Source organism: Aulonocara sp. 'chitande type north' Nkhata Bay, linkage group LG1, assembly GCF_057382095.1.
Source record: "Aulonocara sp. 'chitande type north' Nkhata Bay isolate Kocher_YH1m ecotype deep benthic linkage group LG1, A_spYH_male_GT1.1, whole genome shotgun sequence".
NCBI classification, from domain to species: domain Eukaryota; kingdom Metazoa; phylum Chordata; class Actinopteri; order Cichliformes; family Cichlidae; genus Aulonocara; species Aulonocara sp. 'chitande type north' Nkhata Bay.
Window position 1 is genome coordinate 19,353,228 of NC_141344.1, and position 142,874 is coordinate 19,496,101.

Sequence of the window (142,874 nt, forward strand, 5' to 3'; positions counted from 1 at the left end):
TCAGACTCCTGAAGACGCCAAGTTGTGGAGAATGATGAAAGAGTGAGACTGTGGGTGCACGCGGTAGAGATGAGCGTCTTCTAAAGAGTGCTGGGGCTCAGCCTTTAGAGACAGGGTGAGGAGTTTGGTTTTTTAGAAAGGGCACAGAGTAGAGCTGCTACTCATCGACGCTGAAAGGACGAAGTTCAGGTTGTTCGGACATGTGGTCAAGATGTCTCCTGCATTCTTGGTAAGGTCCAGGTGTGTCCTACTCGGAAAACCCTTACTGTCCTTCCAGAAGAGCTGGCCATGGAGAGCCAAGTCTGGATGTCTCTGTTTCGCCTGCTGCCCTCACATCCCACTTAAATGTCAGTGTAGGCCTGAAATGAACCTTTTTACAGCCGGTGTGGACAGGAGGAAAGATTTCAACTAATAACTGTCAAACTTGATATGGACAGGTTAGTCAAACTAGCAAACATGTGAACCCAGACTTTTTTTTTTTTTTATATCTGATCATCTGATTGGAGTTTTTCATCCTGTAAGCAATATACACAATACCTGAAAACATTTCACATAGTCTTCTCTATGCAGTAACCTCAGTATTGTACCCTTCATTGTCTTAACTCTGAAGCAGCGGGGCAGGTCGGCGGATGCAGTCGTTCCACGCTGATTTTTGCTTTAAATTACTCTTCTAATAGGAATCTAAGCAGTGTTTTGCTTTACCACTTTGTATTTTATGCTCAGTGATTCTCATCGATGTTTATTGTCCTGCGACGCCACACACTTTGCCAAATAGCAATGCATTCGTCCTGCATTACCATGGCGCGATTGCTGCTTCTGCATTATGTGTAAGGTCAGGATTCAATTGACGACATTTAAATGGTGCGAGCAGTGCCACCTGTGACTTTTTTCTTTTCCCCCTCTGCTTTTGGGAAGTATCCACTCAAATAAAGATGTCTAATGATCCACATCACTGATCGTCTGTTGCTGTAAGTAATTGCACTAAATGTCCTCCTTTACAGTGTTTGAAATCTGTTGGTAGTTTGAAGAGTTTCAAAATGTAAAGCACACAAAAAAATCACGGAGAAATCACAGGTTGTGCGTTTCTGTAGATAGCTGTATTTTTTGTATAGATAGCTTCGATGATGCTTGTCGTTAATGCCTTAAATTCTGCTTTGTACAATATGTGAAATTGAAACGATGCTCCAGGTAGGCTCAGCGTCCCAGTTTCAGGTTGAATAAGAGTGAATCAGAAATGACAAACATTCATATTTAGATGTCTCAAAGGTTGACTGTGGGCTTTCTTTGGGACATGAACTCTGCAACGTTTTGGTTTGGTTTCATTTTTCTTTTTAAACACATTTCTTATTCCGTTTTTAATAGATTCTTTAGGCTCATATTTAACATTCAGATCCTTTATTTTTTTTTCCAGTATGTGGGAATGGAAAGGAGGCTTTTCTCTGCACTTTTTTTGTACACAAGACAGCAAAAGGAGGGCAATCTATTAATTCCTCACATGCATAGACAGATGCACAGTTGTTTTTATTGTTGTTGCACAGAATTTGTAGGGTTTTTTTTTTCTTTCCTCCTTAGAAATTAATGGGTGGTGTTTGGTGTTTTGTGCTCTGACAGTCTGAACAGCAGAGGCGGGTTTGGATAAGTGAGAAAGGCTGCATAAAGCCAAAACTTTTCTATCGGTGGTAATGTGACTATTTTTTTTTCTCTTCAATGTTTTGTGCCGTTGCTCGATGGGATTTCTATGTGAACTACTTCCTGTTGATCCAGTATTGCAAAGGTGAATTTAGGACGGTTTTGGTGCCGCTGATGTCGAATTAAATCAGGAGAAATGAGAACGGTTAAAAGTTTTAAAAAGTCTGTGTATTTTCAGATATGACTTTGTACTATTTTTTTTTTCCTTCTGCACACGGTGACACTGCTTTTTATGTGACGCATAACTAAAAACAAAACAAAAAACAGCATCTTTTTAAATGCCTAAATCTGCAAAAATATATGCAATTATGTAAATGTAACATTCAATCCTCAAGTATAATCCAGGTTGTATGAACTTTGTATAGTGAGTTTTAATATCGTATGGCCGTACCAATATGTATTGATCTTAATCAGAAGCCTTAGAGTTGTCGACCCAAAGTGCTCCCTTAGAATATCCTACACCTACCTGACTTTAACAAAGCATTACTATCTCTATTTTGTTGCGTTTTTATTTGTATCCTTTTTGAATAAAATAGATTTGTACTGTATATTTGTACCTCTCTGTGAACTACTTAGAGCGGTTTTTTTGTTTGTTTGTTTTGATTTGTTTTGCTGTTTTAATTCTATGTACTTTAAGGACACAAAGATATTGTATTTTTATTGTTACAGCTAACTTGGAGACATTGCATTTATCATGTTTGTTAAGTAAACACAATATAATATATATATATAAATATATATACAAATATAAATATAAACAATTATCCAACTTGTGTGCTGTGATTCTTAGTCCTGTTGTGCATTTATTATTTTAGAGAAACTGGTGGCTTCAGTTTCTTTATTGTAGGTTCTATACACCTACAATAGTATATAAAAGATCTTCTCAGGATTATACGGTATATAATATATATATATAGTCCTTTTGGTGAAAAAATGCTTTTAATTATAGTTGTGGTCAGAGGTTTACACGCACTCATCCCATCATGGCCATGAATGTTATGGTAACTCGTGGCTTTTTTTTTTTTTAAACTGTTCTTTTTTCAGAGCATACAGCTTTCATGACCAGCTTTAAGAAGTGGGTGCACACTGGTTCTACACAAGCTACACCCACTTTAGAGGGAGGTTATTTTATCTACTTTATATTTTGCTGCTTGTGAATAACCCATTTTACAAGTTGATTGTCACATCTTGACCTGTAATGTATAGCTGGTAAATATAGTAGTATACAATAAGAGCTGCTGAACAAAAGTGCTCATGTCACATTGTTACACAGTGTTAGTGTAACCCGTTCATGCGTTACGCCTGTTGTTCTGCGTTGTGTTCTGGCGTGAAAGTAAGAGGCAGGAGACAGTACTGAGTCTTTGGCTCTTTACTGCACATCTGCAACACAGAAATATGCGTTCGATCTGTGTGTGTCATGCGACTGCCAGTACACCTCTCCTCCGGCCATGCTGAAAGGAGCTGAGCCTGCAGCTTCATTAATGTACATTAATGTAATGAATCAAATACAACAAATTGTTTTAAAACATTAACTTAAGCTCTCAAAAACAAAAAGCACAAAATAAATAATATGTCACTGAAAAAACATCAAAACAACTTATAAGAACAATAAATGAAAGACTGCATCTCCAAAACATAAGAACATCTCCATACCTGCAACACAGAAATATGCGTTCGATCTGTGTGTGTCATGCGACTGCCAGTACACCTCTCCTCCGGCCATGCTGAAAGGAGCTGTGACCGGGGCACACATGCACGCGCCTACGTCACCACGCAGCGCACACATGCACATGAACGCACACAGACTCGGATCACACAGGTAGGAGAGTGAGATGCAAAAATGACATATTTAATCCAAAAAAAGAAAGTGTTTTGGGTGAAATTCACAAGTATTTAACACATATGTTACATTAGCTTAGTTTTATATGTGTTATAAGCCAAATTGTATAAAATGTATCAATTTACTTTCAGTAAATGGAAACATTCAGAAGATACACGTCTGTACACAGCTGTCCAAAGTAAAATGCACACAGGTAACCCTATTATGTAATCTAGTTATTTGGGATTTGAGCGCATTTGGTACTTGCACTGGTTACCTCACATAGTATATCACAATAGGTCCTGAAATTTGTTTCTCCTTTTATTATGTCTGTTATTTTGCAGGACATTTCTTGTTTGTGTTTCATCATTTCCTGATGGTCTTGGGGAGTATATCATAGCTGGCTATTTTGATGTCGGTGTCAACTACTACCCTGTCCACCATAATGTTTATGAATTTCAGTCTAAGCGTGCATGGTGCCCACTAAAGTCCTGAGTTGTTATGAGGATACGTGCGTAGACCTACATTTTTTAAGTTTGGCACTCAGTGATGATCTCACTCTGTGCTTAAAGTTTAAGCTATTAACCTTTACAACTATTAGCACTTACAGACAATTTAGAATTGCCAATTAACCCAGTGTATCTAAAAATAGGGGTCAGGTTCTCCTGGGAGGACAAAGCCACTTCAGCTAAAACAATGAATGACCAGGGTGGTAATGCAGCGAGTTTAAGTTGAACTAATGATTCATGTATAAACACAATTTGCAGGTGAGATTGTGCTTTTACTTTAGTTTGATTCTTGAAACCTAAATGCTTCCCCTTGTTAATGATTAATGAAGACAATGGGCTGCAGGGGCTCAAGGTTTGGAAACAACAGAACTGATCTTATGCAGTGCTTTGTAGGAAAAAAAAAAACAATGCAAAAAATGTAAACAATGCTGCAAACCAACATTATAATAAATTCAATGTTTATTTCCACATTCTTATCCAGGTTTCGTCACGGTCTGTACATCTGTTATTTCAGTAACAGAGGATGGCGTCCCCCAAAGTGCCATCCAGTCAGAATGCATTGATATCACAACTAGCATGTTGTCATTAGCAGTTTAGCTCATTCATTTGGCCTTGATCAGAAAGACTTCTTTTGTAAACATGGACATTGAGAGAAAATCCTGATAGAATATAGAAAGGCCAACATCTTGAAACATTTTTCGATTAAACTGTAAAAAACAGGCAGGCATAAACAAACAGAACACAAGCTCATGTTGAACCATTCTAGGACGAGTGCAGTTTCAGGACATGCAGTGTTTTTACCTAATCCACACTGAGAGAGCGCTGCTGCCAAAGAACAGCGCCACGTCAGAGTCCACAGAACTTCCTTTCAACTAGTAAGTGAAGTTGTAGGACAAACAGGGTCACAGCAATTTCAAAGAGCAACCTCTGAGAATACCCAGTATTCATATTCTGAGAGAAAGAGACGACACCTGAAGCCTTTGTTGAGAACACTGATCTGCCCTTGGTAGAGTGTATAATGAGAAGGATGGCAGTGAAACCCTGTTGCTTTTTGTGCTGAACTAGGAAGAGGAAACATCTCTCAAAAAAAGACAAAAATGTCTCTACTAAAAGTCCCAAAACTGCCTAAAACTGTTCTGTTTGCATGACAGGTCTACAAATGATTCTTATGGGCTGGGGTGCCGTATCCAGGCCCTGAGCCCTCTGAGTTAAACTGCCTGAGTAGCTGAACTGTTTGCTTTGAAGTCTGTTTAAAATTGAGGTCGCATTCTGCATAGTTTCAGTGAAAAGTGAATTAATTTCCTTTAATAAATAACATCTGTTGCATAGAGGTTTGATGCACTCCTAGAAAAAAGCCTCTGAGGATAAAACCAAAACTCCCTTTAATTTTTTGGTCTTTTGTTTTTTCTTCATTAAACCTGCTGGAACTAACAGCCAGGTGGGTTGCGGCTCGTCTAGGAGTGACTCAAACAGAACCGCTGCTCGTTCTTCTTTAAAGAGTACTTCTGAAACTGCTCATTTGACACTGTTAAATGTTTCCATCTGGATAAGCAAAGACAAGAAGTGGAGGTAACAGGCAGGAAATTAAACAAGGGTTATCCAACCATGGCCTCTAATTTTAACATTTTGTAAATCAACAAAACACCTCAAAACACTTTTACAAGAAAAAAAAAACAGATATATATATATATATATTCACATCATATTGCATAAATATGTGCTGGAATGAGGTTAATGAATCTCCTGGTATGGGCTGTATGTGCCGTGAAGTTAGCCCCAGTGCTCAGTAACAGATGAAGGAAACAAACAAAAAAAGTGTTTAGAACAATTTCCACTTGTCATGTGACTCCATAAAAGTGACTTGCAGATATAAAACATAATTTAAGTGGTACTGTTTACACATCTTGAAGGTACTGCAGCCTTACAATACATGTGGATGCTACACAAATTGCACAAAGCAGAGGTTGCATTATCTGTGTACGATTTCCCGTATGACGGTAAAAACCCACCATGTCGGAACCCGCTCATGAGGAAAACAAATGCATCTTTTAGGGCAGAATTCAAGTAATGCGACAAATTCTGAGGTCAACGGGTAACATGTTGTGTACTGTTTCTTTGCAACCACTTACAGGAATAGAATATTCCTCAATGCAATGAGCCCAAACATATAAGAGGTAACTAATGTATTTTACAGTACAATAACAGCAGCACAGACTTTATGACTTTACTTTTTTGTTGTTTTTTAAGAGCCAGAGAAAACCTCTGTAAAAGAAAGTCAAAATATAAATGACATTGGCAAAAATGTTCGGAGCGTAAAGACGCGAGAGTCGTATCTTGGCAAAGAGAATATACAAAGGTGGACTGCATTGAGATGTAAAACTCAGAAATAAGAGGAATGTAGCTCAACACTGAACACGTTCAATAGGACATTCATTCAAACTTTATGTCAGAATCTATAACGCCTCTTGTTTTTAAAATCACTTGTGAATGTGTGTGTCCTATTAAAGTGCCTGAATGATCAATACAAACATAACAATGTAAAGAAAACAAACAAAAATGACCTGCATCCTCGGTAGTAGTGTACAGTACATATAGAGCTTTGGAAGCTTGGAGTTGGAACGCAGTAAGCCACAGGACAGAGGGCGCGTCCACGGCGCCAGCTGAGGTAGTAGTTTGACTGAACACGAACTTCCCAGGGACCCATGGTAGCAGCTTGAAGAGAGGTGTAGCTACCTGGAAATCAGAGTCACTGGGCTGGCGGAGTGGACCAGAAAGGAGAGGGGACTGTGGCTACAAAGTCCCCTCTCCTGTCACTGAAGGTCCATGTGCAAATGATTTTTTTTTGTCCCCTCAAAGGAAGTGTAACTGCTCCTATGAGTATGAACTGTGTTAAATCTGCTAGTCCACTGACGCAACAGATAAAATCTCTTTACAACATGCTCTTATGTCATCATCCATACAATAAGAAACATTCTCATCCCTGTTCCCAAGGTTTTCTAGGCTGTTTAAAAAAAGACATTGAAGAAGTTTTTGTTGTATTTAACAAAGCAGCTTGTGTGCGAAGCTGTTCGACGCAGATCGAGCTGAGAGGAAACCAGCTAGGAATGGTTCTCTGTGAACAGGCAGCCTGATGGCGCAGTGCAGAGGTTAATGATGCTGCGAGAAGCCAACTGGATTCTGCCCTCACCCGATTGGCCTGGACCCACTAGGGCAGCTTCATGAATAGACCATTATCAATGGAGGGGACAGGCATAGGGCAGGGAAACTGGAAGAGACTCATGTCTGCTGTGAGGGCAGCCATGGCTGCAGGATCGTGCTCTATCTGTGTCCTCAGAGCAGGGTCAATCTTGTCCAGCCGTCGCTTGATCCTCTTTGCCTCCCTCTCGCGGATCAGCCTGGCCTGCCTCTTCTCTGGTGTCTCGTTGGCCCTCTTTAATCGCATGGCCTCCCTGTCCCTCTGCAGCCTGCGTGCCCGCTGCTCCTCCGTTTCCTGCATCCTCTGCATGCGCTTGGCCTCGCGGTCCCGCAGCCGCCTCAGCTCCCTCTCTTCTTCTGTCTCACACGCCCGCTTGTTCTTCTTTGCCGTGCGCTCACGCTCCAGACGCTGCAGTCGGGCCTCCAAGGGCTCGTTCTTCCGACGCAGAGCCCATTTTCGCATCGGTGACTGGGCCGCCACTAGCTGCTGATAAGCCACGCAGCTGTTGCACACCAGCAGCACTCCGGCAGGATACACTGGCATAGGGCTCAGGATATCAGGGATAGGAGGAAGGCCTGAAGAGGAGGAGTTGAGTGCATCAGGGATTGAGGCGAGGGATGGCCCTTCAGAGAGGAGACTATCGGGCAGTGAGGGAAATGCGGGTCCCTGGTCTGTGCACGGTCCTGATCCTGGCCCAGGGCCATGACATGGTCTGGGGCCTTGACACTGGCTTGAGATATGACCCTGCCCTTGGCAGGAACGTTGGGCTTGACATAGGTTGGGATTGGGGTTAGTTGCTTGACACGGGCAAGGACCCTGACACGAACTGGGACTAGGGCCCAGTCCATGGCAAGAGTCAGTGCAGGGGCCCGGGCTGCTCATGGGGCTGCTCGAGAGGGACTGGGACATGGAACTGGTGTCCCTTCCCCCAGTAAAATCCATCCTAGTTGTGTCGAGGACTTCTTTAAGCTTCTCCCTACGACAGGAAACATGAATCAGGTAAACATCCTTTTTTTTTTTTTTTTTTTTTTTTAAGTGGTCTGGACTCTTCCAGGGAAGCATTAGATCCCTGATAGAAAGCTTGCTCCTGTCTAAATCTTTAATGTGGGGATCATAGAGCCTTTCACTTGAGGTCTCCTAGACGAGATTTGTTTCCTGTTAAAAATAAACGTATTCATTTTATACTGCGTCTAAGTAAAATGCTTTTAGCTCTCTCACCGTCACTATAAACTAACTTTCATCTGAGTTTTGAACAGCTGGTGGGGTTTCTGTGCACACAGCCACAGCGTGCCTGAGATCACGATATCTGTGATATACTCTCTCGCTTACGTTACACAGAGACAAGAGCAGGAGGAAAAAAAAAACACTAAACTATCTGAAACTAAGTGTTCAGAGCAGTCTGAAATCCGAGATTTCACCCCGCAGGGATTTTTTTCCACCAGCCTGCAACAAAGGCTTCATACATCAGACTGACAGGCATTGTTTTTGCCTTGAATTTTTGTTAGCCTGGCTCGTATGGTCACATATTTTAGGCAACAGTAAAATTTAGCTTCTGTCAAGCTGCGATGAGTTACATGACTTGAAACCACTTTGCTGCAATGGGAAGAGATGACTGATTCCATGTTAGTCGTTTCCCAAACTTTTTTGCTTCAGAGAGGAATAAGGGCCATGCGTCAAATGAACTCTGGCTAGCTCTCTGGAGAGAAGTTTAACAGGCTGTTAACAGCCTCAGAGGAGGTGACTGTTCAGAAAACACTGGTTGCCAGATGCTGGTTATGTTACTTTATTGTAGCTGGCTGGAACAACATGAAACAGCTTTTCCACGTACATCTAAGATACACCTTTTTTTGTCTCTCTTTAGAATAACAAGTATTTATGTTTTATTTTTCCAAACTTAGCAGCAAATGCTTCTGCCAACTGTAATGCTTCATGACTTTTCTCTTCTCTCCTTTTCATCACTTCACACTGCTTCTCCTTCTACAATGCGTCCTGACCTTGTCAGTGCTGTTTAAATTAGAAATGTAATGGTAGTTGCTAAGCAACACGCAAGTTTATTTCCATTAAATCTGTCATTGCAGTACTAATTTTATTCATCCCTCATGCTCTGCATTCTGTCTAATCCCACACTTGGAAAACCATTGCTCTTTCTCATTCTATTATAATGTATTAAAGAGAAAATGTGACTTCTTTTTACTCAATTTATATTTTCAAAGGTTCGACAAAAGAAAAGGTTTGTCTTTAAAAAAAAGAAAGAAAAAAAGTAGCATGCAGTTTTTTATGTTTCTACATTACACTCCTGCCAGAATCAATTTTTAGATACTAGAAAAATTAAAAGGCCTCATTTTAAATAGCTCATCCTTCTGAATCAGTGGTGTCTTTTCACCTTGTCATAAAGGGACCACATATGAGATATTGTTTTAAAAATTTTTAAGATAAATGACATAATTAAATAATAAGCACTAAATAAACACAGAAACTTCAGGACCCGGTTAGTATAATTTTATCACAACATCTATATTCAATCTGCATTTAAGACCTGAGATGAGAGCTACAGCAGAGATGAGCTCAACCTGTTAAAGTTGTTGGTGTCTGTGAAGCGTGCACCACAGACAGCGCAGTTGGAGAGGCGGTCCTCGGAGTGGATGAGAAGATGGCGTCCAAGTGAGCCGGGCGAACTCAGGGCTCGCCCACACACTGGGCACACATAGCTCTTGGTGTTGCTCATCATAGTCGTGTGCTGTTACAAGACAGCAAACAGAGATGAGAAAAGCAGCAAACTTAAAAGATATAATAACTTTGTATTGCAGGCGATTATCAGTTTGCAATATGTTTGCAAAAGAAAAAAATAACAAAGGAAATATACATTTAAAATATTATGAACTTGAAAAGTAAAATTATAATATTTAAATTCATGTCTGCAACAGTTATAATTGATGCTGTGGTTGTTATGCATGGTAGTATAAATGCAAACAGCATACAGAGTTTAAAAAACAAAACTATGCAGCTATATGACAAAGTAGACAGATTGCAGAGCAGATAGGCTGCTGCCACACGGCTTTGAAAATTGCATTTCTTTTTTTGGTTCTGTACTAGATCGGGGCAGGTGAGACGATGTTATTCTCACCTGGTAGACATGGGAGATGAGCTTATCTGGGCTGCTGAAATCCAGCGGGCAGAGAGGACAAACAAAGTTGTTGCTGTGCTCTCCCCCTTCCTCGCTCTCCTGAGGAAAGTCAAGAACCATTTAAACTCGTTTCAGAAGCACATTAACACTACATTCAAATGATTTTACACCTACATCTTACAGTTGTAAATCACAAATCTGAATTCTGAGTTATTTATTAAATTAAGATTTCCAATTTGTATGATGGCAGTTAAAACGTAAAAGAGGCCTTGTTTTGGTCTGAAGCATTTTCACAAGTGGATGAAGATGTGTTGAGTGTATGACTGAGCAAAATTCCCACAAGTCCCGGTGACTCACTGACAGTGACATCACACTGTGTGCTGAGACAGATGTGACTCACAGAACATTTTCAAACAGAAGGTGCAGGCAGAAAACATATTGGTTGGACCTGGGGGTGTTTAATAACTCAAAGGGCACTTTTGAATAAAAATATTGGGCCAGACCTCTTCATCTTTGAATCCAGGTGTTCTCGAACCATTGCACAGGTCTAAAAAAATCAAACAGCCATATGGTCTGCCTTTACAAACATTTGTGAAAAAATGGTTTGCTCTCTGAATTCATGTGTGTTGCTGTAAAATGACGCCAGCGTTGCGAGGACAAGTCCGTTCATGAAATTTCTTCCCTCACAAACAGTCACGATCAGCTGTAAGCTGTATTATTGCAAAGTGGAAGCTTTTAGGAACCACAGCAACTCATCTGTGAATGTGACAGATCATGTAAAGTTACAGAGCAGTGCATAAAATTCACCAACGCTCTGCTGATTCAGTAACTGCATGTGGTTTCATGGCATGGGTTTCCATGGCTCCTGTAGATGTACTAAGTAGGTAGCCCACTACTCCCCCCACACTTTTACTATATTAGTGATGTCTTTTAACTGATTATTTATCATTTTCACTTTTATCTTTTCAAAGTAATAAAACAAAAATGTCAAAAGTTTATTATGTTAATTGTTATTTTGCATACAAATAGAAAGATTTTGGTGAAATATCACTACTTCCTTTCCGGTTATCTCAGGAGAAATATCTGCAATATTCTCTAGCACAGCACATTAGCTTTAAATTCACAGATGCATGAACCTAATTAAACATCATAAAACTGGAGCAGATGACAGGGTGGGCATCTAGATGCAAATTACGGTTCACATTGACTTGTTTTTCATGCACGACTGATGGATGAGAGTTGATAAATTCTTCTCACGCCTACCAACTCGTTTATAAACCACATATTTCATAATCAAACAGATGCAGGGCAGATACTTGTCTTCATTTTTTTTTTTTAATCTCTGTCGTGTTTTGTTTGTGTGTTTATTCCACACCACAACGTTACCAGTATGGTCTCTTCTAGTGTAATGCATAAGTTGTGTTCAAACCAATTGATGATGTGCCAAGAAGTTGTTTTCAAAGACGTACACAGTGAGAAATAGATAAAATTATTTTTCCAGTTATGAGAACCTTACCACAACCTTTGTGCGTGTTCCTTTTTTGTATTTGTTAGAATGAAATAAACATTATTGCCATTCAAAGCACCATCATAACAAACACTGGAGTGAAGGTGTCTAAATTAGCAGCCCTCTCACCTCTTTGACTCCTGCTCCTTGTAGGAGACACTGCGTTCTCTTGGTGGTCATGTGGTCGTCAGCAGAGGTGTTGGAGGACGAGTCTTCGCCGTGGTTTTCTGGGTCACTATCGCTGTCTTCTATGGAGGCAAACACAGCCCTATCAATACGGACAGACAACAAAACACAGGGCAGGGCTTATTCTCACTAACACCCCTCATTCCAAGGACATTCCTACAGAGTCCAACAGTCCTTCCCTGACCCTTCCCTCCATCCTGTACCTGAGAAGCTATCCTGCCCTTGGACTTCCTGGGAGTTGTTGCTGCAGCATTCACTGTCCTCTGTGAATTCGTCTCTGCCATCCATGTTAATAGTGTGCTGGAGTCCTGTGATGGTTGAAGTGTGGAATGGCCCTGGAGATAAAAAGACAGTAGAAGGACCGTCGGTAAGATTCTTGAAAAGTTGACTTTCTCACTTGTGGTACATGTAGAAAAAGCCAACAAGCTCTTTCAAACTAGGCTTCAAGACAAGACTGGAGTTGACCTTCTCATAGTCTTGAGACACAACCATAAGACCCGTCATGCCAGTATTAACAACATGTTGGAAATGGACACCAACAGAAACTGTACTACAGGCTAAATCAGCACTCCATCCTTCTAAGATTGGGAGCTACATTCAGCAAAGGAGAGTAGGAGTGGGCCTGTTTCCAGATAGACCCTTGTGGAACAAAGGAAAATGGCGAAAGCTGGTAGTTTTAGAACTCCAGTGTAGGGCTGGGCCATATTATACCGTTCACGGTAATACCGGTATAATGTTAGGCAACGATAGGAAAATGAAATATCGCGATAGAATGGGAGTAAAACGCGCATGCGCAGTGCCTTTGTTTTCATACGCACATGGCCGATTGTTGAGTGAAACAGATGAACCAGAATTGGTTTGTAAAAATGGTGCAACTTCCGTGATGTGGAACTGGTTTGGTGTTTGTCCGTCAGATACACAACAAAGCACATTTTTTGCAGAACATGCAAGCGGCCGTTGTTATTGTCATATTTGTCGGACTAAGATGCTCTTAAATCTGGGAGTAATCTGGGTCCTAAACTCCGTATGCTTCAGGTCAAACAACACTGCAGCATCACTTAGAGTTAAAAACTGTCTAAATTCTTTCATCTTTAATAAAACGATCAGCATTGCTGCTTTACCAGGTGTAACTATAAAGTTTAACTTCCAGGCATCCATGAAAACAAAAGTTATTACATTTAACGGAGTTAGAAGTTAGCAGGAAGCTAGCGGAAGTTAGCTCGCTAGTTTCGCTAGTTACCTAAGCATGATATTGCATGTTCTGACTGAGAGATTTCTGAAAAAAATCAAACGTACAGCTCTGCTATCACTTCCAACATAAATGAAGACAGGAAACTAAACAGCAGTGACGTTTGTAGGGTTACTGAAGTTGGGCTAGCTGGTATATAATGATGTGCTACGTGATCGCTAGCGACACAGCTATGTTAGCATAACATAAACAGTGAAGCTGGAGGACGAACACTAACACTTTTCCACTTATAAAAGTTAACGTGAAGGTTCTTCATGGTTAGAGACAAATGCAATCGCATGGCAGGATGCTGTAAACGGACCGAACTTCAGTCAGGAGAACAACTGAGATAATCCATCCACAATACGAGGTTAGTCATTAATATACTGCAACAACATGGGAATAGAGCAGCTGCCAGAGAATTCAACATTAATGAAACAATGGTACAGAAGTGGAGGAAGCAAGAAGAATGAGTTTAATAAAGTTTGATTTATCTGACTGCTTTGTTTTGCTTAATGTGCCTTATAATCCCGTGCACCTTATGGTCCGAAAAATACGTACTGCACACTGCAGTTTAATGTTGCAAAGCACCTCTTTTTAACTTCAGTGGATATTATACATGGTTATGCTCAGGATATGTCAGCCCATTTCTACTGGAAATGCCTTTTGGTTAAACTTTCAGCAAGGAATTTGCATTTGCACTGTTACATTTTTATAAAGCTTTAATGTACATAAAAACCAGCTTCTTAAGTGAAAATAAATGGAAGGTTGTCTTTTTGCGCTAGTAATGTTGTGGAGTTGTATTTTGTCTCGCATCAATTATATCGTCGGTTATATCGTTATTGCAAATTTTCAAATATATATCGTGATAAATATTTTTGGCCATATCGCCCTGCTCTACTCCAGTGGCAGGAGGCGGCTGCAAGATTTGCTAATCTTAGAAGCCCAACAGCAAAAGTGGATGAAGTGGGAAATATTGAATAAAGGGACAATCAACTGGAAACGCACTCAGGCACATCATGACTTTAATTAAAGTGAGCCTTTGTCAAGGCAGGTATACTTAGAGACACAACCAGGTGCTGAAGTCTCTGTCTATCAATGCCAAAAGAGCAGCACCACTGCCACTTTAAGAACAATGACAAAAATACCCTCCATCACTGACCAGGAAGACTTTTGAAGGAGGTTGTTACTAGAAAATGTTCTTTGATACAGGTCAACAGCTTATAATCCCATCAGAAATAGTTGCTTCTGCCCAAAGACCAGATCTGGTACTTTGGTCCACCACTCTCTGTATTGTCTACTTTATAGAACTAAAAGTACCATGGGAAAAAGCTGTGACACACTCAGCTGAAATCAGATGCAGAGCATTGAGGCTGGATAGCAACAGTTTAGCATTCCACAGTTAAACTTATTAAACACTTGGAGATGCACAGCCAAACCCTATGCCACCACCTTCAAGGTGATTCCAGGGATTGCTTAGCGCTGCAGTCAATGACTGTGGATGAGGAGGAAAGACCCCAGCTGTGCGCCAAGATGTTAGGGACAAACACCCAGATCTGATTCGCCTGTGGTGGACCTGCCCCGGTACAGGGTGTACAGGGAGTGCAGAATTATTAGGCAAATGAGTATTTTGTCCACATCATCCTCTTCATGCAAGTTGTCTTACTCCAAGCTGTATAGGCTCGAAAGCCTACTGCCAATTAAGCATATTAGGTGATGTGCATCTCTGTAATGAGAAGGGGTGTGGTCTAATGACATCAACACCCTATATCAGGTGTGCATAATTATTAGGCAACGTCCTTTCCTTTGGCAAAATGGGTCAAAAGAAGGACTTGACAGGCTCAGAAAAGTCAAAAATGGTGAGATATCTTGCAGAGGGATGCAGCAGTCTCAAAATTGCAAAGCTTCTGAAGCGTGATCATCGAACAATCAAGCGTTTCATTCAAAATAGTCAACAGGGTCGCAAGAAGCGTGTGGAAAAACCAAGGCGCAAAATAACTGCCCATGAACAGAGAAAAGTCAAGCATGCAGCTGCCAAGATGCCACTTGCCACCAGTTTGGCCATATTTCAGAGCTGCAACATCACTGGAGTGCCCAAAAGCACAAGGTGTGCAATACTCAGAGACATGGCCAAGGTAAGAAAGGCTGAAAGACGACCACCACTGAACAAGACACACAAGCTGAAACGTCAAGACTGGGCCAAGAAATATCTTAAGACTGGTTTTTCTAAGGTTTTATGGACTGATGAAATGAGAGTGAGTCTTGATGGGCCAGATGGATGGGCCCGTGGCTGGATTGGTAAAGGGCAGAGAGCTCCAGTCCGACTCAGATGCCAGCAAGGTGGAGGTGGAGTACTGGTTTGGGCTGGTATCATCAAAGATGAGCTTGTGGGGCCTTTTCGGGTTGAGGATGGAGTCAAGCTCAACTCCCAGTCCCACTGCCAGTTTCTGGAAGACACCTTCTTCAAGTAGTGGTACAGGAAGAAGTCTGCATCCTTCAAGAAAAACATGATTTTCATGCAGGACAATGCTCCATCACACGCGTCCAAGTACTCCACAGCGTGGCTGGCAAGAAAGGGTATAAAAGAAGAAAAACTAATGACATGGCCTCCTTGTTCACCTGATCTGAACCCCATTGAGAACCTGTGGTCCATCATCAAATGTGAGATTTACAAGGAGGGAAAACAGTACACCTCTCTGAACAGTGTCTGGGAGGCTGTGGTTGCTGCTGCACGCAATGTTGATGGTGAACAGATCAAAACACTGACAGAATCCATGGATGGCAGGCTTTTGAGTGTCCTTGCAAAGAAAGGTGGCTATATTGGTCGCTGATTTGTTTTTGTTTTGTTTTTGAATGTCAGAAATGTATATTTGTGAATGTGGAGATGTTATATTGGTTTCACTGGTAAAAAATAAATAATTGAAATGGGTATACATTTGTTTTTTGTTAAGTTGCCTAATAATTATGCACAGTAATAGTCACCTGCACAGATATCCCCCTAAAATAGCTAAAACTAAAAACAAACTAAAAACTACTTCCAAAAACATTCAGCTTTGATATTAATGAGTTTTTTGGGTTCATTGAGAACATGGTTGTTGTTCAATAATAAAATTATTCGTCAAAAATACAACTTGCCTAATAATTCTGCACTCCCTGTATTGTAAGCAAAAAGTCACAACACCTAAAGATGCTGAGAAATACAAATGAGGATGTGTCCCTAACATATCCTGGACATTGATAGAACAATAATCTTATACAGAGGACAACTACTACCATCTGGCTCTATGCGTCAAAATCTTGGGCCATAATAGTGTGCCTTAATAGTACTGCAGGTATACTTTTTGTGCAGTTAAATATTAAAAAGCCATGACTGACAGTCACTGGCCTTCAGCCTGACTGCAGCTGTTGTTGGAAGGAGTTAAAAATGCCAACATGTTGCCAAGGAAGCTAAAGAGGCACCTGGAATCCTGACATAACTTCAGAGAGAAATCTCCACTTCAGCAGATGCTGGATCAGAACCAGGGACAACAAGACTGCCTGTTGGATTGTGTATGACAGAATCTGATGAGTTTAGTGCAGCCTATAGTGAAGCACAAAAAGAACTGAAGGCTTTTTGCTCAAAAATATCTTCATCTGACTGCACAATCAGAAGAACTGATGATATTCCAAATGAGGCTTCTTTTATAGGTATACCTTGAAATTTTGTCCTGCCTTGGGCACAAAAAGAAAACGATTCTGAGCAACTGTCTCTACCCATACATTGTACCCGGCATATGAAAGCTTTATCTCCATAGCAACTTCATTACAGCATCCGCTACTGTAGTGTATCACAAGAAGGTATAAATCTTTAAATCTTTTAATAGAAGTGGTTTCACCTATTGCTGAAGTTCCATGGTTTGATCACACTTAATGTGGATCACGCCATCCAATTACAATTAAAAAATCTTGAGATTATTGCAGAAATATAACACGCTAATGAAAACAAAACCTATAATCAGAGCAAAACTGATAGAAAGCTGTCCCAGAGAGTAAATTATTGAAACCATTCTACCTTTTTCTTAGCACTCTGGGGGCGCGATCAGCTTGAGAAGAACTTCTTAGCAGATTCATCTGGTTTTATATGACCTATACAACAAGCAGCAGGATTCATACAAAAGCAGCGAGACAAGCCCAGTTGCATATATGCATGCACATTTACTTCATTTGCATCCCAACCCCCACTATTTTTACACACATATACAATCACAGATACATGCTAGCTGTTCCGACAGCCATGCTGCAGTCCCACGGGGGTAGCAGCCTGCACTGTTATCCTCCAGCTAACTGCCTAGCTGCTCCGTTTCTCTCTCTCTCCTTCAGTACCACCCACACACTGAACAGCCTGGCTCGCCCTCTGTCCTCCCAGCTTATATATGGAGCTCTGTCTACTTCTATATCTTTACCATCAGCTCCGAGGGGGAGGATAAAGCTTTGCACCATGACAGCCCATATGTAGCTCATTTCACTTGCCGCGATGCCACACTTTATTGTACACAGCGGCTCTTTTTGGCTGCAGGATGCGATGCAATCCCTTCACTTTTCTTCTTATTACACTGGACTCCGCAAACGCTCATTCAACTGCCAGCACTGCTCCTTTGGATGCAGTCTTGGTGAAAACTCCTCTGGCATTCACACATAGGAACATCACCACTTGAGATAGCGAAAATTAATGATAGCTTAAAATCCAATTTTCTTCCCTTGTGTGCTCCCTCTCCATTTACACAGATCAGAAGATGGGAGAGAGAGATCCTGACTTCAGTTACCTGAGACTGGCAGAAGTAATTACAGCATTCATCACAATCCTGAGGTACTGTGCACGGTGCACAGACACACACTTTCTCTTTTATTGTGTGTGTGAGCAAGACAGAAGTATAATCTTAAAGCTAGTCATTTGGCTACTTGTGAGAAGTTGGTATGTGAACACAGTTTGGGCACTTTTCCCACAGAAATCCAAGCATTCGTTAGAGTGGGTCCGAGTATTGAACTGTGAACTACTACAACAGGCTGGCTTCTCGGCACATAGCCAATGATTGATGTGTGAGAGATACCCATCCCCCCACCGCTACGGTTCTGTCTGTACATCTGTCTCTCCTTGCTCCCCCCCGCCGCCACCATCACCACTACCCACCCTCCTCGCTCCCTCAGTCTCTAGCACTGCGATGTTATCTCTGAGTCTGTGTGTCTGTAGGCAGGAGGTGACGCAGTGTCTGACTGAATCCAGACAAAGAGACAAACTCATCAGCCAAGAGACACACACAAGAGGGAGAGGGCTGGTTGGGGGGGGGGGGCAGGCCGGGGGTGGTAGGGTGACGGAGGGGTAGCGCGCAAAACAAAACAGACAAAAGACAGAATGCCAAAACTCTACTCAAACACAGAGCAATGGGGGTCCTGTTGAATTCAAAGGCCCCTCCTTCTCCTTTTCAGCAGCCATCCCCTCCAAAAACGCACACATGCAGACACACAACACTGTCTGAATCTGCAGAAGTACTGGGGCCCCCCCCTCTTACGTCCACAGACTTTCTGGAGAACAAGGACGGTGGGCCAGACATCGGATCAGTTCTCACCACGAATAACCTACATGTTTAGATTAGGATTTTGCTTCAACTACAAGACTGACAAACACCTTGTAGCCACACGAGGCTCAAAGTTGGATTCATAACAGCCCCCCCACCTGAGAACTCAATTTCATAGTTGGATCAACAATACATATATAATGTGAAATATTCTGAAATAACACCTTATTTGTTATAATTAATACTAATAAAGGTTTTCAGAACTTCTACATTTAGGTACAGAAAAATTATGAAACCAAAGCCTCACATATACTGTTACACAAATATACTGTACTTCCCTGACAGGCATCCACTTGACACCACGAGGGTATGCACCACCACCTCCAAACAAAATACTTTTATGTAATGCATAAAAATCTTGAGTATTGTTGTACATCAAACTTAACAGCTAGACAGACACCGCTGTTGTATCATTGTCTGGAATTCCCTGTGTGTGTGTTTGTGTGTGTGTGTGTGCGTACTACTGAGTGTGTGCATTTGTGTGTGTGTGTGAGCATGTGCATGTGTGTCAGCCCGCCTGCCTGTCAGACTGTCTCCCTGCCTGTCTGGTCTGTCAGTCTGTCTGGTCTGACCCACTCAAAGGGGACAGCTCTTTGAATGCAATTCATACCTCACAAGAAAAGACAGGTAAAACAAATCATGGTGAGGAAGAATGAAAGTTGGTGTGCAAAAGGTGTCCTTCTGCACTCACAAGAATTTAAAAAACAAACAACATATTATACAACAGTCTTGGGGCCTCCTGAGGCCTTTCGCTCACTCTCAAAGGTGTTTCAGAGCAACAAATGAGCTCATTAGCTCACAGGGATGACTGCGGTCTGCAGCAAGTGTGAGATGCATTTCTCCAGAAGTTTAAACAAACTCTTTAGAAAGGAGGGTCGCAGCATACTTCAGTAGATTACACTGGGCAATCCCCTTCAGTGGACAAAAACTAGCTTAAGATAAGAGGTCAGCAGGGTAAGCACTGACAAGAGCATCCTGGTAGAAGATGAGTCACCAACAAAATATCTACATTAGAGGGTCTCCCAAGAGCTCCTGAGATCTGCTTCAATAAATTTATCTGTGCTTTATAAAAATATGACACTATTTTAAAATAGAATTTGGTCAACAAATGTCAGTAATCCAGTCAGTATGCATTACACTGTAAGCGACCAGTAAGCCCAAGGTCCCTTCTTTAAATGGAAGAAATTACAATTTAGCTAAAAAATTATTTAACAGATGAGCAGCAAACCATCACATATAAACAAACGAAACCAGATGTTTGTTTATTCAGATGACTGCTTACCATTAAAATAAAATCTTAATTAAAATCTGGGATGGAAAACTAAGATGTTGAACAGAATTAGAAAGTAAGCATGAAAAGTGTTTGTGTAGTAGAAAAATATTAGACGTATCATTCAATAAGGGAAGAAAGGGGAAATAACAGAAACACTCTTGCATACAACACAAGGGAAGTCTTTCTGCTTGTGTGCTCAGTAATGCTCTCCTGCAACCTTGTCCTAAATCTGAGCTGTCAGAGAAAACTGAATCAAGTGCACGCATAGCTACTGTTTGTACAAGCTGAAACCTCTGTCCCTTCTGTTCATGGTTTAGTCATAGGTGGGGGGTTTTTTGTTTTGTTTTTTTAAATGCCTCATACTTTTTTTTTTTTTAAAAGAGCAGATAACTGACAAAAATAACATCTCAAAACTGAAACCAGAAACATGGTTAGCCACAAGCCTTGATACCTAAATTAACTGAAAGATTCTTTCACACAACATTTCTAGTCAATATAAGCTTTTCGGCCTTAAAGGAGAGATATTTATAAAAAATATTTTAAGCCTGTAATCAGCACCAACAAGTAATAAGCTCCACTATTAAAATACAAGTGATAGTGGCTACTTAAATTATTTTTAAAAATGTACCAGGAGTGTGCTCTTTCACATATTATGTAAAAAAATTCAGTTATTTGTCATTACATGCTGCAATAGTGTAGCTTGCATTGTTATAAGCTTGTGTACCTGTATGTGTGTGAGTACTTTGGCAGGTGTTTGTCTATCTGTGGGTAGCTTGTTGTTGTGATTTGGCACTGTATAAATAAAATTGAACTGAAGTGAAAGACAGTGCCAACAACAGTACTAATCACACACACACAAAACTTTACAGATGAGATCTAAATGAGGCCGAGTTTGAGATTGTGTGTGGTGCGGCGAGTATTTGCATTAAAGTGTAGTAATGCCTTCTGATCACCAGACAAGGTTTTTCCTGGCTCAAAATTGGCCTTTTGGGGATGACGCCACATACAGGTAAGGTGAGAGTATTGGGTATCTTACATATCTTAGTTATTTTTAAACAACTGATAAATGAAAAAGCGAGTCGGGTTAAAGACTAAATTTAACCCTACATAAAAACTGACTGATAGTTTTATCACTGTGCGAGTGGTTTTTCTGTGGTGTGGTAAACACTAAAATTATGCTGGAAAAACCTTGCAAGATGGTCACTATTGATTTTCTAGTCTGTTGAGTGCATCTGACCTGAGCTTGCTCTCACTGCATTTATTGCCCATTTCATGCCCGTTTCTTTTGTTTTCATATACCTGTAAATAATAACTGTGGTCAAGTGGGACCGCACTAAGATTGGATCAAAGTGGCTGCATCACCCGTCAACACGCTGGCATTAAGTATGCATGGTTATTACTGCATTATTACCAAGCATGATAGAGTAGCTATTATTGGTTTCTACTTGTGATTCTGTGTGTGTCATCATGGTAAAATGTACCATAGAGATACCTCAAACTGAATTTCGAAAATGCTGACAGTTGTTTGTATATGTGTCTGTGGGCAAATTTTTCCAGTGCAGTAATGTCACAAAAGCTGTAAGGCGCTGACACAAAACATTACATATCTGTATTCTTCAGCGAAATAACGGTTAAGTCAGAAGATGGGTGTGGTCCAACTCATGAGTGCTGAATACTTAGTACTAATGAGTCTAAATGTCAGTATTCTGGCATGTGTCACAACTTGTGTGATCCCACTGCAAGATGGTCTCTAGTTATAGGGCTCATGGGCTGGATCACACAAGTTTACCAGCTTGGCATCAACTACAAACCTGCCACATTTCATGGCTTTATCTGTTATTTTGGCAAAACCTGTTCCCAAATATACACATTTTGGCACATTCCAAAAAGGTTTTTACCTTCAATACAAAGAAAAGTCACCAGGACTGTAATATTTAAAAAAACCCAAAAAAACCCAGTAGTCTTGGTAAATGGGGGTTGATTTACTCAAACTTAAAATACATGTTTGTTTATCAAATAATCAAAGAATTCTGATAAGGAAGTTACCACTCTTTGCATTGGCTCTATGTGGACCAATCACACTTACAGCCACCTCACAAAATCCAACTTCCACCCATGAAAAAACAAACAAACCCAAAACTCAATGCATGCACAAAAGCACCTGCCAAAATACTCAAAACTAATTCTGTGGTAGTTCCTGCAACAGTAGGTGTCCTGGGACTGCATTTTTAAACTATGATACACATGCATATCTTTTTGGACAATCTTCATAGAGTTAAAATACTCCCTAACCCCTTACCCTCACATTAACCATCACAATTAAAGTGCTAACCCTAACCTACCTCTACCTCAAAAAATAAATAAATAAAAACAAAAAACAACTTTTGAACCCCAAACTGCCTTTTGCCTAATTCCTGGTTCTTTAAAAGCTGTCTGGCAACACAAATATCATTAGTTACGATGTTTATATCCTACAAATATAGATAAAAAAAACAAACAAACACACACACACGGAGAGAGAGAAAACTCACAATGCTTGCCTCGCAGCGTGATCATGTCAACCGACCCAAGTATACACGGATAGCGCAAGTGTCATCAATAAAACTCGTGAAATAGTAAGAGAGACAATACCTGAAATACCTACAGTTAACTTTGAAGGGGTTGGTCTGTTTTCGCCTGGACATATTACTGCCCAAACCGGTTGGAAAAATTGAAAAAAAGAAAAGAAAAAAAGAATATCCTAACCCCGGACGGTCCAAGTATGTTCAGAGGGAGCAGATGATGAAGAAAATAATAATATAAAAAAATCAAATCGTTTAGATCAGAAACTGGGTCGTTTTCGGAGATTAAAAAATAAAAAAAACGGGCACATTTAAGAGTCACATTCTTGCGGTCTTTTTTAAAAGCCCCTTCTTCAGCCGATTATCGGGTTAAGACGATGTCCAAGCCCGGACAGAGAGACTCCGAGCAGCTCCGAGCTGCTCCGATCCCGATCCGCTGGCACCCGCGCACAACTGCAGCGCAGCACGAGCTCAGCTGATATTTAAACGTAAAAGGAATGAAGCTAACGTCGAACAGCATTGTGGGATGTGTAGGGACGCAGGGGAGTTCAAGTGAAAGATACTATGCTGCATTCAGGTCGTGTGGGAGAAAAAAACCCGACCATGTTCAAATATCAATTTAAAGTAAGTAAATTTCTGTGGGCGGTTTTGACGAAGCAATGATTCTTATTTAACTTCATAAGCTCTGTAACTATAACCTGACAATGACACCTCAACTAATAACTAATAAATATCCATCCAAGGACTACTCAGCACATCACATCCCCAATAAACACTATCATAAGAACTCACCCACGCATCTGAAATCTACCGAAAATAAATGAATAAATAGATAGATAAATAAAACATAAAAACAAACCCATAATCTGAAAGGACCTTGAAGGATTAATGTGTCAAATCATATTCTTAGGTTAAATTATTGTTCTAATCATATTCTTGTATTATGAATATTGTTATTAAATAGAAAGGGGAAATTAATGTTCAAGCAATTATTTTGCACTTACACATTTGATAAGTCAGTTACACTTTTGAGTTCATGTTGCCATTAGACAAAGAGTACAAACACAACATACAACGGGATGCTGCATCCTGTCACAGTGACAAAGTAAACTTTTTTTCCTGCTGTATGGCCAAATGAAGAAACTGACAACATACAGAAGCCTTCTAGAGTGATTCTGGACAACCAAATTTAAAAAAGAAAAGTACAGTATGCAACAAATAAATAGCACATCTTTAGATTTACAACAAACAAAAAACTAAACTGAAAACTGCAACGACTCAGTTCTGTTTAGTACAGATATACACTCAGTATTTCTGTAACTTACATTATACAATATAAGTCTTTTGTTTTACACAATGAAATTATGTGAGAGTGGCAGTCCAGGGAGTGTGCTAGGGCCTCATAGGAGAATTTTTACAATAAATACACACATAAAAAAATACATTCAATTTGGCATTTTTCGATTAACAGGGATATATTTTTAAGATTACCACTAAAGTGTATAGATAAACCTATAGGATAGAGGTACTTTTATAGGCTAAATAAAATGATCATCCAGTCCTTCACTTTCCTTGAGTGAAGTGTGTGTGTGTGTGTGTGTGTGTGTGGGGGGGGGGGGGGCAGTTGTAGCCTATCCCAGTCAGTGTCAGGGTATACCATGGACAAGCTGCCAATCTATTGCAGGGCTAACCCATAGAGACAACTATTCAAACTCATATTCACACTTGAAGCTAATTTAGGATCACCAGTTAATCTAACCCCATGCATGTCTTTGACCTGTGGGAGGAAGTTAAGAGTTTTCGGAGAGTGAACCCACCATACAGATGTGGAAAGAACATCCAGAAAGGCCTCAGACTGAATTTAAACCAAGAAGCTTCTTGCTGTGAGGCGACAGTGCTATTTCAAATAATTAAAAAAAATACATGAACATTTACTTTTTATTATGCATATATTTTTTATTCTAAAATGCACAGAGATGCCTCCACTGATTGGACACTGACAAAGCTGAGAGTATTTTTCTGTTACAAAAGCCTTACTATTTCTGAGCCTCTCGCACAGTTTGTGATACCTTTGTGCTCCCTTTAGCCATAATAGGAAGAAAAAGTAGTGCTACAATTGATCATGACACTTGTAATTTCATTTTCAACTCTCTTTCTAACTGCATATCCTACAGTCAACACTAGATGTCGCTACAAACCGTTGGACTGTCAATGTCATAACATTGCATGTAGTCGTCATCACTGACTGCCACGAGTAAACTGACCGCAGCACCACATTGACCGGGTGAAAATGTACTCTTCCGCACGCTCGAGCAAAAATATGCCATCTCAACAAAATAATCTCGTCAGGTCATGAAATCGCCTTTGTGAGGCAAGTGGCAGATGACACACATTCAGACGCAAACGGCACGTCACGTTATGCACTGTTATTTAGATATCCAGTCAGTGAGTACAACGGGATAACATCAGCTAGCTGGCTAATGATAACAAGCCTAACGTTAGCCCATTATAGTTACTGTGAGAACGATGGAAGCGAACAAGCCACACAGCAATTAGTAAATGATAAGAAAGGGTTGAGTACAGTCACCTACCTACATCTCCCATCATAATGAAGACATAATTCAACTATTACCCATGTTGTCCAGTGAACATATGAGGCAGGAGTCTCGAGTAAGGGGCACAGACTGTGATTAAGTCCTCCCGTACAGCTAACGTTACTGTACGCTGATGATAAACATGAGCTCTTCTTTCGCGAACCCCTTGCGATCTGTCAGTGTAACCCTCCGCCTGCGGTAGATGTGCTGAGGCTGGAGTAGCCACCATTTTGCATGTCTAGTGTGTTCCTCCCTCCATTGCTAATAGAGACGATTCCAGTCATTTTCTGGCATCATTACGGCTAGTAAGTACATCCTAGCAACAATATGTCGGCATAAATTTGGGAAAATGGCTTTGCCTGTGAGTAGTTGTCCGCGGTTTGACTGTATTTACGTTGACAACTGTCACTGTGGCGCTGCATAGGAAGTCGCAGCCCTTAGTGCACCGGGGCTGTGCTAAGTTAGCTAGCATGTTTAGCATAGTTATAGTCTTGCTGCACTAGGGATGTGTAGCTCAGCAGTATGCTGTGTCCACTAAATCAAAGTCATCAAGGCAACGCGCAGTGACAATGTATTATTTCCTGTCTTTCTAACTAGCGGGCACAAGTTGCATTTAATTCAGAGAGTATTCGGTTAAGGTAATGAAGAAGCAAGCTAATGGTCAGGTGGCTACGTTAGCTTGATAATCCAAATGCCTCAAGAAGGCCTAAACTGCATTATGTCCTGATCAATCGGCGATCAGAGCCAGGTGTAATGGCCTGCCTCTGATTGTATACAGCTGATGATGTAAACTTTAATGTAATACAGCGCCAGCTAAGATGAAGCTACTCCTGTAGTGTCATCATGATATCTTGCCCTTTTAAGATGCTACTAAATTAGCTAGTTGTTAGCTGGCTCTTCAGAGGTGTGATTTGCGTTTTCTAAGTCATATTAAACATGTGACACTTCACGGCGTGGTTATTAATACAGTTAGACTTTCCTAATATGTAACCAACTGTAAGCGTTTAATCCATAAGTTAGCGTTTAATTGAAATACCAAGGAAGCTAACGATAGCTAGCTTGGTGTTCTGAGGACGTGGACTTGGGTTTTTGTCCAGTTTCGTGAGATGGTTAATTAGTGTTGACAAGCTGTTAAATGAGAAGGAAATACCTAGACACGCGCTTTTTTGTTTTTATAACTGCGTTATCAACGTCCGAGTTTAATTCATTTTCCAGGATCACTTTACATGTAAGTGTTAAGGAAGTCAGGTGCAAGTAGGAAGTGAGCAAATGAGGTGACGTACAGTATGGGTGATTTCTCTACGGGTTTTGACAGGAGCTGTAAATTACGCCTCCACAAGCTTAGGTCGAAGTAAGCTCTTCAGGTCCACTGTTTGTGGCACCGACACACAAAACCAGTCTTGATAAACTACAAGCCAAGTGTATTGCAACGCCTTTGACGCGCAGTTTACTTTATCTGTATGCTTGACGTGGGCTTTCGAGGGATTCCGGACCAACTGTACTGATACGTTTGAAGGCCTAATGAAAATCAACCTGTTAAATGTATAATTTTACTTTCCTCACAGTCAAGTCACACGCAGTACTGTAGATTCCAGCCATATTCAGTTCCTACTGGCTTCACTTTATAAAACTAAATATGCAGTATGTTGTCCTGCATTACCTTTTCTGTTCACATGTATTGTCTGTTATATGGGGTAGATTATTATTATTGTTATTAGCTGTAGTTAGGTGAGAGTTAATGATAAAAAGTCATATTTAGTTGTAGCAAAGGAATAGCCAGGATGCATTATTATAGAACGGCGCATAATGTTGTGCTTGAAACATGCAGTTATGACCTTAATTAAAAACATTTAACCTTTACCTCTAATGGCAGTGATGCCATGCATAAAATGTACTCGAGCAGGTGCATTATAAGCAGGGTTAGCGTGCATTAATCACACAGCACTGAAACAACTTAACATGATCACTGTGTCTGCATATCAGTGCCCCACACAATGTGAAATCAGATAGCTCCAGGCTTTGCCTCAGGGCTATTTAAGATCTTTTGGTTTGGTTTCCAGTTTAGGATTCATTTTGACTCCACATCAATGTCATTTGGCCAACCTAAGTACTGAGTGAGTTAGCACTGTCTCTGTATCTTGTTTGGACAGAAACTGATTAGTCTTTATGGTTTTTCCCTAAGTAAATAGCCGCACAAACTTAGTGATAAATAAGGTACTGTAAATGCCATTTGTTATTTTGTCTTTTTTCCTCCTCATTTTAGCATTGGGGTTGTTGCACATTTTGCCTCTGATTAGTTTTGAGCAGGAAAAGCTTACCAAAGACCCGTTCTAAGCAGGGCTAGTTTCCAGCAGGCTTTGTCAATTTGCAGGCTGACAAAGCTAAATTAAGAAGTGCTTAGCTTAACTGACTCCAACTGATGGTGAAGGCACACACAGACCTTTGTAGATCTCCTGTGTACCTTCAGAGTCTCTGAACTTAAAGTTGATCTCATTATTGGCTCTTTGATGGCTCTTTTGATCCTCAGTCAAAAAAAAAGCAATTTCTCTATTTTCAGTGTTGTCTTCAGCAGGTTAAGATTTTTTAAGTGGTAGAAGAAAGGCGTGGTAGCTGCAACAGTAAAATGACTATTTGCAGTTGCACATAGATGTAGAAATCGGCAGGCTTTTTGATCTGTCTGATCTCTGCATGTTTGCTAAGAGAGGAAAACAAAATCTGGAAAACCATAAAGGTCTGGAGTGAGTACATGTAAAACACCCGACAGAATATTTTGACTATTACGAGTGCTTCTTCCCCATACACAAGTACGGTACTCAACATTTGAATGTGCACATAGGAACCAAGGTGTAAATGTAATCCATGTCAAAGCTGATACTCACGTTTGAACTTCAGTGTTTAGTTATTTGTAGCTCTGTAAAGCCGAGCATCTATAGTTGGTTATAAAAGAAGCAGTAGAATAGTCTGTGTTGGTATTATTTAATTTAGAACGTCTTGATGTCTAGCTGAATGGTGTGGTGAGAGGAAGAAAAAAAACAAAAACCCTATGCAGTCTGCCAAAGTTTGCCAGTCACAGCTCTGTATATGGTTCTTTTTGGAGCTGTCTGACCTTTTTGTCTACTTTAAATGTGCAGTTCTTTAAAAAAGGGAAAAAAGACAGCATAAATGGATGTTACATCATGCTTTCTATTTCTACCCATACAGTGCTTGTGGCATTTAGGAATATAATCTAAAACCACAAAAAAAAAAAAAAAAGTGGTTCTTTGTGTCTCGACAGGGTGACTGCTCCCTGTGGTAAATGGGAAGTGTTACGTGCTTTTTAACCTGTTGCTGGTTGTCAGGCTCTTTGAAAACAGATTTGGGTTAGCTCTTCTATGAATGTTTCAGTGTATGCAAAACATGTCAGCAGATGCATGCGATAACTCATAGTGTTAGGCTTTTATATGGTCTGAGGAGTGTAAAAATGTCCAAAGCAATCTGGATGCAGTATAACAGCTGTTCTTCTTGTATATAAATATTATCAGGGTTTATCCTAGCTCGAAATGGGCCTTTGAGGGGTTGTTGCCTTACAAAATAGAAGTTGCTCCATTTTCTTGTTATTTCTGGTTATTTGGTAAAGGAAAAAACAAAGTGTTGTTTAGTGAATTAAGCCTCCCGAAACTCATTTAAGGCCAAAAACCTTTGATAAGAACAGAAACAATTTTACAAAATTTGGTCTTTGTAGTGAGGAACAATAAAGTGAACTAAAAGCTGTCGCTCGACAAGTGTTGAACAAGCTTGCTTCCCCACCGCAGTTTCACATTCATCTGTGGATGAGAAGGCAAACTACACTGTTCATCTGAAGGCAATGTCAGTAATTTGCAATTAAAATTGATATTTTGTTTGTAGAAGAATGTGCTGCTGTTTTGCAACTGCAAGAATGTGAAACTGTAATTTAATCAGCTCTCAGCAGTGGCTGGATTTACGTTCTTTAATGTGTACACATTTGATTATGAGCACAGCAAGAGTCGGGGAGCCATGATTAATGGAGCCCAACACTGGGTCCATTCAGTGCAGGTAATTTAAACGGTGTTAAGATGAACAGTAAGTCTCTGGCTTTATTAAAGTGTGGCCTTGCCTGACCACCCTTCCTATTCTTCTTTGATCAAAGTGAATTCTTAGATTGTCCACAAGCCACCACCTTACTCAGCAAAGGATGTTCTCATTCCTCGTGTGTGTGTGTGTGTGTGTGTGTGTGTGTGTGTGTGTGTGTGTGTGTGTGTGTGTGTGTGTGTGTGTGTGTGTGTGTGTGTGTGTGTGTGTGTGTGTGTCCTTATTTCCTTCAGACTGGCATAATTTCAGAGGATTTCCTTTGATCCCACAAGTGTTAGCGTTAATAACGAAATGTTAAGGAGTTTTTTCCGCCCCTCTTTATTCATTCAGATGAAAAAAATCTAGCTTCTGCTGAATACTGGCCAATGTAATCAGGTATATTGTAGACAGATGTAAAGTTTGTATTTGGTTACATAAAAGCCTGTTCTAAACAGTCAGAGATTGTACATTTCTTGTTACACTGACAACATATGATTTCCATAAGACATGACAGAGCTGTTGTGGATAAATCAGAGGCTTGATTTCATTATGTGTTCGTGTAATGATTTAATAGAGCCACACGGTTGATCTGTTTTTCTTGTTTCATACAGTGTCACTTATGGTTCATTAAGATGTTTGAGGAGGACAAAAGTCAAAAACTCAAAAGCAAATATTTATCGTGACAGCAGTAATTGCCTCTGAGGGATAAATTCTCTCTTGACTACAAAATGAATAAAAAAATATGTTAAATTACTGTGTGTCACTGTTTTATAAGACTTCTTTTTTTCCTGCTAGTATGAGATTGTTTATGAAACAAAAATATAATCATTTTTGTTTTGTGAATGTTATTAAAATCCTTGTGCTTATCAAGATCGGCTATTTCCAAAGTCAAGAGTGCTGTGGCCCACTTAAAAACCAGCCGATCTCAAATCTTCAAAAACAAGCGAAAGGGTGTTGGCTGTAAATTGGTAATGCTAACCAGTCATATGCAGGCCAATGTGTGACAAACCTACCACTTGGACACAAACTTAAGTGCAACTTAAATTAATTCACTTACTTATACTGCAGTCCACCTGCAGTGCCTTCACAGCCTAGCAGCGGTCCCTGGTCCACACTTTGGGAATCGCTGATCTAGACAATAAAACCAAGGAAAGCCTGTGACTTCTAACCATCTTTTTACTGTATGCTACTCGGTTAAGGTCGTAGACATTATTTTATAAAGCACTAATCGATGCAGTCGCACATTTAGAGGACTGACAGGCTCATTAAACTTGCTGTTCTCACCTTCTGCAACAGCGGTGCACACCAAAAGTGACGTCATCTGCTGGCGCGAACCGTCCTTTTGTGTTTTGGCCGGTCATGCACCTCTGTTTCTGTAGCTTCAGGGTTGAAAACACGAATTTACGATCATGTGGGTTTTTTGTTTGTTTGTTTGTTTGTTTTTTTTAGTATAATATTGTATCTGTACAGAAGTTTGTTTACAGATTATACTGAGGGAAATGTTGTATCAGTTTGAATGAGGCTTTCAAAGAGACCGTGAGGAAAATGAGTTTGTCTTGAAAAAAACTTTGGAGCAAAAGAAGGAAAAACTCAGATTTCTTTTTTCCAGATTTTGACAACTTCTCCTGAACCAGTGCTGATGTGAAGGTTATGTCTGAAAAACAGGAGTGGTGCCTCAGTGCATGCCTCTGGCAACACGTATTGTATGTGGAATATTGCATTACTCATGCCCTCAGTGCTGGTATAAATTGTATGGAACTGTGGCGAAGTCACTGTTTGTGTGCAACACAACCAATACGTGAGATTGTTCCTGAAAAATGTTGTGGATCTGCTAGGCCATCAGCTCTTTGCTCTGGTTCATATGTCAGAGTGCATTATGTTCCCACTTCAGCACTGCATAGCTGGAGTTGGATAGAGTTATGGCTTTGCTCATCAAGTAATTACCATAATTTCTGTTGCAGTAGCAGCTTAATTATGTCCTGCATCCTACTACATAAAAGCTTTCCATTAGATGGGAGACAAAATGTACCTATTGCTCAGTAAAACACCACAATTAATAACTTTCCAGTTTATTTGACAGTTAAAATTAAGGTGGATGTTAGAAATGTGTGGTCATTAGTTAAATTACCTGAATAAACCTAGTTAAAAACTTGGTTTTTAACTTAAATATTCTCTAAAATGTTATTGTGTTAAATTCAATTTGGCTGAGCATATTTTGCAAGCCTCCCGTCTGCTCCAACAACCTGACATTTGCTGGGCTGCATATTAAATAAATTTAACTGACTTTGCTCTCAGTCTCTGTGCTGTAGTAATCATTAAACCCCGGTCATTTAAGATAATTTACTCACTGGTACAGACCGGAATAGCTCTCTCCTAACATGTTAAAAAAATCTCAGACCCTGCCAACGAAACGGTGTTCTGTGCTTGTATAAAATGAAAGTAGACTTGATAAAGTATGGATAATATCCGGGTGAGTTTCCTCTAGAGGATGGCAAAAGCTTCCCCGAGGTTTGTTGCATTGGCTCACAGCTTTCTTGTGATATTCATATTAGTGCTAGATTTGCCTCATCGAAGAGTTCATTTAACATGCAGTTTGCAATTCATGTTTTCATCTTTGTAGCTCTTGGATCTGTTTTGGTAAAGTGTAGTTTCGGGTAATTGGTAGATGCAAACACATAAAAGTTGATTTTCAAGCAAGCATGTGCCTTCATAAATATTTAAACATCTTTCTGTAGCTTGTGTTTGCTTAGAAGCTTCTGTGTGCAAGGATTGAATTTCACCATTTCTTCTTTGCCTTTGCACTTTTATTTTTTTTAAAAGATCTAAACAAAAGAGACAGTTTCCACCTAAAGTCAAATCTTACACAACATGGATTTTTTTTAATTAGTCTGTTTTACTGGAAAACTGACAAATACTTTTTATTCCTAAAAACATAAAATCCTTTTGTTATTCTTGCTACCCAAGTAAAATTTATGATTGTAGTTTCAGCGAACATTTTAGGAAGTGAAGTCTAGACTGTTGATTGGTACCTGTAAAACCTACATTTCTGCCTACATGCACAGCAGCTAAAACCCTTTCTTGGTTTCTAGTATACGTTGTCATATTTTAGGTAAAAAAAGTGACATACCATGCTGCAGACTGGAGAGTTCTATATTTGTCTTAAATTTCAGAATTGTAGCTTTTCTCCATTAGTGAAGTCTGTCCTGATGCCAACTGGTTTCCTTTCTTTGTGTTTTCCAGAGAATGCCAGCTCCGATCAGACTGCGGGAGCTGATCCGGACTATCCGGACAGCACGGACCCAGGCAGAGGAGCGTGAGATGATCCAGAAAGAGTGTGCTGCTATCCGCTCGTCCTTTAGAGAGGAAGACAATACGTACCGTTGCAGAAATGTCGCAAAGTTGCTTTATATGCACATGTTGGGCTACCCAGCGCACTTTGGACAGGTATGTTTGGTTATGTTGGGGGGGGGGGCAGTATGTATACAAAGGAGTTTTAAGTTTGCACCTCTGAATAGTTTGATGATGCGGTTTTTTTCCTTTTAGTTGGAGTGTCTGAAGCTGATTGCATCCCAGAAGTTCACTGACAAACGAATAGGTTATTTGGGAGCTATGCTGCTTTTGGACGAGAGGCAGGATGTCCATCTCCTAATGACAAATTGCATTAAGAAGTAAGTGGAGGCTACACTGGGTTAAGACACGCACACTTAAATTAAAAAAAAAAAAAAAATTTTTAGTCCAGTACTTAAAATATGAGTTTATGGTCCCCTGAACACAGTTGAAAACCTTCTTCATCGACTTCTTCATAGTCTTCATAAGATTGTGAAGTATTCATATGCTCCTCTCTGGTATAGCATATAAAGTGACTCTTTGTTTCCGTGACTTATTTGACTCTCTTCTCCCACACCAGTGATTTGAATCACAGCACACAGTATGTCCAGGGCCTGGCGTTGTGTACTTTAGGCTGCATGGGTTCTTCAGAAATGTGTCGTGACCTGGCAGGAGAGGTCGAGAAGCTGCTTAAAACGTCCAACTCCTACTTAAGGAAAAAGGTGAGCTTTACTCTTGTCATGTTTTAATTATCTACTACTACTACTTTAATAATGTGTTGGGGGTGAAAGGTAGGTATGTGTGCTGAGCACTTAACACCACACCCAACACTTAAAAAAAAAAAAGGAGAGATTGTGTGAACGGCTTCAGCATATCTTATTTAAATATTTGTATATTTGTCTACAGGCGGCATTGTGCGCCGTACATGTCATCAGGAAGGTCCCAGAACTCATGGAAATGTTCCTTCCAGCAACAAAAAACCTGCTGAGCGAGAAGAACCACGGTAAGTGTAAATGGTTTGTCGGGATGCAGTTGCTGGCTCATGGGGAAATGCGGTTGTCCTGCACAAAAACGGAGTGTGTCCTCTTTCCTGCCACTCATATTGGTCTGTTCATAACAGCTGGGCAGCTGATGCCCTTTCTCTGTTGTCCTTTGCAGAGGGTGGTGGAATTAATGAGTCTGTCAGATACTCCAGGGGCTTGTGTGTTATAGCATACAGAGGATATATCAAAGGAAAAGTTGTTTTGGCTTTTTTTGTTGTTGTTGTTGTTGTTTTTCTAACCCTTGTGTTGTCCTCGGGTCAAAAATGACCCGTAGGTGTATGGCAAACAAGTGTATGGGAATCCCGAGGACAGATAAAATAAGTTGTTCTTAACATTTTGTGGCAGTGCAGTAATGTTTGCTTCTCATTATGCAGTTGTATTTTTATTTTATAAGTTACTGCTCTGTATTGCAAGATAGATTTCTACATACACAAAGCAATGTCAGGTATTGGTACTGTGGACTTTACTATGCAACCACAATCATGCATATCGTTAACAGACCATGTGTCTGAATGTTGCCAGCACCCAGTCAAATCGATAATGTGACCAAGTTTCTAACTTTCAACATTTATTTTTATAATGTGACATATTTACAACTGTGTGGCTTGAAAACACAGCTGCCACTGCTTTCCACTGATGTCCTTAAGATTAGTTTTCAGCCTTGTAGCAATAATATAAGGTCACAAGGGAATGATTAGCCTGTTGGATATATTCAAGTCAGAGACATGGTGCTGTCACCTGTTACAGTTACCATATATGGCATATTTTTCTGACTTGAGTCTCTGTGTGACTGCTCACTGTCCATCAAAGTGTTTAAATACTGATTTGTTTTGTTTTTTGTAGTAACAAATGGGTGATTCATAGAGCAAAACAACTCACGCTAGCATTTTCCTTGAAAGTGGTGTCATCCTGTCATCGTTTGGTCCCCCAGGTGTTCTCCATACATCAGTTGTCCTCCTCACTGAGATGTGTGAAAGAAGTCCTGACATGCTGGCCCACTTCAGAAAGGTACAGATTATTTTTTAAAGGACCTTAAAGAAGTTACTTATGCACTTGTCTTAAGGCCTACGTCACATTTCATTCTTCCTTTGCCTACACTTTTTCTTTTGTTGTAGCTAAGCTAGATAAGCATTTTAACTGTTTGAGAGGTTTCCTCGACATTCAGAGTATGTCTTAGTCTTTTTATCTCCTACCACTGTCTTTTCCTCTTGTATTTCAACTGCTACCAACTGTACCTTTCCCTCTCTAGGTGTAACAAAACTATGCCAGAGACCTCACTCCTCATGCTCATGATCTGAACATTATTTTTAAGCTCTCTGAAAGTGAATGATTTCCAGTTTTCCCCTCCCTAACATCTACCTCATATTTTTTCTGTCATTTGTCTTTGTTACAATTCCTGCATTGTGTTAGAATGAGAAGGTAAGAGTACATTCTGATCTCATAGCTGGTGCATGCTGTAAATAGTAATCACTCCTCACAGTCACCTCAAATGTAATCAGATTTGTGTTCAGTAATGTCATGTTGTGTTTTAATTTAGAAATCTTTTAATTTCTTTAACTTGTACGGTGATCATTACTGTCGGTGTTTTTGAATCTTATAAAGAGTTCTTGGTCCATTTGTCAGATACATTTCTCACTATTGTTTTGAATGTTTTTGAATTTTTTTTCCAAATAAGCCACTCATTTGATCAGTGTCTATTTAGAGGCAGTCAGGTTGGTGTGTTTCCACGTAATTGCCACGGGTGTTGTCACCAGTGAACAATGTTTTCACTAAATATCACTGTGAAAAGGCTTGGAAGCTTATTTTGTGACATCAGTAACTTTCTTAGCTATTTTTGACTTTTGAGAAAGAGTTTGGCAAAAGTTGCACTGGGATGTCATGTTAAGGACAAACTCAGTCTTCTATTTAAAATTTCCTTTTAATATCCTACTCTGATTTGGATTTGCTTTTTTCTTGTCGTACCTTCTGCAAAAAAAGATCTTGTCAAGTGAAATGGCCTGGAAAGCTTGATGTAGCAAAGCAGCATGAAAATAAAATTGGAAAGCAAAAAGTTCTTCTGTCATCTCAGAACTGTTAACTGTTATTTACATGCTGCAAGCTTCTCACCTTAATTTTTAAGAATATACAACAACTGGGCTTGCATGCACTGTACTGCTAAACAAATTTTTGTCTATATAACTTCTGTTCCTTAAAGGATACGAATGAGGTAAAACACACAAAGTATGGGATATCACACCGCCACATGTCCTGGCTGAAGATACCTTTATTCACGGCAGATCAGTGATACCAAACTGTCATCACAGTCAGCCCTCAGTTCTTATGCTCTTCACCTTACTAAGAACACCAAGTCAGGAGAGCCAGCTACTGCTAGTTAACTTTGCTGTCTGCCGACTTGAAGTTGGCTTAACCGCCTCTGTTGGTTTTGGCTATCACTGTACAGTTGGTGTTGTAAGCTGCCCGTGTAGTGCTAATTTCGAGTTTCCCTGTGAAGCAGTTTTTTGCCTCTTGCACAAATTTTAGTTCTTCCTGCACATCAATTTAAGTTCTGGCTTCCCTCCAGTGAAACACAAAAGTAAATGTATCCCATCCCTATTACACTAATAGGCATGGTTGAAAATGGTACCCAGTTTTCTGATTTAGTGCTGTGTAAGATGCCAAACTATTTCCCAAACTGTCATGCTTTGATGGCCAGTTGTTTTTTGTTTGTTTTTAAAGCCCTGAAAAACTGAAACTATGTAGGATAGATGATATTGTGATGGGAAGTTTCCTGCTTTAATGCACTTTATGTTAGAATTAATTTAAACTAGTGCTACTACTCTTTGCTTAGCCATGCTCAAAATCATAGCAGTGTGTATGCAGAGTTTCTTTTTCTCTCGAAGCCAGATGTTCTAACCCAATACATTTGTACAGTCAAGTTTTTGATTTCACAATCTCAATTAGTCACACACGTTTTAACCATATTGCTCTGCATCAATAAACAAGAATCCCAACCCCTTTTGCATTGCATAAGAACTTGCTGCTTTAACTGAGAAATCGTTAACTTCAAACATTAATAGTAGTGTTACACACATTAATGATTGAAAGAATCATATTTCAGAGAGTTTAACAAAATATTGTGACACCTCTTCTCGTTTTTGTTTTTTGTAGCTTGTTCCACAGTTGGTGAGAATCCTGAAGAACCTAATAATGTCTGGATACTCTCCTGAGCATGATGTGTCAGGCATAAGTGACCCTTTCCTGCAGGTAAATCTCACTTTTTTCATTATACAATTACCCGGTACAACAGTTAACCATCATTAGAATTTAGACTCACTGCACTCTTTATTAGGTACACCTGGCTAGTATCAGGTTGGAGCTCTTTTGACTTCAGAACTGTCTTAATTCTTCATTGGACATATTCAACACCGTGAGTGTGGTCATAAAGGGACGGGCGTGGCCAGCAAAAATGAGGGAATCCTGTTAGGATTCCCTCCCCTGGTGTTTTTTTTTTGTGTTTGTTTTTGTTTTTGTTTTTTTGTTTGTCTTTGTCTTGCTTCTGTAGCCCATCTGCTTCAAGGTTTGACATATTCAGAGGTCATTGGTGTACTTGGTATCTGAAACAAGTGGTTATTTGAATTACTGTTGCCTGACATGTCTGGCCATTCTCCTCTGAACTCTGGTATCAGCAAGACGTTTTTACCTAGAGAATTGTAGCTCACTGGATTTTCAGTTTTAAAAAAATCTTTCTCTGTAAATCCTTGGGAAGTTTGTGTGGGGAAATCTGAGTAGAGCAGTTGCTAAAATACTCTGCCTGGCTGGCACCAGCAAGCAGGTTTATAGTTATTTCTTCCTCATTCTCACACTTGGTATGAATTTCAGCAGGTTGTCTTGACCACAGATGCATTGAGTTGCTGCCAATGATTGGCTGTTGAGAGAAAATGGCAGCAAGCAAGGAGCGGCTTGTGAGTAACAATAAAGTAAATCACATTTGACAGGACTGCTGCTTCTTCTTTTTCTTAGGTGCGGATATTGAGACTACTGCGAATTTTAGGCAAGGGTGATGACGACTCCAGTGAAGCAATGAATGACATTCTTGCGCAGGTTGGAATTGGAAAAAATATTGCTTAGATTTAAGTCCTCACATATTAAGTGTTGTTCTGACAAATCCACGGTCTGTATACTTGCAGGTTGCTACAAACACAGAGACGAGTAAAAATGTAGGCAATGCAATCCTGTACGAGACTGTACTGACTATAATGGACATCAAGTCTGAAAGTGGACTGAGGGTGAGTTCATTTTAGGAAAAGGTTATGAGAATCTTTTTGAAAATTTTAACTCATCTGAATGCTTGTTTCTTTCTTACAGGTCTTGGCCATTAACATATTAGGTCGCTTCCTTCTTAACAATGACAAAAATATAAGGTAAATAAATTGCCTGGAGTATTTCACCTTGAAGCCATCGATTTTATCTAAAGTTTGATTAAAACCTGTCGACATTTCTTTAATCAACTTCAGATATGTGGCATTGACATCTCTACTAAAGACCGTACAAACGGACCACAATGCAGTGCAGAGACATCGGAGCACCATTGTGGATTGTTTAAAAGACCTGGACGTGTCCATCAAGAGGTGATTCACGGTGCTACACATAACTTAACATGTCATGCTGTTTTGGGGGTTTTTTGCCTTTTTTTTTCTGACCCTCGTCTGTTTTTCATTACTGTGTAGACGTGCAATGGAACTGAGCTTTGCGCTTGTGAACGGCAACAACATTAGAGGCATGATGAAAGAGCTGCTCTACTTCCTGGACTCCTGTGACCCTGAATTCAAAGCAGACTGTGCATCAGGAGTGTTTCTAGCTGCTGAGAAGTATGACACTGATACAGACTTCACCACACTTTACAAGTTTAGCCACTGCTACTTTGTTGAAGTGTAAAACACATGCTGGCTGACCTTGTCATGTTCAAGGTTGTTAAAGTTTTCTGGGTTTCACTTTCTCTTTTTTTTGTGTGTTTTTTCTGTACTTTAAGCATGAAAGGTTCTGGTTTGGTACTACTTGGTACAAGTTAAATGTATCTATATGAATTAGAAAATCTAGTATATATCTTTCTTTTTATGGCCAGCACAGAAATGCTGTATGATGATACAATGAGTGATCCATCGTCTGACAGACTTTGTTGACACCTTTATTCTCTGACAGCATTTATCTCCTAGCAGTCGACGCTCTTCTGAATTTAATACATTTACATTTTTAGTCCATTGCTGGGCCTAATGGGTGTATTGTTTATCTTACAGATATGCTCCTTCAAAAAGATGGCACATAGACACCATTATGAGAGTCCTGACAACCGTAAGTAAAATACACAAAACTCTAATCCCTAAAAAGTCCTTTGATTGTTGTTTAGTTCACTAGTAGTTTGTTCGCGTTTCTCATTGATGTTTCTGCTCATCCTTCCAGGCAGGGAGCTACGTGCGAGACGACTCCGTTCCTAACCTCATCCAGCTCATCACAAACAGCGTGGAGATGCACGCCTACACAGTACAGAGACTTTACAAAGCTCTGCTGGATGACATCTCACAGGTTCGTCTCCGTGTTTGTAGCAACCTGCAAGTTCTCGCAGCATTTCTTGTTTGGGTCATGCTTAGATTTGTGATGTCTCCATATTTTTTATTTATTAATTTTTTTGTAGCATACATTAATAGAATGTATTACATAACAAAACTTTGGTATTTCAAACTAGTGTGAGAGGGTGATTTCTATTTCTGTGTTGTGTAGCAACCTCTAGTGCAGGTAGCATCCTGGTGCATAGGAGAGTATGGGGACCTGCTTGTGTCTGGGCAGTGTGAAGAGGAGGAGCCAATCCAGGTACACAAACATCTCAAGAGCATATACAAAAACAAGATTTAAGATGATATAACCTGCTCATGAGATTTTCTGTTTTCCTCTTTTCTTTTTGAACAAAGGTGACTGAGGATGAGGTTCTGGACGTGCTGGAAGGCCTCCTGGTGTCCAACCTGTCCACACCTGTGACCCGGGGTTATGCCCTTACAGCTATCATGAAGCTGTCTACTCGCTTCACTAGTGTAAAGTGAGTAATGGCTTTTTAAACTTACAGTGGCTAAGTCTTTCTTTTGACTTACTGTCACATGATCTTAAGATGGTTACATGTGTTATTCAGTGCAGCATTTCCTTTGAGACAGTTTGAAGGGGTTTTCAGTGGACCCTAAATATATGAGTGTTTATTATTGGTAATAAGAAATAACAAGACATAGCGTCATAATACATAAAGCACTTGTGTCTCACTTTTTAAGCTCGAGTGTGTTTGAAAAACAATCCATGTTTTGAAAATAATAATAAAATGAAGTAAGAAATAAAGTTTGTGTAATAACCAGCTCTACCTTCACTTTTTGTTTCAGTCGAATCAAGAAGGTGGTCTCGATATATGGCAGTAGCATCGATGTGGAGCTTCAGCAGAGAGCTGTGGAGTACAATGCGCTTTTCAAGAAATACGACCATATGAGGTGAAACTACTTTACTAGGAAATTACTCATATCTGTGACGGGCACATTGTAGCACTGAGTAGATTTAAGGGCGGGGAAAGAAAGGGGAAAAAAAAAAAAGCTCAAGTGGTTGAGTTTGGTCTGTCTTTTGTCCTTGTTTGTTCCCTGACAATAGGCCAGCTCTCTTAGAGCGAATGCCCATTATGGAGAAAACTGCTTCTAATGGCCCCACAGAGATTGTACAGACTAATGGGGAGGCTGAGCCGTCTGTTGTGGAAGCAAAACATCCACCACCCGTCACCCAGCCAACCAACCAGGTAAGAACTGTTTTCAGCCTTTATATTATCACGAAAAACACACATCTGTAGTCAAATGAACAATTAACAGGATAGATCTATTTGTCTTAAGTTTCTTTAAGAAACCATATTTTTATTGAATTTAGAACCAGCTTCATTTAAGTCTGTTGATGAGTATTTTATTTTTGTAGTATCATTAAAAATGGTATACATGTACTTATCATGTTAATGTCTTGTCCCCATTCCACAGGCTAATGATTTATTAGACTTGCTGGGTGGTAACGATGTGGTGCCGGTAATTCAGACCACGGTGCCCACTAAGCCAGCTTCAGCAGGAGGAGAGCTGCTTGATCTACTGGGTGACCTCTCACTTAGTGGTAGGAGTACTCTGTTTACACATTTATTACACCTTTTATTTATTTATTTTTTTAAGAGCCTGCTATAAAACTTGAGTTTGACTTTTTGCTTAATGAACTAGAAATTGCACTTGCAGTGATTACAGCAGTACTTGAAAAGTAAAGCAGATACCCAAAATGTTGGACCATGTATATCAGCATTCTCACTTGCCACTTTTATTCCAGCTATGTTTCTAAAGTTATGATTTTTCTGTGATTGTGTGACTGGATAATAATAATAATCATGTTAATTCTGAACACAACACATGCTCAGTAATGCTGCAATGCCCCCTTAAACCCCTTGAAAATGACACATCAGTAATCTCTGCATATCATCATTCTGTGTCCATGTCCTCTTAAACCCTCGTATGTTGCTTCCTCCTTCCCAGGCGGTCCAGCCCCTGCTCCTGCAACCTCAGTGCCCTCTTCCCAACCCGCTTTCCTCTTGGATGGCCTCACCTCACCGCCCCTCTTTAATGACATTGCAGCTGCAGGTGAGAGTATGTTTCTCACCTTGACCATCCACTGCCACATATACACAATTTTATGACACAATCCTTACATAATACAGCACTTGGTCTTTTTTTTTTTTCTGGACTTACCCAACCTGTGAAGCGTTAGTACTGTAACATCTACATTTTTTAATCATCTGCTCCTCTCTGTATAGGTATCCCTCCTATGACGGCGTACAACAAGAATGGCCTGAAAATAGACTTTACATTTGAGAGAGCTAACCCCAACCCCAACATCGCGGTTATCACTATCCACGCATCCAACTCGACAGAAGCAGACATGACCGATTTTGTTTTTCAGGCTGCAGTACCAAAGGTGAGCAGCCCAACACGGGTATTATGTGACGAAAGTGTAGTTAATTCCTAATCACGACAGTGTTCGTTTTCATTTAGCTCCATTATGTAAATGGGTTTCCACTGACATTAGGCTTATTCAGTAACTCACAGTGCCAATAATGTGCTTGTTCTGTAGGCTGAACCTGCATGAATGTTGTAAATATTGGATCTGTAAGCTGGAAACACTGAGCAGTCAGTGCTAGTGGGAATTAATTATTAATAGACTTGCAGTGTCTTTGGTATGCTGTTTTTCTCTGTTATCCGCAGTACTCTCAACTAGTTGTGTTTAATTATTATTTAATGCAGGAATGCTTATTTTTTTCAGATCACATGACACATTGCTGTTAGTACTTTAATTAATATTTATGTTGTGGTAACTGTTGCTGTTACTGGATCTTTAGTAACTGCCCTGTGGTCTCTTGTTTACCTGATTTATCTTCAAACTTCTCAACTCTTCAAATAGTATTTTTCCATAGTAATGAGCTTTTAAAACAATACTGTTAGTTTCATGGGGAAATGTACAGTTTTTATATTCTAATGTTGACGTTCCTATGAGTGTAATTTAAGTGAAGTCTCACTATGCGCTCTTGTTTTTGTAGTCTTAAAGTAATATCCGGTTATGTTGATTTAAATAAAACCAGGGTTTCTGCCCGCATACTGCAAAGGGGGGGCCTAGTGGGTGTAAGTTGACCACCCACCTTGCATATGTGCCATGGAATATTTTACAGTCATCTTATCTAATGAATAAATTTGATAAAGTGGTGATGAGTGGCTTCGAGTGACCATCGATCAGTTGCTGTCTAGTGTCCGTATTTTAAGCTGCTCTTATGACCCCAATTCTTCTGTGGTATCATTAAATTTTCATCTAACTCGCCGTCCCCTCTCTGTTTGTCAGACATTCCAGCTGCAGCTCCTTTCCCCTAGCAGTAATGTCGTCCCAACACTTAACCAGGGAACTGTCACACAGGTCATCAGAGTACTCAACCCACAGAAGGTGAGTTTCTTTTTCTCAGATTGTAATGAATACATATTTGTTTTTGTTTTTTCTTTTTGTCCTCATGAGGAGTTTCCTTTTTTATAAATCCATCCACCCCTCCCAAATTTCAGCAACAACTACGAATGAGGATCAAGCTGACGTACACCCACAAAGGCTCGGCTGTGCAAGACCTGGCTGAGGTTAATAACTTCCCCCCTCAGTCCTGGCAGTGATGAGTTGCTCCTGTTGCTCTCAAAAGCCCCAAGCAAGGGAACTATGAAAACGATTTTCCTTTCACCTCCCACCTTTCTTCCAACGGCCCCCCGTGACATCAGTGCAGACAGCTGCCCTCAAGTTGCATGGGGAGCAGCAAAGCATTGAATACAGGAGAAAAATGCAGATGTTACGAAGACCCTATTGACTATTGACATCACACGAATAATTGGGTAAACATATCAATCAATGAACTTTTCTTATTCGTTTTTCTTAATTGGTTTCCTGATCTCTTTGATTAGTATGTTTCTCTCACACACACCCTTTGCCCGGCACCGACATCACCCACAAAAGCACACACGCACACCATTCACTGTGGTACACTTTACTTCTCTAGTCACTGTAGAAGAAAAGTGTTGCCCACTAATAAGCACTGCAGTAACCATAGTTTTATTTGGACTTGCAGGTGGAAACCCTGCTCCCTTGATACTTATGATTGGCTTTGCATTTGGGTGTTTTACCTATGAACCTTCAATCCTACAAAGGCAGCAGGAAAAAAAAAGCTTTGAAAGGTCTATTCAGTGCAGTCACACACTTGTTGGGTAACCTCGTTTTTGATCCGCCACATCATGAGTGATATAACTTGTCAGAGTTGTATTCATTTTGAATTACATTAATTTGCTTAAAGCATGTTTGAGCATCGTTAGGATCACAATCACACCTGGACTTCGTCTTTTCCGACTCTGACTGTAGGCCTCTTTATCCTATGTTTCTATAGGGAATCGTCTGCGTTAGTTTGTCACATTAAGAACAAACAGATCCAAGATGCTCACTTTGATCACCTGTGGCTAATTTCATAGAACCTACTCAGCTCTTATCTCATCTGTAGTAAAGCAGCAGCTTTTAGATCAACGTAAAACATTCAACTGTTCATTGCTTTGCTTCGTCTGAGGGTGTTCATTCGTTAGAGTGGATATAATCCAGGCCTAAAAATTGATCTGATAATAAGTTTGTGTTTTTAAACTCTTCCTGCATCTGTGTCCCGAGTCTAGATGAGTTACATTTCAGATTTATTTACCCTGGTTGAACGTGGTCACCATGCACATACATGTAAATTAAGCTTGTTATGAATGTAGTTACATGCACTGAATGCTTTTATTTCCCCTTAATTCTTTTTTTTCATGTCTTCTTTGATGGGGATGCTCATCTTACTGGCACTATTTGTGTGAAAGTCTGTTTATCTCTGCAGTAATTTGACTTAATTTATGCCTGATATCAAAGTGATGTGCCTTTCTGACTTAGCTAGATAAAAGCCCCTGAATTTATTGAGTTCTGTATGAGCTTTGTTTGTAAGTCTGCTTGTGTGATGGTCCTGTTTTCAATCTGAGGGGGTAAATGGTCCCGGTGGATTAGAATGGGTATGTCACTTGATTTGATTTAGCCTTTTCACTGCTTAGTCTAATGACGAGTTAAAAATCAGTCACCCCCAAATCAGTCTCATGAGCTCACGAGGATGTCAGCAGTAATGTTTTTCTAGTTTTGACACATATGTATTTTAATCTTCTTGGTTGTTTCTTTACAGTGTGGCAGATTTCCCCCCCCCCCCCCCCCCCCCCATTAAAATACCTGATGGATGATGATGACTAAACAAACAAAAACAAAGATAATGGCAGCTAATAGATGTAAACTTTTCTTAAGCTGGCATCGAGGTTTCAGGTGTTTTTTGCAAACTATTAATGTACAAATATCACTACAACGCCCCCTTTTAAGTCAACAAAAATTAAAATGTGACTTTGAATCACATACTGGGACAGGTTCTTCTTTGGTGACTGTTTGTTTGATGATTGGAGTATGATTTCTTTGCTCTCGTCCTCTCCAAATCAGAATTCTGACCATGCTGTTGGGGACGGTAACCTTAATACCTCACAATGCTCTTTCTTTCTGTTAACCTTCAGTGGCAGTAGATTGACATCTTGCTTAGTCACGAGTTAGAATCCAGGGGGAGCATCTGCATGAGAGAAACTAACAGTAGTTTGTGCATCTCATTACTTAACCTTAGCAGCCCTGTGACGATGCTGTGCTGATATCTTCATCAGGCTGTGTAATTATTTTCACTATGCTTCACTGTCTTCTAACTTCTGTGACCAAATCAGAGAGACTATTAGCTTTGGAAATATTTTTGAGCTATGATATGTGTATATGGAGAAAATAATTTCAGTTTAACTTTTTTTCTTCTTTTCTGTTGTTGACAAATGCTATATTGGCTTTTTTTCTGTACATATTGAGGGCTTTTACAATTTTTGTCTCTTGTACTATCTTTCATCCTTTTTTTTAGATGCCATTTTCTAAAAGAAAATTCCAATTATTCACAATGTATATTGTCTAAATAGATCTAGTCAACATTAGTCTATTAAGACTTCCCTGTATCATCACTCATTCATTGTAAAAGGTATTTGATCTGCTGCCTGTACATTGTATATAGTTGTAAAACGAACGCTGATCAGATTAAATAAAACCCACATGAAGACTTAAAAAGATTAGCTAGAAAGTATAATTGTATGCATATATGTACAAAAAGAATCTTAAGAAGGATGCAATTGACATGCTGATGATTTACTATTTGTCATGCTTCATTCATGATGTCGTCTTTTCTTTTACGATGATACTTTGAGTCATTGGGCCACATGATGGGGTTCCTTTTTTTTTTTTTTTTTTTTTTTTTGGATGTTGGGGGAAAAAAGGGTTAAATCTGTCCTAACAGATGTTGTATGGGTGATGTACTACTGAGAAACCTAAGCACAGTGCTGCACAGAGGCAGCAGCAGAAATGGCACCCTGCTCCATCTGCTTCTCTGCCCCTCAAACACCTCATGTACCCGTGGCTTCCTGTGGAAGAGCAGCGGCTTATTTACCAAGAAGCTGCTCTTCCTTCTGGCCTTATGTGCACTCTTTGACAATTCACCTCTATTAAACGCTTTTTCAATCTGCAAATTGTTTTGTGAAATGAAGCCCCCCCCTCTTTCTTCATTATTCTGGTGTGTGATCTCTCTTAGCTGCCTGGTTGTCTTTTTGTTTTTGCATCTTCCCAAACAGTCAAGGCCCTTATCAGTGCCACACAAAGGGGTTTTTCAGCTCACCACGATGGATATTTTGTGCGCTCGCTGTATTCAGAACAACACAGTGCTTTCTTTTGGGTCCTTTTTTTAGTCCATTATAGCATGGCACAACTTTCAGTAAACGCTTTGTGATCTCCAATATACCAGTTAAAGAGAAAACGATCTGGGTCCTTGCTATTCTAAACCAGACTTTAAGTGGCTGTAAATCAAGGCAGGACATGATGAACAGCAGTGGGTGGATTCTTTTTGTCTGAGTCTTTATAATTTTGTTTTTAATCCATTTCTGCTGTTGAAGAACTAAAACAAAACTGGGGCAGAGGGGAAAAAGCCTGTGTAGCTGGCTAATAACCACAAGGGGGAGCTGTGCAAAATGGAAGGCTGAAGGGATGGGAAAGGAAGTTTGATACTCCTACTGTTCCTGAATGTTTTTGTGTTGTTTGTATTGTCTTGCTCAACCAGTATGTACCCTTGTCCGTCACATTAGATGGTTTATTTTGATGATTCAGTCATTCATGCTGTTTAAAACCTACAAATGGAAATGAACCCAACATAAGTGCTTTGGACACTGTAACTGTAAAAGGAAGAGAAGAAATGGAATCAAGTACTCATCAGAGGTGTGTGTGTGTGTGTGTGTGTGTGTGTGTGTGTGTGTGTGTGTGAGAGAGAGAAAGAAAGAGTCATGCCCGAGAGGATGTGATGGTGTGCGACATGTCTTCTGTCTACATAGGACATGATTTGTGGCTGCAATTGCTTTCAGCTTCTGAGCTGCATGTGAAAACCAGTGTAAATAACACCATTTCTACTCTCGATCTAAGACTCTTTTTGAAGTGCTAGAAAAGTTCCAATTATACAAATCTGTCACACCACCTTCATGGGTCAGTACTAACATGTACAATAAGGAGTTGTTGAAATAGTGCTCACATTGCTCTCGATGTTTTTAAAGCATCTGTTATTTGGTTTATTGATTATTGCTTTTTTTGTTCGTTTTGTTTTTTGGATTTTTTTTTTTTGTTGTTGTTGTTGGGGTGAATTCAGTGTGCAAAGGGCTTGGGAAAGCGTCTGAATTGCCACCACGTTCATGAACTTCCCCTGTTGAATTAAAAAAATAAAATAAAAATGCATCTGCTGTATTTTGAAAACCAAATCTGTACACGCACACACCCGAACTCCTGACCTGCCCTGACTGAAAACAAAACTGTATCTGATTAGTTGGGGGAGGGTGAAGGCATGAGGTTCACTTTTGACTCGTATGAACTGTTATCACAGTTCTGTGGCTTCAAGGTGAGTGTGAATGTCAGACTGAAAATATAAAAGGATGACTAAAGATGAAGAGTTGTAAACTATTAAATGGGATATTTTCAATTTATGCTGTGTATTGTCTTTGGGTTGGAGAAAATGATCAAGCGAATAAAAAGTCAAAAATCTACACGAGCTACGGTAGTTTTCTTTTGTGCTTTGGGGTCTTGTGTGTAAGAGTCTACTGAAAAGAAATGCTGGGCTTAAATTATTCATTTAATATTTATACCAAGGATGGATCATTTCTAATTGTTTTATGTCCTGTTTATCAAATGTTGAAAACTGGGATAAGAATGAGATATAAATAGAAATGAGTTTATTGCTATTATAATCACCTAGATTTTAAAAATGTTTTGTGCTGTTAATATCGACTCAAAGTATGAGTGGATCTGTGAGTGCTATGTATCTGTTTTTAATCGGCATTTAATAACCATGACTGGACCTGGGATAAAATTAAACTGACCTTTATGATATAGAGGGGAGATTTAAGAAAGCGCCAAAAGGTATGTTTCTAATGTTTCAGGATCCTGGCATTTGTGCCTTATTGTGAGGGAGTTCTACAAAATGAAAAGTAAATTGTAAGGCATTCAGAATTGAAGTTCTAGATTAGTCAGCATATAACACTTGGATTTGTGGCCCCTTGAGTAAATTGCTTACTCAAACCCTCTGGCCAAAATGAAGCGTCTACTGCACAGTTTCTAAATGATTGCAATCAAGTGAAATGATCATAAAGGTGTCAAAGAGCAATCTAAAAAGGTATGGGAGTCATTTATCTATCATCATTTCTTAGGTTCATATAGTAAGACAAGAAGATCAGGTTATTTGCTTTAGAAATGACTTTAACTGTAAAAAAAATAATAAAAATGTGTCTGAAGAGAAGCCTTGTTTTGTTTCCGGTTTTCAGAAATTTTCTCCTTGTTGACTGGGTACTTTTCACTCACGATTTAGTCACGTGAAAGGGTTTTCACAGGACTCCAGGCTGCCTAATGAAAATCTAAATGCACAGTTACTCCCTCCATAGGAATTAAGAGTGTAAGTAGCAGGCAGGTGCTGCTAGCATTTGATCAGTGTGATCTGGAACATTCAGGTGTGTGACGATGCTACAGTCTTGCCAGGAATGTGTATCACTTCAAATTCACTCGAAAGTCAGACTCTGTGATGCTCAGGGAAATTTTAAAACAAAAACAAACAAAAAAAACCCAAGACCAGCATCTCAGACTCTACCTGCCTCAGTCAGCATGATAAATGATGAAGTCCAGGACAGTAGTTCATCACAGAAGAGAAAGCCTCTTCTCTTTAAGGAGGGCATGACGCCACACTTTAGATTTGCAAAGTTGCATCTGAACAAAAGTGTGTGGTTATAATGCACAGTGCAGTGTTTGGTGAAAAACAGATGCAACATATCAGCACAAACACCTCTCATCAAATATCAAGCACGGCGGTGGAGGGATGATGATCCGGGCATGTTCTGTAGTTGCAGGACCCGGGTAACCTGCTGACAGAGATTTAGTCAATTCCTCTCAATGCCACAGTATTCTAGAGTCAACTACAAGGCTATCCGTCTGGCGGCCAAAGCTTTGCTAAAACTGGGTCATGCAACATGGCAGCACAGCAGTGAATGTACAGCAGAAGGGCTGAAAGAGAAAAGAATCAAGGTGTTGCAATGATCCAGTAAAGTTCAGACCTCAATAAGATTAAAATGCTGTGACTGGAGCTTAACGCTGTGCAAAAATGAATGCCAGCAAACGTTAACGATGTGCTGTGGATATTCAGGAAACCTCAATAGCTATGTGTGATAAGGTTCAATCTAAACCCACCCATCCATCAAATCAACCTTTTCCACTTACCCAATTCAGGGTCGCGGGGGAGATGCAGGATATCCCAGCAGTCACAGAGCGACAGGCCGGTCACACCCAAAGTCACGCGCAAAAACCGTAATGTTTGTGACACAGCTCAGAACAACTGCTTTTAAACACAGACTGTAAACCCATCACGAGACACTACAAAAACATGAACCCATGTCTGACACACCCAACAGATAAATGCATTTTTAAACATTTTCTCCCTATTTACTTAACGATAATGAAAAAAAAAGTTTTATCCACAGACTAATAAGAGCCTTTCTTTCTCCCCTCTCATTGAATAGGTGCAGCAGAGGGTTAACGCTTAATGACACGCCCTGCAAACACCTCTCGTGTTTTTATGACTGCATCAAGTGGGAAAACTTGCCTCATCATTATTATGAAGCATCCCCTTCAGAAAGGCCTATTGGCTGCTGAATAATAAATACCCTGAGCCCGCCCATTTCATGTTTATTGATCAGCTCTCCGGGGCCTATCTGACAGCAGTCAGATGAGTCGGGATATGGCGTCGCTGCACCGACACAGGATGAATTTTCACCTCTCCGTGGGAATTTACAAGTCGCGCGCCGGGACATCGCTTGCTTTTTGTCGCCGTTAAAAGGGATCACACATGGCGATGGAGGACGAGGACAATAACGCGGAGGTCGCTGCGACCAACGTCCGAACGGGCATCAAGAGAGGAGGTGATGTCGGAGATAACGGGGCTTGCATAGACAGGCAGCCGGACACGGTGGTCCACCAGGCGGGGCTGAACCAGACTGCGGGTCGCGGCAGCCGCAGTGGTCCCGGAGCTCACGCTGCGACGGGGATCCGAGTGCTAAAGGCAGGTCATAACCAGAGGGAGCAGCCGGGGGGGGATTTAAAGTGATCGACAACTGTCATGTCAAGGTGGTTACATCGCAGTAGGTGCTCGGAACAGGGCAAAGTGCATCCACGGATACGCGCGCATCCTTCCCAGCAGTGTTATGTAAATGCTGTGATATCGCGTCTAATTGATAATTGATCCGAGGCAGTCAGGAATGCACCGGAGCCGGTAACAGCGGCAGACCACACACTACAGGCACTCATAGCTCGCATATACCCAGGCCCGCTGCTGAACAGTTTTCTTAGAAGACATGGGGAAGACATGATGAGTAATGACACGCAAGTCCCCAAAGCAAGAGACACGCGCGTACATACAGAGAACCTCAGCTCTGGTATTTCATTTAGACTGTGAGTATTAAACGTTTATTATATTTAAAAGAGGTATTTGAGGATTTGCAATGAAATAGGTAATAAGTATTAAACACCTTGATGTTTGCACCCAGAGCATTAGTTTCTACCTGCCTGTCAGCATCAATACAGAAAGGTGAGTAAGTGAATTCTTTTCACAGTTATAGGTCTCAGATATAGATTAAAGTAGAGGTACTTCCTTCTGAGTCCGGACAGCTTGTTCAGTCACATTCCCACAGTGACACACATCCATACTGGGGAGGTGCCCAGGACATCTGTAGTCCAGTGGGGTGATTCCACAGCTTCATCAGACACACCTTCACAGCTGCGGACAAAGAAGACATCTGCACTTTACTTTCTCTGTGACCTCTTCGTTTAAATCAACCGTTCGCCTGATCACAGCCTTAGCTCTCTAACCTCTGGAGCAATGCTGCTCCAGGTATGATCCATTGTGTGGATGTTTATTCTTGACCTTGAGAATAGAGGCTTATATAGGATGCGACTTTGTTACCGTAAAGAAAGAGTCTAAGAAAAGAAACAAATTAAGCCGTCTGTTGGGCATTAAATGAGAGGATTTGCCAAGTAATTCATCAGATTAATCAAGATAAAATTACCGTTATTTTAACAGGAAATCAGTCATTAAATCAGTTATTGAGTAACAGTACCAAATACTGAGAAACTGTGGCCAATGCTGTTCAAAAACCCAACCAAAAACGATCAGTTATCACACTTTTTACTCTCAGGCTTATCGAACATGGAAGCCAGTGCAGGCTGAAGATGACATCATTTAAAAACAACAGCAATGATACCTGTTTGTCACCAGAACGGATGCTCTCCAGACCTTTGATATGTTTCTTTGTACTGATTAGATCTAAATGCATCCCACGTGATAAACTCCAGCCTCACCAAGAACTGCTGTTACTGATATTTTATCGTTCAGGAGAGGATTATTCTTCATTGATGTCTGTTTAAGAGTAACATTAGGCTACTCCACATCCGGCTAATGTCATCACGGGCGATTAGTGAAAATAATGGTGCTGTGGTTTCTCTTCAGCAGTCACACCGTCCACCCTCAATGCGAACGAATAAACTTTAATGGTTGACTTTAGTTTAGGGAAGAGCGAACATTTCTATGAAGATTATCCAATTGGTAACTACCAGTGCAAATTGATTTGTGGCTGGATTAAGCCCCCAGCACGTCTGGGAGAGTGTGTAGTTCATCTTGAACCACTCTCTGTTTCCTCAGATGCCCTTTGGCTTTCATGCTATGTTTTTGATTACAATCTGTGTGTGAGAAAGACTAATATTCTGTGTTTTTCTGTGTTAGCAGCGCAACATGAAGCGGAACGGGAGTCGAAGCTGCATGACGAGAAAAACCAGGTTTGGATCACGAGAGCGGGACTGGCTGAAAGGGGACACCCAGCGGGGCTGTGTGTGTCTGTATGGGGGAACAGTAGACCCTCAGCCACCTGCCTCTGGCACACAGGCCTCCTCCACCCCTCAGACAGACCTGCAGTTGGTGCTCTGCTCCACCAGTACCACAGTGGAGGAGCTGTGCGCTCAGAAGAAAGGACACGCACTTTACGTTCAACTGCACGGAGACCTAGTGAGGTAAATTTACATCATGTCGAATCATGGTGACAAAGTTGCATTCAGCAACTGCAGAGTAAAGAGAGTTCAGTCCACATCAGCTACTCAAGATGGGGCCAACACATGCATCAGGCATCCAACAGCTTCATTAAATAAATACCAATTAATCATGTTAAGAAAATAAGAGACAAATCAAAGCACAAGAAGAATTATGCAAATATAAGCACGTGAAATGGGAGCTTGCTAAAAATGTATAATACAATCTCATCCTCAGTTAATGCAAAGAAGGTAAACACACCACTGAGCACTTGCTGCAGTTGCCCTATCATCCCGCACTCCCACAGCTCCCCACCAAGGATACGCTCAGGGAACATGTCTCTACGCCTCTCACCACTGTACAAGACATGCGTAGACCGAAATAGTAATTGATGATCTGTGAAAGGATGAAAAGCTGGTTCACTAGTCCGTGACCAGGAAGAATTCAGTTCCTTGTTTGCTTCCCTTGGAAAACCTACGTGAAGACATAAAGGAGCCTAAAACGAGAGCTCAGCTGTACAGCTTAAGCCTGAATGAGTTATGGCTCATTCTGTCTGAGCGCTTCTGTCTGTTCAATTTTTTTAAATTAATAAGAAAGAGCAAAATCTTATAAAAAATGTGGGGAACCAGCAAAGTGCCAACAGATGCATTTAGAGCAAAGAGTTGTGAATGATTGTGTTAGTAAGCAATAACTGGTGGGAGATGGTGCCACAGATGTGCTGCAGAGATTATGCTGGAAACATGACTGGAGGTCGGTAATCACCTCACATGCTGTTAGCCAATAGTAGCATATGAAACAATGTCTTTATATCTTTGCTGACTGAGAGCTGCAGGCACTGGAGACGGATGCAGAGTGGTAATAAATGAAAGGCTTTTGGTAAGCCTGTGGATGGGCCCTGTTGGTTCAGTTTATACTCCAGCAGTAAAGCAGTCTGGTCTGCCAGTGAGTATGACTGAGTGGATTTAAATGTAATATTAAAGTCTTCAACTTCCAAAAAGAAAAGAAAAGAAAAACAGGATAATGGCGAGTTAGGAGAACTGCATAAATAATTAAAAAAAAACATAAATTGTACAAACTGGCAGCACATACAGTAAAGACAAGTTAAATGTATTATGTGCATATGAACTCCAGTAATGTTTGTCCTCAAACGGTCCTTTAGTAATATATTTTCTCATCCCTATTTTATGACCTTTTGGATGAACCTTCTGTGCATAAAAAGGCTTCATTACTTTGATAATAGATGCATTCGTTCTATAAATGGTTATGTGAAGCATACGACGCAGCTGTGAGCTATGCGGCTTTTCCTGTTGATTTTCTTTTTAGAGCATGTAGTTACGTGCTGCTTACAGGAAGGCACGTTCGGGGCTCTTTCCTGCTTGCATTTTCAGTTCAACAAACTCCCTTTACAGATAAATTTACTGAGGCAGTTGATGGAGGACTTTCATCCTGTTGTTCATCCCCTTTTGGACCACTTATGTCTGTCAGTGTCACAGTGCAAACAGGGTGAGCGAAGCAGTCTAGTGTTCTTTTTCCCAGCAAGAGGCTTTTCCATCCATGAGAGTTTCCAGGACAGATGGGATATGCAATCCCTTCAACATGTTCTGGGTATAACCGGAGTTTCCAGAACATTTCCAAAGAGATGATCCCACACATCTTAACTGGCTTATTTCCAGTAAGTTAGTAGCTGCATACCAAAGACCTCCTTTATCAGTGAGCTCACTCAGAAATGTAAAATAAGCTGGATCTAGTAGCTCAACTCAGTCCTGAGGATAAGTGATACAGGGCCATTATCTTGAAGTTAAAATCTTGATTAATCGAAAGGCTTCCTGATCAAGGGAAATGGTAAAAACTGTCCTAATCTAGCAGCAGAAGAAGGCAGAAGGAAATTTTTGGTAATACTGCCCTGCAATAGCTAAACAGCCCTTTGGTGGAGTGGTTAGCACTGTTGCCACACAGCCAGAAGGTTTTCTGTCACTCTCTGTAAGGTCTGTGGTGGTCTTGCAACCGGTCTATTGTGTAAATGGACTGGTTCTTATCTTGCACTCTTCTACTCGAGCACTCAATATGTCTCACCCATTCATACAAGCACTTTCTTCTACCTAAGTTCTTTCTATCTAACATTCAAGTTGACACATTTGACTGATTTTTATTTCAAACAAAACACAGTTCAAGAATAGCAACTAATTAATATGTTTGCACATTTCGGTTTATTCCTTTTTGTGCTAACGACTAATTTTTTGTTGCTGGTGTTTATAGTTAAAACTGAAGGCTTGATCAGTTATTTTAGTTTTATTTTTAGGCAGCCACATAAACGTACATGAAAAAAGATACCAACTTATAATGTAAAATATCGAAAGATGAAGCAATACAAGGCTTTTTTTAGTTTTTAAAAACGCACGTGTATCCGTACCATTGTGTTTTTAGGAGGCCCAGTTAACTTCTCATATATCTATGAAATACTGGGTATGTCTGCACTAAATCAAGAACCCACCATGATAGTTGGCTGCATAACTTTCCACGAGGACAGATGAACCCGCTGGGCACCATTTGACAGAGATTCAGCTTCTTGCTGCACTGGCCAAAGTGGGAAGATTTGTGAATAAATGAGGCATATCAGTGTGAAGTGTGAATGGTCAATAGGGACTGCCACTCATCATCACTCTGCCTGCTGGAAGCTGCCTAAATCCTGCTTTTAGATGTTGATGTCACAGCTGTCTAAAATCAACCAAGATGATTCTGCAAATCTTCCAGGCGGAGTGAGGTAAAGTCATGTCCTCAGGCATGGGCACTGTGCTCTAGCTGTTGTTAAGAATCTTTTGAAATTCAAGCACTTTTCTGTCTCGTTTATTCTAAATGTTAGTATTTAATCACATTTCTTCCCCCCTGTAAGTCTTCCTGTTGACAGATACTGAAAAAGATCTGTGTTTAGCTCTTTATGAGCTGGCAGATTGACCCGTCTTAAAAAAATAAAACAGTTTTCAGAAGTGAGAGACTAAGTGATCATAAATTAACTCTAAGCTTTTGTTTTAGATTGAAAGTGAAAGCTGGATTTGCAGCTGCTATTGTGCTTTCGGGGCTTCCTTCACTCAGCTCGACAGTGGGCATTTATGTGAAAGGTTGCTTCTATTAGTATTCATCCTGTTAGGCTTCAGTGACTAACAGAGAGCTGAGAGATTTACAGATGAATTCAAACTCATGGTTTAAGAGTGAAATATCTAATATCATTTTCATTCATTTCAACAAACTTACCGTAATGTCGAAATAAAAACCCCTAATGGCTATGTTTTAATGATAAGAAAGATACTAAAGGTGCCTCTTCTCGGAAATTCATTTTTAAATATTTGTGCAGACCTAAAGCATTGCTGCAGCAGATGGTGTACCCATGACACTGCGTGATTTTGCAAGAATGCATCTTCTTTTTTAGTTTGTGTTAAAACAAGAAACAAAATCCTAACTGTGGTGCTGACTCTGGCAGGAGTGCTTTTTTAGCTTGGTCTGGTGCCCCGTTTAACCCGGATCGTGGCATTTGTTGGCGGGAAGCTTTTACTTTTATAATCTGTTTCATCTGAGATTCTGTGAGGTGTATTTTATAATTGTTGCTGTCGCTGTCACACCTCTTCATCTTCTTGCCTTCGGTCCCGCAGGAGGCTGGATCCCTCTGAGCGTCCGCTCCAGATGGTGTATGACTACTTGGCGTCAATGGGCTATGCAGACCCTGTACGAGTGCAGCAAGAAGCCGCCAACTCAGACCTCAGCTGTTTGATCCGTTTCTACAGTGGTGAGTACTCATCAGCGGCGGCAATCAGCCCTTGGTTTCACTTTCTGCTGCTGCTGACTGGAATCTGGCATGTGCTTCGAGTTTTCCTCTGCACACAGACCTGAGGGCACAGAAACATTCTTAGAACGCTCCAAAATGGTTTCGCCACATCCTCTGGCGAGTGTGTACGATTGGATTAAGTGAGAGAGGTTGTTTTAGGGCTCTCTGAGTTTGTTGCTTCTGAAGCTGCCTCCAGTCTTCAGTACAGTCTAAGATAAACACGTCAGTCATGGCCTCATGATGGATTACTGACCATCATTCATCCTGTGGTGTTGTATGCTTCATTGACCTGAGGTCTGGAGTGACTAAGTGTCCCTGTGTCTTTGTGATTAATGCGGCACCAGAATGGATGCGACTCTGGAGAAACCAGTGACGAATTTGTGAACGCATCTAAGCGCTGCTCACCTAAAACCTCTCTCAGTCTTCCCGTTTGAAGGCTGCTCTATTAATACTCATACAGTAGTTGCAGTTAGGGATTTTCCTTTTAGCATAAATGGTGATTGGTGTGCTATAATGAGTTTCAACCAGCGGATGTTCCCGCTGAGTCAGTGGAACTTAAGCTTGGGCTTTGAACTGCTCACGTATCCAGAGAAAGAGCAAGACTGGGTAAACCACAGTGTCTAAAGGGTTCACATGCACTTCCTCCCACATCAGGCACATAGCTCTCCTCAGAGTGAAGTGCAGGACTGCTGTAGTGACTGAAATACACTCTACAGACAAACGTAATCTGCTCTGTATGGAAGTTCTGCGGTTGATGAGTGACAGATGAGGAAAGTTAAACAAATCAAACTCACCATGAAGTCTTAGCAACAGATATAATTAGTTTGTGATGCATGTGAAACAGAACGGTGACGCCCAGTTTTCTTTTATCCTAAAAATGTTTAGAACACCATTAATAATTATTGTGATGCTTTTAACGGTTTCGATGCCCCGTGGAAAAAAAACGATATTTTGAGTCCTAGACCTTTTATTGTATATAGTTTCAGTTTGATAATCAGCCCTCAGATCAGGATATTTAAGCTGTACATTTTTTTTCTTTTGCTAGCTTCTTTTTAAATGATGTTGGGTTTTTTTTAGCTGACGGATCTTAAGATCACTCTGGCCTGAGTCTTATTGGTAGTCCTCATGTGTCCAGTGGCCCACTGTTGTTTTCTTCTTGTCAACATGAGAACTGGTCAGATCTTGGCTACTATCAGCAATCAGGCCACACTGGGTAGAGTCTAGCCAGGCCCCTTGGAGACTTCCTGCCTCCTTTTGTCGACTCATGGGAAAAGAGAACCAGGGACAAGACATGACTGGTTTTCAGGCTCGTTTAATGCCCAGTACAGGCCAAGAGGACAACTTGATTTGGCCGTGAAATACCTGCTAAACTGCTAAAGTGACAGCTGGTAATAAAGCTTTGAGTTTGTTGTGGGGACACAAATGATGTCAGCAAATGACAGATATCTATAAAATGGGCAAGTCACCTCTTGTGTTCACGTACAGGTTTCTTATGAAGAATTAAAATAACTTAAGTAGCAAGCTTTACCGTTGCATTTAATTCTTTGGCTGGTAACAGAGAACCCTGTCTTTTTATTTTAACTCACAGCACAGGTGCAGAGATTTAATCAGACCAACTCATCTTTTCTAATTTACGTAATTTAAAATTAACCACTTTTTTCACCAATTTTTCAACTAGCTAAAAAGTCAGCTTTTTAAAATGTTAAACTTTTAAGTAACTTTTTGTTTTAGTGCTGTAGCATTTTTATTGTGAAGCGCTTTGTGATCTAGAAAAGTGTAAATAAAATGTTTTTCTTTTTTACTTTAAATTCTTTTAACTTCAGGAAACTCCACTGCAGTTAAGTGAGTGAACACATGAAATTTCACTCAATTCATTAGAGTTTTGTTCTAAAAGGCAAAACTTGCATACTTCCCATGATGCATTGCTAGAAAGTTCAAACTCTTCAGGGATTCTGCCTTTTTTTGTAAGAAAGACATGATGGAAAGTTGCCGTGTACCTTTTAATATGTTCACATTATGTTACAGTCACACTAGGGAAAACATTGGTTGGAGCAAACGGTTACTTCGAAGGCGAGACCAGTCACAGTTGCTGTGACTTTGCTGTGTCAAGATGGCAATAAAGACAAGCGACAAGGCAATCAGACAGGAATGATGACGTGTCTGAGTTGTACTCATTGATTGGCTCAGACTGTTGCAATGTGTTGCGAGTAGGTCTGCATTTATGAAGTACACAGCAATTATTTGCCAGCCTTTGCCAGTCAAGGCAGTCAGTCTGAGTCAGACCATGTCTGTCTGGAGATTGGTTGCCTCTCTCAGCTGTCTTGCAATCGAAAGGGGTTGTGCAAAGGTTGAGTGTGCTACGCCCTCAAGCATTGGGCAACCCCTTTTGAATACCTGGTGTTTGCAACTACTTGTCATCCAGCAAATGCTTAAAAGATTAATGCAGCTATGATTTTTAGCTACTTGCACAGAGGGTGCTATCTTGTTTATCCTCTAGTGCGACGAGAGTAAAAATTATTTTTGTCCATTGTGAAAGCGGTTCTGTCTGTTACGGGGTTTAGGATTGAAATGCATTGAATTCAGCCCCCATCCCCATAGACTTGGCTTATACAGCAGTTTATGTAACTGTCACTGGGAGCAGCGTCACTGGTCGTCTCTGTACTGACTCTGCAGGTTTAAACTGAGAAAAGTAAATCAAGTCTGGAACAGTGTGCAGGTTCAATTCAATGGCTTAATGTAACTTAACTTAATAATTTCTTCTTTTTTTCTTTTTCTTCTTCTTTTGGCTGCTCCGTTAAGGGCTCACTACAGCAGATCACCTGCCTCCATCTCACCTAATGCCAAGCATCCTCCTCTGTGACACCAGCCGTCTGCATGTCCTTCCTAACCACACCCATGAATCTATGTGCTCTTCTTCTTTTTCCTTCTGCATGGCAGCTCCACTTTCAGCATCCTTCATCCAGTATATCCACTATCCCTTATTTGCACATGTCCAATCAATCTCAGACTTTGCCTCTCTGACTTTGTCTCCAAGCTGCTCGACCTGATCTGTTCCTCTGACCTACTCATTTCTAATCTTGTCCATTTTGCTCACTCCAAATTAAAAATCTTAACACTCACTACGGCCTTGTAAAACATCTCTTTCAACCTTGCTGCTATCCTTCTGTCAAAAATCACCCCTGATGCTTATATCCACCCACACCACCCTGCCATGACTCCCCCAACGTGCACTGTCTGTTGCTTTGAATGGTTGACCGCATTTATATTTCTCATTTCTCCTTGCATCCTTACTGTAACTAGCTTTGCAATGTCTCAACTCATGAGGACTTTAACTTATCAAATCAAGCCGAGAGCAACTTACTCACATTTTTAAGGCAGTATGCACAAAACTCAAGTTAAGACAAAAAGTAAAAAAACCCTCAAACAAACCAAACAACAACAAAAAAAAAAGTTACAGCGTCGATGGCCTTGTGTGTCTTCCTCCAGGTGTCTGTTTGCCTAACAACCGTTGTTGTGGTAACGATCTGACTAAGCAGATGAGTGAAACTGTGATCCATCAGTAAAGACTACAGCTGCTACAAGACCACCTAATGTGGTACACTGAGCGTGCCAGCTGTACGCTCTGCACAGTCTGCATTACTGGACCTTACTGGCTCTGAATCTGAGAGCGTTTGTAATGGAAACTCCCCCAAAACCACGTTTATTAAAGATTGTCTCACCATGCAGATCGCTTTGGTTTTATGAGCCCAGGATCATCATCACAAACCAGGGGAGGTGGGCTTTTGTTTATAATGTTCACGGTATTAAAATGGCACAGTAAAGACCTCAGCAGCACATCTTTCCACAGAAGCCTCGAATAATCCACATATGACCTTCTTAATGATTCCTGAAAACTGATAAAAGAAAAGATGCTCTGTTAAGTTTCGCTGAACTGCCCTTGTAAAATTGTTTCTATGAGCTTGCTCTTTTTTTGATATTAGTTATGTCTTCAGGCTTGTTCAGATCTTTCAAAAGAATCTGTGGGACAGTGTGAGAAGTATTCATCTCAGACTGTCTCACAGGCATACAAACGGTGGATCATGGTTACGAGAATGCCGACTTTCTATAATAAGACAGTGGTGCGAATACATGTGCGTTTCTACCTACGCACTGCCACGTGAGTTTCATTTCTAACCACAGGGCTTTACAGCCTGATTTTCTTTTTTCTCAAGCCACCAAAGAGGTTCAAAGTGCAATGCAGCAGGTAATTTATTAAACTTTACTCTCCTCTTATATGTTCAGGAAACTCATCTGGGACCTTCTTTCTCCACACCCACTGTACACACACACACACACACACATACACGCACACCCTTCAGCTGTGTTGCATGGATGAAATTAAAACAAACATGGACAGGGGAGTAAACTTTTCTAAATACTGACTTAATAAAAAACACTTCTAGTGAAAACAACCGCAGAGACCTGAAGGCCAGCGGATCTTTGTGTCAGCCTGTGCAGCTGCAGCGCAGATGAAGCTGGCTGTAAGCTCTGGCGTTCATGCCCCGGGCTGTGTTCCACCTCTGTCTGCGTGATCTTTTACGTCTTTGAGAAAGGCGGCTTGTAGCTGCTGTCCACAGTTCACGTAAGGCCCGCTGTCAGGATCAGACCTGAGGGAAATAAATCTGCTTCACAGGGAAATTAATCAGAGTCAGCTCACCTTATAAGTTGTTGGTTTGACTAATGCTGACTTTCTGATGGAATTTAAACCCAAATTAAGTTTGTGGACATCCTGAACTGGTGTGTGAAGGTTTGAGACATTTTGCGGTGTGAAAGAAGGGAATAAATTGTTTGCCCTGACAAAAATAAGAGAAACAGTCGGACTGAGGCTTAAGAAAAAATTTAATTCTGTTCAGATCCAAGTTTGCACAGACTTGCCCCGAGCGACAAAGCTCTTGCCAGCTCCTCATAAACATGCTGTTTCTGAGATTAAGTTCTGGTCCTCCCAAGATTTTCTCTTTCCCATTTTAAACCTGCAGACGTCCGTCATCCTAGACTCATGGCGAGTTTTTAAGAGAGACGGCTTACTGAGGGAGAAACACCAGTTTAATCTTCTGTTTTAAAGTCATCTGTATTCAAAGGCGGCATTCAGCTGCGTGTCTTCCACTGGTTTTCTGCACAGTTGCTCTATTTGATGTCAGGAGTTAAACTCTTGCTCAAAGTTTAACGAGCAGTTATTTTAAATTGAGATAAACACAGACCACCTAGAGGAGGTATCTGTGTGGTGGGCTGAATTAGAATTTTCTGCCAAAAAGAGCTTGCTGTTCTGAGTCAAATAAGACCGTGTTTCCGCCTCCACTGACCCCCTACTGCATGCTAATGCAATCTATGCGATCTTGAGCAAGACAAAAAAGCTCTGGGATACAGGGAGTATTGTATTCGGCGGTTGCCTTGAAATGATCCAACATGTGGACAAAAACTGATTTTAAAACAATAGAAAGAACCAAGATGAGGAACCTACACACTAAAACTCCTGGTAGAGTTTTTCTCCTTGGAAAGAACAGACACTTTTGCCTGGTTTGGACCCTTGTCCTTTCTTCAGTGATGAATCATCTACAGGCTACTTTGTTCTTTAATCATTAGGCCTACAAAACATTAGAGAACAGTATATATGTTCATCAGTTTCCTAGAACCAATAATAATACCAGCTCATAAGTATGTAGATATTCCAGTTTTATTCTCTTTTAAGGATCTGCACTCTGTGTGTTTCCAATCGTCTGCTGTCCAGTTTTGTTGAGCCTGTGTGAACTGAGAACTGCTGCTTCCTGGATATTTTCTGTTGTTCAGACCATTCTCTGTAAAAGAGATGGTTGTGTGGGAAAATCCAAGTAGATTAGCAGTTTCTGAAATACTCAGAGCAGCGCGTCTGGCACCAACAACCATGCCATGTTCAAAGTTACTTAAATTACCTTTCTTCCCCATTCTGATGCTAAGTTTGGACTTCACAGGTCGTGTTGATCATGTCTGCAGGTGTAAATCCACTGCATTGCTGTTTAGAGATTTTTAATGAGCAGTTGAAAAGGTGTACCTAATTAAGTGGCTTGTAAGTGCATACTGGCTTCAGTTTTCCCCAAATAGCTCTCTGGATCTTTCTAGACTTCCTCCCTTGTTTCCATATATATTCTTTTAATAATCAAATCACCTTCTATATTATACATTCGTGTCTCTCACTTCCCCTTTTGTTCCTTTCTGTTTGTCACCTCATTCCTTTGTTTATCTATCCATTTTTATTTTTCAGTGGAAAATTAATTTGACTCTTTACTCATCGGGCTTGGCATACTGTGATATAAACGTATTCCTTAAAGAATTTAGAGTTAGTGTTAATGTTGTGCGTATTGGCAACTTTTCTATATTGGATCTGAAGTGAGATATCACTAAATTTGCTGTGCGAAGGTCTCAGCCACACTTCTGAGAAATCACACATTCCACTCTCTGGTCTGTCACTTGTCCCTGAGGTTTGGCAGCCTCCCACCCGGAGGACGTTTGACACCGGTTGATGATTAGTTTGAAGGCAGCTGTCTGCAGCCCTGCTCCTTGAGAAAACAGTGTTGCGCAACATGTTACGACCGTGTCATCCACCCCCTCTGGAGCCACGGGGAAACGGTCAGCATTTTTGTCGTGAGAGGGATGGGATTGATTTGGAGGGAGACATCATAAGGGCTTACATACTCACACTTTGATTTTGAACAACCTGTTTCCTTAGCAACTGATTGCCCCGCAGACCTTTGGGGATAGCATGTGTGTTTCTTTTATTTTAGAAGTTGGCTCTTTATGGCTAGGAGATGTTTTATATTGCGTTTGGACAGTGCCGTGACTTTGTATGCCTGGACACCTGCACGTTCGCACCATGAATGCACACATTTGTATTCATAATTTGGGCGCTTTTCTCATTGATAACTCCCACAGTTAACTAATTTAATCAAGGCACTTTGATTTTCCTTTGTAAGCCCAATGTGCTCTTGCAGCGAGCAAGCACGATGATTCTCACACAGATCCACAGATAATTATAATTCTTTCTCAGATGATTAGTGTTACTGAGAAAAATTTGATTTGGGAAAAAAATGTGATGATACACAAGAAAATGGTGAGGGGGTGACAATATTATCAGGGATGAAACCACATTTTCCTGGTTTTAGGGCTGTTTTGGAATTCTGTCTTTTACTAGAGACGGGCGTATGTGTTACCATCCTGCATGCGGTGCTCTTATAAAGGTTTGCCATGAAATTACCACAAATGGGCCTTAACAAAGCCGGATATAGAGCGTGGTTGTTTCTGGTGATGTGCTGCGAAGGCTGTGAGGGCATCCTGTCGGTCTGTGTCAGTTTGTATCGAGCTGATTTGTGCACTGCAGAGGGATGATGTTTTTCTTAATTGCGAGTTTTAATCTGAAGCTCTGGGAACACAGAGTAACTAAAGCAGAGCGTGACTCGACAGTTTCCTGCCACAGGCGGCAAGAAAAAGCACTTATCTACAGTCCAGCTGTTTTTCCCCCTTTTAGATACCTCCATTGTACCCGTCATCGACCCCGTGAGGTTTTTGTGTCTCTAATTTTCTCTCTGAGTGAGGGACACCCAAGGATCAGGAGCTGCTATTGATCTGCCAGCGAGCCAATTTGTTGTCAGAAGCACTTGGCTTGTTCATTATCAGTTTTCCTTGGCGAAGAAAAACATGAGGGGGCTCTCATTTCGTTTAGATGCCCTTGTGAAGCGGAAGGGGAGGTGGAGAATGAAAACAAGTTAGACGTGAAGCGAGAGCGAGAGCGAGCGAAAGCAGATTGCCAACGAGAGCCTCCGAGTGGGAGGCAGCATAAGTTGGTTCGAGGAAAATTTAACAACAGAGGACAGGAGGCTGAGGCAGTGTCTCCTCTGTGCTTGTTTGACCTGCTATTAACCTGAGTGTACTTGGCAGAGACGGCAGCACTGCTGTCTGATGTATCCTTCAGCAATGGCCAGCTAAGACTACCTGTAGTGCAACTTGGCATAATTAAACTGAGCAGAGTGGAGTTAAATGTGACAAAACCCTGACTCATTCATCAATATGACTGATGCCTCTTATATGTTGGGTTGGCAGCAGGGAGTAGAGAGAAACCTTTCCAACTGAGCTGAACAGAAGAGCTCTAATATGGCTTTAATTTAATAGATGCTTAATAATGGAGTTTAAAGTTTAAACTCTCTTCTGATTAGTGGAAGAACAAATGAATTATTTTTCAGTAAGCACAGTCCTAAGCACTGATGTAAGACCATTTCTTGGAATAGCTATACTGTGGAGCTGACTAACGGACAGGTGATATCATAATGACCTTCGAGTACTTATGTGACTTCATTTTCTGGAACCTTTGTCTAATGCGTAACTGCAAAACATTTGCAATTAATTAGCTCAATTTGCTTATCTCAGCAGTGGCTTTGGGTTTATTTGCATTAGATCGATTGCTGCAGATTTGCACTAACATCTGTGCGTGGGCTTTCTCTCCCAGAGCGTCCAGTGAATGCGGACCAGCAGGAGCGGACCTTGCTGAAAGGCGTGTTCAGCGTCAGGAAGGGCAAGACTCAGCTGCACAAGTGGGCCGAGCGGCAGGTCATTCTCTGTGGCACCTGTTTGATCGTGGCCTCTGTGAAAGACAGCCTCACCGGGAAGATGCACATCCTGCCCCTGGTGGGGGGAAAGGTGAGAGTTCAAGGTTTAGAGCTTTGACAGCCTGAAAGGGTGGTAAGCTTTCACTTTCTCCAGGGCGGAGGACATGCTCCAAGCTGTGCCATAACACTCTTCAACAACACAGCTGGGTTGGTCGTCTGGATAAAGTTAAAAAGATGACATGCCTGCAGAACCGTGTCATGAAAAGTTCTCAGCCAACAGAGAATGCAAGATCCTCTTACTCAAAGATTAGCAAAGCTGCACACTAAAGCGCAAAATACATAAAAAATCGGTGTGTTTGTGTTTGAGCTGATAAAACTTCAGTGGCACACTCTGTATCTCCACGTGAAACCATAGACTGTATATAAAAGATGGAAATCATCGGTTGGCAGCTTGGTGGTTTGAAACTGCAAATGTAGAGCGAGTGGTGGCTCGGCTCGAAAAACCGAAGGACACTGCACACTTTTCAGTCACACACCTGCTACTGTGTATTCCTTCTGAACTTTTAATAATGTCTTTGTTACGGACGCTAAGACCCTAAACTCACCAGAAAAAAAAAGTTTTTCCTGAGGTTGGCATCAAGTGAGCAAAAAAGGGTCATTTTCCTATAAGCCTCTACACAACCAGGCATAATTTGGAAATCTTAGTATCTCCCCCTGTTGGCCATTAGAAGGAATGCAGGATTTAAAGGACTTCCACATTGGCAAGTTTTAGATCTTGAATGAATTCTCTACTAGCATAGCAGAATCAGTGTTGCTCTTGGAGTTGCATTGTGGCTAATGTGTATCCCAGGTTTTCTTTTTATTTTCTTTTTCCAGTTGTGCTGAATGAGTCCACTAGTGTCACAGAAATACAGAGTTAAATGCTTTTGCGCTATCGCTGCAGTCTTTGTGGCCTCCAGCTAATGTTTTATCCAAGTTGACCAGATTTAAACATGTTATCTAAGGTTTTTTTTGGAAATGTCAAAATCAGAATCACTGAATGTAGCAGACAAAAACACACTAAAAGAAACAAACACAAAATCACCACAAATTAAATATGTCTGTTCAGTGTTCCTGATCTCATCTCTGTGTTGTCTTTGTGTCGAGGTGGAGGAGGTGAAGCGGAGGCAGCACTGTCTGATGTTCAGCTCAGCCGGGTCTCAGGCCCAGACATACTTTGTCAACTTTGACACACTTGCAGACTATCAGCGATGGCACCGGCAGGCGTCAAAGGTAAGTCAAAGGCGAGCGCGTCTCACTATCTGTACATTAAACATTCACTAGCTGGGACCACATCCTCACTTTAGGTTTGACGGCATTTCTAGTAGGTTTGGGGAAGACCTCAGATGGGACTGGCGGGCCTTGCAGAGGAGAGGGAGGGTGGGAAAATGAGAACAAATGGGGAAAGGGGGGGGTCATATGTAGATATATAGAACCAGAAGGGGCGTGTGTGGAGGTGGTCCCACTCTTGAAATACAGATTAATTATCTCCTGTGTTTTTTTTAAACTTAAATCAGAATGTCTGTGAGTCAGATGATGTGAAATGAATGTATTTTTGTATTTGTGTGATATACAATAAATCTATGGGCCTTTCAGAGACTTCTAAGAGCTCTTCAAAAAGAAAATCATTGTCTCTGCACTGCGCAGATTGCTTTGTCTCTAATATCCTAATTAATGTCTGTTGTGCTGCGGCTCCTTCTTGGAGCTGAACAGCCTCTGTGAGAGCCTCCACAGAGGCTGAGCCAACATACAATTAGCCATGGAAGGAGAAAGCCAACAGAAATAAAGAAAATCCAATTAGCTGCAGATTCATGCTAAGATCTCTTTCTTTCACGGTGGTATGGATTACTGGGTTAGACGAGCCTGTTAGCGAACTGTATTTTAGCTGAGTATTAGACTAGAGGTTTCTATGGAGACTGCAGTTGATGGCCGATGAAGGTTTTTGGTGGATTTGGGCCGACGTTTATGCTACATCGCTTAAATCAGAAGCCTGTGTACGAGGCTAACGGTCAGGGAGTGCATTTTTGCTTTCTTAATTAGCACTTCTGGATATCTTGGAAGTCAGACTGTAAAAAAAAAGCATTTGCATTTTACAACAATCACATTAACAATGAAAATTCAGTGTTTGTCAGATGTTAATTGCTGCAAAAGAAACTCACATCATCTTAGGCACTTCGATTGTTGAGCGTTTAGCTATTTGAAGAACATTTCTTTATATTTTGGTTCCAAAGAGACAGACTTTCTTCTAATTTTTTACAAATCGTCTTAAGCAATAGCCCTCCAGGCTTTATGTATGTATGTATATATATCAAATAAAATATCAAAACTGATAACATAGCAGCTAAAATGCAGTTTTAGTCACTCAAAAGTAATGTCCAAGTCTGTGGAGATTTTAATCAAGTCCAGCCTGACTGGACTAGATATTTCTCAAGAAATGGCTTTTACTTTTATAGATGCCATTAACACATTTTACAGAATCTCAATGAAATATTAAACTGTGATGTTGTAACTCAAGCTGTGATCGGCTGTGCTAGTGGCCCAAGTGCTCCAGTTTCTCAGCTTTGCAGGAAACTTTGTGTCACGTTGATTAAGGACTGAACTACCCATCATACCTAAACTGACATATCTTTGCTGTGTTTCATCGTTTCAGTGTTGAATTACAAAGCAAATAATTCAAAACAGCAAAATCTGTCCCGACCTTCCAATTCGATCTCAGAGTGTCGCATCACTGATTTTTTTTTTTTTTGAAGGAACAGAGGGCATCTGTCCTGTGAGTTGTTTTGTGGGAGAAGAGCAGTTTCGTCTTTATCAGCCAGTGACGTGATGCCATGCTTGACTGAGCAGCCATCCCATTTTCTGCGTAGCTGCACAGTGTGCAGCTCTGGAGCTAATGGGGGAGATGATTGTCAGAGTAGACTGACTTAGCACTGCTACATAGCCTGGACTGATGGCCAGCATGTAAACTATAGTCTCCCAGGTCTGTGAGGGGAAAAAAAAATCCAGTGACAAACAGCAGTAAAATCCCAACTCTAGATGCAATCACACCCTCCCTGGTGCTTAAAATTTATGTGGAAAAAGTTTCACAACAGCACTGCAAACTGGACAGGATCACAAGGCGTCAGCAACTCTATAAAATCACTGTCATGTAAGCAGGTAGAATGTAGGAGTCAGCAAATGGAACTAAACTCAAAATCAGAGCTTCATTGCAAAAAAGGCAAATACAAAACTAAACAATAACAGGACATAATGAGAACTGACAGGCAGAAGATTTCACCTACAATGAGGGAGAAGCAAACAATGTGTACAGAGGAGGGTGATTCAGAGAAGTGGACGCACATGGGAACATAGCTGAACTGAATCATAACTAACGAGACAGGGAAGGCAAACCTGAACCGTCTCTCACGCAGGACTGGTGACTATCAAAATAAAACAGGAAGAAACACACACTAAGACTCAGACTAGGACACATAATCAGACATTAACAGTAAGGGATAAACACGGGGACAGGACAAGTATTAATTAGACAAGACAGGGAATGCAGACAAAACGCAGTGAGATCAGACAGACACGGGAATGTGACCGGGGAGACAGAAAGGATAACAAAACACAGAGACATGACTGGGACAGACAGGGCATGAAAGGGGCGCTCACATAATGAAGAAATAGAAATAACAAACTCGGATGCACTAGAGAATGCAAATTTCAGGGCTAACTATTACAAAACTTGAATATAAACAATTCATAAATTTAAAGGAACGGGTAAAGAATCAAGAACAAACTCAAACCTCTCACACACACGCATGACGATCAGTTTCCTGAAAAAAAGAAAAGAAAAGAAAGACAACCATGATGATGGTAAGCTTAAAGACAGGGCTGTTATATAGACAGCATAAGCCAGAGGTGTCAATTGTAAGGCCTTGGCACCAGTATCTGAATTGCTTTGGAAAATGTCTCCCAGACCTCCCCCATGGACATTTATATTACACCAACTAAGTAAGAGATAAGTAATGGAAAAGATTTAAATGACAGAAAAGTTGTTGTTTTTTTCTCTTTTTAAAATTTGTTTGTTTTTATTACAGTGTGTCCAAAGTTAGAAAGAAAAAAACAGAAACTAACATTTTTTGCTAAGTTTTATAGAACCTACAGGACAGTCTCGGCATCGAGCTCCCAGAACTTTTCTGTAATTATTCACAATTATTTCTTATAGTTAAAGCCCAAACAGTCATGCTGACAGATTACTTTCTTCATTTACTAGCGCAGTGTCTTCCTATTGTGTAGAAAAACGACATGCTGTTGTAATTACGTGACTTTTTTAATACTAAGATAACCCTAGGATTAAATTTGCAGTTAAACATCTGTACAGTGACAGAACGGGGAGTTTCACTGGTCTGTGGGCTGTGTTTGCCCCGTGATATAAAGACATTTTGACATCCAATGCATAAGCTGTACCTAACATACTGCAAATCATCATGCTTTTGGTTAATAAGATCAAACTTTAACTGGTTATTCTGTTACTGTTTTAACTGTTGCTTTCCTAGAAACTTCTTGTACTGGAATGTGGGAAACTATCTGAGTTAATTCTTGATGAGGCAGCTCGGTAGTGCCGATACGGAAGTCAGTGGAACTCAGTTTTTGTCATATATCATAAAGCTGAGCACAACTCACTACTTGACCCTTGACTTTTAAATAGACGACAAACACGTAGCTAATATGTTATTCTAAAATGAATCATCAGATGTGAGCTCGTAGCTCTCATTTTTAGAAATGTTGCCTGACAGTTGTAGCTGTGGTTGCACCATGTCATGCTTATTTTAATGTAAAAATATTCGACATAGCCAAGTTTGCATGTAAGAGTGATGCTTTAGGTACATGAATTGTAACTCGGTGTTAACTCAGTCTGCTTGTGTCTGCATGCGTGTTTAGGTGGTGTCTCAGACGGTAAGCCTAGTGGACTTGTCCTGCTACAGTCTGGAAGCAGTGCCTGAATATCTGTTTTACAGTCAGGACATTACCCATCTCAACTTGCGACACAACTTCATGAGCCTGCAGGGACCTGGAGGCCTGCTCAACCTCCCCAGGTAACCACATGAAATCAAATGAAACATCTTTGCAAGAAAGAGATGGTATTACATCGTCCTGTGGCTGGAGAGCACGCTATCATATCCGTATGGTGCTAAGTATCTGTCTCGCTGAACTATGCCTTGGCCACTGCATTGAATCCCCAGTGCTTGTTATTTTGATGGCCGGGGCTTTGGAAAGCTTTTATCAGTAAAACCTTTTAAACTTGACAGTCGCCGTCCCTTCGTTACTTTTGGATGGAAATTAGTTATTTAATAATATCACAAAATATTTTGTTGTTTGTTCACTAATTATGTGCTTTATTAGATAGTCTCTTTAAAATTTTAATAATAATTCATTGATTACTATGTTTTTCACTCTAGTTATTTTCCAGTTAGTCTGCTGTTTCAGTGTTACTGTGAGCATATGTTGCACATCTCTTTGTTATCACACATTTAATGATCCCCACTCATTTATGTCATATCTGTGGCTCCGTATGTGTGGCTTTCATTACATAGGGCATGAATTTAGGTGTATGTCCTTGCTCCTTGGAGCTGAGCCTGTTTAAACAAGCTGAGGTCATTAGCACATTGCTATAAATTGTGACTCAACCCGCTTTAGTTTCTGTTGAATGCCTGGTTGAATGGGTGTTAGTGTACTGAATGCATGCTGTTATAAAAAGATTCTTTTCTGCAGCTTACTAAGAAGACTGGTTTCTCTTTCACTGCTCTTCTTGATGTTGTATTTAGAATAAAGTTGGTGAGCAATTGTGGTGGACAGGCTGACAGATGAGGTCAGGCAGGAGTCTCTGCGGACTATGATGTTCGCAGACGTAACTGCAGAGAGCAGGTGGAAGAGAGCCCGGAGAGGTGGAGTTAAGCTCTGAAGAGAAGAGGAATGAAAGTCAATAGACACAAGACAGAATACATGTGTGAGAGAGATGGGGTCAAAGATCCAAAGCTATGGACAGTACAGAAGAGAGGAAAAGAAGTAACTGCAGGCAGGGTGGAGTGGGTGGAGACGAGCGTCAGATGTGATTAGTGACAGAAGGATAGTAGCAAGAGTGAAAAGGATGATGTACAACGCCGTAGTGACACCTGCTGTGATATACAGTTTAGAAGCTGTTGCACAGATGGAGGTGGAGTTGAAGATGGCAGAGATTGGAAACGAATTAATCAGAGGGAAAGCTTAGGTTGAAAAGTTTCAAGATGGAGTTAAAGAGTCAATCCTGAGATTGTTTGGACGTGTGCAGAGGATGGATAGTGGATACACTGGACAAAGGAAACTGAAGATGGAGCTGCCAGGCAGGAGGAAAAGCAGAAGAGCACAGAGGAAGTTCATGAATGTAGTGAAGAAGGACATTCAGAGGGTTGGTGTGATAGGAGAGGACGCTAGGGATAAGGTGAGATAGCGCTAGACGATCTGCTGTAGCAAGCCTTAAAGGCGGCAGCCGAAAGAAGAAGGAGAAGAATATTACATGTGAATAGTGTTGTGACTCATGACAACACTCCCAGCATCTGGGGTGCAAAATGGGAGGTGAAAATTAGTAATCAAGATAGAATTTCTAGTTGTGACCACAGGGTGTGATTATATGTTTTAATCAACAAATGCACATGAAGAGAGAAATGAAAATCACATTTATGTGTTGTATGCAAAGCAGGCCTGGCCACTCTAAACTGAGATATCAACTGTTAATATCAGGGAAGTGATAGGAGCGATTTAAATACATATATGTGTGTGTGTGTATTTAAATCGCTCCTATCAGTTATGAATACTGTTCTTTGTTGCCTGAAACAGGCATAACATGGTGAAGCCTGAAGCAGCATTACAAAATATTACAGAACTCCTACCGTGCAGCACACGTCCAACAATGTTCACCAGACTATTGAGAAGTGCTGTTCAGCCTCTGCTGGAGGGTGGACAACATGGATTTAAACTATTTTTACTGCTCTTTCACCACAGTGTGCTGAACCAGTCATCCACTGAAGGCAACAACGATGACAAAAGCAGAACCACAAATAAACATTTACCTCTCGTACTTTAACTTGCATGATTTGATCGCTGTTTTGTTCCAGACATAAAGCCCATCTGTGTTCTTTTTTATATCGACCAGTTTAAACTTTTTTGAGAGCAGTATGTCTGTGATACATGACAGTGGTGAATTCAAACACAGTTTGATGGCCTTGATGGTGTTCATTCCTGATATACTTTTTTTTTTTTTTGCAAATGCAGATAATGTAAATCGTAAACAAAGTGAGCCCGTAGACTTCACATTCAGTTTTTTCTTTTGTCAGGTTTTCTCAGCTGAAGAGCCTGAACTTATCTCATAACCGTCTGGGTGTGTTCCCCGAGTGTGTGTGCGAGATCCTCACCCTAACTGAACTCAACCTCTCCTGTAACAGTCTCCACGCCATCCCTCTACAGATAGGCAACCTTCAAAGGTTTGGCACACGTCAATTGCACACAGTGCGTACATTGCATAGGTACACTTTGTTGAGATATCAGTTGATAGCAGCACAGACAAAAGATGTTAGAAATGTCAGTTAGATGCCAGAGTTGCAAAATAAATAAAAGGCGCATTAAATTATATTTTTCGAAAAGGATGCAATAATTATTTTTTGCCAGTCGCCATTGTGGTTTGTACTTTTAATCCACTATACACATAATGAGGGAATAAGGGAGTTGAAAAGGACAGAACATTTTGTTATGCACTCTGATAAAATAAAGCTAAATCATGCAGCATTTCCTAGGTCGCTGTGCAATAGATAATGGCTACAAATACAAATTGTTGTGAGCAGATATTTTGTCCGCTCTCTAAAGTAAAAGAAAGCAAAGGACTGTTTTGTCCCTTTCTTTCTCTTAGCCTGCAGACGCTGTCTTTGGATGGAAACCACCTCAGCTCCCTGCCTGATGAGATGGGTGGCCTGTTTCAGCTCAACAGCCTGGGGCTTTCCTTTAACAGCTTCTCTCACGTCCCTGCTGTGCTGGAGAGATTGAGTGTAGTTGACAAGCTGGCTATGGCTGGGAACAGAGTGGAGAGTCTGGATTTGTGCACTCTGGTCAGAATGAGCCACCTGAAAAACATTGACCTCCGGTAAGAGGCCAGTGAGGAACAAACAGCTCTCAGCATCTGCGCTTCCCTTTGACTCATTCCACTCTGTCATATCCTTCTCTGCTTGGTCTTCTGCTCAGCCATATGTTATTGAATAGAATAATGCTGGATCAGGATATAATATTTAAAAGGATCCTACTAATGACTGTCATTCTTTCAGTGCCTACAAAGAGAGGTGGCAGGTGGAGAATAATTCTGTGCTGCCAATTAGCTACAAGTTCCTCTTTTGTCTCTTTCTCCATTAAATGTCCTGAACTTCAGCCAGGGCTGCATTCACCTAAGCCTTACCTATTTCTTTAACAAATGTTCATAGATGGCACATTTCCTCTGAATAAATGCAGTGTCCAATTTAACACCAGGGAGCTGTCCAGAATTGTACTTTTCACTGCACTGCAGCACTAAACGTTTTTAGACGTGCAGTGCCCTGAAGAAAATATTTGCTCCCTCCCTGATTTCTTAGTTGTTTTGCATACGTGTCATATTTCATTAATACACAAATTAACCTGAGTAAATGCAAAATGTAGTTTTTAAATTAAGATTTTCGTTATTAGGGGAAACAAGCCAAACAAACCTACTCGACCTTATGTCAAACATTAATTGCCCCCTAAACCTAATAACTGGTTGTGCCACTCTTGGCAGCAAGAACTGCAGCCAAGCATTTGCAGTAGGTGGCAATTAATCTTTCATATTGCTGTACAGGAATTTTGGTCCGCTCTTCTTTGCAGAATTGTTTTAATTCAGCCACACTGAAGGCTTTTTGATCACAGCCGGCCTTTTTACGGTCCTGTAAAAGCATCTCAATCACATTTAAATGATCTCAAACAGACTTTGACTAGACCACTCCACCAATCCTTGATTTTCTTTCTTTTTTTGAGTCATTCAGAGTTAGAGTTGCAATCACCACCATGTTTCACTGTTGGTATGATGTTCTTTTTTATAAAATGCTGTTGTGGCATGGTGGTTAATCTAGTAGGGTAGATAGGATAGAGGAGGACAAACACACAGATTAGAGTACCTGTAACTGTTGCAGAACATGATCAAAGCTGCCTGGGTTATCGCAAAAAAATTCCCTGGTGCCTGATATCACGCTCAGAGAAAAGGCAAAGGAGCAACCTGGATCGGCAGGGAGAGAGAGGGAGAGAGACAGAGAGTGTTGGAGCAGGGAGAGTAACCCATCTGGTTACACTGTGAGAAGTTTTATGCCAAATGTAACGGGACTCAAACCTTCCAAAAAGTTCCACTTTTCTCTCATTAGTCCACAGAATATTTTCCCAACGTCTTGGGGATCATCAAGATGTTTTTTGACAAATGTGAGACCAAAGACCGAATCTTTGTGTAGTTTTTAGGTGGCAGTTTTGCCCAGTCCCTTTCTTATTGTTTAAGCGTGGACTCTGACCTTAACCGAAGCAAGTGCCACCTGCAGTTCTGTAGATGGCTCTTTCGTGACCACCTGGATGGGTCGTCGATATGCAAATTTTGGTAGGCCGGCCACTCCTGAAAAGGTTTATCTCTCTTTCAAGTTTTCTCTATTTGTGGATAATCGCTCTTACTGTGGTTCACTGGAATCCCAAACCCTTAAAAATGGCTTTAAAGCACATTCCAGACTGATAAATGTCACTGACTTGTATCTAAGCTGTATTTTTACATCATGGTATGATATGTTGCTTTTTAAGGTGTTTTAGGCTACTACTTCTCAGACAGGAAGTCTGAAATCAAGAAATCACTCTATTGAAGAAAAATCTTTTGAAAAAATCATGTTAATCACACTTAATTCATGATTCAGTGCTTGTTAGTTTTCACAGAGGGTGAGGTAGGTTTGGATAGTTTTTTCCCCTTAATATCTGAAATCTTAATTCAAAAACTGCACTTTGTATTTACTTGCGTTATGTTTATCTGATATTACAATTTGTTTGATGATCTGAAACATGTAGGTGTGGCAAATATTAAAAAACTAAGCAATAAGGAAGGGGGGGGGGGGGTACTTTTCATGACACTGTACCTGTACTGTGAATGTGAGAACGCAAATCATCAACATAGTTGGATCTGACATTAAGTGGCCTTTAACCTGCCAGCTCCCTATCACATGGCTGACTGAGCCTGCGCGAGGCTAGCACAGGAAATTGTCCAGTAAATTTAAGCGAGTGAGTGGGTGTCATGTGTCCTACCTCCTGCGTGCTCTATCCTGGAAGCGCAGTTCATTTCCAGCAGGATGCATTTGAAGTAAACTATCTCCTGCTGTGTGATATACTGTAGTATGTGAGTAAGGGAAAATATGTCTGTGAAGGTTCTCAGTCATCCAGGTCATCGTAGTCTTTGCAAGCTCTTTTGACTGAGTAAGGGAAACTTCTGACAGTGTCCTGAATTGATTATCCTGACATTGTTCCACTCTGTATATGCCAGCCTCTAAGCAGTTCACAAATAAACAATATGTCATATGGAGGGACGGCAAAGAGAGGACCTGACTGCAAGATGCAGAGCCTGACGAGGCAGAAAACAAAATGAGCCTTTATTGACCAAAATCAAAAACATGAAAACACAAAGTCCAGAGGAATAAAATAAATAAATAAAAAGAATATGGAAAGATATAAGGCACAAGAGACTGACAAAGGGCAAAGAGAAAAACACAACTATATGAAAACAGAGGGATGATTATACAAGGCAGCACAGTGAGAAAGAACTCTGCACCGTACAAGTGGGGTGTCTTGCTCAAGGGGACCTCCATGGCTGGTAAACTGGGATAAAAAAACATGCTAATTTTTCTTGTGGTGCGAAGATTAAGCTGGCAACCATTCCTCCAACCACAGCAAGATAATTTCTCAACCTTGTGAGTTAAGTTGTGGTGTGCAGGCTATATTTATAAGGACCAAGGTGCAGCTGTGGTGAATTTATGCTGGCAGCTCTCATGAAAGATGGATGAGCTACTAAAGAGCATGTATCTGAGTACAGTGATGTACCGTGCACTCCTGAAATCAGAATGTATTTCCTTTTCGTTTCACTATGTGAGGAAGGTGTTTTTAAACGTATTACCGGCATCAAAGGTTGTGATATGATATTTTAAAAGATAAACTGATTTGGGACAGCCCTAAAAATCATGCCGCTTGCATACAAAATCCTTTTTTCTGTGCTCTGTTCTCTCTGTTAAATATAGGCTGAATGGATTGCGGTGGGTGAAAAGTGAGAATCTAGAGGTAGTGAGCCAGGTGACCCAGCTGGACTTGCGGGACAACTACTTAGAATCGCTAGACCTCGGCTCTGTGTGCAACCTGGAGACTCTGCACTGCCAACGCAACCAGCTGGGGACACTCACACTCAGCGGTTTCACACTGCGCATGCTTCATGCCAGCAGCAACCGTGAGTCAAATAGAGCGTCAAGTAGCTGCTATTAATGCATCACTGGCTATTTGTCTGTATGTTCCTGCCCTTCCCTCCACTGTTACATGCATCATGTAAGTGCACGTAGGAATGGTCCAGATGTTTGGTTGATGATTGCTGCCTTTATCTGCCTACAGGCCTTACAACAGTCAACATCTATCCAGTCCCTAACCAGCTGACGCACATGGACCTATCACAGTGAGTTCTGGCTGGGAATAAGAAGTGGCTACAGAGACGCTGATGTCTAAAAATAGTATCTTTGTCTTTGTGCTCATTAATCTAGTTCTGCTCAGTGTTTATGTGGTTGTAAATCAACATGAATACTGAAATAGATCATTATCACCCAACAACCTCCAAACATATTCTGTGTACTTATATAACTGTTAAAGGATTTGGAGTTACAATATTTATGGAAAATTTATGGGACTTGGAGGAATTGTAATCATCGCTTTGGTTTATTTTTTATCATGTCGGCAAAGGCAGCTGAAGCCCCTTTGCAGCATATTCTCATCCTTTCAGCTGTTAGAGTCACTTTGCCTGTAGGGATTAAATAATAGCTGGACAGATAAATGAGTAAAAGATGCGCAAATCTGAGAAATCTCTTTTAAGGTCACGAACCTTTCAAACTTTGAAATAGGCCAGTGGTTAAATAAGCTGTCTTGTGTTTTTGCCAGTGTGAGAAACATCTGCACAATTTCTTTCTACCAAACATCTATCCCCAACTGCACGCGCTAATTGTTTTTGTTAAAGTACAGATCATTTGCAGGGCTAAATAGCCCTGGAGAATATCGGTTTGGCCTGACCAACTGCTCAGTTCGTGTGTGTGTTTCTGTGTGTGTGTGTGTTGAGACAGGAACCTCTTGGAGTATCTTCCAGACTGGGTGTGTGACTGCAGAAAAATTGAGATGCTGGACATTACGCGTAACCTCCTGTCGGAGCTTCCTTCCAGGTTATGAACCTTTTTTAAACATTTTTGCACAAATTGAATTTATTCCGCCTGTCGTTTAATAAACAGCTGCCTAAAATCCTTAATAATGAGATATGATTTTAAACATTCTTTCTAACTACTCGCATGAATGCCAGCTGGTGCAGATAAAGACCATTTTTTACAGTAGTGAAAATGTGGTGTGAGGTTTTCTTGTGTCTGTGTGTTTTGGCTGCAACATTAAAACGTGGCCATCTTATAGTGCCTGGCTCAGAGTACCCTCATTCACTGCCAGGCTCTAGTATTTGTATCAGACAACAGTGAATGAATCAGAAAAGACTTTTGAAAACTGGATGCTGCTCCCCTGTCTTTTGTACGCACTCATAACTTTGTTGCTGGTATCTGGGGGAAAAGCTATTGTGCTAGTTTGTATGGGCAGGTAAACTGTAGGTCAGTAGGTCACTGATAGATTGGTGAGGGCTACCCACCACCCGCAAAGTTTCATAAGTGCTTTTTCTTTTCCTGATCTTGCTCTGTGATGTGTCTTCTGGCCTCCAGCAGACTGCTTAACAGCTTGAGTTTGAGGAAGCTGCTGACGGGATACAATCGCTTGCAAAGAGTGCCTGAACTCCTTGACCATGTCCCTCTGGAAGCCCTGGACCTCCAGCACAACATGCTAGCTGAGCTTCCAGAGAGTCTGTTTCTGAAGGCCTTAAAGTAAGTCTGAATCGCTGTACTCTCTCCTTCTTTTTTCAGTGGCCTTTTTGACTTTTTCGTGTTATCATTTGTGTCCTTTATCAGCTGGCTCGCCTGCTTCGAAACTTTTATTGGCAGTGACTTCCCTGTTGTGTTGCAGTGGACAGTCATTGTACTACAGCTCATTGTTTTGGGAATGAAGTGGAGATTATAGGAAGAGATTGTGGTCAAGATCAGTGGAGCATTCCACACCATAACTGGAGATTCATTTTCTCTCCTGTTTCCTGTGTGGTCAATCTTTTAACACCCATTAGCAGTTCAAATGGTCTAATGCACTTTACTGTCTCTATTGCCGAGATGTAATGGGAGTGACTACTTTGTGCATTATGTGTTTCCTGAGAGCGATGTTAGGAGGGTTATTTTTATTCCAAATAAAATAGGTTACAGAATACTAGCTACCCATCTGAAAAATGCAATGTAATGTAACCGTTTATTCAAAACATGTACTGTAATGTAACTTATTAAATTTAATGATCTTTTTTTATTACTTAGCTACTTACTTATTACTTACTTAATTTTTGATACCATGGTGTAGTGGCTAACATATTTGACTTACACAAAAAAGATCCCTGTTATGGGACCAGAGCCTCAGGGGATCACAAACTACTGGACTCCTGGTACTGGTCCCAAGCCTGGATTAATGGGAGGGGTGTGTTTTGAAGGGCATCCAGTGTAAAATCTGTAACAGATCAAACTGACGATCTGCTGTGGCCGTCCCTTGGGAAATAAAGGAGAAGATGGCCTAATCTTTCTTTATTGCTTTATTAAATGTTATGAACTGGGCAATAAAGAAATTACTCTGTAGGCTGTAGGTGTTTCTTCAGGTTTGGTAGAATGATAGAAATTTGATTGCTGGTAAACAAACTTTAGCGTATAAAGTTATGTTTTTATCCCTTAGCCATAAATGACCGATGGGGTATTGTCACCACCCTCCCGGGCAGGCGGTGCGGACACCCAAGTTTGTCCATGCCATAACTCGAGAACGAGGCGACTTAGAATTTTGAAATTCATGCCATAGGTGTGTCTGCTTAAAATGTCACACAAGTTCAGGTAAACTTTCTGAAATTACCAAGGATTTTCTAATTTATAGCATAATAATCTACTAGGAGGCTGACAGGTAGCACTGGCAGCCTCCAGTATTTTATTTTTGTAAAAGTTCAGAATGAAAGCAGCACTGAAAATCGAAGAGAGGTAGTGCAAATTCAAATCAGAGAGCTAAGCAAAAACGATAACAAAGTAACAGAGGTGGCCCAAATGTATAGAACAACTCCTTGTAAGCCATCGTACCTTTTATGGGTTTTTTCTCCAACTACTTAGTGACCCAGAATATCCAGAAATACGCAACCAGGTCAAAAAGAGTCACATTTTAGCTTATCCATCCCATTTGTTGTACTCTGAGCACGTGCTCATTAAGAAGGTAAAGGGTTTTGATGCAGTAGTCTCCAGATCCAAGACGATTTTCTCCTATGGAGACAACCTTAACCTCACGGATGTTACTCATTTGTAATTAAAAGCATTTTAAACAGTGTATATAGTTTAATTAGGTTTCTCAGTAACTAACTGAACACAACTCCATTTAATTTTTTATTTAACTATGTTAAACATAAAAAAAGCCAGACCTCCAAATAAGCTGTAAACTTTATCGTGGTGTGTATGAGCTGGAGAGCTGTCAGTGCACGCCAGTAATGTCTGAGGCTGGTTTATAACAACAGCGTGATGAGATTCACTCCTCACTGGGTCAGAGGGACAAGTTTTATTACTTTACAGTACATGATAAACACAGAAAATGACTTGACACCAATTACATAACAACCACTGGAGCTCATATTACTGGCCCACTTTAATGCGCAGGGTCAATGAAATGCAAATCAATGCTCCACCCGCAAGAATAAATTAGAAGAAGGCTTTTTATGTTAGAAAATATGGAAGCTCCTAAAATCTCTATAATTCTTTAAATGCAGATTTCAGACGCCTCAGTCGTCTTCATTTCGCTGCAGAAGCTGAGGCCACCTGGAATATTATTTAATTTGCAGTTAAACATGTTTCATCGCAAACAGGGTGAAAATGTGTCGTAATCAAATTCAATTTGCACCCGGCCTCCCAAACACCAGCAGACTGAGCTCGCTTCACTTTCACTGAAATATACTCTGTCAAGTATATTCAATATGAGAATCATGCGATGTTACTGATACCGTTTATCAGCCATCAACAGTCTTCAAAACCTTTTAGCTTGAACATCAGCTGCGGTAAACGGGATTTGAATGGGTGGGTGCGTTCCTCAGATGCACTGCTGATTACTTGAGCTGTTGTGTTAATTGTTTTTCTGTTTGTCTTCTCTTACAGCCTGAAATACTTAAACGTGTCAGCCAATGCCTTGGAAAGCATTCCGCCGAGCAGCCAATCAGAGGAGAGCCTCAGCACACTCCAGGAGCTCTACCTGACGGAGAACAACCTGAGCGAGAATTGTGGCGCTCTGCTGATCGGACACCAGAACCTGCGGATCCTCCACATTGCCTACAACCAGTTACTCTCATTCCCTGCCAGGTGAGTTCTCCTGCCTTCTGTGTGTCTTAACTATTAGTTTAAACCAAGGTGCAAATTGAACCCTTTTAAGCACCCACAAAATACTTTATGAGGATCAACAAAATGTGTGGTGCTTCTTTAGGGTTACTGTGCAGTTAAAGAAGTTATTATTAAGAATAATTACTGAAGCATTACTTGCATTATAAATTCAATGTAAGTTTTTCCCGTTTCAGCCCAGCTGTTATTGTTTCATGTTTGTGTCTTTAGTAAGCTAAGTAAGCTGGAACTGCTGGAGGAGCTAAATTTAAGCGGCAACAATCTAAAAACAATACCCTCCACTGTGTCCAGCTGTAAGAGACTGCACACCCTCATAGCACACTCGAACCACATCAGCGTCTTTCCAGAGATCCTCAACCTCCCTGAGATCAAGGTCAGGCCCGTTGCAGTTTTCTTTGTGTCACATGATCAACTTTAAGGGTGTTTCGGCTCACCTGGTTTTGCATCTCTTTAGCTTGTCGATCTAAGCTGCAATGAGCTCACTGAGATCCAGCTGCCCGATTCCCTGCCTGCCACTTTACAAGAGCTGGACCTGACAGGCAACAGCAGCCTGATGCTGGAACACAAAACCCTCAATCTCTTCAGGTGAGGCGCAGCACCCAATACTGAACTTCTTGTCACATAGGGGCACACAATAAAGGTGTACAGTGCACTCTAGTGTATTTCTTTTTTTCTCTTTTATTTTTAGCCACATCACCACCCTGAAATTAGACCAGAAATCTACCACAACAGCAGGAGACTCTCTGAGCGCCTCCAGTCCTTGGAAGCATGGCTACTCTGAAATGAGCGGGCAAAGGAACAAGTGTGTACAGATCTTCTCTGTTTTGTGTTTTTCTTCTATAACTGTGTTATAGGGTTGTCTTTTTTTTTAATATCAATTTTATCATTACCTGTTGCTGGAATCATTTATTTTTAACAATAATTCATATAGTGTTGGCTTATAATTTATTTACCTTCCATACAGTGAAACTATAACACTGTTGCCTCAGCCCATCTTAAGAGTTTGGGCCCAGCCAAGCAACAGCACAGTTTCTTGATCTTAAAATATGCACATCTGTTTCTTTCCACTGTTGAGTTTCACATTGTTTTTGTGTGGATGCAGTTTTCATCGATTCCTTGTTTTCACTGCACTGCCATAAGCCCACGCAGTGCAATTTTCTAATGCAGTGGCAACTGAAGGCCGCTGGTTAATTTCTCAGTCTCTACATTGAACATAATGTCTTCTCATTTAAATGCACAGTTTAAATATTTTACACTTTGTTTTTATTCTCAGTACTTGATCATTTCTTAGACCGCCTGTCATATTTAAGAAACACATAGTGACAGATTAACTTTTACAGAAACAATAAATAATGTTGGTAATTACAAACACTGTTCATTCATTGCCATAGATTTATCAGTGGTGTTGTGATAAATATGCTGAGCGCTGTACATTTTACACAGCGTGGCGAAGTTTTGTGGATGGATGTGCTAAATCTATTATTGTGCGTCTTTTGTTGGGGACAGGTTGTGTGTGTCTGTGCTGGCTGTAGACCACTTCAGAGACAGCGTGGAAGCATGCTATGGTATCTTTGACGGAGACCGCAACGAGGAAGTGCCTCGCCTGTTGCAGTGCACTATGGGAGACGTGCTGTGCGAGGAGCTGCAGCACTCTAGTGTTGACAGTGTGTATATGTGCAACACTTTCCTCACCTCACACAGGTAACATGTTGTTCTGTGTAACTGTTTTTCATTATCAATACCTGGCTTTTACTTGCATTCACTGACTGTAAGAGTTTGTTTTTGTCGTTTGCCGATTGGTGGGGGCGCAGGAAACTTGGTATGGCCGGTCAGAAGCTGGGTGCATCTGGCCTGCTGTGTTACATCCACCATGAGACTTCAGATCCAGGAGCATCCTTTAGCCTTACTGTGGCCAATGTGGGTACCTGCCAAGCCGTGCTGTGCCGAAATGGACAACCTGTACCTCTCTCTAAGGTTTACAGTTTGGAGAACTGCACTGAGGAAATGGAGCAGGTTAAAGTCAGTAAAGCCATTATTACAGAGGTAATGCCTATGTTGGTTTTCAGCTGTTAAATGGGAGCAATTGCACATAGCCTCTAATCTAGTGTTAATATGCTCTGTCATATTCCGCTGTGTAAACATTATGAGGCTATACGCTCTGCTGCAGTTCTAATGGCGCTTCTGTTTTGTAGGATAACAAAGTGAGTGGAGTGACATGCTGCTCTCGCCTGTTGGGCTGCTCTTATCTGTCTCCCTGGGTGCTTCCAAAGCCCTGGGTGCACACTGAGCCGCTTTGTTCCCAGGATGAGTTCTTGATCCTGGGGAATCGAGCCCTGTTTGAGCGAGTTTCCTACCAGGAGGCTGTTTGCACCGTGCAGGCTGTCCGGGATCCCCGTGCTGCTGCTAAGAAGTTGTGTTCACTTGCCCAAAGTTACGGTTGCAAGGACAACATCGGCGCTGTCGTGGTGTCCCTGCACATTGGTGAGGACAGCTGCACATGTGAGCCGCCGGTCACCACCACCGAGCCACGGGGCCCTGCTCCTGCTCCTGCTCCTGTTCCTGCGCCTGTGATCCCGGGCCCTAGCGACCCAGCCACCAACCTCTCCTCCAGCAGTGGCATTGTCACTGAGTTCAGCAGTGAGACATCAGCTTCAGAGATCGGCAGTGAAGCGGGGTCCACCGCTTCAGATGAACACCCGTCCTCTGGCACTGTGACCCGCCCAGAGAGACGCTGTAGCCTACACCCCGCTACCACACTGTGCGGCATCATGGTGCCAGGCTCAGGTGGGACCGGACCCCACCCAGGTCTATTCCAGCAGCAGCCGTCCAGCACCACATTCTCAAGTAACCAGTCGGACAATGGCTTGGACAGTGATGATGAAGCTCCACTCGAGGGTGTCATCTCCAATGGCAGCAAATTAGAAGTGGAAGTAGACATTCACTGTTGTGCTTTTCAGCTGCGGTCGGGGCCCCATGAGAGCTCCAAAGACTTGGACTTTGAAAAACGAGGCTTTGACCATCCCGGTGGTAAAATGCGCAGACAGAACAGCGTGGTGGTTTCTGCTACAAACGGCTGCTTGCTTGCTGTATGTGGGAGAGAGATTGCTGACCTTAAGAAATCTCCCTCCACATCCAGCCTGTTTGGGAAGAAGTTGTCCAATGGTTCTGTGGTAGCCCCTGAAGACAGTCACAACCTAATTGAGGTTGCCCTAGAGGCTCCCAAGAAAAAGTCTGGCTATTTCACAGCTCCAGCACAGCAGGACCCAGAGGACCAGCTGATTGTGCCTCCTAGTCTGGAGCAGGAAGTCAGGGAGCAGCTACGAGGCCAGAGCCCTCTAGTCTCAGGCCCCTCTGCACCAACCACACCCTCCTCCTTAAAAGATCCGGTGTGGGATCATCCACACCCCCCAGCATTTCCACCCAGCCTGGTTCCAGGTCCAGGCCCGACTCCTATCCTACAACAGGAGGTTTATGATACCGCCCTCTAAGGGGGAGGATTTCTGTGATTGTGCCATTCTGGGACAGAAGAGTTTTCTCATACACGAGGGAAAGTCCAGTGAAAGTTGCCATTTAGATACTTTGTGAGAACGAGACAAACCTGTGGCATCTTAATGGTCACTAAATAATGCCTTTTAACGTGAGGTCAAAAAAAGTGTACGGTCTGAGTATCTGAGAGAACAAAGGCAAAAAAAAAAAGATTTCAGTTTGTAACAGAACATTGTGAAACAGAAAGCTGGCTGTATTAGACAAAGAACAAGCCTGACCTGAAATTGGATACCTCGAGTGTTTGAACTCGTCAGCAGCATTTCCCTTTACTTGGAAAGCAAAGCAATCTGGAGGGTGTGCAAGAGATCATGTCAGATCTTTTCTCCAGGAGCTCCGTTGTCTCTCAGATCCTGGAGGGAAGTACTATGACGGAAACATGAAAAAGTGCCTACTACAGAAGACACAGCCTAGAGCTCCCTACATCCTGGCTGTGTTTCAGAGACGTGAGTTTGATAGTTGAATTTGCAGGATGGATAGTGTCTCTAAGAGACCGGGACTGGCACAGCTTCGGCTCTCCTCCTCCTCCTCCACCTGTGGCTTACGAAGGAAATCAGAGAGTCTAAATGCTTATAATACACACAGATCTGAAAACAACACAACTGCATTTTCATTGTGTCTGTTTTTTATCGTTAGCATTTCCACACCATATATAAAGAATTGTCTATCACTCCTACATAGTAAAGTACAAACTCACATCTAGCGGGTGGCCGATGTGATGTGCTTACACTGCTGACATTAAGACTGAATATTTTTTCTATGTAGAGCAATGCAATATCAAAGTCATTTAGTTCTAAAGCAAGAGGCAATTAGTAGAGGTTAACAACTGTTACTGCAGTATATTCTGTGACAGTGCATTATAGAATGAGCTCCTTAAAACATTCATAGGAAGATAAAAGATTCATTTGAATTTAGTCAGTTTTATGGTCACTGGATAGTGGACTGGACAAATGAGCTAAGACACAAAACTGAAGTATTACATATTGTAAGGCCAAGAGATATAAAATCAGGATTTGTACTGCATGTGTGAAAATATCCCCTCTGGTACTTACATTTTAGTATATCTGAATTTTGGAGGCTGCTTCTGCTTCTGCTTTTTAAAATTTGACACCATCAGTCCATCCTGTCCCTTGAGGCAGATTTCATTATTGATGTTTTTACTTTGCAAAATGTTTTAAATCTTACCTCTATAATGCACTACACATACATCCAGGTGAGGTTTGGCGTGTGGTGTTTAGACCCTTAAGAGAACTGAAACCCTATTCTCTTGCATTTTTTTCAGTCATCTATTATACACCATAGATATGTGTGCAACTGACAAAAACAAAATGCAGGAAGGACTGCCTTATCACTGTGTTATCTGAAAAACGACATTAAAAGCATTGGCATATCATTTAATTAGCTTTCTCGGTAGAATAAATTGACTTGGTGAAGGAACAAGTTACAGCACCTGTATGTTTTACTAAAAACATAAAAACATTGAGATTTGCTGCCTGTGTATTGATGACATATCACAAAAGGAAGAGCTTGATGTAGCTTTTTACTTGGGCACATTTATGTCCACACGCCTTTGTAATCATATGGCTACTTTAGTTGCGGCTACACACAGTTAATGTACAAATATTATGAGTGTCGCAGCAGTAAAAGGTGCCCAAATAAGAATGCACTATTTCAGTCCCTTCCATTAAGAATAAGTACAACCACTGGACACTTTGTTAGGTACACCTATTCAGCTGTTCATTAACAAAAATATCTAACTAGCCAATCACATGGCAGCAACTCAAAGCATTTAGATGTGTAGACCTCATCAAGACGACCTGCTTAAGTTTAAAGTGAGCATCAGAATCGGGGAAGAAAGGTCATTTCAGTGACTTTAAATGCAGTGTTGCTGTTGGTGCCAGACGGGATGGTACGAATATTCCAGAAACTGCTGATTTGAGATTTTCCCAGACAGCCACCTTTAAAGTTTATAGAGAATGGTCTGAAAAAGAGAAAATATCCAGTGAGTGGCAGTTCTCTGTGGAAAAATTCCTTGTTGATGTCAGAGGTTAGGCGAGAATGGGCAGACTTCTTTGAGCTTATAGGTAAACAGCAGTACCCCAAATAACCACAGATTACAACCAACATATGAAGAAGAGCACCTCTGACTGCATGACACATTGAACCTTTAAGAAGATCCACCTTGGGTGACATTACTGTGAGCTAAGAACAAGTTGTGTTAGCTCCCCAAACATGCACAACAAAAGAAGGGAAAACGTTGCCTTGTTTGATGAGTCTTGATTTCTGTGGCAACATTCAAGTGGGAGTGTCAGAATTTGATGTAAATGGCATGAAAGGATGGGTTCATCCTACCTCGCATAAACAGTTAAGTCTACTGCTGGTGGTGTAAGGGTGTGGGAGGTATTATTTCTTCATAGTTAATACCCATGGAGATTTGTTTAAACACCACAGTCTACCTGAGTCTTGTTGCTGACCATGTCCAACCCTTTATGAGTACATTGTACGAATCTTCTGATGGCTGCTTTCAGAAGGATAACGTCAATTCCTTCAAACTGGTTTCTTGAACATGTCAATGAGTTACTTTACTCAAATGGCCTCCACAGTCACCAGATCTCAATCTAATGGAGCAGCTTTGGGATGTGGTGAACAGGAGGTTCACATCATGTGCGCTTGACAAATCTGCAGCTACTGTATGATGCTATCATGCTAACGTGGAGCAAGATCTCTGAGGAATGTTTCAAGCACCTTGTTGAGTCTATGCTATGAAGAATTAAGGCAGTTCTGAATGCAAAAGGGGGTCTAACTCAATGCTTCAGCAGTGCACATCATTCATGTTTTTTAAATATATAGTCAACTCTATTGTCATATATATGACAGAAAAAATACATTATTGTTTAAACTGTCAGTTATATGTTCTGCAGCCTTGGAAACCTCACATTGTCCAGTCCTGAACCTCCCCGCATTGTGCCAAAAGAGGAAGCAACTCTGCAGAGCTGCTGTGGCTAAGAGAAGGCCAAAGTTGGGTAATTGCTCTTGTCAGTGATTACTACAATAGATTTTTATTTTTTCTGGTTGCCACTACATGTTGGAAGGAACTACACAGCCGTTGTACATTCAGACCTTTCAGTGTTCTCTTTTAGCCTTAATGTAACACTACTCAGTATTTTGAAGCGAGGAGCTTTTTGTTTCTTTCCGTTGATGTTCTGTCTGTGAATGAGGTCTTTGGCTCCATGTGAACGAGTGAGAAGTCAGTGATGATGCCTTAAATGCTGTGTGGGTATGAATTCCTCCTTGTTTTATCTCCTGAAAAGAATATACACTGTCAAAAGCACCTTGTACATAGAATATAATAGTAATATCCAGAGTTATGTATATTTAATTTTATTATATAATTTTTTTTTAGCATAGTGTTCTGAGGTTATTGTGGCTTCCCTCAGCCAAGTGCATCATCTTTTGTCTATGACGACACTGACAATAAAGTTAATTTACAATATTTTTAAGTCTTATTAACATCACAAAGATATTTTTTTCATTCAAAGTATTTTTGTTTGTCACCACTTAGAGTTTTGTTACTATCTTAACTTATATTTAAATATTTTAAATTAACACCACAAAACTACATAAACTAACACTATCTTCCTGCATTGCTTTTACTCTGTGTAAATATAAGTTAATGAAAATCAGGACATACAGTTATTATCCACATGTAGGAGTCTGAGATCATATTTAGATGCATCGGTACTGTCCGTATTCTGCTTTTTCAGAATTCAAGAACTAATTTTAACTCCCAAATGCTTTTTTTTAAAATATCTAAAATTACAAATAGCAAATCCAGTTTTGTGATAAAGATAATCATTTTATTCCTGTCACTTTATTGATCAGTCCTTGCTGGGTCTGACATGCCAAACACATTGGACTCTGTGGTTCTGTCTGTGCCTAGACCTCCACAATTGGAGCCCACACATAGTGCCACACATCTGGATTACTGGCAGTGGAACACTGACGGGCACTGCAGGTGTAAATGCCACGTGGAGAGCTAAGCTAGCCTATGATTGTGAATGTTACTGATACATATCTGAAATGTTAATGAAGTCTGGAGAGGAGAAACTGAACTTTCTATAAGGTTTCATATCCCACAGTGGTAAAATCCCTTGTAAAATATGCAAAGTGTACATATATACCTGTATATCAGAGCGTCAATTTCCCATCACCTTTAACTATACGACTCATGTTTCAATATGTCTGATAATGAATATTGGCTGGTGTGTGTGTATAATGTTTGTGGAGGTTGTGTTTGTAATTTGCATTGTGTTGCTTTTTTTTATGTCCCTTTGGCACTTTGGTTTTATGAGTTTGCCCCCAGCTGCCATGTCAGGCTGGGACTGTACTGCATTGCTATATTTAGTGCTCTTTAAACTAACTGGCTCCTTTTGCTTTATAACATTTGTACCGTTGTTGTACATTCATGCGTTCAGTCTGTCTTTTGGTTGATACCATGTATTCACCCTCTGTCCGGTATAATATACTCACAAAATAGAAGTACATTTGGATAATGATCCATCGGTAATCAGTGTGCATGTACATAAGCAGATTGTATGCACAGAGGGAAGATGGAGGGGTACATTGCATTGGCTTAAAATATTCCCTTTAATTCTTTAGTGGAAGGGGCTCGCGAGCTCAATACTCATGCAGTTAAATGCATTTGTACACAAAGTAGAGGGTAAGTGCATTTGTTAGGCTGCAATTTCAGTGTTTTTATTTTAACCTTCTTCTTTTGTTAACTATTCGGTATAATTTCTCTTTGCACATCATAACAAGCTCCCTGTGCATCTGTGTTGCAAAATGTCTGTGTTTGTGTGTAGATAAAAGCTTTAGCGCACACGTGCTGTAAGTGTATGCATGTCTGTGTGAAACAATGGATCGACTGTAATTCTGTGTGAATATGGTGAATGAAACCGATCAGAGATGCTCCATTTGTTTAAAATGTGACCAAAGTAGCCATTGTTTAATCTCACTATTCCTTTATGCATATTGTTTTCAAGAAATGCTTGAATATTTCTTTTCCTGAATGCCAAGAAAGTGATGTTTATTTTTGTACTTTTTTTTTCATGCAAATTAATATTTCCCTTTTTTGCTACAGAATTTAAAGTCATTGGGCTTATAAAGAAATCTGTCACCCATTATGGTACTATTGATGGTACTATAACTGTATTTATTGTTGAAAGCATGCTCTAAATATAAGGCTACAGGGAAAAAAAACATAGAATACATACAAAATGTGATTTATTTGTACAAAAGGGAGCATATCCGATATTTTTAGGTTTTTATTCGAGCATGCAGATTACTGCTACAAATTTAGTTTTTTTTAAGAATCATTAAGAAGATTAATTATTTAGGAAAAGAACTAACAATGGGCACTTTTGTGGTTTGTCAGAAAGAATTGTATATTCTTGAACACAGAGTGGAAGGTGGTTATTTTATTTTAAATGCTGCTATCATTAGTTTTCAGCAGACAGGCTGGTTTTTGTTTTGTTTTTAACTTTAAGCCAAGTAGCAATAAAACTTTTTACTGTGAATTTTTTTGTTTTTGTCCAGTGTCAACTTTACTTATCATTATTAACGGTTATATCAACCCATCCATCCATCGTCTTCCACGTATCCAGTTCAGGGTGTTTATTTCAACCCAATAAAAAACAAAATCACTTTAAAATTTCTTACATTCTTAGAATTATTAGCATCCTTGCATTTTTTATATGTAATCTCACCCCTTAATCCATGCCCAAAAGGGCAGGTTATGCGGTTATCGCTGATGTGTTGTCCTGTTCAATACTCAGATCAAGAAAATAAATGAGAAGAAACAGTGACCGCTGCTGTGGAATTATATGTAATGTTTTAACTTTGTAAATTCCTAATCACAGTAGATCCCATCTGTTGGTGAAGCTCAGAGTTATGAGTTATCCTAAGCTCAGGTAAAGTGGTTGACAAATTCTGAGAATAAATTTTAATTAAAAATAAGTATATCTCTTGTGAGTGCTATAAGAAGAACAGAGTGTGTCTTTCTCAGACTTATGTGTGTGTGTGTGTGTTTTAAATCAACACATTAAGTTAAAAGAAAAGGGAAAAAAAACCCCAAAGCCATCAGAAAAGCTTTAAAACTATAACAAGAAACCATGTGACACTCAACTCCATTTCCTTTTAAAATGTCAAAGACATTTGTTTTCAGGAAGTCAGTTCAGCCTGTTTCAGCCATCTCTTTCACAGATAAATGCAATGACAGATGACCATGTAATATTATACTATTTTGGTAGTTTATTATAACTACAACATCATAGAAAATATGAAAGATGTGGTAAACAGGCATAAAGAATAAAAAAGATTAGGTGTGTATAAAACACTATCAAGGCATAAAAATGTATAAAACAGCTTATATACAAGTAACACCTAATGAGAGTGACAAGAAAAAAAAGTCCTGTCAAAGTGATTTTTTTTTCTCACTCCTACTTTTGTTCACTTGTGAATAAAAAAAGGAAAGGCAGCTTAAAAATTATCATCCTGGTTTGTTCTTTGCTTTTTCAGCTCCCGCACTGACCTGAAAGCTCTGATAGCTAACACTGCACCAAAGATGAAAACAACCACCCCCAAGACCCCAAACAGTCCCTCTGCAATGTCTGCACCATTATACTTGCAATCAAACCCTTGGTGCCCTTTGCTCTTGTACATCTGCTCCCTCTCCTTACAGATGGGGTTGTCATAGGTTTCCTTCAGCTTGATAAAATAGATGGCAATTCCTGGGATGTACCCCAGACCGATCAGGAAACTCAGCACAGCCTCAACCAGCAGCACAGGAGGACACCGGAAAGGGACTCTGAAAATCCCCAGGCCCAGCATGGCAAAAGCGTAGATCATTAAAATTCCACCAGCCGCCATGGTGAAGATGTACGGAGGCCGCTTAAGCTCATGGAAGAGCCGGTCTAGCTCCTGCACTCTCTTTGCATCGGCTCCAGTGAAGGCACTGGCACCACCGTAGTAATAAGTGAATAATCCACCGAGGCTGGCCAGGTCACGGTAACCCCCATTGTTGCTGTAAGGCACCCCGGCACAGATTATGATAAGCAGGTTCACAAACACCTCTGCAAGCTGGCAGATACCTGGAGACAAAGATTTATGGCTTTTTAAGAAAAAGATATTTTCAAATTGGGGATTTTGACTTTTGCCTTAAAATAATTGTTTAAAGAAACTTATTTTCACATTACATTAAACAACAGAATAAATAAATAAATACTAACTGTTCCAATGCAGCATTTAAAAATAATTTACTATTGTGCTATATTTTCAAATTTTTGCACTATCCTCTCGTTATCATATAATTTACATCCCTGAATGCATTTTAGGGATATTTCAAAAAAATTGTAGCTTGCATGTAATGTTTCACAGAAGAAATTAAAACCAAATATACTTGCCTCTGCTGGTTAATATGTATCTGAAATTGTAAAGCGCTGGCTTCGGTTGTGGTTCGTAATACTCCATCTCAGAGAGATCCCCTGAAGTCTCTCTGGGCCTGTAAGGAAAGTAAAATGTTTTTAAATAATTTATTTTGCTACAGGTTTATGTAATTTTAGGTCAAAACATTGCAGAGTTAAATATGATCTTCGGGCTTTATGAAGGTTTAGTGAATGCAGACCATGTTTAGAACTACATTTACCGTCTTGAGGTTCCTTCATGTCTGTGAGAGGCAGTTGTCATATCCCTCTGTCTGTTTTCTCCGGCCCTCCTGTCACCTGCAGTGCCCCTCTCCTCGGCGTCATACCCAGAGTAGTCTCGATTGTGCGTGTAGCGCTTATCCCCGCTTTTGCCGTCACCACTCTGATCGCGTCTTCCCCTCTCTGGCATCTTCCTGTGCCAACATAATACAATTATAGACCTGTATCTTGTTTATTTTACAGCCTGTCATAAACAAAGTGGGTAGTTGGCTTTTATCCACGACGCACTGCAAGCAATAAAGCAGCATGGGGGATAACTTAAAAAAATGTCTCGATGAGGTAGACGTTTCTTCATTAATGAAGCAGCTTATCAAAAGCTGGTGATAACTTGAGGCACTGTAAACGTCTGTGAATTATGATTTTTATCCGTTTCATGATATCTTATCTCAACATGAGAAAACAGAGCGTTCTTCCAAGTTGCTCATTCGCAACGTCCTCCCTGTTGTAAAGTTCGTCCCTGTTGCAAATTCACGTTAGCTTAATTAGTTGCGCGTTTGTGAATGATACAAATATATAATGCCTGTGTTTCATACCTTCAGATACTGTTCTTTGTACGGTCTTGTTTTCTGTTATGGCCAGAAGATCATTCACCTGTCACGGCTTCCTGTTTGAGATTACCTTCTTCCCTCACCTGTATTGTGCCACGCCCACTAGTTTGGGTATTGTCCTGCACTGTCGAAGGCATTACTCATTTAAAAGGCACATGGGGTTGATTGCATGTAGTTGCTGCTGTTTATTTCACTGTTTTGACTGTATTTATGCAGCTTAAATCACCAAGGTTCATAAAAAACAACAAAAATGTGCTTAAAATAAAACGTTTATTTTTATTTAACTTTCAAAAAGAAAAAGAAAAAAAAAATTGCGATTCACGTCCAACCTGAAGTGAGAACACACACCGCGCATGCGCTCATACTTGTAAGTTCATAACATTATTTTTAGCATTTCCGCCGAGGCATTCACAGATTTCAGAATAAATGCCTCGAGTTCTTAACTTGCTCTGCAATCTGTAATTATAGGTAACATATTCTTCCGTGCATTTCTTTAAGACATGACCACGAGACAATTGGAGAATTTTCATGTAATTAAAAGCTGAATATTTAGTGCTGTTAAATGGAATTTAGGTTTATTTATTTAGCACCAATTCAATATGATAGTTGTTTCAAAGCAGTTTGTACTGTAACGTAAAGACCTTACAGTATTCTAGAAATAAACCCCAACAATTGAACAACCTAATATGAACAAGCACTTTGCGATGGTAGGAAAGAAAAACTCCTTTTTAACTGAAAGAAACCTCCAGCAGAACCAGGCTCAGTGAGGTTCAACCATCCACCATGACCAGTAGTGGGGGATTGAAAAGATAAAGGAAGAAAGATAAAAGAAAAGAGAGCATAGAGAGACAAGAAAAAACACAGACTAGAGGAGGGAAGACGTGATTGGAGAAGAAGTCCTCAGTACACCACAGTGTATTACTTGAAGTTTTACAGCAGTCTGAGCATATTGCAGCATGAATAAGTGATGGATCAGAGTCATCTTATCCAGGCCTTTTCCTTATCATCTATAAGCTTTGTTGAAACAAATGTTTTGAGTCTAATATTAAAACTGCAGAGACTCTCTAGAACCTCTAGAAACCACAAATAATCCTGTAGTCTTAGAGGGTGGTGTGATGTTGGGATAATATGGTACTATGCGGTCATTAAGATCTGATATGATATGATATGATATGATATGATATAGCTGTGATGAACACAAGCAAGATAACCTATCAGTGAGCGTAAACCATCAGCAATCATAATATCACTTACAAACTGAAGCTACACTGAATGTGATTTTTTTCACAATACCTTGAAACCTTTGCAGGATCTTGGAGTGCAATTTTATATTCTATTATATTTTATTTAGTGTTTATTTATTTTTCAGTTGAGTTTAATTTTGGTTACTATCCACACTGGGTTTTGTTCTTTCGGTTCATTTACTGTCTAAATGCTGAAACTTTGTAAATATAAAGGCAATCATCTGCACCCCGTAATTTATTTCTATTAAATTTTCGAGTATTGTTAATATTAATATTGTTATCATTGTAAGTAGTAGTATTAGTACTAAAAGTATTAATGAAGCCTTTTTATTATGAAATCTTAGAATCAGCACTCACCGGAAGTATTTGGCGTTACTCCCTGAGCTCACGCTGCCGTTACAACCGACCGCGCGCTGCTCTGGCTAGCAAGCAAGGAAGATGCTAGACAGAAATGGCGGTGACGGCAAGGCGAACAGCATGAAGTGCTGATGCATTACATAGATCAAAACGTTCGACTGGCAGGACACCGTTGGGCAAATGACAATGACGTCGAAATAGACCACCTTTTGTAGCTGTCAGTAGAAACCTACAACACCTTTCCGGGGGATTCTTCATCTGGTCAGCGGAGGACAGAAAACCTCACCGGGAGCATGGCTTCTTACAGCAACCAGGTAGCTAGCTAGCTAGCTGGCTATCATTAGCCTCCAAAACAACTCGTGCAGTCTCTTATTTTTGGACTTCAGATCGCTCTTTGATTCTGCACCATTTTGACCAAAGCTAACGCCACACAATAATTAAATTTTGGTCAGTTGTGTGTTGTTATTTTAAACATTTGGCCTGTCGTGTCATTGAACTGCTGAAGTACTAAAAAGTGCTTGCTAATGCCCCCCCTAAGCCTCATTGGAATACCACCAGCATGGTAACGTGAGCTAACAGGCCCCAGGTCCTTCCATTCAAATGAACCAGCAGTACTTTCCGTCGCAGTTCTTGGGGCGATGACAACCGCTTTTAATTAAACGACACAAAAACTTGCTCAAACAAATGTTCGTGATACTTCGAAGTTATATTCCACAAATGTCATGTAATATTTCTTAGAGAAAAGTGACCGAAAACTGCTGCGTGTATGCATGGCCCACCTGCTCAGTGCTGCCACAGGCCTGCTGCCATATCTTATTTTTATAACTACCAGTAAGTTATTGGTTTTCTCGGGGTAGTCAGAAAGCATAATAACGGTCTAGTGGAATATTTTGCATGCGATCACTTGGCGTTTATAAGTGTTTCTGGAGCGGTGTAACGTTTTCGTGCTGCTCGTTTAGCTTCTAGTATGCTAACTGTTTTGCACAGGTGGTGTGCTTAGACTTTGCGGTCTGTCCGCTAGCTAGTTAGCTAAATACACATTCGACAGTGTGGGCCTTCGTTGATAGCGAAGAGTTACTTGATATGGAAACAATGAGGATCAGGGTTGAGCGTGCACGCTGCTTACAGAGCCACCGTCCACGTGACTGAGCTTGGATTGGAGGTAACCTAACAAGTTTGGTGTTATTTCTGGAAAAGCTAGCTGTCATGTTGGAAGGCCCATTTTGAGGTCTAGTTTTACATGAAGAAACATGCCAGGTCTCTAGTCTACTAGTAAGAGACTCAATTAAAGTTTAGAGAAGAAAAAGCTCATATAGTAAAAATTAATCAGAAATGGAGTCAAGTGAAGTGTTCAGTTCTAACTTTTTTTCAGGAAACGGAACCTGGCTAACCACTGTAGTAAGGGAAATCTGCTGTACTAAAGTAATTCTGCATGCTTTCAACTTTCTTCCTGGCTTCCAAATTGAGCGTTTCTATTGGTTCACTCTTTATTAAAGTGAAAGTTTCAGGGGAAAGCCGGCTGAACATCCCCCCCCCCTTTTTTTTTAATTTACATGTCAATATTTGGTGAAATAAATTCTCATAACTGAACTGACTGATACAGAGTTGCATAGTATTTTTTTGGTTTTTGTTAGTATGAATAGCATAGAGTGAATAGTAATGCATGGAAGCTTTCACAAACACTCTAAATTAGTGTTTTCCAGACTGTGCTCCACAGCAACGGTAACCCAGCAGATCTGGAGCATCATCAACTATTTCATTGGGTCTGCTTTCCTCTGTTTGTCACCACTTTTACTCTGTTACAAAACCCCTCATTTTAATAGCCATCCCTCTGTAAAGTAGTCACAGAAGGCAGGCGACTGAAAGGTTTGCTGTTGATTTATTGCTGAGTAAAAATACTAACACTGGGGCTAAAATTGGTCGATAAACAGGTGAGGCAGTAAAAGACATATGAGCACCAGAAGGGACATCGGTCTTCTGAGTAGAAGTTTAGCAAACAGGTAATTCTGGAAATGCTTATCAATTCTTCTGCACTGGGAGATAAAGGCAGATAGTGTTCTGCTTGTGGTAAGTCATCTTGTTAATGCATAATCTACCAAATGTGACACTTCAAATTAACATACCATTATTGCTCCTTTATTGTAGCTTATTGGCAAAGTTGAACCCTAGTTTGAAAACTAGTTAAAGTATTTCAGTGATTATATTTTATTTTTTGGGGTGGTAATTTTATTTGGGATTGTATTGGTTTTTGGTTTAGTTTAATAACCTCTAAGATTTAAAAAAGAGACATTTAAATTACATGAATATTTAAACCTTTTATTCCGATAGTCCTGTTATGATAGTCTGTCAAAAAAGTGTATTTTACCACTGTCAATGTAGACATCTGAGTCAAGGTTTTCTAAAGTTGTCTTGACCACAAAAAGCCTTACATCTCTGCTGAAATACCATCATTAACCTTAAGCTGTAGTTCAGGGGTATAGGCACGGTAGCATTTATTGCTTGTGTAAGTACGACATGTTATAACACCATAAAGATCTTTACACAGTGATGGCTATTTTTCATTTCTGAACACGGGAGCTGTATTTATCTCCTCTCCTTGTATCAGCAAGGCTGTGTAACCAATGGCCTTCCCTTTAGATCTTACTCATTGACTGTTAGAGATTAAAAAAAGCTGTAAAGAAGTTTAAGTATAAACCACATCAGCTTTGTTACTGAGGGATTCTAGTAGTTTGATCCCTGTTTTGAAATTGGCATGTGTCCCATTATAGATGTGAAAACTGAAAACACAAAGAAATCCATGATTGGAAAACAGGAAATTGTAAATTAATCCAATTTAAAGAAAAAGAAAAAGAAAATGCCAGCTGTGAAGATTAGTTATCAGAGTAACTTTACTTTTATCAACAACTATTGGCCGATCTACATGATTATGTGACATAGTGATAGCAGAGGGCCATTTATCAGCAAATTATTTAGTCCACTGTTATTAGTTCAATTGAGACTAAAGATTAGAAACTCTTCTCAATGTGACACATTAAAAATGTAGCAGCATCAAACTTTAAGCATCCTAAAAATGAATGTAAAAATAAATCTGCACCTTAAAAACATTTATCACTCAGTGAGTTTAGCTGCCATTAATCTGGAACTTGTCCTTGGGATGATTAATATCGGGGGCCCACAGGATTAAATTGTTCTTCTAGTATCATTGTTTCATCTTCCAATGGGAATCAGAATGTTCAAATAAGTCCTCATATTAATTAAAAGGGAATATGTGCCTGTGTTATGGCTTAGTCTGCTGTATCAATTTTCCGATACAGCAAAATTGAAAGTGTTCGCACATTTATGAGCAGTTGCTTTTGGCTGAGAGCAGACGAAATGGAAATGATTGTAACGCCGTTATTTGTCCCAATTTTTAATAATTTTAATGGTTTGTAATTGTTGCCACCCTTTTACTACATCACACTACCAGGCAGGCACAGGCATGCTTGGCAAACTCATTGAAAAACTAGTCTGACCTTATTTGTACTGGCACTGCAGCATTTTTATGTTCAGCCAAGTTGCCCATTAATAACTCCGCAGATCAGTTTAGGTAAACAAGCCTGTGCTTAGAATAAAACAAGATTGTTTGCGCGACATCAGTTTTAGAATTGTCGTAGTACATATCTGTATATTTCACAGCACTGACATAATTTTAAATTTGTGAACCACACTATCGCTAATAGTCAGTCACCAATAGTGAAACTCACTAAAGTCTATAAATCACCTTATCTTTCTAGTCTTATTCTTACTTATGACTACTTATTCTTCTTACTTCTTATTCTTGGCTCTTTCTTGTTTGTGTGATGTCGTCATTAAATTGTGCTAAAATCATACAGATGGCTAATTTGTTGTAATCCGCAGTCCAAACGATCAGCAAGGGAAGCTTAGTGTGGTACGTGTGGCATGCCTGCAGAAAGGAGCAAAGGGACATTCTTTCTGTTGTGATTGTATTAGCCATCCTGAGGCCGCTGGATCATTGCTGGCTGTTTGTCGCTTGTAGTGCCATTTCAGCAATGTGGGCCCTCGCGTGGGGCCTCGTTTGCAAAAAGTTATATATGCTTGAGCTGCAGTTTCTTTTCTCTGTGACTACCCTTTCACGTTCCACTGTTTATTGCACCGAAAAGATTAACAGCATGGCTAGTGAGTCCATTTTACCTTTTTTAAGTTGTGCATGTGGGCCCTTCAGTGGCTCAGTGTTTTTTTTGGGTTTTTTTTTTTTTTCCTCTCAAGGTATAACGCACAATTATAGTTGATGTCGTGGTGATTCTGTGGAAAATTAATTAATAACACTGTAAGCAACATCAGAAAACAGCAGTGTAGTAAAAACATGACAAATAATGTCGGTTTTTATACAGTCTGCCTAAACGTCATCAGAGGGTGCATGACGAAGTGCTGCGTGAAGATTTTTAAGCGTTCTAATTCATTTTGCCTGCATCCACTACACATAATATGAACCCCTACTACCATAGACCTGGCTTCATTTGAAGCTGGTTGTAGTGTGTGCAATGAGTAATATTGTAGTTTGATTGTTTTTGGCTAATCTAATAAAACGAGTTAACTTTGAAGTCTTAATTTCAAGTTCATATATGCAGCTCTCCATAAGTGCTGGTCTGCTGGCTGAGCAGCTGACTACTCATTTAAGTCTAGCTGGTTGCTTTATTAAAATTTCAAAATAATAAACTTCTAACAGTTTTAATTTTGCAATGCATATATACATTTTTTGATACCTGAAATATCAACTTCAAAAACAATTCGAAGATGATCATAGATTTTATGTTAGTGCCACCTCCTCGTGTCCTGTGTGTGTGCGCTTGACTGATGAATGTTTAATGGCATGTAGCGTCTTGAACTGATGGAACCTACCTCACTACAAGTGTTAATTTGGTAAACACGGGTGACACAAGTTGTTGATTATAACAAGGTCTGTCGGTCAGTCTGAGAGGTAGGGATGGGAATCAAGAACCAGTTTTTGTAGAAAACTGGTTCCCAGCAGTCAATTTCCTTGAAATTGTTAGTCTGCTTGCCTATCAATAGTGCTTATCCATTCTTGCACTCGCACTACAATCGGCTGATTTCAGTTTGTGTGTTATAGATGCAAAATAGCGATGGTAGTGACTTTCAAAATGGAGCCGGTGAAAATGGAATGACAATTGATAAATGAATCGATTGATAAGTGATATTGATAACGGAATCGGAATGGCTAAATTCTCATCAGTTCATATGCCGTCAGTGATGGATTCTTTCCTCTGCTCTCTGTTTCACCATGTCTGTGTGTGTCAAAGCAGAAGCAACTAACTCAGCTACACTAATAAGTAAAGTGAAGATACCATTATATAAGGGGAGTGGGTGGTATAGGTGGAAAAGTAGGTAAAATGTTTAATTCAAATCCCAGTAATCTTGTGTCACCTCAAAGCTACACATGTGTTAAAAGCAGTCCGTGAAGTTACATCAGAGGCCTGCTTTGGCTTGGTTTAAGTACAACAATGCTTTTTATAATGCCTAACGGTTAACACAAAGCATTCTTTTGAATGCTTTGTGTTAACCTTTAACAAACTGACAAACCTACTTCACCTAGATAAAACAGGTCTAGATTCAGAGCTGTTTGTGCTCATGGTTTATGTATAACACTGCATGACTCATCAGTTTGCACAGGTTAGCATTGTAAATTGAATGAGTGATGAAGGACTGCTGTATGTGTCCCAATACCTAGATTCTGAAATGACGGCACCTTATGATTGCATTCCAGTTATGAGGTTGAATGACCTGTCTACAGTGAACACTGCTTAAAAATGTTCCCCATGATTTTATATTTTATACTAATGAATAATCTGAAAGTTCTTGATTGTTTTTAACTTTTTATTTTATTTTATAGTGTATTTTATTCCATTGTCTTTCCTTTTCAGTTAATGGTTGTATTAATTTTGTTCCCACAGTACATCTTTGGGGAATTCAGCCCTGATGAGATCAATCAGTTTTTTGTGACTCCACGATGTTATGTTGAGGTAAGCAGATTGGTCCAGAAAAAGCAGTAGCGGTCATTATTCCATTAATAAGTCATTATTAAATTAAAGAGAAAGAATTAAATTTATTTTTTGAGTAGTCGTGTTGGCCTCGTCAGGATATCCTCTCAATGGAAACAGCAAGGTTCCTGGAGAAATATAATTCAAATAAATTTGCTTATCAGCCCTAATAGTCCAAAATCAGGGCTTCAGGATTACTGAAATTGACCATTGAGTCAAAATGCATATATCTGGTAAATGGTAATTCTACACTTGACAATGGTCTTAAGATATCAGTCATGTCTATTTTAAGTATTACTTTTGTGGTTACCTGCTGGGTCTTTATCACAACTTATATTTTCTCTCTCTTTGCAGCTTCCTCCGTTCAATGACAAAGTCCAGTGTGTCACTCAGTCTTCTGGTATGTACTTCTTACATAAGCTAATTTCCTATATTTTATTTTTTTAATTATTCAAAATACATCAAAATACTCTAAAGTAGACATGGGCTGACTGTTCTCCTGCTCTTAGTTGGCATCAAGTTGTTTTTCAGAGCAGGACTAAATGTATGGCTGAAGCCCAGGTATAGCTGATCTGGCTGGCCTTGCAGGAAGATGCTTTTCCTGTCATTTATTTGTATTTTTTTTTATACATTTGTGCAATATTGTTTGAAACGGTTTATAAATTCCACTAAATCTTGACCCTCCCCACCACCTTTTTTTTCTTTTTCTTTTTTTTGCCCACCAAAATCAAAAATGTTAGAGCAGCCACCTTTCTTTCAAATAGTACCTATATGCACATGACAATTGCCTTACCTTGATTTGTATTGATTATTTAGGATCTTACTGCACTCCTGCTGTACCTTTTATTATGGAGTCTATGGGACTGCAGGTTTGCGGTGAGTTGAGGAGTCTGATACCCTCTTGTACGTTTGCTGTAAAACTGAAAATCCAGGTTTCAAAAACTGGTGGCTTTCTAAACTTTTTGCCTGTATTCTTTCTCTTGCCTGTTGGTAAAACCTATATAGCTTTGCATGCTTAAGGTACTGCGAAGTATCTTATCTTTTCTTGCATATAATACATTTTCACTACTGTAGGTCTCCGTTACAATAAAATTGAATTGCATTTTAATGACTTACCAATCACGGCTTATTTACTAAGGGCATAGAGATGATTTTATGCGGTTGCTAACATGTGTGTACATGTTTATTCTTAAGTTGAGGTTTCACTGCTGAATGCATTTTACAGTAATGAAGTGCAATTTCAGTAACACTAACACTAACAGATTCCTCTCATCTCAGTAGAGGGAGTACCTTGTGTTTCAGTGCCCTCTTACCTTCTGCAGGGGATCAGAGATTACATTTGGTTGGCCAATCAGCTGTGTCATGATGACTTGGATGATTTTTTTCTTTCATATTTGCACTTGCTAATGTTTCACCTTTGCACTTTGCACCTCTCGCTGCATAATAACTTACAGTTCAAACTGCTGTGTGACACATTTTGTCCAAAAATTAACTTATAAAAACTGATGTATTTGTTTTACATTGTTCTGTATTGCTGAAGTTTCCAACACTTAAAAATGCTGTTAAAAATATTCAGGAAGTAAGGATTATTGATGCGTGTCTGCAGTCAGTTAAGCCAGACTTCCTTTCTATTGACTACCTTTGGTTATCAACCGTATTGTATCCCTTTGTAATCTTTTTTTAATGTGATTTTAGACACTTGTTAAATCGCATGTCATTGCCTAAATAAAAAACAAACAAACAAAAACATTTTAATTAAATCTTCAAGAATGATTGAGAAAAATGGTATCTCAAATTGTCAGCAAAATAAACTTGGCTTATAATAAACCATTAGTTAAAACTATTGATTGTCAACTTGACATTGAATGTTTTTTTTGTAGCAGTTTAACTTGAATAGTTTCAACAGAATATTGATAACATCTGGCCACTGACCACACAGGATTGTGCCAAAAATGTTTTTTATTTATTTATTTTTAGTTTATTGGGGTTTTTTTTCGCCTTCAAATCAGAATCATAAGTAAGTGAAAGAAGTTTTATCCATAAGACTATATTGTCCTTCCCAGACCCAATTTTAAGTGTTGAATCACCCCACTTCTGGAATTTATGTGAGACCAGAAGGAATTTGGTTTGGATTGGACAGCAGTAGTTGTCAAAAATAGGTCTAGAAGAATTTCTTTTTGTTGGTATCTTTGATCCTGTCAGAGCTCCCACGACCCCTTGAGTAACAGTTTGCTTGTTCAGGAAAAAGGATTTTATGTGACGTTCTGCAGCAAAGTCAGATACCACAGCCTGGTTTTAATATGTAGGAATTAATCTAAACAGTGCTCTGTATTTCTAATTGACTGAAATATTATCTGCAGGAGAAGACTATCAGCACATTGAGTTTGGTGTTGACGAGGTGATGGATTCCAAGGCTGTTGGGGGCAACGATCCTTTATACAAGGTGTCGAGTACCCTAAACCCACAGGCTCCTGAGTTCATCCTGGGCTGCCAGCCGGCCCAGAAAGCTCAACAGACGGCTTCTCCAGCAGCTGATGTCCCTGACGGGGCACACTTCAACTCACTGGACGGACCTGACTCGGAGGCCTCAGCCCTGGACAATCACCAGCCGTGCCCGGACATGGACGGACTCCCTGGCAGCCTGGGACAGAGAGAGCGAAAGAAAAAGAAAAAACGACCGCCTGGGTACTACAATTACCTGGAACCGTCAACTGGCAGCAACAGCAGCAGCACCAGTACAGCGGATGGGACACCTGTGACAGCACTGGTGAACGGACATGCACTCAGTGGCCCACACCACAGTACTGAGGATGTGGACAGTAAGGCATTGTCAGGGGCTGAACTTTCCACCCCGGGACCCGCCTCCACAGCAACACCAACAGCTGCTGTGGCAGCAGCCAAGTGTGCCCCCACATCCACTGCCAATCAGAGGACTAGTGATAGCCCTGATGACTCTTCTTTGGACTTAGCAAGTGGAGCTGCCTCTTTATCAGATGGCAACAATGCCACTTCCCCCTGTTCATCCTCCTCTCAAAGCAGAGGGATGACAGAGGGACCAAGGACTGCAGATCAGCAGCCAGATCATTTGGCTCCACAGAGCCCTGAACTTTCAGATACTCCACATAGCCCCCTCTCCAAATCACCTCTTCCTACTTCAGCTGCTGTCATCTCTGTCATCACTTCCATTACGACTACTGAACTAGAGGGAGGAGAGATGGCAGACAATGGGGTGGCAAATGGGCTAGCAGAGTCTACCACTCCTGTCAGTGTAGATGGACACAAAGAGGACATTGAGAGTGGGGACCAGGTTCAGCAGGTCATCCCAGAGTCAGCTGCCCAGTCAGTAGTGACAGAGCAGGCACATTCACCTGCCACTCCAGCTGCACCTACTGCTAATCTTCCGAAATCCTGGGCTAGCCTCTTTCACAATTCCAAGCCTCTACCTGGTGGCCCTCAGGCATTTGTGGAGGTAAAGAATGTTGTGGAAGCAGTATCTCCCTCTGTCGCTGTGCCAGAGCAGCCTGAGAAAGTTGGGGAAGTAAAAGAAGGCCCTGTCCATGTATCTGAGGATCCTATGGCCCCTAAACTTGCAGGTATTTTATAAAGAAGCTGATAATTTACCTTCTAAAAACATTCCACCATTACTACTTTTTAATTTGGTGTAAGTTTATAACTTATTTTTTTGCAAAAAGTATATTCTGCGAAATTCAATCCATCCCACTTGGTGGCAGTGTTGAGGTGATTGTACTGTTCATACTTGCATATCTAACAGAATAAGCTTTTAAAATTGGGATCACTGGAAAGAGTAGGGTATATTTTAAAAAAGAGATACATTTTTGCAGCTCATTATACTGATGGTATGGTAAGTTTGAGATGCACAGATTTCTCACTGACAGCTTACTTTAAAGAGAAGTTGAGGGACTGTTGCATTCATTTTCAAGAAATGACCACTAGATGGTGGTGCTACATGCAGGATGGCTATCCGATTTTATTTATTGTTTAAATCATTCCAGTTATTCCTATCAGAGCTGCAGTGTGGGTATAAATGATCAACTGCAAGGAGCTGAGATGTGACACCTCATGAATACTTTGTTTTTTTACTTAAGGAAATGAGATAATGATTCAAGATGAGTCACAGCCTCAGATTTCACACAGTGAAACAGCATCTTGAAATGTGTTATTGATCGGAACAGTCTGATTTTACAAGCTGGTAGACAGAATGAAAAATGCAAAATATTGTGTTGTTTCTTGTCCTCAAATCGTATTCAGTGTTTTGCTCTTAACAGTGGTGTGCTGATTGTTTTCTGGGGAGATGAACCTAATTACACTACATTTTGTGGTTGTTGTCACAGAAGGTTACGGGAACTTACCAGGCTTAATTAGTTTGTCCTCTCTGACACTGGTTTGAGGTAGAATTTAAACACAATCCTGTGAAAGTTCACATATTCAACACACTGTGTCTCTCTTCTAAGGTACCCTTCAGATATTATGTCTCCCTTCAGATAAAACTTTCTCATTTCGCGTAGCGTGACAGCGATCAATCTTTGCCATTTTTTTAGGGAGTAGTTATTCTAGAAGTGTGCAGAAGTACACACAATGCAAGTATGGCACATCATAGCAAAGAAGGTAGGCTATAATTATTAATGCATTTACTGTAAGATGGAAATGTATACTCGCTGTTGAGTAGCGGGCATGTTGGTTTCTAAGCACGTTAATTTAAATGTGTTTATTTGATGGTGTTTAGTCTTGAACTTAAACAACCAGACTAGCTTGAAATACACCAGTTTGGAGCCACAGACTAGCTGTTTGTATATATAAAAGTGATTGATTGAAATGGACCAAAAAGAAAAAATAATCTATCAATGTATATATATTCTTTAGCACTGCAGCAAACTATCTTTTTTTTCTGCCTTTTCTTTATATGCAAGTTTCTTGGATACTTCACACTTGTGTGCATATCACTGTTCAAAAGTAGTTAGAGGTTGGTAAAATCAGAAAAGTAGACCATAATCAGACATGAAACAGTGTCCATTTCTACACTGTAAATATGTATATATTGGAAAAATATAATACCCATAGGAAAAAGCTGTTAAAGGGTTGCTGTCTGTGACTGACATGATAAATGAGATGCGATTAACTGACATTTAGTTTTAATTGTAACTTAAAAGTGAGCTCAGTGGTTTGACTTGTTATGAAAATGGAGACAATACCAATTTGTAAAGAAGTAACAATGATTGTACTTATGATTTATTTGTTCTGTCTAAATGTGCATTTGCCTCTGTTCCTTTAGTCTCAGCCAAATTGATGTTTTTTGTTCTTATTTGTGTGAAACTATGAAACTATTCCCACGTTACCATGGAAGCTGTCTTTTTGAATGACAGTCTTCCTTCCTAGGCGTGGTACAGCAAGACCTTGGTCTTATTCATTCAGTCTCTTATGCTGTTGCCATTTGAGGCAGGAATAGACGAAGAAACAATTGTTTTGATGTATCGCTATGACACATACTTTTTTCATTGTCACAGCTGTGCGAAGCTACCTGTTTAAGAATATTGTGTTTTCTTTGAATCCCCAGAACTTATTGAGAATGTGAAGTTGATACATAAACCAGTGTCTTTGCAGCCGAGAGGACTGATCAACAAGGGAAACTGGTGCTATATCAACGCTGTATCCTTTTCATGCTTCATATTTTATTGTTCTTTTGATTTTAACTACTTGGTTGTTAGTTTCTTGATGTTACATTGTTATTAAGCCAAATGGCCCAAGTCTCAGGGCACGTGTGCCACTGTAAAAATATTACTTGGTTGTAACGTTGTTTCAAAACCTTTATAGGGCCTGCTCGTTTGATGGCATTTAGATTGCTAACAACTTAGTTATTTTGAGGTATATCTGGTTCATTTGATATCTTAACATCAGTCGCGTGTAAATGTGATAAGATATTGCTGACAACAATGCTGTGATTTTGGTGTCTGTTTCTTTGTTTAGTGTTGGGATTTTTTTTTCTCTCAAACTGGTGGAAAATTTGAGACTTTTCCCACGTGTATTTTAACTAATTGAATGCAAAAGACGTCTCAATTTTAAGACTTTTAAAGACCACCGGGGATTTCCTCAGTTTAAAACTTAATCACACATTTGCATCAAATGCAGATATCTTTAAGTAGCTTGTCATAATACCTTTCCTACACATCATTTTTCATCTTGACTCTGAACACACAGACTCTACAGGCCCTGATTGCCTGCCCTCCCATGTATCACCTGATGAAGTCCATTCCTCTGCACAATGAAACGCAGAGACCATGCACCTCCACACCCATGATAGACAACTTGTAAGTAGCATTTCTATAAGTTTATATCTTTTTATTAAAAAGCATCAGCCATACAGACATCGCAGTTGTTTGTGTCTCTCAGTGTAAGACTGGTGAACGAGTTCAACAATATGCCCGTGCCATCTAAAGCCAAACAGCAGGGTAAGATATTAACACAGCATGCCCAAAGATATTTGCGTCATTTCCTGTTGGCGTCACTGATGATTTAAGATTCCTAACTGTGTTTACAGCTGTTGGAGATAAGGTCACAAAAGACATCCGACCTGGTGCACCTTTTGAACCAACTTACATTTACAAACTCCTCACTCTCATCAAATCAAGTCTTTCTGAGAAGGTAAACCACGGTGTCAGCTTTATATAAACACTGCAAATCAGCATGTAAGGGTGTTTTTGTTTTTAAATAACAGTTTAAATGTACTTCTTGTGGGACAGACAGTGCCCACGGGAGGTTTTGTTGTATTTAAGAAACATTTTAGCAGGACATAACTTATTTCCTATTTAACATTCAACCTGCTGATTCAAGTCTGAATCGGTTTTAATTAAGAAAAGAACTCTGATGCACTGTAGGAGATGGTTATCTTCGATATTTAATGAGGCTTCCTTTCATCCTGCCTCTTACTGTGTGCATGCTTTCTTTCTGTTTACCTCAGTGAATGAGTTTGCTTTTTTTTTTTTTTTTTAATGTCTGCAAGATTTTTATTTGACTTTAGGCATTCTTTGAAGAGTTAATGTGGCTGATGTCCTTATGCTTTAATCTCAGGGTCGACAAGAGGACGCGGAGGAGTATCTTGGGTTCACGCTCAATGGATTGCATGAGGAGATGCTAGCATTGAAGAAACTAATCTCGCCTCAGGAAGAGAGTAAGTAACTTGTCTATGAATAGCATATGCCAGGTTAAGTCTAAGCATGCTTTGCCCTTTTTTGCTTATGTTATCTTTAGAGTAACTTCCCTAGTGTTGGCCTAAATTAATTCTAAATAGAAACAAAAAGCTAGTATTGCAGCATATTAAATCATTTCCCTCTTTTCCTTTTTCTATTTTTTTTTTTATTATAAGCTGAAATCATTTTAATTGACTCTTGCCAAAATGGAAAAATGGCTCAGAGGGAAACTTCACATCCAGCTTGGTCTGGGCAGAGCTGCTGCTACTGAGAGCCTGAAGTGCCTGAGTGAAGCTGTGGACATATTCTCATGCCTTCATCATTAGACCAAACATTATAACAATTCTGATAACTTTACAACCAAAGGCCAAAGGACTGCTAGCTAAGCTTTGACATGGAAATTGTTCCAGAGTTTACAGTAAACCCTTTTGGCCGTTTTTACAAAACGCAGCCAAAGCAAAGGCTTATTTAATGTGTTGTTAGTTTGCTGGCAGCCACCCATATGCGGGGGTGTTTTTCACAGGTATTGTGGAGCTCTTCCCATCACAGAATGAATTAATGACTGTTGATATAGCACTTTTATTTATTTTTATTTTGAAAGGAGCACTGGCAATTGTCCAGCAAATGAGAATCTACTCAAATGAGAGCCAATCAATCCAAAACTTATAGCCCTGTAGTTCAGAATGGAAGATATTTGTACTTATCTCAGTTAAGACGGCTCAGTTTTAGAAGAGATTTTGCTTTCATGCACTTTAAAGATCAAATAGCTGTTCTTCAGAGTGGTTTACATTTATTTATGTTTTTTTTAACAGAAGCTCTCACACCTAATGGGCCAGAGTCCGAGCCAGGTGTGGAGGAGGATGGTGCTGATAAGGAGGAGGAAGGTAGTGAGGATGAGTGGGAGCAAGTGGGTCCCCGAAACAAGACTTCAATCACTCGCCAAGCTGACTTTGTCCGCACACCCATAACTGATATCTTTGGTGGACACATCAGGTACATGCCAGATTGCTGTGAAACTCTCTGTATAGGAAGAAGTTCTGATTAAACTTAATAATGTTGCATTGTCTTGCTTCCTGTTATACACCAATCAAAAATTTGTATCGGCTCCATCTGCGAGTCCTCAGCTGGTTACTGGGTTAAAGATTTTGACCTCGTTTCATGGTGACATCACAAATTAGTCATCCACCCCCAGTTTTTTCCAGCTCTTCTCCAGCACGCACCACAGCACTTCAGAATGGCAGCCCATGTGGGTCAGTGCGGTCAAAAGTCTCGACAGCATGACGTGGGGCAACCATCCACAAACAAAGGTCTTAACTTTCAGACAAATTGCAAAGTTAAGAATCTGCGGCTGTTGCCTGACTAAATAATATGTTCTGCGAGGTTCTGGTCTGGCACGGTGATGGTGTACGCTGGTTGCACAGTGTTTTAAATGTCCTTAAGGATTTTTTTCTCCGAAATGGTTGTGAGAGAAACTGAATATAGGCATGTGTTTACAGAGTGGTGGGTATGCCCACAGAGCTTGGCTATAACCCATCTACTCCTTTTAAACCGCTGTTCAGAGAAATTGGTTTGACTTGGGGAATTACAGCAGTAATCATTAGTAGATTATCATCTTTCTTGAATTTAAAGGTTTAATTAAATGACTTGCATGATTATAGTGAAAGCTGTAAACTGCAAAACAAACTGAATCCCTCTGAGTAGTTTTAACAGGAATTTCAGAAAGTGGTTAGAAAGTGCATCATAATGTATTTGAGCTGATTGTGTTATGTTGTATGTTTTGACTACTGAGAGGTAATATTATTAAAAATCTTGCTGGTATTGGTTTACAGTTCTAACAACTGGCTGTTTTGCTTCTTTCTTAGATCGGTGGTGTATCAGCAAAACTCTAAAGAGTCGGCCACTCTGCAGCCATTCTTTACCCTGCAGCTGGACATCCAGTCAGACAAGATCCGCACTGTCCAGGAAGCTCTCGAAACCTTGGTGGCTCGAGAGTCAGTCCAGGGCTACACTTCTAAAACCAAGCAAGAGGTATTAGAAAAGTAAACTTTGATGACATGTTTCAGTTCAGATCGGTGTTGCGTTGCAGTTTTGTGATCTCGAATTCCATTTTTTTTCCCCTTTCTTTTTTTTCTTAATGTTTTTTCTGACTTTAACAGATCACACAAAATAACGTGATTTTGTGTAGTAATTTATTTTTGGAATTGATGTTTAGATGAAGAGTGATGTTGGGTACACACTGTAGAACACAACATCACTGATTTCATCACACATATTGTAATCATTGCCTTGAACCATGGTATAGACCCAACAACAACTAAAGGAGGAGGAAAACTTCAGGGATCGGTGCAACAGTGCTGTGTTAGAACATCAGGCTAGAAGAACTGGTGCAGGAACATCTGCTCCACAGCTGTATAATAAGCATTTTTTTGGGGGGGGGGATCTTACGTTGGTCTTTTTGTCCTGAAATGTTACTTTGGTACTTCTAAAAGCCAGAGAATATAAAAACACTAGTTGCTGCTTTGAACGTCTTAGCTGATTTTATTTCCAGCAAAATGTTAAAGCCTTGCTTTGTGTTCACTTTTTTTGACAAATTTTATTTCTACAGTTAGTTTTGTAACTGTGAAACTGTATTATTTAATGTGCATGGTAAATTCTGCGACTGCTCACTGTTCTCGCTGTTGCTTTCAGATTGAGATAAGCCGAAGGGTTACTCTAGAAGAGCTGCCCCCTGTGCTGGTGCTCCATCTCAAGAGATTTGTTTTTGAAAAGTCTGGAGGCTGCCAGAAACTGACAAAGAATATTGATTACCCCGTTGACTTGGAAATCAGCAAAGGTATGGCTCGATCAACACTCCACTGAGGTGTCAGTGTCATTGCAAGGCCTTTAATTCGATTTACCTAGTCTATATATGTGTCAGTGTTATACTTGGTTCATGAACAGCCCACAGTGCCTTTAAGAGTTGATCCAGATAATTGGTGTGCACCATAACAAAGCAGACTGGCAAAAGTTGAGAAGTGTATATTGTTTTTGTTTTTTTGTTTCAAGCTTTTCGAATTAATGTTAAAAAAATGTGGTTTTTAAAGTGATATTGAGTTTAATACTGTGCTGTAGTCAAATATGCCACAAGTGAATGTGATAAAATTGAGCTTACAGCTGCAGTTTATACCATCAAATTATGACATTTCAACTTCTTGATTTGACAGAAATTGTGCAAACTCAGATGTGTTTCCAAGTGACTCTTCAGACCTCACTGCTTGTTAATTACAGCAACATCAGCATGATTTTCATTAAAGGCTGTCAAATTTCACATTGCAACAGTAAAACATGGTGCAGAACGTTCTGTGTTTTTTAGTCCTGGTTTAAGCAGTCATTAAAAACATCATGGTCTAATTAGTGGATTTTCTTTCAGATCTTTTGTCCTCTGGAGTGCGAAGCAAAGTTGTGAAAGGCCAAAGAACTTACAGGCTCTTTGCAGGTTTGTGTTTTGTTAATTTGGGCCATATTGTTTTTATATCTGCTGCATAATGTTGTAATTAAGCTTTATTTTATACTCTGTTGTCACTCTGGGAGTTAGTAATTCGTTGTGATGCGATTCCACTGACCACAAAATAACAATGCTGCCAAGGGTGAAAAAAGATTGCTGTTCTGTCTTGTTGAACCTCAGCTGGTTCTTTCATTTCACGCCAGGAAATTATTTTGGATAGTAATACAAAAAACACAAACATCACTCAGCTCAAGCAAAAGCCACATTAAACATCCTGTTTTATTTTCAAGTGTTGAGCAATATACAAAATATGAAAAATGCACAAACAACTGTCAATAACAAGCTCGAGCTTGGAATGGTTTGAGTTCTGCTTTATCCCTAATATGTCAGAGAAATAGATTTAGTGATTAGGATATCAGGAACATAGTCATGTTAAAAAAATTCAAAGGTCATATCAGGGAACAAAGTCATCTTCCTTAGCGGGTTTTAAAATTGGGTAAATACAGCCTCAACAACATAATTTCACACAGTGTCATTTTTTTAGTTAATTAAAGTCAAGCCAAAAATGCAGGAGTGAAGCTTAAATACATCTTTACTGCTTTCAAAGGAATTAAGAGGGTAAATAGCAGCCAGGTGCAACTGATCATTGGCAACACCTCAGTAAAAGCAGACATTTTGGCAGTTTGCTGGTCTGCAGCATTCAGGCGCGTGTTTGTAAAATACCACAATCTTGGGAGTGGGTGTTCCAACGAATTCACCCCAAGGCCTGGCTGGGTATTTCTCAGAAACTGCAGGTTACCCAAGAGTTAAATCATTTGTAGTTAGCATGTTAAAACTGAACAAGTATGACTGGTTTGGAAGGTTTGCCAACAGAACGCCTCTTCTCTCTATAAAGAGCGTGGCAGAACAGCTTAGGTTTGCAAAGTTGCATCTGAACAAACCACAACACCTCTGGAACAATGTCCTTTGGACAGATGAGACCAAATTAGAGATGTTTGACCACAATGCACGGCACCACGTCACTGAGTGGACCAAGAACTGATTCCTGTGTCTTCCAAAGTATTCTAGAATCAAATGTTAGGCCATCTGACAACCAGAGGACTCCTAGATTAGGCGATGCAACAGGATAATGTTCCCAACCACAGCAGCAAATCTACAATAATGACTGAAAAATAAGAGAATCGGTGTTCTAGTGTTCCAGTCAAAGAACAGGCCTGAACCCCATTGAAATGTTGTGTGATGTGACCTTGAGAGCTGTGCATAAATGAATGCCCGCAAACCTAAATGAACCAAAGCAAACACAATTCCCAACCATGTGAGAGAATGAAGCTGACACATAAAGCTGCTTATGCATTTTTGGTTTATTTATTCTTAAATATATGAGGAGACATTGTAATATGTACTGTAGGTATAGTGTATTCTTTACGCTACACCAATGTGCTGATCACCTGATCTTTACTGGCTTGCTTTTACTTAAGAATTGCTGGCACTACAGTGCCCAACATTGAGGTCATGGATGAGTAATACCTTAAATAAAATTTTCCACTTTTCTCCAACTTCACCAGTTGTGTATCACCATGGAAACAGTGCGACAGGCGGTCATTACACCACGGATGTCTTCCACATCGGTCTTAACGGCTGGCTGCGCATTGACGACCAGACAGTGAAGGTCATCAACCAGTACCAGGTGGTGAAGCAGACTGCAGAGCGCACCGCCTACCTGCTGTACTACCGTCGCGTCGACCTGCTGTAGACACACACGCACATCCCAACGTACATGCAAGATACCCTGAATATATTCACAAACACACACAGAACATGCATCCTCAATGCACTCGTTGACAGTACATCTACACACGACACAGACACACAAAACTAATGAACAGGAACACTGCCTAACTTGTTCTCTTGCAAGATTTTCCTCTTCTTCCCTCCTGTCCCCGCTTTCCTGAGAACCAGCTTTTCCAACACCTTTTTCCTCGTCTCCTTTTTTTCTTCTCCTTTTCTTAAGAAGAGAGGCAAGCTGCATTCACAAAGATTTCCCTGTGACTGCTCTCTTCTCTGTGCACCACTGCTGTGTTTTGAGTTCCTCTTTTTTTGATTTATTTTTAAAGCAGCAAGGAAGGACTGTTGAATAGGCAGATTGGGGTTGCAGGTTAGGACCTGAGACTCACCTCTGACTGAGCCCACAGCTCGGCTCAAACAGTGGACTCACTCATGCAAGAAAAACTATCCACCACGGGCTGCAAATGGACTATCAGTGTTTGCCTTTTTAGTTAAGGGGGAACTGTCGGCCTAGTGAATTTGCAGCAGTTTAAAAGCCTGTTAATTGCCCTCGTGCATTGAAAAGGCCCAGCACCAGCATTATCACAAGTCTCTCCTCCCAAGGCCAGGTTTCTTCTTTGCCACCACCACAACCACCACCAACTCCTTCTCCTCCGTTTTGTCACTTTTATGATGCTTTTTAAGTCTACTGGAGCCATCAAAAACATCGGGGGGCGGGAAGTGAGTTGGGAATGGGAACTGAACGTTTTTGTTGTTTTTGAGGTCCTTCTTATGTTATTCGGGTTTAGATTTAGGGGGTAAAAGAAAAAATATCTACAAAATATTAATGAGCTTTAGAACTTAATAAGCTTCTGTGCACAAAATATAAACTGATTGATTACAAGTACAGTAAAATGCATAATTTACCAATATTTAGATTCAAATGTAAAGGAAAAAAGTCTAAGGTCTAGCTGACTGAATGCCTGTTTGGGTTCTGAAGGAATGTGCCTGTTTTTTTTTTTTTTTTTTTGTTTTGTTTTGTTCTTTTAAGACTCAGTTCTTACACTGGAGAAGTGGCAGCCAGTTAAGACAGATCCCACTGCAAACCCCACCCTTGTACATTTTCTTCTCCTATCATGATTTTTAATTGTTTGTCTTTTCTTATGTAAAGGTTCCATCTGTGTACTGGTGGCTTATCAGTGTAGTTTTGAGCCACACCATCTTCCTTAACCCCCAACTCAGCAGAAAGCAGGGGGGCTGCCTTAGGTTCATTGTGTGACGTTTTTCCACTCAGTGTACGAGTCTAACCCTAATCAGGCAGCGACTGCAAGTCTAATGTAGGTGAAGAGTAAAGGGAATGTACCTGACACCTGTGTATTTACTCTTTTGTGGCTCCGTGGCTCCTCACAGTGGAGGGAGGAAAACTGAGTGTTGCGGGGAAGTTGGACAACATCTGTGCTAAGCTCTGCATAAAGACCCCAGGCATGCACATAAAAGGAGCTAGTGTTTGCTTTTGTTGAAGATGATTTTATTTTCTGTTGATGATTTCACTTATTGTGATGATTTTTGTTTATGTCACTAAAAAAAATGTTAGGTTTATTTCTTTTCTGTTTTTCTTCGTCATTGATCATTTATCGGATGTCCTAATGCTCTTGCTCCCTTCAGAACAATATGCTTGCATTTAAGTTGGTTTGAAAAGAAATTACAGCGGCTAAAGCACAACAAATAAAATTGAACTAGTTCTTTGCTTGAATTTTATTTCAATTTATGTCATGGGTTTTTTTTTTTGTTTGTTTGTTTTGCTCAAGGCCCATTTTATTCCAACCACCATTGTCAGTATCTCAGTATTAACACAGCAGCACAAGTATTTTCACATGATTTTATACAATAAGAACTGGGGACATAGGCGAGATAGTGGTTAACCATTTCCCTGCCTCTGATCAAAGAAAAGCTGCAGTGTAATGACATTTATTTTCTTTTATTTTAAGAGCTTTGTGTGAATTTAATAAGTCTCTTGAAATGGGAATCAATGAGAAAGTTGGTTCCTATCTTTAAATTAAAGTTTAGTAACATAGTAACATTTTTCAAAATTACACACTAGATTTAAAGTATTTTAGCATCGTTACGTGGTGAAAATATTGATTAAAGTTCCTTGTAGGTTTTCAAATCAGAAGCCTTCCCCACGTGAAACCAAAGGTCAACATTATATATAGGCCCTACAGCCTACCATTCACTTTATATCCTACCATTTTTCATTCAGTCTCGTTGCCATTTGTCATCACAGTCCGCTGATCGTCACACACAGGGAATGGCATGCTGCTTAGATAGTCAGTACATCCTAAAATCTGGTTCAGTCTTGCCGCTGGCTTCGTAGTCATTTCTGCACACATTGTGACATTGTTGATTTGCATTCTTTCTTTTCCCTTTTTAAAGAATGTTTGGATGATGGGACTTTAGAACAGATGGCTTATGCTTTCAGTTGTATAGTTTTTATCTCGGTCTCAGATGGCTGGTCAGGAAATGTGCTGGTGAAATGCTTCAATGATGTCTTTCTTTCAGTATGTGCTCCTAACTCTAATGTCTGCTGGGAACTGTTGGGATATTATTGACATAAAAAAAAATCTATACTGTCTTTTAATTTCAAGCCTCCAGCATCTATTTTGTTTATTGTTCAAATAAAGGATTGTGCAAAAAGCAGTTTGCTAATCAAGTGTAGTCTAAAGACTACCTGGCTTCATTATCCGCTGAAAACCTTTGCAGCCTCTACTCCGCGGCCTGGCTTACAGAAACATGTGCACAATAAACTGAAACAACAAACAAACCCAAAATGATCCACAGAGTCTTGGTCTACCACACATGCTTTAATTGGTCTCTTGTTTCTGTATGTCAACATGTACTATGTGTAGTATTTGTAGTATGTTATATCTCCCCCTCCTGTGGTCTCACTGGCAGCCTCAGTGCTCTTTAAGGCCATGGCTGCTCTCGCCTCCGTTTGGTTTAATGGGAAGCAGACCTATCATTGAAAAATTTGCAGTGTAAGGGTTTTCTGCCCTTTAGTGTTCTTTACTATTTATTCCTTTCTTACTATAGCTCACTCCTCTACTGCAATGTGGCTTTACTGTGAAATTTACAGTGGAGTGTAGTATTTTTCTTGTTAACGTTAGAAGGCTACTTTAAGATCTTCCCTATTATAGCCTGAAAAGAAAATGTCACGTTGGAACATCTACAGACAGACCACCTTTACTAACAAAGAGGCTCTCTCAACTGTTTCAGGAATGATGTCGTGGCCTGCTCCTACCTATGGTTTGTTTTTGTTTTTTGATTTTAAAACTAGGGCCTATTTTTCAACAGCAAGTATTGCACCATTCACTACCAGATCTTAAGTGCAAGAATGCATGGAACTGGTTCAGCACCACATGTTATTTTCTGTAATGTGAGAATATTGTTGGGCCAAGGTGACGGAAGCAACAGGAATTAGTGATTATTCTGAGTCTCTTTAGGCAACAAAGTCAAACCACATGTAGTGGAGCAGTTGAGTTTTACCACACAAACAACTAAACTGTTAACTACATCGAGGCACATGTTTTGGTAGACAGAAGAACCATTTAAACACTTCAAGCTGCAAACACTACAGGACACGTGGTACTACTGCTACTTTCAGCTACTCCCTTTTAAGGGTTATCACAGCAGATCATCTGCCTCCATCCTGAACTACAACCATGAACCTTCTCTTAAGTCTTCCTCTTTAACTGCTGCCTGGCAGCTCCATCTTCAACATGCTTAGTTCAATATATCCCCACTCTGCACACACCCAGACCAACTTAACCTTGCTTTTTTGTCCCTAAATATCTCATCTTGAGCTGTCCCTCTGATGTACTCATTTGTAATCTGGTCTGTCTTCATTTCAGCCACCTTCCCCTCTGAACTGTATGTCATAGCAGGTCCTTTGTAAGTCTCCCCATTCTCTCTTGCCATCTTTCTGTCACAAGTCACCCTTGACACTTTTCTCCACCTGCTGCACAATAGCTGTACTGCTTTCCTCACCTCTCTGCCCTTTGGTTCGGATAGTTGACCCCGGGTATGTAAACTCATGCGCTATCACTCCCTACATTCCTACCTCTACATTGAACCCTTCTGTCACTGCTACTGCACACCTTACCATTGTCTGTTTCTTGTACATGCACCACCATCGCATACTCTGTCACTCCTGACTCCCTCATGCAGCACCACAGTTCGTCTCTTGGCACCTTATCACATGCTTTCTTTAGATCCAGAGAGATGGTGCAACTCCTGACCCACCTCTATGCTTCTGCATTAATGCGGGCGATCGTGGCTCAAGAGTTGGGCTCTTGTAATCGGAAGGTTGCCGGTTCGAGCCCCGGCTCCGACAGTCTTGGTCGTTGTGTCCTTGGGCAAGACACTTCACCCGTTGCCTACTGGTGGTGGTCAGAGGGCCCGGTGGCCTCGCCTCTGTCAGTGCGCCCCAGGGTGGCTGTGGCTACACTGTAGCTTGCCATCATCAGTGTGTGAATGGGTGGATGATTGTGTATAGTGTAAAGCGCTATACAAATACAGACCATTTACCATAATGCTCTCAAAGCAAACGTTACATCTGTAGTGCTCTTTCTCAGCATAAAGCCATAGTGCTGCTTGCTGATCGTCACCTCTTCTTAACCCATCTTCAACAACTTTCCTGTCTTCGTGTTATAACTCAAACGCTATCCATCTGTAGTTACTAAAGCCCTGCACATCACTCTTGTTCTTGAAAATCGATTCCACTAAAGGTCTTGCCTCGGGTGTCAGGTCACGTTCCAAGATTGTATTAAATATTATGGTAAAAAACAGTACTCTGCCCTCTCTGCTGGACATCTCTGTGTATCTGCAGGTACAGTGATCATGGCCATGAATGTCATGGTAATTTTGGGCTTTTAATTAATTAATTAATTTTTTAATGACTCTTTTTCCACTTTGGATCGATTATATAGCATAAATCTTTAACTACATAAAAAAAAGGCTTTAATCTATTTTGATTCTTATATACATTGTGGTAAAACGATTCAAATCCACCTCTAAACCTCCTGGCATTGCTTCCCTTCCACCTGGTCTCCTGCTCACACAGTATATCTATCTTCCAGTCATAGTTCCTCTTAAAGTTCCCACTCTCACCTCCACACTCCTGCTTTTCCTTCTTTCTAGCTGCCTCTGAATACACCTTCTGCCTCTCCTCTTCTATTGACTTTGGCAAACAATAGCACAGTTTTGAGTGGCACCCTGTTGGCCAACAGCACTGGGTTATTAACCCAGGCCCAGACCGATCACATTTTTGATGATTCCCGTGTTTGATTTGGCAAGGATTTTATGCTAGATGCCCTCCCTGATGCAACCCTTCCCATTCACCCGGAGCAGCACTAAGAGTATACTGGCTTGTGGCCCCCTGTGGCTGGGTTTATATAAAAGTTAACAAGGATCATAATAATACACTTAAAGGTCCAGCTGCCATTTCTCAAATGCCTTGGGTGCAAGCTGCAATTTGCAATGCAAGATTAGTTTCTTACTGTTCAGAATGTGCACTTAAGGATATCCATGACTTCAAAATGTAAGAGCACAATGCTCTGTGACTCCATTATTAAAAGCCCCGCCGAGGGTCACACTGGGCTCTTCAAGGAGACTCTGACTTTTTTTCTTTAATATTTACCTCCAGACTGTCGCTTATCTACTTTTCTGATATTGATTAAATCTGTTGTCAAGAATCAAAAATCTCTTTAAAAGCTTCAAATTGGCCAGTTTGTATTTCCTGATAGACTCTCACAGGTCAGTTTGTTAGTTAGCTGCACGTGTAGAATCAGTCAATAACATGACAGCAGCTCACTGCATTTAGACATCTAGACAAGGTCAAGATGACCTACTGAAGTTCAGTGGATTTATGTCTGCATTAAATCAATGCCATAGATTGTAACTGCACCCTTCTAAAACCCTGTACTATAACCTATGCTATAACCTTATGTGTGCCTCCATCCAGTTGGTGGTTGGTTTCCTGTCTTGTATTAACATTTCAGGCTAGTTGTGGTGGTGTCATAGCGTGGCACAGTTTGGCTCCTTCAGTATCAAATGAGCATCATTCTGATACCATACCCAATCTGAGTATGCTGGCCCTATAGTGCATCCATCTTTTGATGCCTACTTCCAGCAGGATACTGTGCCATATAACAAAGCTTGAATCATGGTAAATGGTAAACGGCCTGTATTTGTATATTGCTTTACTAGTCCCTAAGGACCCCAAAGCGCTATAGGCATCTCACACTTCCTGAATATCCTATTCAAATGACCTCCACTGTTACCAGCTCTTAGTCCAGTAGAGCACCTTTGTGATGTGGTGGAATGGGAGATTGACATCATGTCATATGATTTTATTCCACAAAGAAGAAATGCAGTTCTGGAGGCAGAAAAGACTACAACCTGGTAGTCGGAAAGTGTAACTAATGACCTGCCAAGTGAGTGTATAGTACACATTTGGGACACAGGTAAAAACAACACTGTGCTTCTGCTCTTACTCTAATGTTTATTTGAAATTTAGTAACCTTGAACGAGGTACATGGCATCCTTCAATAAAGATGTTACAAACCTCTAAAGCTTCAGTAAAAAGGCTTCTCCGCACCTAATTCCTGTGTTAGTGCTTACAGTTTACTAATCTTTCCCTCAGTACTTGTGATTTTATGCATTTCCTGTTCCATTACAATCCACCCACTGGCTAGTTTTTATAATCGGCCCCGTGTACCATATGGTTTCTTCATTCACTCTCCCCCAGTTTTTCCTCCTCTTTTACTGCTTCGTGTTTAGAGGTTCACTTGCTCTCAGTTCCCTTCTCAGGAAGGTAAACAACATGGCAACCAGAATTTCAAGGATGTCTGTCCAAACAAACTGTCCTGTCACAGTTGTATGTCACGGATGGTGGTTCCTCCTTGATCTTTACAAAAAGGAAACTTGTTTTCCACCCGCTAATGCTTATATACTACCCAAGTAAACAAGAAGGGGATGTTTGAGTTGTGCAATCCTTCTGTTGTCTTCAACTGAGACTAATGCAGAGTTGAGAGTTTCCAGTTTCCATTTGGCCCGGAATGAATAATATATATCAAGGTTAATGGACCCGTGTAATGAATAACATTTCTGAGAAGTAAGTTATTGTACCTCAACATCTGTAACAAGTCATCAAGGATGGGTTATCTATATCATTACTCTGTCAACAAGTGGCTACAGCACACAACATAGATAAATCCCAAAGGAGTCCCGCTGACTAAATGTAAAACAGAAAAGTACAAATCTGTTAAGCCATTAGGTTTATCTGAAGTATCTGTGCATAAAGAGTTCAAGGAGAGTGACGGTGGCACCATAAAGACAAAAGAAGGGGAGCAGTTTTAAAACAATCTGAAATATACAAATCACAAAGCTCTTGTCCTAAATATTTTAGCCATTAATGTATTCAATGCCTCTGCTCTGCAACGGCACACAAAACAAGTGTTACAAAGCCAGATGGCATTATCCTTACTCCTATCACACGGGCATACAGCTGTGTTATTAGTTTAAAGTCTGGAGTAGTAAGCAGCAAAATATTTGTTAAATAAAACACTCGAATGTATCAGAGATCACACAACCAGAAACTGCTCATCCTCATCTGCTGAGATAAGTATATTTGACACATTAAAGGGGAAACACTTGCCTGTTCTTAGATAATAAGAAATCTGGATACTATTAAATGTTACCTCATATTTACACCGATTGTGATCAAAACCACAATAAGATTCAAATCCGGAATACCAACGATGATAATATCATGAAATCTTATGCAACATGATCGAATATTCACGCTTATTCCCGGCACATGGATGGATTTATGTTTGACTAATCAGTCCGCAACGATTAGTCAGCAAGGTCAAGAACTGAATGAGGTCAGAGCTATTGTGTCATTTTACTGACCTTATCTGCTCGATGCAGCTTGTATTTATATAATTCTATTTTATAGTTCCTTAAAAATGAATAAATGTATTTATTTTCAAAATCTGGATCACAATTCTCTCGAAGCAAGATTTTCCTCATTGAAAACTGGTCTGACGTCCTGTGTAAATATGAAACGTCTCTTACATTTTGTCAGAGAATACTTTATTAGTAATGAAGCTCATCAAGCATGAGCATCACTAAAAGCATCTCTGCAGGGTATGATGGCCAGACTTCCTGTTAAACATGTATTTAAGAAAACAAAAGAAAGCAATAAGAAGAAGAAGTTCAGAGCCTGTGCTGGCAGAGACCGTGTGGGAAGAGAATTTGTCTGGGGATTTAGTTTGCTGGCATGCCCTCTGAGTGCCACGCTCTTGTACATATCTGGTATATTTCAGAATAAAAATCAAGTATACGATGGAATAAAATCTAAACTATTTGGGTCATAACACAGCTAGAACACTGCAGGGTCAGTAAGGCGATATGGCAGCATCATACCATGAAGCCGCTTTTCAGGGCAGACGATTCGTGTTTTCTCATGCAAGCTCACAAAGCCTCCTTCCTTCCTCTTCATTCTCATCCAAATGACGCAAATTATAGGAAGTGCTTTTTTACAGATAAAACCTTCTTAAAAGCTCTACCCTTTGATGTGGCTGCAATTCAGATGAAGCTGATATGTTTCCTACAATTGGCCTTCAGGCCTCCATCTGATCTGGCTGAGATGGTTTTACATGTTCATGTTAAACTGACAATCCAAGACGATGCCATTCAGATTTTACAATCACAAGAAATTACAGATCCTAAATGGGTTGTAAATAATTTATTTTTAAATTATGAGTCCCCACATGTAAGTGCAAGTCAGGATGTAGGACGGCATTCATACCTGCACTTGATAGCCATTGTTAGTTATAAACAGTTTGACCTAAAATAGTGTTTTTTCACCAACAAGGTGATTTCCAGATACATGTTAGCTGAAAATCTGGCATATCCTTGGCGTTCTGTGCCATGAAAAAAATGAGGAAACTGTCAAGTAGAGGACACAAGAAGGGTCTAAAGATTTATCTGGCTCGTCATGATTTGGTGCTCTGTTTTTGCCAATATTGCTCGGGATCTTGTCAAAACTGATGTAATTATAAACACAGAAAAGTAACATAAGATTTTGTTCAACATGTAAAACCATCTGGATTGTATCTGATTGACAGTGGTTTAATTTTTGAGTATGGCAAAGATCCCAAGAACACTGCCACTGCAGTAAAAACATAGATGGATAGAAAAACACACATGGATCACTAGGAGCCATGGATTGGCTTCCCCAGAGCCCGGACCTCAGCATTACTGAAGTAGATCATCTTGACAAAGAACAAAAGGCAGCCAAGAAAAAGAATCCAAGAAGAACTTTGAGTGTCCTTCAAGAAGCCTGGAGAACTATTCCTGAAGACTACTTAAAGAAATTACAAGAAAGCTAGCCTGAGAGCGTCCAGGCTGTGCCGAAAGGTGGCCACACCAAAGATTGACATTCAAGCACTTACGAAACGCACATGCGTCTTATATACTTTATTTCCATGGTTGTTTACACGTTTTTCAGCAAATCGCTTCACCGATTTCCAATTTTCCTTTCAAAATATAACAAAATCGAGAGTGGCTCAAGATTTTTGCGCAGAGCTGTAAGTCATGAGATAAATTATCCTCACAATGACCTGATGGCTCTTTTAAATGGTAGCAGCACTATTTGTTTTGTCTTTTAATAACAGTGAATTACCGGCATTTATATGCAAATTATGACCGAACAGAAAATACTTCCAGCCAATGGACAGTGGTGGATGAACTAATCCAGAAAGCATCGGCAAATTATTTATTAACCATCACAAATCCAATAATTACAACTTATCGATCCTCGTGTGTGGTCTCGAGTTATAATAATGACCCTGGAATTGGCGTCGGCATAAAAAGTTTGTCCTTTAATTTCGTCATGTTTGTTATAACTGCTGATGGTCCACTTATGCGCTTGTTTCTTCTGAAGCGTTTTTTCTTATCTAAGCCAAACGTAAATGACTCATTATAATCCCACCGCCTGCCGCTGGCTGTTTTGACAGACCGCTGATTTACAATATTTGTAAATGTCCTCCTGACATTAGTCTGCGCACTGTGCGCTCTGTGTGCCAAGAACATAGTCTGCTTAAGGGAAGCTGGCGAGTGGGGAGAGACACTAATTTTTTCCTCTGGTCCTAAGGGGTCTCCTTCTCTATATAAGGCTCTCAGAGTTCTCAGGAGTTACACAGTCTCTATGTTCCCCGGGAACACCACCAATAGCAGCAGCCTGCTCCTCTCATAAGAGAATTAACAGCTTTCCGGCGCTCAGAGGAAGCTGCACCGAAAATACTCAATCTACTGGATACTAACAAAGAAACAGAGAGGTGAGCACGCTTTCTTTCTTTCTTTCTTTCTTTCTTTCTTTCTTTCTTTCTTTCTTTCTTTCTCCGAAACAACCCGTACTTTATAATGCACATTCTCTGCAACAGCAGGAAAGGCAGAACTGCCCACCTGGTGAGATTTGCTGCAGATTTATTCATGCACTCACATCGCGATATAAACTTCTGACACATTGTAACTCTGATGTTAGCAAGACACCGGTCTTCAGTGTCTGCAGCCCGGAAAGTGCCGTAGCATGATGGAAACCCTATGTGCAGGAAGTAACCTTATGAGCAAAGCATTTTAAGTGTATTTGGAGGTTATCGATATGATCAAAAGATTATATTTCATTTATGGAAGCCTATATTTTAGAGTTCTGGGACCAGGATATAACAGAAGAAATAACTTACTTAATGATGACCTTTAAGGTTTCTGAAGAAGAAGAAGAAGAAAAAAAAAAGCCCAAACCCCCAAAACAATAAAATGAAATTTAAAAAAGTAATTGCAAATTACAAAAATTTCAAGTAACTGCAAAAAGTTATATAAATGATAGAATCTACATTATGGCATGTGTTTTTGTTTACATTCAGCCTCGTGGTGAGCTGGAGATGAGGTCAGTCCGTCTTTGGATCAGATAGGAGCTCCAGAAGTTGAAAAAGGAGTCAAGTTTACATAGACGAGATGTCGATACGTACGTGCGTTCAGGTTTTCTCCTCTGTCTGTCACTCTGGTATCGAATTCATGAGAGCCTTGAGAAGGGCCCAGACAGAGAAGCTGGTAGAGGTTCAGTGTGAAGACGGGGCACAGGGAAAGAAGAAGGGTGTGGCGGCTGGGCTGCCTGTTGGCTCACAGTTCCCTGAGCTGGCACAGCATGTTGACACAGAGCCGATGCCAGACCTCAGGCTGCATCTCCAGCCAAAGGGAAAGAGGTGAAGGGATTCAAGGATAAGAGCAACCAGTGCAAGCTGGTTTATTTTTCATTTCTTCTCTGATCACCCTGACTGACTGCTCTTCTCTCTTTCTAGAAGTTTATGACTTAGGGATATTTGGTTTAGCTTTAGTTTTGGACGTCTTGCCTCCACCTTGTTGCCTTTCGGAGCGAGGTCAGGTAAAGAGTCAGTTACACAATATTATGAACCTTCCTAATATGTGTGAGGAATGCAGTGTTTTGCCTAATGAGAGCTGAGTGAGAAGTTGTCAGCTTGAACTCAGGTCCCCCTCAGCAGATCTCACTGTGCTGCTTGGCTTGGCTAAAATAACTGGAGTGATACAGGATGGATGTTGTATATAATTAAGGTGCACTAGGTCCAGGTGGGTTATGTACACAGACTTTTTCATACATTTTTAGTCATGAATATAAAACTAATTTATTAGGGACACTTTATGTCATATTAATGTTTATGGTCAAATAATTGAGGTTGTTATGAATAAGACAGATCCTTGTACATTAAGACTGAGGCCACTAAAAATGATCATTTAAGCATTTAATGTCACAATATGTTACAAGCTGATCATGTACACTTCACAGTGTCTGAAAAGGAAACAAAATGCCTCAAATAATCAGCAATTTATCAGATAAATCTAATGGAAGTTTATGATTATAATTTTGTTCATGCTATATGAGAGTGGTTGATTGAACTCTGTGGCCAATATCTGTTTCATACACCTTTCAGTATATTTTATGGCACTGCAAATAAACAAAAACACCTTCATAACCTCAAAAAAATGAACATTGAAGTATTTCTTTTATGCTTTGGCCTAAATAAAACCAAGCATTCAGAAGCTTCTCAAAGAAATGTTGTTATTGCAGGGCAGTTATTTTGGATTGCATCAGAGTCTATTGGCCCAAATAGTAAAACAGTCATAAGATGGCCAAAAGCCGAACTTACACAAAGCAGAACTGCAGAGAAAAAAAAGTCCACCTTTGAGTTAGGAAATTTTATTTTACTGCTCCTCCCCATCACCAAACACTCTTCATCAGTAGGAGTTATAACACATAGCAATGCAAAGGGAATATTGAAGAGTTATCAACTAAAAACAACCTGAAGGAGAGACAGATATTAAAGAAGAGTCTTGCTGTGCAGTCGTTTCTAGGTGTGTGCATTTATTTTGCAACTTTATTAGAAGAAGTGCCTCCTATATTAGTTAAGTGTGGGAAGTGTGTGTGCCCATATTTTGTAATCTGGTCATTTTCTTGAATCACAGAGGAAGGAAACCATCATTGAATCGTCATTTCCACCCTGCAGATTTTATCTGGAACTGTGAAAGGAGCCTCTCTATATCCACAAGCTGCTGTCTAGTCCTAAAGTATAAACTACGCAGCTCAAGTGTCAGGATGACCTGCGCTACAGTGACCTGGCCCCTTGTCCTCGTCCTCGTGCTGTTGTGCATCAGAGACTCGGCTTCCCTCTTCCTGCCAGACTCCAGTGAGCTCAGGAAGCTACTGAGCCGCTATGAGGAGGAAGCAGAGCAGAAAGGCACCAGCAACACAGCTGGTAACAGGACCCGCCGAGCCATCCTCTGGTCAGACCGTGAGGAGATCCTGCAGCTGCACAACAAGCTGAGGGGTGGGGTTTACCCCACCGCTTCAAACATGGAATACATGGTAAGATTATTGACCTATTTCAGTATTATCATGCAGATAAAGCTAACCTTTTACTTTACCCTGGAAAAAAACTGTTATACTTATTTCTTGCACTTGATTTTTTTATTTGCTTTACTTGAGTGGTTTTGCAGAATTCACAGTTCAGTCTTACATTTATTTACCTTATATTGAACCTTCTTCAGCTCATCAGTTTAATCACTGTGTGAAACAAGCTTCTCTTTATGCCAACCTTCATGTTTTTGGCTTTACCTTGCAAACACAGGAGTTGAACAGTAGGTGGGCGGGGCTTCTGTGCTCACAGTCAGGTTGTGCCTGAGATCACGATATAAGGAATATCTCCTCTAAGTGACATCACAAAGAGCCATAGTAAGAGAAGCAGATCTTTTACCATGTATCATCATATATATGATATATATACTCAAATGATATGAACACAGGATTATATATAATATATATAATGATATATAAACATAGCAGCTTCTCAGGTAATTTTCATCTGTCAGCAGCACCAATGAGGTTGGTAATCAGGGTTTTAGTTGACGTACAAAAAGTGGTGTTGCCGTAATAAAAACAATCGTTTCTCTCTGCTGGAAACATGTAGTCAAGATGTTGAACTACTGCCAGCCTGCTGTGCCACGCTTTTATGGGGAGGATAATAATGCTGACTCTGTCCTACCTGCAAACAGCTCAGCACATGCGGCTTGGTTAAAAGAGGAAGGAGAATAAGGCTGGAAAAGGGAAACTTAAGGGACCGCATGGCACATTAATACATAAAGTAGGAGAGGGATTATTGTGGAGACAAAAATAAGCTTATTGAAAACCACGTGCTCCATAAAGTTGAGAGAAGCAGTGGTGGCCTGTGTGTCTCTGGAGTGTGGTTACACTGTGAAGGAAAATGTCTGCAGACTGTCTTTGCTCTCTCAAATTCCAGCGAACAGGCAGTGGATGTGTTTGTGTTAGTGTAAGGGTGTTTGGAGTTACAGTGCTGTCTGTGTGTGCATGTGTTAGCGACCACCAAAAGGCTGGAAATTTACTGAAGGGATGTACTTTGAGGGGCCATGGTGTATGGAGTGTTCAGTCACTTCACAGTGCCCCCTCCAAAGTGGGAGTCAGGTATCTTCTCTGTTTTCCACCCTCTTGTCCACTGCTATAATAAATCCCACTGAGGAAATTTGGATAATTCAGCTGTGATTGCTGGAGATTTGTAGTGGACCAAGGCCAGGCGCTAGGAGCTCCGCTCAAATGTCACCATCTAAGGATATTGTTGTACTTGTGTGCGGCTTAGTTTCAGCTTAATGGGAGAGAAGGAAGTGCAAGAGCAGAAGAGCAGGTTGAGGGAAGGAAAGCATAGTGTGGATTGCACTTGATACAGCAGGTGATGAATGATTGTTTTCTTATATGCATGCAGATTTGGGATGATGAGTTGGAGCGATCTGCCACTCAGTGGGCAGAGGAGTGTCAGTGGGACCATGGACCTCAGGACCTGCTCATGTCTATTGGACAAAACCTGGCAGTTCACTGGGGCAGGTGAGACACATTCTTATTAAATATGAATATTTTATTGCTTTATTTTGGAAAATGACTTTTTTTCAAAATCTGAGAAAAAAAATCATTGGACCTTATCCTCTTCTGTACTTTGTAGATTATTTGTTAGACATTTGTAGGAATGCGACCACCTTTGATGTTGAATAACCATCTAACTGATGTCATGGACGTTTTTTTTTATGTCCATTTGAGATGTGTGGACGTCCTTGTTAGAATTTCTGGCAAGAGAAAGTTCATCTAAATATGTATATAATGTATATATTAAACAAAATAAGGTAAGTTCACTACACAACAAATAAACTGGAATTTAGATGTAAAAACTGTAAATGGCTAAAAAATTTTTTTTTTAGTGATGCTAGACATCTGTTGACAACCATGTACTGACCACATTGCATTGCTGTTCAAAAAACAAAACAAAGCAATGAATTCCTTCTTTGCAATAGTCAAAGCTTTATTTCTCACTTTGTAAGAGCGTGAGGAGGCTTGTGTTCTACATGCGTTCATTCACCTTATTGTGACCAGTTTTGATGAAGGGGATAACACCTGGTTTTCAGCCATGTTTGCTGGGTAATTTGTATTAAGCAAAATACAGATAAAAGACTTTAATCAGTGGACGTAAGGCTGTTAATCAACATGGCCATGCCCCCTAATATTAAGTCCCAAACAAGTGAGTTATAATCCCACTCCTCCTCTCAACTGTGCAGTTTTCGTTTTAAGTTAAACCAAAAAGGGCTTGTATGAGTTTGTAAGAATTCAAATTTCATAGCTAAAGTTGGGTCTCAGCCCTTTAAGGTGGCTGCTTGATCAACAGGAGTTTTAAACATGCTCTAGGACTAGCACGGTGGAATTGTTAGTCAGTCAGTCCACCATTTTTAGCCCAGAATAAAAAATCTGAGCAGCTACTATATGGATTAAGAGCAACTTTATTTCCACTGCTCCTTTAAGCAGATTTGCAATCATTTTTCTGAAGGCTATAAATCTGAACTTTAACTGAGTGGCAGTTTTCTTGTAGCTTTTTTGTACCAAGTGACTCCTAAACGTCCTTATAAGAGATTATCATCAACTCTAAGCAAAAGTGATGAATGTTGTACTTGAGCTACTTAAACTATAACAAAAGTGTCAGTGCATGAACCATAGGTATTGCTAGTCCTTGTTCATATGGAGTCTGATATGAATGAGGTTGTGTGTGTGTGTCCAAGTGGACATCAGACAGTAGGCCTCTGTGTTTAATAGTGTATGGCTATCGCAGCAGGTGCCCTTCCAGGAATCTGCCCTCATTCTCACAAACCCATTCCCCCTTCCTACTCCCTTCTTTTCTTCCTGTGCCAAAAAACCCTGATGCGGAGTCATTTTTTCACTCCCCCTCTGCTCTCCATTTATAAGCTCTGCACGTTTCAACACCGTAAAAAGAGATGTTTATAATAGGAGCTAGAATTGATTTGTTAAACTGGGAAGCTGTGTTTAGCTTTGCTCTAATTCTTTTTGTTGTTGTCTTTTAGCTTGATTTGATTCCCTCTGTTATGGAGGGAACAGACTGCTGTTCCGTGTGCCAGGTTATATTCAGACTCATCATTTGAGGACAAAAGGGTTAGAGCAAGGGTAGAGCAAGGCAGGTTCATGTAGTTTCTCAAGTCTAGCCAAAGCACCTGGCAGATACCCCAGATGTTTCCCTTTTGCCCCTGGTACCCTGTGACTGAGCCTACTGTCTGTTTGTGTGTGTGTGTGTGTGTGTGTGTGTGTGTGTGTGTGTGTGTGTGTGTGTGTGTGTGTGTGTGTGTGTGTGTGTGTGTGTGTGTATCCTACAGATACCGTTCACCTTCCTCCCACGTCCAATCCTGGTACGATGAAGTGAAGGACTACACCTACCCCTACCCTCATGAATGCAATCCCTGGTGTCCAGAACGTTGCTCTGGGCCAATGTGCACTCATTACACCCAGGTGAGACAAATACAAGAAAAAGGTTTGTCATCTTTGTTTGAAGCCCACAATTAACTCTGCATAGCATAACACAACTGAATCTCTGACTTAAGTGTTGGTGGTCAAGTCAGAATGTGGGTAATGTTGGCACCATATTTGGACAAGTAAAAAGAATACATGAAATTTCCACTGCACCATCTGCTGCATTGGGAGTCTGACAGTTTAAATTTAAGCTGGTGGACTGCTCTTTTAAGAAATCCCTGAGCAGTAACTTATAAACCTGCTCTTAACTTGATCAATTACTACAAGAACCTGCAAAGTTTGATAACTTGATGCAAATAATTCAAGAGAAGGGACAGAAAAAAGTTTGTTTTTTTTAAAAAAAAGAAAAAAGAAAGAAAGAAAGACGCTCAAAAGAAACAGGAATGAATGAGCCTGCTGACTCACTGCTTCCACTGAACATTCCTGAAGGGGGAGAGTGCACGTTTGGGAGGAAAGCTTGGAGACGCTTTCGAATATGATGTCTTGTATTCCCTGTCAAATGGCACATCATTCATCTGCAACACCACTGCAGGAGCTTTCCGTTTCGTGAGCTGCGTTATTTTACTGTGGACAGTTCTGGGGCTTGGAGAATTTCTTTCCAAGTTAAGATATTAAAAACTGACATTTCCTCCTTCTAACTGGATGATGAAAATACTCCCGGTTGTGTCACAGAGGGCAAACTGGGTTCACGTGATGACCACGTGACTGAAGAAGAATAACAGAACAGGCAGTCTTGGAAATCCCAAAGGCCTCATTAGTTATAACTGCCTAAATAGGTGCTTCCTCTGGAATGATGGTGGACCTATGTGAGGAAAGAGAGGCAACAAATCTAGGTTACGAGATCGACTGTTTACTTTTCTGTGTGTCCTTTCGGAAATTGTACGTGCTAATGTTTGCCATTTACTTTCCCCTCCCCTTTTACAGCTGGTGTGGGCAACTACTAACCGAGTGGGCTGCGCTGTGCACGTGTGCCCAAGGATGAACGTGTGGGGAGAAATATGGGAGAATTCTGTTTACCTTGTGTGCAACTATTCCCCAAAGTAAGATCAGTATTCCTCCATGCTGTACTGATCGTTAACACCTCTGGTCTCCAGGCTCTTGTTTACATACCTTCTCTTTACAGGGCTCACAAAAGCTGCATTTTGAGTTGTTAATATAGTTGTACTGTAGATAAGAAACACTAGCTGTCCAAAGCATTCATATGACATATTGTTGCCATTAAAATTCCTCCAGAAGTCAGAGTAAAAATAGTAATTATGAGGTACGGGGAAAGAAAATAAGATCAGAGTAGGAGTTTGTTTTCCAGACAGCCTATGAGATGTAATTGCCTTAGAGACAAAGAGGAGTGTTTTTGCTACAAGGTCACGAACCCAGTGACGTTGACTCATGGTTAATTTCCACCTTACTCAAGACGCCCATTGTTCAAAATTTCTGCAGGGGCAACTGGATTGGAGAGGCTCCATACCAGCATGGCCGACCTTGTTCCCAGTGCCCTCCAAGCTATGGAGGAGGATGCAGAAATAACCTTTGCTACAAAGGTGAGCGAACCCACGCGATTTTCCCTCAGTCATTTTAACATTAAACTGGTTACCAAGCTGAACCCTATCTGTCCTTTTACAGACTCTCAGCAGCCAGAGATTGAAGACATGAATGAGGTGGAGAAGCCTCAGGTCCCACTGCCACCTCGTACCACTGCCAGACCTAAAACTATTGCTCCAAAGAAACCTGTGTCCAGACCCTCCAGTCCCAAGAACACTAATCCCAGGACAACGCCTTCAAAAGCTCCCAGCAGCACTTTTCTTGGTAGCTATAGCAACTGTATACCTATCAAAATCATCATGAATTTTAATATTTTACACTTTTTAATATGTTTTTTTCCCTTGCAGCTCACAATATTAAGTGTGAGACAAGACTGCGAGATAAATGCCGTGGCTCAACCTGCAGCAGGTGAGGTTATTTCAGTGTGTTTTAATGTAAAATTAGTTTAAGATTTGCAAATAAGATAACACAGTTTGCAGTATCCATGCACTGTGGTGGCCAACTTGCTTTCTGACTCTGCAGATACAACTGTCCTGCTAACTGTGTGCAAAAGAAAGGAAAAGTTTGGGGAACTGTCACTTATGATGTGGTGAGTCTGTCCTGTATGAAGCAAACTTACTGCATCATGCAGCAGTTTATAATGGGACCGTAAACGTGGTTTAGTCTGGTTTCACACTGGACGACAACATATAAGGCACTAAATAATATCTCATATGTATCCTGTATGTAAAATAGGCTTCAGGACATCCAAGTATTAGGTTTTTCCTAAAATTCCGGTTTTATCATTTATCCTAATCTAATGAGTGTTGTTTTCACATTTTTTAAATTCTTTTCTCGCATTATGGAACTGTTTTGATTTGGTATTTGATTTGTAAATAAGAGCTTTGCTATTTTTACAGGATTTTCACCCAGCGTTTGTTTTTCATTGTTTCAGCAATCAAGTATTTGCCGAGCTGCTATCCATCATGGTGTGATTGACAACAACGGAGGACTAATCGATATCTCCAGAATGGATAAGTTACCATTCTTTGTCAGATCTACAAAGAATGGCATTGAGTCTCTCAGGTAGATATATGTACTCTGAAGGGAACATATAGGAAACAAATGTGCCTGCTTCTGTGACTAACACAATGAAATAATTTGGTTTCGGAAGACTTTACAGGTTTCTAAATTTGATGTGTTTTACAGTAAATATAAAGCTGGAAATGCCTTCACAGTGGCCAGAGTGAAAGGTAAGTGAAGCATTTCTTTTGTTCGGAGGAGCTTTGAGTCACGATTGTGTGCTGATTTGCATTATTTTCAGATATATATTAGAGTTTTAAGTGATTTTCTTTTCTCTCTCTCTGTGACAGAAATGACAGCTGATTGTTACACCACAGTGGCTGAAATCTGCCCTTACAAAGAACCAAACTCACACTGTCCAAGGTGTCACCACACATCCAACATTTGATTACTCAAAAACAGCTTTTTACTACAACAGTAGATGACATATTTAATGCTTGTCCTCTCAGATAAAAAGTAAATTAAAGTAAATGGACACTTGGTGTTTGTATTAGTTATTTACATTATTGTACAAAGGTTCTGAGACACCCCACATTTCTTTATATTTTGCTAGGAAAATGGGAAATAGTTTCTTGAAACTTGTGCAAACATACATAGAAACATGGTGTAAAGGGCTAAAATAGAGTTTGTACAATTCTGATGAGCTGCAAAATCAAAATTTGGTACGAGCACCTTCATTCTTCAGCATACATTAATAGTTTAACAAACAATAAATATATCCCCCTGAAGATTGTCAGGTAAAAGGACATAACTGAAAATCAAGAACAAGAACAAACAAGTCTGGCTCCTTGGAAGCGAAATATGAAGAAGGGTGGGAGGGGTGGCCCAAGACTTTTGCACAGCACTGTATGCATAGCAAATAAATAGTTTCGAATTTAATATAATGCAGTTGAAAATAAAATGTAAATGTTTGTCTTTTTGCCAACTACATCCGTTAACTGAGAATATAGGAATGCTAAATGAAAGTGCTAAAATATTACCACTTATTGAAGAAACCCTCCCATAGCAAAACATCTTTCTATGACTCTTGTCTGTCAGATTTATACTCAAGTGCAATTTGTTTCTCAGAGTCTTCTGTCCAGAGAACTGCAAGGCTCAGCCCTCATACTGGTCGCCTGTTATTGGAAACAAGATTTACACAGATGTAAGTAACACTAGCTTCCAATCTGTATCTTCTGAATTAAGGGGCAATAAACCACAATCAAGTAAACGTATGTGTTTCAGTTTGTGCAACTAATACACAACCTACCTGCTGGTGTGTACTTTTATGTGCTTTTAAAGTGTATGTTTTATTCCAATAATGCTAGGATGGTAGGAATAAAAAAATAAATAAAAAAAATTAGCTGATTGTTTATTATAACTTGTTGGCCTCCTCAGCAAAAACGGGGAGATGTCTGAATGATTATGTCTGCGTGATTATGTTGCATGGCCATGAACAACAGCTGAATCATAGGATCATGGAGAATTGGAGTAATGAAATGACAAACCGGAGAATGTCTTTGACTCTATAGGGCTTTACCACTCAAGCATTATCTCAAACTAAGTGCCTCTTTTTCACTGAAGAAGACACAGAAAGAAATACTCCTAGGAAGACTGGTTTAGAATATCTCTCTGAAGTGACTTAAAAAGATGTTTACAGTGGAGAGGACACTGTAAAGTGCCCTTCAGACTAAACATATCAGATGTAAAATGTAAAAGCTTTTATGTTACTTTCGAAGTTTATTTTAGAGCTGCTAATCTGTGAATTCACATGAGGTCAATGCTGGGTTTAAAGAGCTTAACCACTGATGAAACTGACTCTTAACCAGATCACAGGTCCTCTGAGGTCCTGAAACAAGCACACTTGACTCATAACAAATGCCCAGCACCCAGGAATGCTTTGCAATCTGAGGCACCCACATCTGTTTCCACAGTGGTGTATAAGCTGAATGTTGGTTAAACATGAGGCATAAACTGTCTGGTTACAATCTCTGGTAGGGTGTATGGACAGTCTGATCTATGTTTGGAGTAGAAATGATTGATTGTACTCCAAACTGTTGATAAGAGCTCATGGTCTGTTTTGCTGGAGCCATGCTTCTGGCTCAAACTCTACTCCTTGAGTGTGTGTGTGTGTGTGTGTGTGTGTGTGGTTGCTGACGTCTTTCTGTAAAATATATTTCATGCTGTATTAAACAATTATTAAACTGAAGTAATGTTTGCACAGTGAAAAAGTGGTTTTCCATCTTTTTAAATCCTCTCTCAAGTTCACCATATCTTCTCTTCACAGAACTCCAGCATTTGCAAAGCGGCCATCCATGCAGGCGTAATCAAACCCAATGGCGGTTTTGTTGATGTTTTGCCTCTGGACAAGAGAAAGAGCTACACAGGAGTTCTGAAAAATGGCATCCAATCTGAAAGGTACTGCTCCACAGGGATTTTGGAGATTACTATTATTCCTGACAACTATGTTTAAAATGTAGCCCTTTAAACAAGCAATTGCCAACAGTGAGGAGTAAAAACTCCTTTTAACAGGAAGAACGCTTCGGCAGATCCAGGCTCTGTTAGGGGCAGCCATCTGCCACTACTAGTTGGAGGTCAGGGGGGAAGTTAGGATAGCAAAAAGGCACACCGTGGGAGAGAGAGGCAGAGTTTAGTTATTAAACGAAATATAGCAATGGTGTATAAACACATAGAGAGGGAAAACACATGAGTAAAGAAGAAAAGGTCAGTGGATCAAGGGAAGCCCCAGCAGCATCAGTAACTCAAGGGAGGATTCAGAGACACCTGTTCCATCTCAAACTATATGCTTTATCAAAAAGGGACATTTTATTTCTCTTTTAGGAGGAGTTAATTTAATAAAAATCAAATTAAAGTTAATCGAAGGTGTAGTTTTATATCAAATTTTGTATAAAGTGTAGTCACCAAAAAGTCAAATGCAACTGAAATAAAAACCAGAAGCTTGCTGAAATTTAGACAAGTAAACTGTCCAAGAGAGTCTGAAATAGAACAAGGCACTTTTAGCTGCTCCCTTATTTCGAATGGATGGACACTGGATGCTTTTCCTGATACAACTCTTTCATTTCTCCAGGTTTAGGACCAGACCTGAGATTACATTAGCTCGTGACCCCTTGAGACTGGGTTTGTGTCTCCTCCCAGTCTCAAACTGGGGATCTGTCGTGTTTAAGGTGAATGTGTTAACCATTACACCTTGGAGCTGTAAAAGAGACTATAAAATATGCCAGAGAAAAGTGCTTTTATTCACTATACCCTATCTTGATTTATGTGCACTGTAATACTGCAAGTAGTGGGTTCCCTTCATGCACACTATGCTTCTCAAATCAGTCTCACATCTGTGGCCGGCTCCAGTGGACTAAGCTCAGGCAAAGAAGCCCTTGTGGCCAGTTCTAGTGGCATATGGGGTTGTAAGAGTAATGGTGTGGTTTGGTGTGTGGACGGCCCACACATGGGACCTTTGCTTACTTTACTCAGGCATTTCAATTGAGTGTGCAAAGTGCTGAATGGTCAAAAGCATGCCAAGTCTTATTCTCTGAAATCTAATGCAGAGCTGTGAAGGTTTCACTCGGGGCATTCGGATAGGAGGTCAGTAGATGGCTGAGAGAAAGTCTGTGCCATGTGCCAACATCATGGCAGGGTGGGCAGCTTGGATTACTGGGGAAGTAATCACATCCTATCCAATTACTCGAGGCTGGAAATGCTGTCAGCCACTTAGAGTGCTTTCCTATATGGACAATTATTTGTGATTAGATACCAGTTGCACTGGCCTATCATGATTATGTAGCATGGCAAGACTTTGAGATATTTCCGCTAATGAACAAATTACAGCTGTCCAGTTCAACACATGAGGTAATTGGAAGATTCAGTCACAGAAATATAAATACAATGAGTGATTCTGCAAATGTGTCCTTTCCTCCTAAATGTATCATGTGCACCAGGACTGTGTGCTTTTGATGGCTCTGATTGGTTGAGGAACTGGAGGGGTCTCATTTGACTTAAAGGAGCACACAAACTCACGGGAAAGCAAGATTATTCCACATTTGCTCCTTCACCTTTGATCAGGCTTCTGAAATTTGCTTCTCAGAATTTTGAAAGAACATACTTTTTCATGGTGTAGTGATAAAATTAACACTTTTTTGTCATGTCCATTTGCAGCAGAAGCAACATGGAGGGAGGATCCTTCCGAGTCTTTACTGTGAGGCAGTGAGACTTAAGTTCAGTAACCTGAAGACCAACAGAGTCACCTCAGCTGCTCTCGAAGAGAAGAAAGTGCCCATAGCTTTGATGCCATGGCTGTTTGTCTGTCCCATCTGACTGACAGAAACTTTCCCCACTCAGTTAACAAACAGTAGTCATACAGTAAAATTCATCCACTCATCCAACACATTGATAGTCCTTCATGTTCCTTCATCTTTTCTTAGACTTACATAATCTGTGAATACAGAATTTTTTTTTTAATTATATTATATAAAATGCATTGAACAGCTGGTGCTGGAAGTTTTGAGTTAGACTTGTGTTACAAAAAGCAATATGTTTACATTGGTGTTCTTATTACAAGTGTTATTTGTTTTTCATACACAGGAATGTATCCAGATCACACTGTATTTAATCATTGTGTACAGAATATATTATATTTTGTTTTTTTTAAAGAAATAATAACATGTTTAAGTTCTAGCCATTTAAAAAATATATAGCCCTCTTCTTCATCATTGCTTTTCTAATTCTTAGCAGCGAAGTCCAAGTTTAGTGTGAGCAAAGATGTTTTGCTGGGTTTTTTTGACCAGAAATTTTGAAGCACAAATATTCTGCGAAATGAATGTGTATAAAGGCAGCAGGCACTGCTGGAGAGAAGTAATATTTTCCTTAAGAAGACTAGTGTTGCTTCAGTGCCTGCCATGTGGATGGAGAGCCGGTGTAGGTGAGACAGTTTGTGCACTTATAATAATAAGTAGTAACATCCCAATTTATATTTATTAACTGCTCAGTGCTTTCTTCTTTTCTTTGTTTCTAATAAATACATTTCATGAAAATGCAAAATGCTCCCCCCCTTCCCACGTGAGACCGTTGAATGTGTTGCATGTTTCAGGTACAAAGAGTGCTTTTTGTTCAGAGACTGGACCACGTTGTGAAGGTTTGACACTAACACTGTGCAGAACACACAGGAGACAAGTGTAATATCTCTCACCATAGTGGATTAAAGCACGGTTGTGTTTGGTCAGGTCTGATTAATAGTTTTGCTCTTCATTTAGCTCTGTGATATAATTTTACATGCACAGACATGAGGGAATGATACTCAGTAGAAACGAATGAAATAAATGTAAAGTCCATTTTGTGTAGAAGTGCTGCCCTCCTGCAAAACACACCCAACATCATAGTCCCATTTAGCCCGTTTAACCTACCTGCTGGTTTTCTTCTTTTCCAACTTCCTGTCTCTTTATCCTACCTCAGTCCTATCGCTGTGCTTAGTATTTAGATCTTTTCTATGTGGGAATTTTGTGGAAAACGCTAAAGGTTTTGTAAAGTTGTGGGATCTGTAAATACTAAGATTTTTGTTTTTGAATCATCTTTATACAGTAAGATTAAAATTAAGTAATTGTGTGAATTTGTTTCAATTGTCTTGGATGTATTGCGTTTATACAGGTTTAGGGTGCCTTCTATACTTTTTGCACAGTTTGAAAATCGAGTGTCTTACAAATCCCAGTGTACACAATTCTTTTTTTCTTTTAAATTAAAAAGTCTTGTCAAATATGATATTTTAGAAATCATTACGCATCATGGGTGTTATTTTGTGATTTTTTTTTGTGTGTTTGTGAGCAATAATATTTGAAGAATGAGCCGCTTTACTAAGTAAAGGATAATATCCATATCCAGAAAAGTGAAGCAACCCTTAGCTTACTCTTAGCTACATAAGGTCCTGACTTCATGACCATGAAATGTTACAAGTCTGGCTTTAACTGGTGTCCACAGTAACGTGGTTGAAACCAATGCCTGTGCAGATTGCAAAAAAATGTATTTTAATAAGATCTTGTAACTGTATTAAATGTACTTTGGCCTCAATGTTGGACTAAAATCTGTGTGACATGAATTATGAATGAAATTTAGATCCAGGCCACCCAGGATTTGTCCATTATCTTTGGAAAAATATAACTGACCATGTTCACAACCTGGCTCTGCTTCTTGTGGGCACAAGCATAATGGGCGGAGCTGAGCAACACAAATAGGGATCACTTCTCACGGACTTACACATAATCTGCCAATAGGGTCTTAATAATACAGGAAAGAAGAAAGAAAGAAAGAAGTCTGTCTGCATGACTATAATATCATCATCCTGTAATTCCAATTAAAAAATCAAGGCCAAAGGTCATGTGTTATTTATGATTGGGGTAAAGGTGGCTGAATGGAGAAAGAGGGAAAAAACAATCTTGTAAGCAATAATAACTCCTCATAAGCCCAGGGGTTATATGAGAGGCAGATGTTCAGTTTCAGTTAAGCCCTCGTTGGACAGGACCCTGACTATCCTACTAATAAACAGCTGCAACTGGCTTGTGTGATGACTGTTTTACTCCCATTGTCAATGGAGATAAAGATTTGTACTCACCCAGTAAATCCCCTGTCTGCTAAGGAAAAAAGATTCCTGGTTTCAGACCAACTTTATGTTTTCTTGTGCTCAAGAAGTACTTTGCAAACAGGCTGTTTTGTTGCATCACAAAGGATTCCTAGGGTAAAAGCAGAAGAATCTCATTTGTTTGTTGCCGCAGACATTTAGACCCCTGAAGGGTTAAAACTCACAAATACACTCTATTTTCCTCGTACAGATGTACAAACAGTGCACATTACTTTCTGCCTCTACTGGCATCTTCTCTTGTGTTGCGATTTTGTAACTAACCGACTCTAGTAAACTTTATCAGCATCAGTATCATCATTTTAAGCTCCAGTTTAAATCTTGAGTCTTCCATAAGACAAGAAGTGGGGTACACCCTGGATAGGTCGCCAATCTGTCACAGGGTCAAGACAAAGAGACAGACCACCTTTCACAGCTAGGGGCAATTTAAAGTCACCAGTTAACCTAACCCACTAACTGCATGTCTTTGGACTGTGGAAGGAAGCCAGAGTTCCCAGAGAGAAGTCACGCAGACATGGGGAGAACATGCAAACTCTACACAGAAAGTGTAGAGAGTAAATAGAGTGGACCACTGAAAGAAAGAAAACAAACAAAAAAAAAAACAGAGTTTCGACTATCTCCTTAGAAATAAGCTACGTCTTTGGGCTACATGTGACACAGCAGCAATAATATTATTTTCCCAACTGGTGAAACATCTAAATTCTTCAGACACTTAAAAAAAGAGGTCAAGGACTATAAATCCAAGAGTTTTTAAAAAGCTTTTAAGAGTGTTTTGAAAAAAGAGGGCCAAAATAGCCGGCGACAGTGAGCATCTGCCTCACTCGTGTAAAACAGTGTTTCAAGTTTTACATTAGAGACATGTAACCTATGCAGAACTTTACACTGATTTATCAATTTACTGACACTGTAAACATTTTCGTGGCTCAAGAGTTGGGAGTTCGCCTTGTAATCGGAAGGTTGCTGGTTCGAGCCCCGGCTTGGACAGTCTCGGTCGTTGTGTCCTTGGGCAAGACACTTCACCTGTTGCCTACTGGTGGTGGTCAGAGGGCCCGGTGGCGCCAGTGTCCGGCAGCCTCGCCTCTGTCAGTGCGTCCCAGGGTGGCTGTGGCTACAATGTAGCTTGCCATCACCTGTGTGTGAATGGGTGGATGACTGGATATGTAAAGCGCTTTGGGGTCCTTAGGGACTAGTAAAGCGCTATATAAATACAGGCCATTTACCATTTTTGATTGAGACTGCTACGTTTATCGATGCCTATAAAATGAATTCTGCTGACACAGATAATCCTTTTTCCCTTTTTCTGAAGCAGCAGCATTTGTGCTTTTGGGATTGTTACTGTTTAAATGTCATGGATGCGCTGTCACAACGACAGACATTCATGATTGTTTATTAATTCTGATGATTTTTAAATCATACAGTAAGCTGACTTTTGTGTTTTTGACAAAGCTTTGACTCAGCTTTGCATGAAATGCTGTCTGACATGTAGCACTCATACAGTAGGTGCTGCTGAAGTCTGAAACACAGAGAGAACTGCTTTGTGCTTTCATTTGCAATTTTAGATGATTACAGTGTAACAACTTTGTGTGTGGCCATACTAACCGAATATTGACAATTTTATTATTGGGGTTTTGGAAGGAAAGACGAGAGCTTATTCCAAGTATAGTCTGTATATACCGCAAAGGACCTCCCAGCAGTATTTTGATCGTTGGAGAAAAATTTGTTGTACAACTCAAATTATGTGATTGTGATGTTAGGTTTCTGGTCAAAACAAGTGCCAAAAGAGACAAAGCTGAGTTTATGCTTATTAATCACAAGATTGCTCTGAGATTTGTAGAAACAAATGGAGGAAGAGGGCTTTACCAAATCTATTTAAAGGGAGTATGTGGACTTTGTTTCGGCCCCGGCAGAATCGAATGTTTGCTTACATGATTAATTTATTACTTATCTACATTTTAAGGTTCCAGTACAACAAAGGATTAGATTCCTAACTACTGATTATCACTATTCTGCAATAGTAGATACATAATTTTTCCCCTTTTTGTGTCGTTTATTTGGCGGCCTCCAACTCATTTTGCTGTCTACCAACCATCGTACCTGCTGTCTTACTTCCCTTTCGTAATAATTTGTAAGCATCATCCATACACACTGTGCTACAGCAGCTATCCTCTGCATCCAGCCTCACACCGGCACCTGCGCCTCCCACAGCCAACAAAACGACATCTATAAGGACCCATGAAGGTCCACTTTGTTCTGGCTGTCTGGAGATCCTGATGAATGGCAACGCTAGCTGCTCCACTAGTTTGACACCAAGGTTTGGTTTTTTTTTCATGTTGGAGAGACTTTCATCCTTTTACCTCATCAATGATTGGTCCAAATTTTCATAAAGCCTATTCATTCATTAATATTCCTCATCTGGTAACAGTCACGGTTACCAGATGATGAATAGTAATAGTTTTAGCTATCATCTGTCCTTTCCTCTAAAAACAGGTGGACAGTTGCGGTCGTCAGTTAATTATCTTGACAATTTCTGCTTGGATTGCTGAGATATTTATGCAGACATTAATCTTCTTCACATGATGAACTGAAATTCCTCTGGAAACTCACTCGGTACCAATCTCAAAAGCCACAGCTTGAATTTTGGTTAGGTTTGGTTTTTGACCAAATCCTTTTCTATTTGACATCAGCTTTAGCTAATATGTGTTAGCATTCTAATACCATAAAGGAAAACATCATAGTTGTAGTCCATCAGAATTACATTTAACAAAATATTAGGCACGCACAAAGTGATAGCAGAGAATCTGCTCAGACGTGGACTCTCTGTTATGGTTATGGTAAGAAAACCATTTGAGTTAGACAAGCAGGGATTCACTACAGCTGAAGAATAAAGTTAAAGCTTGGTGCTTGGGCTTTGAGCTTATTGCTCTCTGCAGACATAGATACAAAAACTGCAGAGTGATAAGTAAACAGTTGCTCGTTAACCTGTGGTTATGGAGGTGTTGAAGTAACACTGACATATCTGATGGAGTCATGAGAAGTTTGGAGCTGAAACTGATGGCTGAAAAAAGGGAGTGTTTGGTATTACGTGAGATGAGCGATGTGTGATATATGGGCATGATGCATGCGGATCGAGTTGTCTGTCTGAAGCAGTCTGAAGGCGTTGCTCCATTTACTCTGTCAGATAGGACGAATAGTCTGATGTTTAAGTGACATCCAGCACAGATGCAGCCAAACCACACACGGAAATTCATGTGATGACGCGCTGCTAAGTAATGTATCCCCCTTGCTGTTTTTTTTGGTTGGGCTCTCTTTGTTTTTTCTCGGCATGAGAGCCAGCGTAGTGAATCCCTGGCTGGGTTCCCCAGGGAACCAGTTTGAATTCTAGTCCAGAAGGAGGCAAACCCAGGCCCGAGAACAAAGGCTGTTTGTCAGCGAGATGATGATAAGTCTGTGGTGATGGTGTGTAGTCAACCAATGTGGACTGGAACAGTTAAAGCTTCACGCCATGGGTAGCTCTATAAGCCCCATGTATTGGGCTGAAATGACAGGACCTCAGTGATGTCTGTGTTGACAGACACATAGACAGTTTTTCTTTCTCACTCGTGACGCACTTTTACTCTTGGAAGAGTGCGCCGAAGATTTAGAGCCCACTGATCAAACAATGTTGTGCGCACATGCTTATGCCTCATTCAGCAGTATGGGTTTTGTGGTGTAGACCATAATCAGTGCTGTTTTGAAAGAACACTTTAGTCCATCTCAAAGTATTGATACAGGGAGTGCAGAATTATTAGGCAAATGAGTATTTTGTCCACATCATCCTCTTCATGCATGTTGTCTTACTCCAAGCTGTATAGGCTCGAAAGCCTACTACCAATTAAGCATATTAGGTGATGTGCATCTCTGTAATGAGAAGGGGTGTGGTCTAATGACATCAACACCCTATATCAGGTGTGCATAATTATTAGGCAACGTCCTTTCCTTTGGCAAAATGGGTCAAAAGAAGGACTTGACAGGCTCAGAAAAGTCAAAAATAGTGAGATATCTTGCAGCGGGATGCAGCAGTCTCAAAATTGCAAAGCTTCTGAAGCGTGATCATCGAACAATCAAGCGTTTCATTCAAAATAGTCAACAGGGTCGCAAGAAGCGTGTGGAAAAACCAAGGCGCAAAATAACTGCCCATGAACTGAGAAAAGTCAAGCGTGCAGCTGCCAAGATGCCACTTGCCACCAGTTTGGCCAAATTTCAGAGCTGCAACATCACTGGAGTGCCCAAAAGCACAAGGTGTGCAATACTCAGAGACATGGCCAAGGTAAGAAAGGCTGAAAAACGACCACCACTGAACAAGATACACAAGCTGAAACGTCAAGACTGGGCCAAGAAATATCTCAAGACTGGTTTTTCTAAGGTTTTATGGACTGATGAAATGAGAGTGAGTCTTGATGGGCCAGATGGATGGGCCCGTGGCTGGATTGGTAAAGGGCAGAGAGCTCCAGTCCGACTCAGACGCCAGCAAGGTGGAGGTGGAGTACTGGTTTGGGCTGGTATCATCAAAGATGAGCTTGTGGGGCCTTTTCGGGTTGAGGATGGAGTCAAGCTCAACTCCCAGTCCTACTGCCAGTTCCTGGAAGACACCTTCTTCAAGCAGTGGTACAGGAAGAAGTCTGCATCCTTCAAGAAAAACATGATTTCCATGCAGGACAATGCTCCATCACACGCGTCCAAGTACTCCACAGCGTGGCTGGCAAGAAAGGGTATAAATGAAGAAAAACTAATGACATGGCCACCTTGTTCACCTGATCTGAACCCCATTGAGAACCTGTGGTCCATCATCAAATGTGAGATTTACAAGGAGGGAAAACAGTACACCTCTCT

At 40.3% G+C, this 142,874-nt stretch overlaps 6 protein-coding genes across 17 annotated transcripts; 4 read left to right on the top strand and 2 right to left on the bottom strand.

The window, feature by feature from the left end:
* Positions 1-2,550: 2,550 nt before the first annotated feature.
* Positions 2,551-25,485, bottom strand: znf821 (zinc finger protein 821). Of its 6 annotated transcripts, none has more exons than XM_086287297.1 (6): positions 22,788-23,553; positions 12,234-12,365; positions 11,974-12,089; positions 10,338-10,436; positions 9,784-9,950; positions 2,551-8,189 (listed from the first exon to the last, which is right to left on the bottom strand). In XM_086287297.1, the coding sequence occupies exons 1-6, from the start codon at positions 22,825-22,827 to the stop codon at positions 7,223-7,225; spliced, it is 1,521 nt and encodes a 506-aa protein (XP_086143423.1). In that variant the 5' UTR covers positions 22,828-23,553; the 3' UTR covers positions 2,551-7,222. The 6 variants fall into 6 exon arrangements, with proteins under 6 accessions (XP_086143423.1, XP_086143452.1, XP_086143416.1 ...); XM_086287290.1 differs by having other exon boundaries at positions 2,555-8,189; positions 11,974-12,092; positions 22,788-23,549; XM_086287310.1 differs by lacking the exon at positions 22,788-23,553 and adding an exon at positions 25,337-25,485 and having other exon boundaries at positions 2,556-8,189; positions 11,974-12,092.
* Positions 25,451-47,482, top strand: ap1g1 (adaptor related protein complex 1 subunit gamma 1). Of its 2 annotated transcripts, XM_086287271.1 has the most exons (23): positions 25,451-25,603; positions 32,607-32,810; positions 32,910-33,034; positions 33,274-33,415; positions 33,600-33,696; positions 34,668-34,744; positions 36,884-36,979; positions 37,736-37,816; positions 37,903-38,001; positions 38,081-38,136; positions 38,230-38,343; positions 38,443-38,583; positions 39,010-39,064; positions 39,173-39,295; positions 39,491-39,580; positions 39,679-39,803; positions 40,132-40,236; positions 40,391-40,532; positions 40,762-40,888; positions 41,296-41,400; positions 41,574-41,734; positions 42,650-42,748; positions 42,862-47,482. In XM_086287271.1, exons 2-23 carry the CDS (start codon positions 32,610-32,612, stop codon positions 42,961-42,963), a joined length of 2,463 nt encoding a protein of 820 aa, XP_086143397.1. In that variant the 5' UTR covers positions 25,451-25,603; positions 32,607-32,609; the 3' UTR covers positions 42,964-47,482. The 2 variants fall into 2 exon arrangements, with proteins under 2 accessions (XP_086143397.1, XP_086143405.1); XM_086287279.1 differs by lacking the exon at positions 41,296-41,400.
* Positions 47,483-49,543: 2,061 nt separating this feature from the next.
* Positions 49,544-88,203, top strand: phlpp2 (PH domain and leucine rich repeat protein phosphatase 2). Of its 3 annotated transcripts, none has more exons than XM_086287337.1 (19): positions 49,544-50,039; positions 51,756-52,039; positions 55,700-55,833; positions 64,382-64,572; positions 65,628-65,753; positions 69,444-69,598; positions 71,873-72,019; positions 72,442-72,672; positions 75,839-76,041; positions 76,200-76,260; positions 76,916-77,011; positions 77,549-77,704; positions 80,087-80,287; positions 80,534-80,696; positions 80,778-80,908; positions 81,012-81,125; positions 81,830-82,024; positions 82,135-82,366; positions 82,516-88,203. In XM_086287337.1, the coding sequence occupies exons 1-19, from the start codon at positions 49,827-49,829 to the stop codon at positions 83,809-83,811; spliced, it is 4,329 nt and encodes a 1,442-aa protein (XP_086143463.1). In that variant the 5' UTR covers positions 49,544-49,826; the 3' UTR covers positions 83,812-88,203. The 3 variants fall into 3 exon arrangements, with proteins under 3 accessions (XP_086143463.1, XP_086143469.1, XP_086143474.1); XM_086287343.1 differs by having other exon boundaries at positions 80,615-80,696; XM_086287348.1 differs by lacking the exons at positions 49,544-50,039; positions 51,756-52,039 and adding an exon at positions 54,699-54,816.
* Positions 88,204-90,155: 1,952 nt separating this feature from the next.
* On the bottom strand, positions 90,156-93,855 carry marveld3 (MARVEL domain containing 3). Of its 2 annotated transcripts, none has more exons than XM_086287394.1 (4): positions 93,776-93,855; positions 91,569-91,760; positions 91,327-91,424; positions 90,156-91,014 (listed from the first exon to the last, which is right to left on the bottom strand). In XM_086287394.1, exons 2-4 carry the CDS (start codon positions 91,754-91,756, stop codon positions 90,404-90,406), a joined length of 897 nt encoding a protein of 298 aa, XP_086143520.1. In that variant the 5' UTR covers positions 91,757-91,760; positions 93,776-93,855; the 3' UTR covers positions 90,156-90,403. The 2 variants fall into 2 exon arrangements, with proteins under 2 accessions (XP_086143520.1, XP_086143514.1); XM_086287388.1 differs by lacking the exon at positions 93,776-93,855 and adding an exon at positions 92,160-92,284.
* Positions 93,814-114,978, top strand: usp10 (ubiquitin specific peptidase 10). Of its 2 annotated transcripts, XM_086287357.1 has the most exons (15): positions 93,814-94,089; positions 99,745-99,813; positions 100,186-100,231; positions 100,648-100,707; positions 102,192-103,424; positions 105,404-105,495; positions 106,045-106,154; positions 106,237-106,295; positions 106,385-106,488; positions 106,915-107,014; positions 107,846-108,026; positions 108,896-109,061; positions 109,722-109,866; positions 110,443-110,508; positions 112,083-114,978. In XM_086287357.1, the coding sequence occupies exons 1-15, from the start codon at positions 94,069-94,071 to the stop codon at positions 112,268-112,270; spliced, it is 2,640 nt and encodes an 879-aa protein (XP_086143483.1). In that variant the 5' UTR covers positions 93,814-94,068; the 3' UTR covers positions 112,271-114,978. The 2 variants fall into 2 exon arrangements, with proteins under 2 accessions (XP_086143483.1, XP_086143490.1); XM_086287364.1 differs by lacking the exon at positions 100,648-100,707.
* A 7,552-nt stretch (positions 114,979-122,530) lies between these two features.
* On the top strand, positions 122,531-137,148 carry crispld2 (cysteine-rich secretory protein LCCL domain containing 2). Of its 2 annotated transcripts, none has more exons than XM_086287372.1 (15): positions 122,531-122,684; positions 124,926-125,284; positions 126,693-126,811; positions 128,635-128,767; positions 129,713-129,828; positions 130,226-130,326; positions 130,409-130,591; positions 130,675-130,735; positions 130,850-130,916; positions 131,262-131,392; positions 131,516-131,559; positions 131,680-131,752; positions 132,458-132,533; positions 133,656-133,786; positions 135,539-137,148. In XM_086287372.1, the coding sequence occupies exons 2-15, from the start codon at positions 125,015-125,017 to the stop codon at positions 135,588-135,590; spliced, it is 1,557 nt and encodes a 518-aa protein (XP_086143498.1). In that variant the 5' UTR covers positions 122,531-122,684; positions 124,926-125,014; the 3' UTR covers positions 135,591-137,148. The 2 variants fall into 2 exon arrangements, with proteins under 2 accessions (XP_086143498.1, XP_086143504.1); XM_086287378.1 differs by having other exon boundaries at positions 122,532-122,684; positions 124,885-125,284.
* The last annotated feature ends 5,726 nt before the right edge of the window (positions 137,149-142,874 follow it).

Bases quoted from the DNA above. Each gene is read 5' to 3' on its own strand.
- ap1g1 (XM_086287271.1), top strand. From the start codon at position 32,610: ATGCCAGCTCCGATCAGACTGCGGGAGCTGATCCGGACTATCCGGACA. The intron at 39,296-39,490 runs GTTCGTCTCCGT...TGTGTTGTGTAG, and splicing joins TGCTGGATGACATCTCACAG to CAACCTCTAGTGCAGGTAGC. The intron at 41,735-42,649 runs GTGAGCAGCCCA...TCTGTTTGTCAG, and splicing joins TTCAGGCTGCAGTACCAAAG to ACATTCCAGCTGCAGCTCCT.
- marveld3 (XM_086287394.1), bottom strand. From the start codon at position 91,756: ATGCCAGAGAGGGGAAGACGCGATCAGAGTGGTGACGGCAAAAGCGGG. The intron at 91,425-91,568 runs GTAAATGTAGTT...CTTTCCTTACAG, and splicing joins CATGAAGGAACCTCAAGACG to GCCCAGAGAGACTTCAGGGG. The intron at 91,015-91,326 runs GCAAGTATATTT...CTTTGTCTCCAG, and splicing joins ATACATATTAACCAGCAGAG to GTATCTGCCAGCTTGCAGAG.
- crispld2 (XM_086287372.1), top strand. From the start codon at position 125,015: ATGACCTGCGCTACAGTGACCTGGCCCCTTGTCCTCGTCCTCGTGCTG. The intron at 126,812-128,634 runs GTGAGACACATT...TGTATCCTACAG, and splicing joins CTGGCAGTTCACTGGGGCAG to ATACCGTTCACCTTCCTCCC. The intron at 132,534-133,655 runs GTAAGTAACACT...TTCTCTTCACAG, and splicing joins GAAACAAGATTTACACAGAT to AACTCCAGCATTTGCAAAGC.
- phlpp2 (XM_086287337.1), top strand. From the start codon at position 49,827: ATGGCGATGGAGGACGAGGACAATAACGCGGAGGTCGCTGCGACCAAC. The intron at 50,040-51,755 runs GCAGGTCATAAC...TTTCTGTGTTAG, and splicing joins CGGGGATCCGAGTGCTAAAG to CAGCGCAACATGAAGCGGAA. The intron at 82,367-82,515 runs GTAATGCCTATG...TCTGTTTTGTAG, and splicing joins GTAAAGCCATTATTACAGAG to GATAACAAAGTGAGTGGAGT.
- znf821 (XM_086287290.1), bottom strand. From the start codon at position 22,827: ATGTCCAGGCGAAAACAGACCAACCCCTTCAAAGTTAACT. The intron at 12,366-22,787 runs GTAGGTATTTCA...TTTTATCTCCAG, and splicing joins CAACCCCTTCAAAGTTAACT to GGCCATTCCACACTTCAACC. The intron at 10,437-11,973 runs GTGAGAGGGCTG...GACTTTCCTCAG, and splicing joins AAGGAGCAGGAGTCAAAGAG to GAGAGCGAGGAAGGGGGAGA.
- usp10 (XM_086287357.1), top strand. From the start codon at position 94,069: ATGGCTTCTTACAGCAACCAG. The intron at 105,496-106,044 runs GTATCCTTTTCA...CTGAACACACAG, and splicing joins ACTGGTGCTATATCAACGCT to ACTCTACAGGCCCTGATTGC. The intron at 109,062-109,721 runs GTATTAGAAAAG...TGTTGCTTTCAG, and splicing joins CTTCTAAAACCAAGCAAGAG to ATTGAGATAAGCCGAAGGGT.